The sequence below is a fragment of the Fundulus heteroclitus genome, unplaced genomic scaffold, assembly GCF_011125445.2.
Source record: "Fundulus heteroclitus isolate FHET01 unplaced genomic scaffold, MU-UCD_Fhet_4.1 scaffold_36, whole genome shotgun sequence".
In the NCBI taxonomy this organism is placed as follows: Eukaryota; Metazoa; Chordata; class Actinopteri; order Cyprinodontiformes; family Fundulidae; genus Fundulus; species Fundulus heteroclitus.
This window is the reverse complement of record NW_023396770.1, coordinates 2,724,289-2,868,467: the sequence shown is the minus strand read 5'-3', so window position 1 is coordinate 2,868,467 and position 144,179 is coordinate 2,724,289. Positions and strand designations below refer to the sequence as shown.

The 144,179-nt window shown below is 39.6% G+C and overlaps 5 protein-coding genes across 6 annotated transcripts in view; 1 reads left to right on the top strand and 4 right to left on the bottom strand.

Annotated features, from left to right (window-relative positions):
* Window positions 1-4,145, bottom strand: part of LOC118559858 (TATA box-binding protein-associated factor RNA polymerase I subunit B-like) — a 14,678-nt gene extending 10,533 nt beyond the window's left edge. The window contains exon 1 of the mRNA XM_036130389.1: window positions 4,129-4,145. Coding sequence (XP_035986282.1) covers window positions 4,129-4,145 — 17 coding nt within the window. The remainder of the gene's footprint in view (window positions 1-4,128) is intronic.
* Window positions 4,146-28,842: 24,697 nt separating this feature from the next.
* Window positions 28,843-43,554, bottom strand: LOC105918679 (TATA box binding protein (Tbp)-associated factor, RNA polymerase I, B). Its single transcript, XM_036130445.1, has 15 exons — window positions 43,537-43,554; window positions 41,442-41,540; window positions 41,129-41,216; window positions 40,000-40,097; window positions 39,824-39,916; window positions 38,463-38,565; window positions 38,125-38,284; window positions 35,700-35,799; window positions 33,378-33,525; window positions 33,117-33,291; window positions 32,994-33,031; window positions 30,109-30,193; window positions 29,914-29,984; window positions 29,219-29,465; window positions 28,843-29,136 (listed from the first exon to the last, which is right to left on the bottom strand). The coding sequence occupies exons 1-15, from the start codon at window positions 43,552-43,554 to the stop codon at window positions 28,887-28,889; spliced, it is 1,773 nt and encodes a 590-aa protein (XP_035986338.1). The 3' UTR covers window positions 28,843-28,886.
* A 2,257-nt stretch (window positions 43,555-45,811) lies between these two features.
* Window positions 45,812-69,759, top strand: adam17b (ADAM metallopeptidase domain 17b). Of its 2 annotated transcripts, none has more exons than XM_036130455.1 (18): window positions 45,812-46,184; window positions 48,800-48,932; window positions 49,019-49,152; window positions 51,839-51,927; window positions 51,998-52,181; window positions 54,536-54,666; window positions 55,427-55,513; window positions 55,589-55,699; window positions 57,321-57,465; window positions 57,574-57,650; window positions 57,719-57,871; window positions 60,756-60,955; window positions 61,027-61,130; window positions 62,405-62,539; window positions 63,454-63,584; window positions 65,409-65,576; window positions 65,658-65,714; window positions 67,202-69,759. In XM_036130455.1, exons 1-18 carry the CDS (start codon window positions 46,091-46,093, stop codon window positions 67,592-67,594), a joined length of 2,526 nt encoding a protein of 841 aa, XP_035986348.1. In that variant the 5' UTR covers window positions 45,812-46,090; the 3' UTR covers window positions 67,595-69,759. The 2 variants fall into 2 exon arrangements, with proteins under 2 accessions (XP_035986348.1, XP_035986347.1); XM_036130454.1 differs by having other exon boundaries at window positions 45,815-46,184; window positions 57,559-57,650.
* Window positions 69,760-71,014: 1,255 nt separating this feature from the next.
* On the bottom strand, window positions 71,015-87,367 carry cpsf3 (cleavage and polyadenylation specific factor 3). The gene is made up of 18 exons (XM_012853827.3): window positions 87,167-87,367; window positions 86,666-86,729; window positions 86,493-86,590; window positions 86,261-86,389; window positions 85,693-85,870; window positions 83,495-83,584; window positions 80,793-80,943; window positions 80,538-80,713; window positions 80,291-80,449; window positions 78,573-78,719; window positions 78,307-78,459; window positions 78,120-78,228; window positions 76,452-76,550; window positions 74,923-75,017; window positions 73,123-73,210; window positions 72,980-73,046; window positions 72,785-72,881; window positions 71,015-71,244 (listed from the first exon to the last, which is right to left on the bottom strand). Exons 1-18 carry the CDS (start codon window positions 87,235-87,237, stop codon window positions 71,155-71,157), a joined length of 2,061 nt encoding a protein of 686 aa, XP_012709281.1. The 5' UTR covers window positions 87,238-87,367; the 3' UTR covers window positions 71,015-71,154.
* A 1,476-nt stretch (window positions 87,368-88,843) lies between these two features.
* On the bottom strand, window positions 88,844-136,872 carry asap2b (ArfGAP with SH3 domain, ankyrin repeat and PH domain 2b). Its single transcript, XM_036130418.1, has 28 exons — window positions 136,342-136,872; window positions 120,821-120,893; window positions 115,920-116,065; window positions 114,716-114,790; window positions 113,367-113,416; window positions 113,029-113,158; window positions 112,536-112,621; window positions 112,313-112,388; window positions 112,128-112,214; window positions 111,778-111,881; window positions 111,258-111,327; window positions 108,786-108,873; window positions 108,652-108,700; window positions 108,408-108,574; window positions 105,471-105,604; window positions 102,272-102,366; window positions 100,851-101,040; window positions 98,998-99,083; window positions 98,685-98,800; window positions 96,017-96,084; window positions 94,906-95,013; window positions 94,586-94,820; window positions 94,405-94,503; window positions 94,066-94,318; window positions 92,527-92,585; window positions 91,822-91,880; window positions 91,599-91,718; window positions 88,844-89,803 (listed from the first exon to the last, which is right to left on the bottom strand). The coding sequence occupies exons 1-28, from the start codon at window positions 136,468-136,470 to the stop codon at window positions 89,729-89,731; spliced, it is 3,027 nt and encodes a 1,008-aa protein (XP_035986311.1). The 5' UTR covers window positions 136,471-136,872; the 3' UTR covers window positions 88,844-89,728.
* Between the last annotated feature and the right edge of the window lie 7,307 nt (window positions 136,873-144,179).

Sequence of the window (144,179 nt, the reverse complement as noted above, 5' to 3'; positions counted from 1 at the left end):
AAAGTTATCTGAAAGGTTTATGCAAAAGATGTCTGCAGTTTTAGAGCCAGTGAGGGGGGAACTCTGCCAGACAAAGTCATATTGGGGAATCCTGGACTAGCTAATGGGTCTGTTCAGTACCAGCGTTCTCATTAAGTCTAACCAGATGGGCTCTGCTGCAGAACGTCACGCCGCGCCTGATGGGAAAAGACTCCGTTTTTCTGGATTCTGCTGTAAACCATCTTCCTGGCGCAAAGATTTATAACACACACGCAAAAAAAAAAAGCAATCAGCTTCAGAATTAGTGAGATGAGGCGTCGAGCGAGAGGAAACGGAAAGCTTATGACCAAACTAAGTGTCGACTTAGTAGAACAAAAACTAATTTGTTGTTTGAGTCGTTGCAAAAAAGATGAGAAACGGAAAAAAATAGTTTGCAGCACAGCAGAAAAGAATCTGACCAAATGTGACGATGCTCATTGGAAACAAAAAGTTCGACAGCAAGAACCGTTGATGGTTCTGCTGCTTCCTTTTCCGTTTTGTTTGTAATAAATGTGTTTTTGTTGCAGGGCACGCATGACGCGACCCACTGCCCCTCCTAACAATTATTTTCTGTCTAACTTTTCCCGAAAAACAAATGTATAAATCCTAAGCTTATAAATGTGTGGAGAGTTTGGAGGTGTTTGCAGATAAGAGACGATGGGAAACTCGGTCTGCAGCAACCTTAAGGTGTGCAGTATACATTATAGTGAGATTCATATATTTCTTTCACCCAAGGCTTCAAAGCATAACTGCATTATGAGGTGGAACCAACCAAAGGCATTCGCTTGATGGTATGAGCGGGTCTTAAAAGTGGCTCTCCTTAAATAGAAACCTGCTGTTTGTTACCAAGACTATCACACCAGGCAAAAGGCTCTGCTGAGTTATTGAGCAGTAGCATTGGTTTATCGATTTAGCAGTTCAGCCCCAAGTGAGCATAACAGCGAAAGCCAAATAGGCCAGAGAGAGAGAGAGAGAGAGACAACAGAGCATGAGAATAATCTGTTAGTTTCTTTTCCCCCCATGTGCTCTATGGGAGATCTACGAAATACAACAGCGAGATGGAAGTATTCAGCAATTATTAAGATTGTTGTTGCTCTCTGCACGGGTTTGTTTTCACATACCCGAGAATTGACCGTCAAAATTATACTAGAGTAGCTAGAAATGTTCAGCCGGCATCTATCGATTCATCCACAACAACCTATTAGAGGATTCATATTCTAATGTGATGAAGAGCCCCGATCGCTCGTTATCAAACAGGGAGGCACATTTAGTGACCAGACCAGACTTTATATTTGACTTAACAAAAATGTAAACAGAAATAAGAAATGTAAACGTAGGATCTGAAATTAAATGCTATTTTTTTTGGTTAGTCTCAGTTTTTAAGAACGCAGCACCCGCCTCATTTATTGCCACTTCTGGTAAAGATGGCCAAAACGTCCAAAAACAAATCCATAATATTCTGTTGCAGTCTAATTTCAACCAACATTTAGTTTTGAGTAACTTTATGTGGTGGAGAGAAATATTTAGATTAGATTAGGTTAGATTAGATTAGATTAGATCTTCAATGTCATCATCACATGAACAATTATTTTTTTATCTGTCAGTGCTAATTAAGAAATAAAACAAATAACTGATAAATAACTAATAAATATAAATAAGCTACACATGCACAGTCTTATATGCAATCCTTCATGTTGGTTTATGGGTTGTTTTTGAGTGCATTAAGTTTTGTTATTGCTGTAGGATAAAAACTGTCTCTGGATCGATCAGTTCTTGTTCTTATTTAATTTCACATTAAAGATGTGTTGTTGTTGTTTTTTTAAAAAAATGGAATTGGTGTCAAACTTAAAAAGGCCCCTATTAAATGTATAATAACCAGGATCAGTATTAATACCAATTCAAGTTGAGCCGCTGCTTCTCCGCTTCTAAAAAGGAGCCAGTTGAGATGATCGGAGCTTATTAATAATAAACAGAACCTGTTGAAGGCGGGTAAATCCTCAGCAAAAAATAAGCCGGATCAGACGGAACTAATTGTTGATTTAACAGCAGAAGATGAAGGACTGCAGCTGGAGACGAGTACAAAGTCAGAAACTAATCAAGGCTGGCGATGAAGAACGCTGGACACTTACACCATAGTTTCAGGTAATCTGGCAACAGGAAGCGGTCAGGACCCGGTAAAGGCTGAAGAACAGGGGTAGGTGGTTAGATGGGGCCGCTGTCAGAGGATTACGGGTGCAGGAAATAAACGAATTGACCTAAAGCAGGGGCCTGACAGAAAACAGGCCAGATTCATAGCAACTTTGCTGACTCTACTCATATTTACAGTGAAAACAATAATTAAAAAGTAAAAAAAAAACTTACGTTATGAGAAGCAAAACGTTATATAAAACTTTATCTGGCAGCCACACACAGTCAAGAGGATGGTGAGGAATGAAAGATCCAGGTCTAACATCGTCTTCATAACTTTTTGAATCTAACGTAATGTCGTATCAGTAATCCATGACTCTCCTGGTTACAGGACTGTAGCAAAGAGCGGCATTTCATGGTCAGCAAGTCTCCTTCATAACGATCACACACTCTCTACATGCCAAATGTTTGGAAGTGATGTGGCGGAAAAATTGTCTTTGCTGTGCATTTGCAAAAGTTTTGGAAAACCCTCCTTGACCTTTTTACTGGAACCCTGTGCTTTGGCGAGAAGACGTGAGATTGAGCTTCTCAGCCTTATTCCCTCCAGGTTGGTCTGGCTTAAAACAAAAGAACGAGTGTGTGGTAAAGCAACCAGGTGTACAGTGATAACATGGTGGAGGAATTATGGTTGCTGGGGGTCTGTTTTCTTTTCCAAAAGCTCAAACATTCTGAATTATAAAAAAAAACAAAAAAACAGGCGTATTTTAGTTAAAATGTGGTGTCAGGTGACCTGTCACCAGGAAATAGGTTTAAGTACTGCCCTTTTTGGTGAAATATTGGTGGCACAATTTGACAAATAATTCATTCTTTATTAACTCTTATTATTTTAATTACCTTATTTATTGCCTACTACGACAGGCTTTGTGCCCGAGCCAATTTAAACTCATTCCTTTCGAAGTGGAGAAGCAATGGCTCTACTTAGAGCTCGGCTTTAACTGGCATTAATAGTAATCAGGAGCGCTGATCACAATATTAGCAAACTCCCAATGTTTTTTTTACCAACTATTAACGGAGGAAGCTCCCCACAGGGCAACGACGCTCCCAGATCCAAGGACTAACTTCTAATAATGCCGTACTCGTTTCAATGTTCAGCATAGAAGCACCGTAGACAATCGGGTGAACTGGACTTTGGTGCAGACACGGTGTAAAAAAAGAGGGAACATTATTATTCTGCCTTTTGTATTTTTTTTTCTTCCCTGACACCCTCGCTTTGCACGTCAAGCCCTTCTGAAAGTAGCCGGTGCGCCTCTCCAAGTTTCCCTGGCCGAGTCGGTTCATGTAACTGCTTTGTCATAATGGCCGTAGAGCTGTCCGTCATGGTGAGAGCTTCAGGCCTCTGCCTTCGACAGGGTTTTCACGCTCGTCGGGTTGATGGTGTAGAATCAGACGTGGGGCCTCCACACTTCATCACACAGATTAATGTGCAGTCTTATAGGCTAATATCTCTAAACGCATGATTGCCAAAAGTATTGTATTGTTCCAGGGAAGATCGAAGCAAGAAATGACAACGGCACTGTTGATAGGCATATTTTTGTAACTTTGTTAAGAGTGACTGGAGCTTGCTGCACCAACTGTATGGTCATTACAAGTCCCATAAAACCTTTTTACTTTGGAGGCTAAAAACTGTGTTTCACTGAACAAATGAGCAAACTCATTTATATTTAATGGAAAATAAAACTTTAACCTGCAGCAGATTCCAAGCAGACGTAAGAGGGCTTGATTTTCTGGTGTTCAATTAAATGAAACAACAGATGTAAGAATGATTTTCCTTGATGATGTACCCTTCTGTGTAATTTCTTTATTCTTTGTAGCAAGAACCAATATTTTTCAATTGGAAAGAGGTCTCAGGGTTAAACCAAAAAAGTTATCTAAGGCAGAGCTGAGTCATTTTTTAATGAAAAAAGGTTCAAACATTGCACATACCTGAGACCTGAGATCATGCTCCTATTGATCATCTAATGTGTGGGAGGTTTTCAGCTATCAACCTTTTAGGAAACAGTGCGTTTGCATTCAAATCCCACTTTCTGTCTCTTTTGAAATGAAAAAAGCAACAAAACGTACAAAAAAGGGAACAAATAGTGTTTGACAGGCTGCTTTTAATTGAGTGCCTCACAATATCATTTAAAATGGGTTCTTTGTTAAGTTGTCTAATATTCATTGACACAACATGATATATCCATTGTCATTAACCAGCCATTGTGTGTCAGAATTATTCATAGGTGGGTTTTTAGAAGATAAACATCCTTGTATTTTAAAATGGTTATACATTGGACCCAAACTAAAACATCTATACCTCTTAGAAAATCTTTTTGGAGGCATTCGTAATTTGTCTCAGTTGTTGCGTTTCCATTACAAATATGCGCAAAACATTGCTGATATTCTGATAATTTCAATGAAACACATTTTCGCAATAGCGTTTTTTCCATTAAATAAGAAATGCAAATAAAATCACGTGAGCATCTCGTCTATGAGGGAGAAGTATTTGAAACAAGTTTTATCTTTTCCACCGCCGCCACTTTTGCCGAGCTTTCTCTTCTCTGCCAGGTATTTCTGTGTCAGAGTTTTCCATTTTTAATGTAAAATATCCCACGGCTTGTGGAACCACGCTTTCCTTGATGGCCGCCTCTAGATCTTGGTAAATACTCACATTTCTTTGCTGTTTTGAATCTAGTATGTTGGTAACCCCTGTCATGAATTCAATGTAAAAAATACGCAGTCTCTTTGTGAATACAAACATGCTGCGCCACCATCTAAGTATTGTAGGTTTTCCTGCGTCTTCACTGGATAAAATCTACCAAGCACAGGCTATTTATATGCACCATTCGTGCATTAAACTCCGTCACTATGCTCCAAACATACCAGCCTGCTGGCGTCTCACCTGAATGAAGAGAGAATTACCAAGAATTATACCCTCCGTGTGTCCCGCTGAACAATGCTGTCCATATATATTGTAACTGGTTCCTCTCCAACAGGAAACAGAGTCATAGACATACATAAAATGGTGTTATGAACATTGCTTAACTAAAAGGATCTCACCAAACAGGTGCAACAAACAATCCATAATTTTCACCTTGATAAAATCAACCTTAAACATTGTGATTGGTACATTTGCCTTTATAGTCCAAGGTGGAGAGATGTGCACCCACCTCCATATTGCGCATATAGAGTGTTGTGATATTTTTATCCCCTCAGAGATATGTTTTAAAACATCAAATTTCAACGTAAGACAAAAATAATATAAGTTAATGCAAATAGCAGTCCTATAATAATTAATTATTTTATGTAAAAATCTGTCAATGTTCTGACTTTGTCAAAACATGAATTAACTGTGCTATTTTGGGTTTAGGTTCGTTAGGCCTGATTACAATAAACTCCTTCATTAGAACCTGTGTAATAATAAGCAGGCCAAAAGATATCTAAAAGCAACTCATCATACCCCCAGACCCAGACCTAAAGTAAAGTCATAGACATTAATTATTTGGAAAGGCTTACAACGCTATAGGCCCGTTTACACTACACCTAAAAACCAAGCCATGCCGAGACCTGTCCGAGCTTGGTCCAGTTAACTGAGATAAATGCAGCCGTTTACACACAAGAGTTATCTCGGTTATCTTGGTTCCTTGGTTGCTCCTCGCCTCCTAGTGGCGATCTGCGGTACTACCGCTCTCTGGGATTGAAGGTGGGACCGAGCAAATCAAAATGGCGGCACCCGTGACATTCAGGATGTATTGTTAGACAGAGTCGGCTTTTTGGGACGTGGATAAGAACAAATGAAACGTCTAATAAGGATTTACAGACGCAGGAAACAACAACAGACGCTGAGGTTCATAAGGCAGAAGTCATCACTGGAAACCGTGTGGCACGGTAAGGAAAGCTAGTATATTATGAATGTCTGAAAATTTTGTCTGAATGGAGTTGTGAATCGGACGTTGCAGCCAGAGACACGCCGGGAAACCCGCGGACAGTCAGCTGACTGTAAGGGCATGACGCGGTCTGCTCATGCGCTCCTCGTCTCAGGGAACCGGGCCAGAAAAAAAAAACCAGTCGAGACCTACTGATGAACTGGTCTGCAGTTAGCGCGGTCCGGTTATCGTTAGCGCGGTCCTGGTTCAGTCTGCTGACCGTTTACACACAAGAGTTATCTCGGTTACCGAGCTCGGACTGGTCTCGGCTCGGTTAAAAAAGTGTAGTGTAAACGGGCCTTAAGTCTAAGGCTTTGGGACTCCAGAGTGAGAGCCAGTATCCACAAATGGAGAAATCATGGAACAGTGGTAAACCTTCCCAGGAATGGCCACAATAGCAACATTTCTCCAGACCGCGTTGATGACTTAACTTGGAGAATAAAAACCTGAAAAAACATTTGAAGCACTGGAGCCCTCACCTTGCTTTTAGTTAATTCTATGTCCATAATTTGAGAAAGAGACTTTAAAGGCATCCATGAAACTTGGATATGCACCGTGATTGGCTCACAGTGATCAGTAAAAAAACTGTTTTTGTTTTACATTTCTTCTCACTGCCCTTGCTAACATATTTGTAAAGAGCGCTACAGCAGATTAAAAATATTGTACACTGATAACACATTAGTCTTTGCACAGATACTCCACTTTACTCACTCTCTCAGGCAGCTAACCACCTGTCAAGATCTTTATGGTGTTTCCTACATCAAAGTAATGCTGGAACTCATAGTAGACATGCAGACACCTCCAAGGGTTTCTGGGAAAGTCAGCACATCTGCGTCCACATTGTGGTCGGAGGTTTGAATGAGTCGTGATGACCTGCAGACTGGCACAAGGTTTTCCAAATGTGTTGTAATCCAAGCGTGTTTGAACAGCTGTAGTCAAAGCCCAGTGTGAAGGGCCCAAAGAAATGGAAACCAGTAAAACGTGTGCCTAACACTAATCAAATAATACACTTCTGCTCTTAGGGTATCTTCCTGAAACCTGTTTCAGTTTACCAAAAGGACAAATCTGATATTTCTGGGATTCCATTAGCGTCTTTTATTGCTATCCATGCATTGACTACAGCACATCACCTGTTTTAATTAGTCACAGGGAGATAGATTCCTGCCCCCATTAAATAGCAGTTTGTCACATGCCAGAGACAAAGAAGTACAACCGTTTCTTTCTTGAATACCTAATATAGGAGCACCGATTATTGCCGTGGTTTTGGGACTGCGGCAGGAAACCGGAGCAATGGGTCAAAGTCCCACAGGCACCCACATTTTTCAAGTTATTTAATCGGCTCCCCTTGTGGAGGAGGGTGTAAAGGGTTTTCTGTTTCTTTCAAATCTATTACCTCCAAAAGGCTATGACTAGATAATGAGGTGGAGGTCTACCAAATTAAAACTTTGCCCACTAATTAGATAAAGACGTTGCATGCACGAATGTCTAAATTAAGTATGAATACCGAAGCTCAAGGACAACACCAAGGGTATCATAAACATGCAACTGAGACTCGTGTTGATTCCCCCCACATTGTAGTTGACAGTGATTGAAGATGTTTCCTTAATTTATTTAAGGTCAACTCAAAGGAGAAGAGCAGCAATTTCTATATTAGTCTATGAGATAGTCTGCGAGGAGAAGTGGCAGAGTATCGTTCGTCGGTTGAGACACTTTAGTGTGCAGATAAACCGTGGTGGTAAACTGCCGCTGTTAGTCACAGTGCACCTAGAACATATGGTGCCTTAGGCACCTCCTCCTGTTCAGACTGGCATCTTTCCTATTTCTTGGAATCTCCGCTGTTTTCCGATTCTGAGTGTTTTCATTTATACTGCCATTTAACAACGCCCCGAGGAAACATGACCCACAGATTGTGCTATCAGGGAGTTGGAGAGGGGGGGAGGGGGGAGGACACACAAAATTGAATAACAACCTCTTGACAAAAGACTTGGAGGCAAACAGAAAGCTGTCTACATGTGTCCAAGCCATGGAAATCTGTAATAATGTTGATGTGCACATTTGTAAAGGACCCATGTCTGTGAGAGCAAAACCACCATGATCAGGTTTTATTACAGCTAAAGACAGGGTTTGAATATTTTGGGCCAATTTCCTGTTTTCCTCTGCACAAAACGGGGAAAACACAAGCACATTTTTGGGGGTTTTGCTGTGACATTTTCATCCTGTGATCATATTAGCGCCCTCTGCAAAGCAGCCGCTGCCCGGACCTAAATGATGTTACCTAAGCTGACAAGAATTGATGCAATGACCTTACAGATTGTCCACTGGTGAAGAATTACTCTCTTGCTTCACTATAAAACAATGAAATATGAAGGAGCAGCTCTGTGTTGTACTAAAAAAAAAGTTTTTGCATCTGTAAAGCACTAGACTTAGAAGATAAGAACATTAAGTCGCCTAGAATTCAAATGTGCTTTGAAATAAATCATGCCTTTGGTATGGAGTAATAAAATCTACATAAAAGATTTTTCTTCTACATCGGATTGGTACATTAACTCTGAAGGTCTTGGCAAAAGACAATGTGGAAGAATTTGAGGAAAAGTCTTAAGTGCAACTTATGAAACACATTGGAGTAATGGCTTTTCCATTTGACAAATATTTTACAAGTTAAAATAAAGAAAGACTTGAATTCATTTCTCATTCAATGACTTTTCACATTAATACACGGTGAAGCAGCTAAAACTATGACTCAAAAGTATATACGATTATGTATCAAACACAAGAATGTGAAATAGCTCAAAACATCTTGTATATTTTAGCTTTTTCTTTTTCCCCGTATGAGTGTATGCGGACAGATATTTTAGCCAGCCGAAAGCGAGCGCCGCGTTTGGAACGAGCGATTTACTTGTTATCCTGTTATAAAGGTGCGTTCAGGAGCCGATTAACAGTCCTCTATGCGAACGAGACGTTTAGAGCGATGCAAATGGCACAAATTTTATGGAGAGAAGCAAAACTGTGACTAGAGCAAAGTGAAATTTTGCTTGAGTTGAAAAATCTGAACTCTTCTGTCAATTTGCTTGGTGTTTATTTAAGCACAATTTTTTTACGTTACATATTTAGACAGTATAATTAGGCTCTATTTCTATTGCGCAATCAGGAATTTACTGACCAAAGACGCCTGTAGTTGGTGTCTCGGAGGTTTATTCATCCCCCAACATGGGGGAGCAGCTCCTCATACCCAGGAAAGATGAAAGTGCCGCTGAAAGCGACCGTCATCCAGACGCAGCTACAGGTGTTGGTACTCGCCAAACTGGGTGCATCATTGGAGGAATTGGTCTACGGCTTCTACGCAGCCTTGGAAAGTCTGGAAATGCGTAGAAGATGATTTGATTATTTTCAATTTTTGGAAAAGTATGGAAAACTTTAGGCTGTGTACAGAAAATGTTGAAAATGATGGACTATCTGTCTAATTGTCTAAAGGATAAAACAATGAGAAATTCTAAAATATATATTAAAAAAAAAAGGATTTATCTTTTTTTCCTTTAATGTTAGTTTGACATATTGAAATAATTTCTTGGTCAAATTGATCATTTGGTATTGAGTTAACCAAAAAAAAGGTTGTTTCAAAGCAGTTTTTTGACTTACATGTCCTTTAGATTCTAGATTTTAAAGTAAACCCAAAGTTCTTGAACTGGTTGTCATTTTAGAGGCATAAACAAAGCATACATTTTTTGGGAGATTGCTGTGATGATCAAAGTTTGTCTGGATGTTAAAAATAAGAGAAGTAGCGTTTTACCACTCAATAAGAATCCTGCTTCAACTTTTGGGGGGGGGGGGACAGCTAATGAAACCAAGTTTGGTGAATATTTACTATTACAATGGCAATTATGGCACAACATCTAATGGAAACTAAAATAAGAAAACAGAATCCAAAGAGGTATGGGAAATTTTAGAATGTAAAATTTGTAGGAACCCTGTATATTGACATATTTACTATATCAGGCCTGCTACCCAGCAGGGTTAGAAGCCTTAACAACTGAGAGACTGATAAACAAATATATCAAGACTTTAAAAGGTAATGCTAAATAGCTTTGATATGTAGCTTCATAATTGTATTTACATTATATACTGACCTGATTTGCTCCACATTTAAGCAGCATGAGGCCAATACCTACTCAAACATGATTGGTCGATACCGGAAACTCCAACAGCACTAGAAAATACTGATCTTTGGGAAGTATGAGGGGTATAACTTGTCATAGAACAGGTTCTGATGCACAAAGTTGGATTCTCCCACTTAAATTTCCCTCTGACCATCCTGGTAGCCAGCTGGCATTTTACCAGAGTATGGAATTACACTAACGTGGTGTGAGCTGAAAGATCAGTGCTGCAAAGTGTGCAGATTATTACCACAGTTGCAATTATTGGAGGCGAAATACGTTGGGAGTGTGACAGAAACAAGACAGACCAATTTAACGCTTTAAGTGAAGACCTGGAGGTCAGTCATGGAAATCTCTCCGCATACACGTGTTTTACTGATAGTAATTTGTCTCCTGCTGGATCGTAGCCTCCTTTGACAAACTAATCCCCGGCTATGCATGTAATTAGGACCAGGGTTTGGGTATTCAGGGAACACAGTGCAAGAGTGTGACCTGTCAGTAAAGAGGCGGTTTGTACTTTCAGTTTGGCGGCTGATGAGCTGTCGCTCAGAGTTATTGACCGGTCGGAGTCTCCAACGCGTTTACTGAACGAGGTTCGAACAAAGGCAGGCAGGAAGAGCGGAGGGAAGACATGAACAGAGCATCATTAGAAAATTTTGCCTCTCACAGATAAGGTCTGTCACATAGGCAAGATGTTTCATCTGCATAACAACCCTGGAAATGTCTTCTAAAGTGTTATATGAAGGTTAGGGGGAATAATGAGGGTTTGCAGCCCCAAGCATGAACCTATTACAGCGCCGGATCCGTAACATCAAATAACTTCGCTGCAGCAGCAATCCTGAGGGTTTTACACCGAAACCAACTCAGCAGTTTTGTTACTTTTGTTTCACCCTAAAACAGTGGTATACACATGAACGCAACCGTTTAGATCTGTCAAGTGAATGGATAAAGGTTTAAATGTAGAAATGTTCACTCTGGGCTATTATCGTCAGTCCTTGTGAAATTTTGATAACTGTGAATATATATCAGAGTCCAATTCAGGGCTAAGATTCCTGTGTAATCATTTCAGAGCAAAACTGATTTTAAAATCTAAGAACAATTTGGTTGGCTCATACAGTTTTTTTATTTATTTTTTATAACTAGACAATTTAGAGAACCTCGTGCATCTGCTGTAATATTTTGTCCAATTAATTAACAAGGATACTGCTAACATACACATTTATCTTGAGAATTAAGTTTTTTTTTAAAGAAAGAAAAGTAAAAGCAGTTAAACTTTGCGTTTAACTGTTCAGACAGGAATAAAACTAGTAATACCTCATTAAAAAGGGCATTTATTTCAGCATTGCACCTTTAATCATAGTCAGTAACCGCTGCTGTGGCTTGAGTTGGTCCAGTGGAGAGACAATTTATTTATTATTGCACGCCACATACAAATGATTTGTCACTATAACTATTCAGTTTTTGCATGTTATTATGCTTTGTCTTGAGAGCTTGGCAGACTCCATCCCACAGTGTACGGGTCAATTAAATGACCACCATTTGGAGCCCTCAGAAACAAAACTCTAAGGTCCCTGGTTAGTTTATGCGGTATGAGAATCAATAAAGCCCAAAATAAAATAAAACAACTATGGTGCGGTCTTTATTGTTAACAAAAGCAGAGAAAAGATGAATTACTTTGCTGAACATTTAAGCTGTAAATATCCCTTTGTCCTTGAATAATAATAATCTCATAATGAGAATATTGTTGTTATGTTTAGTCCCATCTGCGTTAACAAGCCTGAAAGCAGCAAGCTCCCACTTTTTCTGTTAGTATGGTTTAATATGTCACCATAATTTAGAGCCAAACGAACAATATCTTGAAAGTACAAAACAAAATAAATCACAATCTCCCTTTCCACTGGTTCTTCAAAGCAAGTCATTTTTAAAAGCCCTTGACACAAGAGCCTTTTGAATAATGCCCCATAAACCACAAGTATTTTCCATGATGACAAAGTGTCTGCAAATCTCTCACTGTATTTGCAGTATGGATTGTTATCTTCACAAAAAAGTGGTTGCAGGACGGATAAGGAGAAGATGGAATAAGCGCTTCTGCAGCGAAGATCATCTGTGTAGGAAATGCGGATTAGCTCCACATAGTCAAACAGGAGAGGAGTTATTTATCATCATTTACATTGAAGAAAAAAAACTTTGACCCCGGGTTTATGTAACAATTCATATTCTGGATTTACGTAAAGGAACGAGGCAAACCTCATAAGAACACCACACTGTTCATGCTACAGCTAAGCCTTTTTTTTTTTTTTACAGCATTTCTTACTTTTTATGTCCACTGAGAAAATAAAAATCTGCTGCTGTTTGTTGATCATTTAAATCGACAACATTTTGACAGCAACACAGCATTAAGTGTTGAGTTAAACATTCTCAAGTAGAACAAGGCCTGCTATGCAGAGCAAAAATAAATAAATAAATAAATAAATAAAAGATCTGCTTAATCACTGCAGATGAGTTTGCTTGGAGGAGAGAGCATTCAAAGCCCTCTGGAGGGAAATGGTTTGTTAGATCTCTAAGCTACCGTTCTCCAGACGTCATCAGTTTAGAAATGGAGACTTCACAACTTTTGCTTTTGGTGGCTGTAATGTTTTGCATTGATGGCAGAGTTCTGTTTTAATCATGTAGCGCCGTCACTCTTTGCCTTATAATCTCTTTTGTTTTCTTCCACTGTTTTTGTACATGTGTCTTAGCGTCGGTCCTTGAATGAAAAATAACCAAAATGAACACAGAAGAAAAGTGAACGTATGTGCTTTTAGTAACCGCGTTTTCAGTTTTGGAAAATGAATTAAATAAATTTGATAATTATATATATATTGTTTGTTTCTTCCAGTGAACCAAAAAAAAAAATGCTCTGAATATTTGGCCTAAGAGCTAAACTCATATCCAACCATGACTTAATTTCTTTCTGTGCCATCCATTACCTTTTACTGCTCTGAAGCCACTAACACGTTTTACAAGCAACGTTCAATCTATAGTGCAGCTCCAAGCATTTTTAAAGTGGTTTGACAATGTTTTTTTCCCCCCCCTCCAACATCATTATGCGGCTGACAGAGACTGAATCCCTCTTCCAAGGTCCGCTGCACAAAAATACCCATCAAGGAGGATGGGCCCTGCATACCAACGCGCTCTACATGGTAGTGCATCTGTCTTTCACTGTGTAAAAGATAATGTATTCAGTGGGAAGGTGTTTCTATAGGCACAGCCCCTGGGCTTGTGTGGCATTTGGCCAGGATTGAGGAGAGAATGTGTCAGAGTTAGAAAAGTGCCCCGCATTCAGAGTGGAGTAGGTCAGTCAGAGAGGAAATGGAAGCACTCTCTGCGGACCGCCCAAACCACTAGGCGCAGACGTCTCGCAATATCCGGCCTCCGCTTGACTTGATCCGGTACTGATATGTCCCTGTGTGGCTCTGCAGAGAGTGTCGGTATTAGTGCCGAAAAAAAAAGAAAAAAAAGAAAAACACCAACTGCCCTCTTGGGTTAATTGCCCGCTGGCTGAGCCTTAGTTACTGTTAACATTTTTGCGGTATGAGATGATGCAGTTTGCAGGACAAAGTGTGCCGCTGCAGGGGACGAAACTGTAAAACAGAGGCAAACAAAAGTAGAGAGCTTTCCTGCAATAGATAAACTGCATGTCTGTGGAGTGAAATAGTTTCAAAAAAGTGAAATAGTTCAAAAAAGTTCAAAAACAACAACAACTGACTTTCTCAAGTCAAAGCTAATGAGGGAGAAGTTCCAGGGTTAAGCAGTTTGAGTTTTGATTCACATGCAGATTTTTCTCTCTCTTTTTCTCTTGATAGAAGGTACACCTGGTCTGGCGTTCTGTTAGCTGTGACATCATCCAGAGAAGACAGATCACCCGCTATTACCATCTAATGTAGAACAGATTACTGGATCAATGTGTGCTTCTGTGCTTTTTTGTCTCTCTTGTTGTGTCTCTGCTCTGTCTTCTGTAACCTCCAGTCGGTCGAGGCAGATTACCGTTCATACTGAGCCCGGTTCTGGTTCTGCTGGAGGTTTTCCTTCCCGTTAATGGGGAGTTTTTTTCCCCACTGTCGCTTCATGCTTTCTCAGTATGAGGGATTGCTGCAAAGCCATGGACTATGCAGACGACTCTCCCTGTAGCTCTACGCTTCTCCAGGAGTGAATGCTGCTTGTCGGGACTTTGATGCAATCAACTGGTTCCCTTATATAGGACATTTTTGACCAATCTGTATAATCTGACCCAATCTGTATTATATGATTGAACTTGACTTTGTAAAGTGCCTTGAAATGACATGTTTCATGAACTTGCGCTTAAATAAATAAAATTGAATTGAATTAGATTGGACTCCCCTTAAAATAGGGCTTGCTTTCAGAGGGTGTAAATCTCTGGATTTGTCACGATACGATGTTATATCGATTTGTTTGGATGATGATACGATATTTGCCGACATAACAAAGACGATTTTTCGATGTGATTGATATGATGCGATTATTATCTGCCCATCTAACATTATTATTTACACTGATTTTAACGCACAAACATACAACATAAACAAATATATTTTAAACATTTTATTTCTAAGCTCTTACAGGTATTAGGCATTTAAAAAAACTGAATTCTTCTAATTTCAAAATAGTAATATTTATAGTAATAATAGATCCCCTATTCACTATAGTCACTAAGTCTCATGCCCTAATTTCAAAATAAAGATGTATCTTAAAAATGACAAAATGGATCAATATTTTCATTTTGCATCGATTGATGTAATTGGATGGTTAATAATTTTTCAAAGCTCTATTGATGTGGATTGATGTATTGTTACACCCCTAGTGGTTAGTGCAGTTTTAAGTGGGAGATGTTGAAGAACGTGTGACTTGGTTTGAAACTGACCCCAGTCAGGCTTAATGGTGAACTGTATGTTTCTGAAATCTGAGGCCTCCTCCTTTGTTAATAGATTTATTTATTTTTTTGGTTTGTTTGTTTGGCTTAAATGCCTTACTTCATCTTTCTCTCCTACCATCTATCTGAAACAATGAAACAAAAACAAATCATCATCAAACTCTGGTCCTGGGCAAAAACCTTTTTTCCAGATACGATGACGGTCGCATTTAATAGTATATGAACGGCCACCTCATAAAAATCAGATTTCAGCAAAAAAATCGGAATTTAGCATCAAGGCCTGCAGTGTGAACGTAACCTAATACATGAAAAATGTTTGTTAAAGTTGAAGGATGTGCATTACCGCATCACATTAAGTCAAGTCTACTGTATAATTCCACTATTTGAAAAAAGTGTCACAATATCAATATTTAGGGTTTTTAATTGACAACTCCTTGCCATGTTGAAAAGTTTGTGAAATTAATTTAGCAGGTCTCTTTTAGGATCGGATTATGTCTCTCTTATGGTTGATGCAACTATCTCGTCTGTGCTGAATTATGGTGGCATTTAAAACGTGCATACTCTTCTTTTGTCTTCATTCACTGGACACTGTTTATCATGGAGCTTTAAGATTCATCAGAGGCCTAGAAGGCTTCAAACGTCATTGTTTGTTTTATTGGTCCTCTGCAATCAGCCCCTTTTGTTTATAAGGGCCACATCTAGACTACTTCTGTCTTATTTGTTGTCCTACATAAATGGAAAAGCCACTGGAGTTTATACTCTTCTTTGCAAGAACATAAACTTTGTTTTACTTTCTGTGCCCAAACTTTGAATTGAACCTGGAAAGAAATCTTTCCACTTTCCTGCTCCATCTGCATGGAACCAGCTGCAGAAAAGCTTGAACATAAACGTGCTGCTATCACTGAATGTTTTCATGTTTGCTCTTAAAGATCGCGGTATTTGTCTGTAAATGACTGAATTGAGTGATGTTTCATTGTTTCGTTTGTGACGGTGTCAAATGTTTTCATGTAAAGCTGGCTGCCTTGGCCAGGATTGTCTTGTAAAATAGATTATAATCTCAAAGGGATTTTCCTGGTGACATAAAGGTAAAATAAAACAAAAATTAATTAAATTTGTGTTGAAATGTTTGGCTGGTTTAGTGATTATGAAAGACAGCATTGTGGCCCTAATCCCAACTGTTCTTCAAAAAGTACTTTATTTCCCTTTGAAAGAAACAAAAACATTTTTTTAGCTCTTTAGGGATGATATTGAGGATTAAAATGTGCAACTTTAGGAACATTGAAGTATTGGAAGAAATTATTCTGATGCAATTTTGGTTTATTTTTTGTCAAAGAAACCTTATGTATATAATCTCGAAAAGCAAATGGATAGGAGGAAATGTTAGCAAGCAAATCCAACAAGCGCTTGCAAATAAAAAAAAAGTGACTACCTGATGCAACCTGACAAAACTTCATGAAAGAAAATGAGTGAGTTAATCTTTATAGCTCTGAGTTTCAGGCAGCCAAATGTGAAGGACAAATAAACAGATTTAATCTTAGTAAGCTAGAGTAGTTTTTGTGTAGCATGAATTTGTTCGACATCGGTAGTGAAGATTCATGGTCAACGTTTTCTGTGTAGAGGGTTCCAGCAGTCTGCTGTGTTTGCACAACAGTCTATTGGCACGGAGGCCGTTAATCTTCATCATCCATCAATCACTTCAGCTGCTCTGTATACCGTCTGGTATCTACAGCTCACTGACTGGGACTAAAGTGATCGAAGCCGTTCCAGGAAGCAAAGCATCTCTCAAATGTCATTAAAAGGTCTTCGGGGTGGAAAGAAATCTGAAGATGTTTGGACAACATGAGGAGATTTTCCAGTCTTTCTGCTGCAAATCTTTTTAATTTTTTAACGTCGCACGCAGTTTGATATTTTTCTAAGTATCATGATTATAAAACAAGCAATGATTATCATTGTTATGGTTTTGCCAACAACTGGATGTCCAGGTTTGAATTCTTTGTGGATTTAATGTAATCCACACAGGGTCCAAACTGGGTTGTCCCTGAACATCCTAAACCAGTTCTTTTCATTTTAAGGTGATATATTGTGTTAGATGATTGAAAGCAGTTGGTAGATCCAACAGGACAATTATCCCAAATACACATTCAAACTGAGTTACATTAAGCTTTCTGAATGGAGACAAAACCCCGACCTCAACTCTTTTGAAAAATTGCAGATTGTGCCTGAAAACCTCCGCTCCTCCGCTTGGTTTTCTATCTTAGACCATCTTAACCATGTTCTGGGGTATAACCACTGATTTGCAAACTCCACTGGTACATGTTGACCATGATTAGCATTTACACCCCCAATGATGCTTTGAGAGTTCTGTGTAAATCGCTACTTTTTGCTGAAAGAGGCGACTAATAAATCCGAACTTTGTCAAACCGTCATCAAGGTGTCGGCACCGAAACATTTTCAAAGAAGTTGAAAGATCTGAAAATATTTTTGAGCTCTCTATAGTTTTCCCTTCATAAAAACGTTTGAGGACAATTATTTTGAATGAATTACTTTTTTTTGGATTTTTATTTTTTAAAATTCTTACACATTTGTTAATTACCAAAACAATGCACAACACAGCAACTACTTTTTTTGTTTTGTTTGTGAGGATGCCTCCTTGCTCTTTCTCTGCGTCTCGCTGCAGCTGTGTGGTAAATCTCTCATTTAACCTCATCCCCGTTTTATTTCCCAGCCTGGAGCTCAGTTCCAGGTCAGCCTGGCTGATGCATGGAAGGATTTCAGGGGGGCTCTATTAAATCTCCTCAGGTGAAACTGAGAGTGGACTCGGTGTTCTCGAGGCTCCCATCCCTGTGGGGAAAACAGCCTTTAGACTTCTCTCTCCTTTGAACCCAACATAGAGTTTCTCACGGAGCTCCCTGCCACAAGCGGATCCAATGCGTTGTTGGAAAGGAGGAGGAAAGAAAGGCTCTTGATTTATGCTGCAATAGGAAATTAAATGTTCTGAGTGCGTTTCCGTTGACCCTTGACCCCGTGAGGCCATGTTTTGCTGTTATTTATGAGTCTAGTTTATTGCTGTAGCCACTCTCAACCTGCAGAAAGGATCAAATCAACATTTTCTCAACACAAAACTCCCAGCATCAACAGAAACATTTTAAGCACCTACACAATTTAAACATTTACAGTTAAAAAGAGCGTCATTATTAAATTTTGTTAAAAATAAATTCTGAAGTCATGAAAAAAATCAATCCAATCCTTTATATTTTGAATATTATGCCACAAAAAGATTTGCAAATGGGGATAAAGTGACTAAAGCAATAACCCCATCAATGTAAAAAAAAAAAGAAAAAGAAAAACAAAATAAATTCAAGTAAGGAAAACGATGGCCCAGTTTTTCTCCTATTTTAAATCAGAGCACATGGTGCAACTGCATATTTTTAAGCATAAAGTAAGGAAACGATTGAGCCACATCGCCTCTAAAGAATATTTAGATTTTGCTTTCATGCGAAAGCAATCAGGCTGACAAAATCCAAACCCAAAACAGCAGAAGGCAGATTCCCATCATTGTCCATGCGTGAAATACTGTGCAATAAATTGAATGTTTGTAGAATAGAAAAGTTGAAGATAAGCTTCAAACATAAATTCAAACATAAAGTCTCCCAGACAAAAAAGAACATAATTAAAGCTCATGCCGCAAATCTGTCATATTAGTAACTTACTAACACATTCTATATAAAATTTTTTTTTTTTCATTTTAAAGATTCTTCATAAAGATTATTTCACATTTTTGTTAAAGAACTAGAAGGATACGCACGGATGGAGCTTGCCATCTGATTAGCTTCTCTGTTCATATACAGTTATGCACGCATTAAGGGATGAAGAGGTTAATTTTTCCATAGCTTCTTGCCCAGACTGAGGCTCCTACCAAGAAGGAGGTAGATGAAGCAGTCATAAGGACGATTAAGGTGGAATGAGGAAGAGCCAGGTCATGATGCTCGGGAGGAACTCCTGGGAGGTCTGGAGGAGAATTGGTCTTTGGAGGATCAGGGAGAGACGAAGGATACGGCTAAGAGAAGACTTGGATGAACAATAAGGGCACCGGGATTGACTGAGTAACACAGACCAGCTGATATGGGGATTCAGGAGTTTGAGCCAATGATGACCTAACTCGACTGGGGCGTCTTTGGTGGGAAAAACCAAGGAGACGATTTTTTTTTTCATGGTTAACTGAAACAATGAAGTGAAGATGTTTGGTTTGAAAAAAATGATTTGTTTCCAGAGGTCGGCCATCTAAGGTGACGACGTAAACAGTGTGAAGAGATGTTCTGGACCGGGGTTAACAGACAAAATCGGGGTTTGAAGTTTTGTTCTGAACTGGAATCTATAAGCACTTGAACAGAAAAGTTTACAGATAGTTGATAAGGTGTGAATCCATTATTTTACGTAAGATTTTGACTATTTCTATTAAATAGTTTCATTAAACTTGGACTTTCGTTTGGGTACTTTTTGAAACAGTGATAAACAAAATGTTTAACATGGATGGGACTGCAGAGAAAGCCGTTGGCTAATTGCAGATTTACTTTACCTGAGTTAATTTATTGTTTTGTAATGGATCCTTCAGAGACCAAAACAACTTTAGCCTGTAGGCAGGTTGCTCAAACCAACACACATACTGCCTATCATGCACTTATAAATTGCTCAGATTCATGTCTGGTATTGTTCTGGTGAAATAACCATTAAAAGTCACCAGGTCTACAAGTTTTTTTTTTTATGTGTGCACGCCCATTACCAATTCACCAATGCTCATATTTACACTAGTTTGAGGTGAGCTGTGATCCAGCGTCTGATTATTCAGTCGTGCGTTCCACACACCAGTCAAACAGGACGGGGGTCGTGTGGTTTTTTTGCAAGAGCAAAGAAAACTGATTGGATTCTCATTCGGGAATTTGAAGGGAACCTCTCACTCTTCTCTCAAGTCTCCAGCATTTAATTTTGGGATCAAGATGTAATGATATAATTTGGTGATTTAGCCTGTGAGGAGGGAGACGTTAGCAGAAATGTTGTCTGAATGCATCGGCATTGAAAACTACAGTAGCAAACCGGCAACAGTACGCGAAGGTTTAAAATTGGTCTGCGCTGAGCCCAGTCTGCCTGTATTTCAACACATTGGGGAAAAAATTGCTTTGCCACTTTACTCTGACATCCCTTCATTCAACCGACTGCAGCTAAGTGCCTTCAGAAATCACCTAATTAGTCAGTAATTGGAGTCCTTTAGGCAATCACATCACACAACCGTTGCAGGTGAAATATTCTAAAAGAATTAATACATATTTTTATTGTTTTAGCCATTTCTGTAAGTTGTTTTCATTGAAAACAACAAAAAAACAAACAGTTTTATGATATAGATGTCATCTTTAAGCTGCCTATGACAGTTTATACAAAGCATATTAAGTCGGCCACTTCCCAGGACCATTTGTGTTTTAATAATGAAGCCGACACCTTGGTGGGAAGTGTAGTAAATGGGTTGTGTATTAAAGCGACAATGCAGAATGAGCTCAGCGTTACGATCCTCTCATTTGCTGTGTGTCATCCTTTCTGTGTTCATGCATGCTGGAGAATAACCTCGGCTTCTTTCTCTGTCCTCAGAGACAATTCTGTTTTTTCCATTTTAAAATCCTACAATTGGCGGCTCATACAAACGTTCCTCCCGACATCCCGGCATCCGCTTTCCTTTGTCAATCGCAGTGGCTTGGTTGCCGCCCAACCTGGCAGCTCAGAAGGAGTGTTGTCTCCAGCTTCTTATTTTGTTCACAAAGCCAACCCAGACAGCAACAAAAAAAAGTGTCTTGAAATGTTTTGCGGAAGAACCTGCTGTCACTTAGCGCCCTAATGGTTTGTTGGGAAGTTGTCACCTGTGGCTGTCTTCTCACGGGGAAGAACAGGTACCGGTGCTTAACAGGCTGTGAGTTTCAGACGCTCCTAAATGGGTGTGAAAACACAGACTCAGCAAATTGTTTAAATTCTCTGCAAAAATCTGATTTTCAGAAACGATGTCCACCACTTGCATGGATGGGACACGTTGTTATTGTCAATAAATATGGAAGCGTGCCGACTAAGAAGTGGGGCGGTGGCTTTTTAAATTCTGCGCATGTTTTGATCACATGACTGTGAACAAATGGGCACTCATGGGGTTGGTAGAACGTTCTGAAAATGTAGTTTAACCAAACAAAAAACAGCAAAGACAAGATTAGCTCAAAGACTAAGTTGTGTTTTAATTCAACCTCCTGCTGCGCCGTGAGCCTCTGTGGTTCCACATCAGCACCGATACAATGTTTATCAGGGGAATTTGCAGTCAACAACTGAAGGAAACAAATTTGGGGTAGATGCGTGCTCGCATCTGGAATAAGACAGAAAATCCTGAAAACCAGCACTCCCATGTACTTCATAAATTTAACCAGGGGCAAGAGAACGCATTTGGGCTACGTGTCACCAGCTCATTGGACCTGTAGTCAGTCAAGTACCCATGAATCTACTAATCTATGCTGTTATTTGGGTGTCTCTTTATTGCTGGAAAGCCATGGACAATGCAGACGACTCTCCTTGTGGCTCTACGCTTCTCCACACTGCAAAAAGGGAACTAAAAATAAGCAAAATTTTCTTAAAATGTCTATATTTTTTACTTGATTTGAGCAGCTACGTAAGACTATTTGCCAATGGAATGAGAATTTCTACCCCTAAAATAAGATAATTAGGACATTCTGCCTTGAAATAAGATGATGGAGATGAATTGTTTTATTTTAAGTGCAAAAAAATACTCATTCCATTGGCAAATAATCTTATTTACCTCCTCAAATCAAGCACAAATACACTGATTTTAAGAAAATTTTACTTATTTTTAGTTGTTTTTGCAGTGTATTTGAAAGTGGAGTGAGACAAGATGGGAAGGAGATGCAGGAGGGGTCCGGGAGTTGAACCCGGGACCCAGCACCACCATCCTGACTTTAGCTCCTAAACGAAGGTCCAGGTTAGTTCCTGAGGTTTAGGGTTTGATCGTCTCTCTTTATTCCAGACTTTAGCTCCAAGGTTAATTTACTGGGTTCAGTTGAAGACTAAAGCTCATGTGTCCAGTTTGAAACTAGAACTAGAATTAATTTCAAACAATAACACAAAAAAATCTTTTGTCTCAGAATTAAATTCCTGCCTTTGTTTCTTGTTTTCAGCTCCTTGGTTCTGTTTAGTTTTTCACGCTGCAGCTTCAGGCTGTTGTTGAAACCTCAGCAGCTGATTTCCCTTCGACCAGCAAATGTTACGAATGTTTAAACCACGAATGGAGGGAAACCCTCCAGAATCAGAAGAAAACGGATGACTGGGCCTCATCCTAACGCCAAATCCTTTTCTGCTGTTGTCGCTTTGTTTTCACAGCAAACATTCAGACTTTTGTTAAGTTTGTCCTTCCGCTACGTTTTCTCGTTCTTCTTCTTCTGTTACTTTTCTAACGTCTCGCTTTTTTCTGCCTGATATTTTGATTTTCTTTAGACCCGCTGAAGGGAAAAGGCCCGCTTTGACCTTCTGACATTGTTGTTGCGTCATAGAAAGTAAACTTTATCTTTGCTGAGCTAACATAATCCAGAGCGCTCACACCAGCTAAAATAAACACTTCCTGGATCCGTCTGCTCTTACTTCCCAAAAATCATTCTCTGCTGCCAGATAAGCAGCGCCCTCCTGAAAACGTCTTATTCATATGTTCTGCTTTTTGTTTTTACACAAGATATCATGAACAAAAGACGCCTGGAAAATCTAACAGACGTTTTCCTTTTAACAAATTAAGTTTTATTTAAAGCAGAAGTTATGTGAGGACTCTTGGTGGCAGCTTCTATGTTTTTTTTGTTTTTTTTTTACTTTTTAACCAAACAAACCAAATAACTTAAAAAGACATCCCGGCCCAGAACATGTTGACGCGCTGATGATCAGTGCAGCCAAAAAATAAATAAAAGGAAAATGAATCTGAAGATTAAACTGGTGTACAGAGAGATGAAAATAGAGTCAAGTTGGGCAACAGGTTTGGAGACAAAGTTTTAAAGTTTTCCACCAAGACGTGCAGAAACAAACCAGATAAAACCATCAGAGACAGAAACTGAAGTAAAGAAACAGGCGAGGAAATTAAATCTGAGGGTTAACCAGCGACTGAAGTCAAAGTTTCCTGGGAACGATTCCTGGAGCTTCGGTGGAGGATCAGAAAAAATAAATAGTTCTTTTTGCTTTTTAACCAATCATAAAAAAGATTAGATTTGTGTTTTTATTCATGATTGAAGTTGATGCGGTGTTATTTTTATCTGTTGTAATAAATGCAGCTCAAACAATTAACAGATTAAATCTTAACTTCTCAGAGGAAAATGTGAATTTCTGTTTTCTTTACAAAACCAGCGGTTTTGAAATAAAAAACGTAGAAGTTTCTATATTTCAGGATTTTTTTTCTTACGATTAAACTTGTAAAATATCTCCCTACAACAAATTTAGGAATACAAACAACTAATAAGTTTTATTATTTCTAATCCTGTGAATGAAGCTTTTCTGAATAAAAGTGTTTTCACTATGGGAAAAAAAAAAAATCAGCAAATAAATATAACAGGAAATCTAAATAGAGAAATAAAGCAGTATGTATATATATATATATATATATATATATATATATATATATATATATATATATATATTAGGGCTGGGCAACGATTAAATATTTTAATCGCGATTAATCGCCCCTGATTATCGCGATTAATCTCGATTAATCGCATGTATTTACAAACTCCAAGAATGAATTCAAAAGTAGTGTAAAGAGCACTTTTATTTTAATGTTTGCTGCCATATGAACAAAAGTGTTGTAACATTTGTAGCACTTATTTTATACTGGATATTTTCAACCCATCTATTGAATTTAGTGCACTAGTTGATCTTTTCTTCATAAGAGAACAGCAAGCACTGCAGCCAAAATATGGCCCTTTTTTGACCCTGCTGTATATAGCCAGTCCCTAAGCCTTGATGTCTCATGAAAACTGTTTGACCTTTTGGGTTTTTTGTTTTTTTGTATTTTATTATTACAACTTAAATAAGTTAATAATATAATAATAATACTAATAATTAATATATAATAATAATAATTAATAATAACACAATGTTATGTTCAGTTGTTTTTCGCTAATCCACCTCTTATATTGTTTCAATCAAGGTCTTAATTACTGGTATTGTGTGGGCTCCAGTAACATCCATCCATCCATCCATCCATCCATCCATCCATCCATCCATCCATCCATCCATCCATCCATCCATCCACTGATCTACCTGTAGTTCCCTGGAGGACTGAAACGCCTCAGTCAGAGACATCTGTGGGTCTGTCGGGGCAATGACAGAAGTTTCGTCTCCTCTCTCCGTTTCTGGGGGCTCGACGTTTTCATGTTTTTTTCACGTGCTTAGATAAATTTGTTGTGTTCCACTTGAAAATGAACCGGCTTTTTACAAAACATACAGCTTGATTTCATTTACGGTATTAAAATAAAGCCGAACGGCGGTGCCTTACTTCCCCGTCATGTTTTTTCGCTGCTGCGGTCTCTCTCAGCTGTTTGTGTATTAAGTTTGTGTGAGAGCTGATGTGGGCGGGGCCAGGCTGAGCTGCGTGATGATTGGCTGGCGCCGCTGAGCCATGTTACGAGAGGGGAGGGGGAGCGGGAGGTGCTGCCGTGACAGCGCGCTGCAGTCAGCGCGCCTGCTGACTGGACACTGACTGAAAGCATGTGAGCAACATGCGTTTAATGCGCGATAAAATAAATATCGCCGTTACTAGTCTAATGAATTAACGCAAAATTAACGCGTTAACTTGCCCAGCCCTATATATATATATATATATATATATATATATATATATATATATATATATATATAGCGACAGTTTAAAACATTAAAATTGAAGCATTGAAAATGAGATCAGGAGAAACTTCTCCTTTATTTATGAATTATGCCGGTTTGATAGAAAGAACGACTAATTAATGATTTTATTTTAGTGAATTTGTTTTTTTTTAAACGCTGCTGCCTGTTTAAGCATTTCCTAGAAATGTAAATAAAATACATTTTGGTGATTTAGACTCAATGTAAAATAATTTAGATTTTTGTTTTATGAAGGTAAAATAATTGTTTTTCATGAAATAATTTTAATTCCAATACAAGGAAGTTTATTTCAGTAAAAAGCCTTTCCACCAATTATTAATTAAACACTAAATGAATCAGCTCAGCTCGTTTTCAGAAAAAAACCTTTTGTTTGGGTCGTGTTGTTTGAGAAACTGAGAATTAAAATAAAATTTTAGACATTTTAACACAGGATCAAAAAGCAGGTGAATTTCGCCAATTAATAATGTTTTCAGAAATAAACAGAAAAGTGTGTGATGTAGAAAAAAAAAATCTGTGGTTGATGTTTAGAAACATAAAAAAAGAGACACTTCTGAAAAGAGGTTTAAGTGAGTAACTTGAGTATTTAGAGAAATGTGAAGCATTGGTGTTAATTTACATTAAAAAGTAAAGTTCGACTCCTTATCAGGCTGGATTTAAACCCCAAACTGTTTTCTCGCTCCTTCATCGTCTGAGCAGCAGAGACTCTCTCCTCCTCTTCCTCGGTTCTGAGGTCCGACCCGGGAGCCAGCAGCCGGTCCTGAATCCTCGGCACAGAGAGGCGCGTTTGCTTTCCAGGAACCCTGCGTGAGAAACCTGGACGTCCTCCAGATGGTTTATATCAGCAGCCTGACAGCAGCAGGAGGAACCTTCTCTAAATCTGGAAACTGGGCCGTGTTTTTACTTTTTTTTTTTTTTTTTTTTTTTCCAGTCGAATCTCTGGACGCCTCAAACATGAAAGGAAAAAAAAAGGAGGGGGAATAAGAAAAACAGAGTTTCTGCTCCACAAACAGTCGGCTGGTCTGAACCTGAACACGAAGCTCCTGCAGACGTTAAAGCTACGATAATTCAGTAACGATAAATATCGATCGGTAGACGTGTATCGATGATAGAAAAGGGTCAATAAAAAGTTCAATAAAAGTTTTCCTTCCTTTTCATTCTAGGCTCATGTAGGGTAATATTACAGTCATTACATCCTCCCAACCAATCACAAACGCAGACCCAGGAAGCTCCGCCCCCTTTAGAGAGTTCAGAGAGCATGTGTTCTTTTTTCTGTTTTTAAAAACTTGTAGTTTTGGTGAAAAGTTGGTTGACTAAAGGGTTGAGTTTGAATTCAGTGTTTGTGTCTGTATCTAAAAATAAACCGGCCAGGACTTTACTTAAAAAAATAAAAAAAATGTTTTTAATTTGTTTATAATTATCGATATCGATCAATATGATTTCTATTTTATCAATGTTTTTTTTCTATATTATCCAGCCCTAGTTAAATCTGCTGTTGGATCGCAGTGATTTATTCTCACACATCCACTTCCACAAGAACAATGGAGACGAATGAAAAAAACATCTCAGTTTCAGAGTAATTTTAAATGATTTTTAATTCCTCAAAGAGGATAAATGGCTGTTCAGCTTTATCACAATCTGCAGACCTTTGTTACGCTGTTTTCTGTCGTCTCTCAGGATGTTAACGTTCAGTTTCAGTCAATTTCCGTTTAAAATCTACGCAACGTACAGCCGACACCGTCCTGGTGCTACTAAGACTGGATCTGCGTCAATCCTACCTTCTGCCAGTAAAACTGTTATCTTGAGATGTTTCAATATTCTGCAAAATAAAAAAAAGGGGGAAAAATTGTGTCCTCGCCAAAAAAAAAAAGAGCCTAAAGATAAAATTTAAAACTGGTTCTTTTCCAAGCTGTCTGTGAATGAAAAGGCAGCTACGGTCCAAAAATTCACCCTATTAAAAGCTGGTAAGGCAAAATTTAAAGACAAAAAGTTTCAAATCTAAAAAGATAAATGTGGGTCATTGAGTTATTTTTGCATCGGTTCAATATTAGTTACGTTAGTTTCAACAGATTCCACATCATAAAATCTAGGTGTCACCACATTCCTTAAATTATTTTTATTTAAAGGAAACACAGAATTCAGTCCCGAATCAGAAACCCGGTGGAAAACCACACAGAAGACATTTTGTTCTTAGAAACGGGAAACTAGCAGAGAAGCACAACTTACAACAGGCGGGTAAAGAACCTGATGCCATCAGTTCTTGTTACATGAATTTCAGGTCAGTCGTGTGAACAAAACTGGTTCATCTCTGGAGTTCGTGGTCCAAATGTCTCAGCTGGTGCTTCAAAGGTCGACTTTACGACTAGAAAGTAAGAAACGAAAACCGCCGGAAAGAAATGGAAATAATAACATTACTGCATGTCTTGTTTTTAATAAAAAGGAAAAGTGATTATGCCTCATTGATTTAATAACACAAAACATCAGAAATATACATGTATGAAATGTTTATTTCTGCACCTAAAATTGGAGTTTAATGCTGAGGATGAGACATTTCAAATTTTACCTTCTGCTGTTACACCATCAACTGGTTTTCCCACCGGTTGGATCAGAAATTCCAATGTCCAAGAAAATAAACGGAAATTATCAAATAATGAGTGATAATTATGAATGTGATGAACTCCAGCTGTCACAAAGAAGGCACACTTTTCTTACCTTTTGCTATAAGGAAACATAATTTAAAGAAAATAATGAGATCCAGCACTTTGGAACTCCAAAACTGATATTTCTTCCCCTATGTTGTCAGCATGTCTTCTTGTCCCCAAATTATTTAAAGTTAAAAGCAAAACAGACTTAACCAAAAATATTTTTCTGAAATTGTATGAAAGGGAGTAAAGAAAGCAGCCAAAGTCTAAAAGAAATAAAAAAATTAAAGAACGTTTAGAGCCAGGAAAACTACAGAGATCGACTGTTTATTTGAACATAATTAAACGAGAAATTCAGAGAGACAGCATACAACCCCATAAAATCCTACAGCAAGTGAACGCAGCACCATATGGTTGGCCAATTGGCTGCTTGTTGTAATATCTCCATGGCAGCAGGAGCAGGACTGAAAGAACCTGCAGCCTAAGAACTGGATTTATTTGAGTTTTTCTGTGTTTACCTGCAGGAATGGACAAAACTTTCCTAAACATTGATGTTCTGGGGAAGGAGAAGCTTTCAGAAAGCAGAAACAGCTGTGATGGGTTTGGTCTGCTGATGTGTGTGTGAATGCAGAAGCTGTGATTTTCAGAATGAGCTCAGGACCGGAAAAGAAAAGCTGCAGTTTGTCTCCCCCTGCTGGTCATTCCGCTGCCACTGCAGCGCCCCGCTGTCTCTTTGTTTCCAGACAAAGCAGGACGAGTAAAAACAAACCCAGACATTCACACCAATTAACTGCAGACAGCACGCCTCTACTAAATGTTTAGATTATTAAAAATACATTTTAGAAAAAGTGTTTTCTGTAGAGAAAATAAATATTTTCAAAAAAAAAAAGCCCAACAAATTCTCTTTTAGGAGCATTTCTGCTTTTATCTTATTATATTTCGTTCTGTACGCACAAATAAAGCTGTCTAAGTCTAAGTTATCCGTATTTTTTGTGGTATTTTCTGTCATCTGTCCAGAGAGCAGGATGTTCGGTTAATTAGAAAAATATTTCTATCATGCAGCTGAGTAACAAACGTCACATTCATTCTGTTTTCTTCCTTTAGTTCAGCTTTTCGGTTTCCTTACTGGATCTCAACTCTGAGTCCTGGTCTGTTTCTCAGTCCGTGTCCTTCTCCTCCTCCATTTCCCGGCGTTCTCCTCGATCTCGATCTGCTGTCCGCTCTGCGGCGATTTGACGCCAAACACCCGCCTCTCCACCTCCAGCACCGCGTCGAACAGACGCCAGGGCTCCACGTCCAGCATGAAGGCGAAGAGCTGCAGCAGCCAGACGAAGGAGCGCGGCAGCGTCGGCTCCAGCTCGCCGTAATGACTGCTGCACGTCCTGCAGTAGAGGAGAAGCACACGTCTGGGTCTGGCACCAGAACCCTCATCCGCGAGCCGGCGCCGGCTGAGCTCAGACTCACCGGGGGTTGCAGGGTCGGAGCGGCGGATGCCAGTATTTGAAGTTCCAGGGAGTCACGAAGCCGCGGTTCGGGGAGACGACTCCGTCCAGCTTCAGGTGGTGCAGGCCGGGCCCGTCCGACCCGTCCGACCCGTCCGACCCGTCCTCGCCCCCCCAGCAGAACAGGAAGCTGGAGGGTCCGGCGTCCTGGACGGCGGCCGGTTGGGAAGACAGCCTCTTAAAGCACATCTGGATACTCTCGGAGATTCCTGCACAGAAACGACGCCTTTCAGTTCCGCTTCCTGCTTTTTTCCCTCAATAAATAACAAAAAACACACGATGGGGAACCTGAGCAACAGATGAACGCCCCAATAAAACCACGCAGACGGATGGTTCTACAAAGTTCTGCTGATTTGGATCCGGGTCAACTCAATTTCAAAATAAAAGTCATGAGAAAAGAAGCCCTAATTGATTTGACTGAGGTTAGTTTTCTGCAGCCTTCTCTTAAAAAGGCACCACAAAGCATGCCTGGAGGTTCCGGCTCTGGACTTTGACTGGACCGTTTAGGGACCACTGATCGGTCCATGACCCAGTTCTAGCAGCAGAACCTCTGCAGGGCTTTATTTGGCTCCAAGCCTTTTGGAAATAGCCTCCCTACCCGACTGCTTCTAAACAACAACAAAAAATGGACCTTTTAGTGTTTATTCAGATTATTACTTCTCTTCTTTATCGCGAAATGTTTGTCCCTCTTGTTCGTGAAAAACACATTCTTTCCCTTCCACTGTTTCCTGTAAAACAAAAACAGAATAAATGGGCGTTAAAACAAGCTATTAACAAATTAAATCCTATAAAAACCTGCAGTGAGGAGCGTTTAACCCTGAACACAGACTTGCAGGTGACTTGACGTCTCACCTGGCGATGTCCTGGTTCCTCCTCTGCTGAGCCCGGGTCAAAGCGGCCTGAACCAGTCGGTACCACTTCCTGAAGCTGAACAGCTCTGTGGAGCAGAACCAAAGCCGCTATAAATGACCCGGTGCACAGAGCTGCACAACGCGTCACTAAATTATTTAAGTCACATCATCCCTGGACGCGCTGTGGCGAGGAGCTGCAGTAAATCAGCCGGGCCGGTCTGTGCCGGATTATATCAGCTGAAACTTGTTGATCGATGCAACATTTACGGATTTAGAACGTAAATATGTAATAAGGTGCTAAAATCATTAAAAAACGAAACCAAAGAAACAACTTTTTTTCAAAAAAACCTTGTAGTTCAGATGGAAATGAGGCGTTTTATCTTAATAACCAGCAGCTGGACTAACGGCTCATTATCTGCGCTCCGTGTTTGCGCAGATTAATAAACTCATTCAGCTAAGACGCGCTGCAGGGATACCGGACTTCCTGAACCGGATCTTTTCATCTCAGATTTCCAGCCTGAAAATTTACTTTCAGTTCATTTTAAAAGTGTAAATACAAAAAAGTTCACAACGATTTTATCACAGGTGCTTTTATGGTGGTTACACTTTAAATGTGGAACCCCAGAATAGACCAGACAATTAGTCTGGATAGATTGACGGATAATTAGATGGATGGACCCACCGATGGATAAATAAAAGCTTAACAACAGGGTAGAGGGCTCAAACTGGAAAAAAGTTTTTTATTTTTTGTACTTTTTTCTTTTTCCCATCCGTTATCAGACCTGGAAAATAAATCCAGGCTTTTTCTTTACATCCGCAGGAACCCAGAACACAAACTCTGTTCTGCTGCTTAAAGGACTGATGCTGATAAATAAGCTACGTTTACATGGACTAAAGTAATCGTAATAAAAGGGCCGATCGGAATAAAAAGGCGTCATGTAAACGACTCAAATGGAATATGATGATCGGATTAATTTTACATCGGAATTAAATTATAATTTTAATGTAAGAGTGGTGGTTTATGCCGGTTGATAATCTGATCAACGTTCATGTAAACGTTTGTCAGGATCAAGTTATTTTGAATGTGGCAAACTGACGCATTTCCACGTTGGCGAGTAGCGGAAATACGTCAGGATGCAAAACTGTCGGCGCTCCTGATAAAACCCGTTTAAAAAACAACTAAAAGAGCTCAAAATCGTTGCTTTACTCTGTAACGTTTCAGCCGTAATTAGAACATCGTGTAAGTCCAGCCTGGGCGCTCAGAAGACAAACAAACTCGTATAAAACTGCTTTGTTTACTATTTTTGTAGTTTAGCAAAGACGGAAGTTCTTCTGTATTTTTTCTTTTTAGGGGAATGTGATAACTGTGCATGTCAGAGTGGTTCTACTCTGAATAAAACCAGCTGCATATACACGCTCGTTATAGTGGGATTAATTGATTGTGTGGCCATATAAACAGTACAATCCGATTATTATTATTATTATTATTACATTTCAACCAGATTGTGAGATTTTGTCATTGTAAACATGGCTATTGAGGTTCATCGATACAACGGCCGGCCAACATTTTGGGACGATATTTGCATTTCTGTTTTTCTTGTATCGGTTGATACGTGCGTTCGCCGATTCATTAGCATACTCTGGTTCAGATTGTTCACATATTTTGTTGTTGTTACATTGCTGTCTACAAATACTCTGAGGAAGGTCATTTGCACGATAAAGTCTCATGCTGCAACATCAACCGCAAACATTTAAGTGTTTAAGTTTGTTTTATTATATATTTAAATATTATTTAACATCTATTTGCTATCCATTGTTAATATGTTTTGTTAATAAATGTTGCTTTTTTTTTTGTTTAAATTGAGATTTGTGTAACATTTGTCATCCTTGTGTCATAAAAAAAAAAAAGAAGGCAGCAAATATCGGGGATCGATTAGACCAGGGGTGTCAAACTCATTTTGGTTGAGGGGCCGCATTCAGCTTAATCTGATCTGAAGAGGGCCACACGAGTAAACTCATTGCAAGATTAAATAGAGCTAATAAATGTGGACTTGTTGTTGATTTTTATATTAAGTTAATTTCACTTTTACACAATATATTATGAATAACCTCAGCGTTTTTAAGAAAAGTATGTGCAATTTCAACAATACTTTTACTCAGTTAAACATTTACTTGTGCATTATGCATAAGAACTGATCACAGTGATTATACAATGTTGAAAAACATTTATTCACATTTTTTGGAACTTAAAAACCCTGTCCTGCATGACAAAATACATCAAACAGATAAAAATTAAGAAATGATTTGAATTTTTCCACACCTGAAGCTTAATCTGCTAATTAAAACAGAGCGCCCTTCGTGGACAATATAGGAACTGCATATTTTCAATTAAACGAAGTACATGTTTTTTTTCAATAATTGTTTTATCATTCTCTTCCTTTTATCTTGTCCACTTGTGAAAGTCAAATCTGATGAGCTCTTTGTGGCATCTTATTGCCACATTGCCAGACAGGACACTGGAAAATAAATAAATAAATAAATAAATAAATTGTTATTTTTTTTTTAATAATGATAATGCATTTAGCCACAGGGCCGTATGTTTGACACCCCTGGGTTAGACCGATGTGAAAATAATCGGTATCGGCCTAAAAGACGTGTATCGGTGCATCTGTATATTGAAAGATACACTGTATATAACTGATGCACCTCTTCCTACTTTTGGCACCTTCTTCCGACTATTGACTGACTATTGAGTCGATGTGACAAGTGAATTTCTCCAAGGTGAGATTAATAAAGACTATCTTATCTTAGCTCTAGTGATAAATTCCCACGGCTGTGGGTGGGAGGAACCAAAGACAGAACGGTAACACGCATCAGAGGACAAACCTGAGTCGTCCTGGGAACCAGCCTTGTTTGATAAATCCCTGAAACACAAGAGACGAAAGTCATAAAAAGGTGCAGCAGCGATTGGGAGTTCTTCCCGATAAACAGCTCAGGCGGGTCAGGTACCACTCGGTTTGGTCGTCCAGTCCAAACAACACCTTCATGGTGACGATGAGGAGGGCGGCGGCCTGCAGGTCGTACGCCGGCAGGTCGGGCTGCGAGGCCAGGTCCACGGTGTGGCAGCTCTCATCGGCCATATCCGCACGCTCCATCAGGACGCAGACCCACCTGTGCAGCTGGTCTGGAGACAAGGAGCGGCAGGAAGGGTGTTAGCGGCCCCGGTACCGGTGGGTGGGACTAACTGGGTCCGGCAGGTGAGGGTGTTACCGGGCAGGTTGGCGTCGGTCAGGTAACGCAGGCAGAGTGGCGCTGGGTGGAGCAAGGTCTGCTGGCTGACTGGAGGAAAGGCAGGAAGCTGCAGGAAGAGAAGCAGGCCCTGCGCCTCTTTGTGGACGGAGCGATGAGACGGGATGGTCTGCAGGAGGAAGGGGAAAAAATAAATAAAAGTCAAAAATGGATAAAAACACTTTGCAAAAGTTCTCCAACATCACAATTCAGTCCATTTTTATTCAAAAACACTCAGATTCTTTTCATTTCTAAGGTGTGAATGAGAGCAACTGGTTGTGGCGCTGTCTCTTTAAATCTACTTCACACCCCGCCCCCTTCACAGCGCTTTACTCCACCTCCTTCGGCCATTTTTGTAGTTTAATAGCAAACATACGACGGCCTCGTGGTGCAGAAATGTTTTATTCACAAATTCTCAATCTTACAAAGTTTTTCACGGAGGTTGCTGAGGCACCGATGTCGGAAATTTTCTGTGAAAAATAAAACTTAACCAGGCTCTGATGCTGGGGGACGCTGTAATGAACAAACGTTTTTAAACTTCTCCACTTCCTTCCGACATCCCTGAGACTATAAAAATAGCTACGAGAAATAAAAACAGTAGATCCGCGAAATTAATTACCTTGTTTAGCCCTGAAAAATAAAATTGTTCACATTATTTTGTTGCCCTTAAGAATATGACCCAAACCGAATTAAAAGATATCCACGCAGCTCCGGGACAGCCTAAACTTTAACTTCTCTGCACTCCCAGAGACTCAAAATCCACAGAAAAATGTATATAAGGACTAAAAAAAGTTAATTTTGCATTATAGGTACCCTTTAAGATAAGAGAATAAAATTTATTATTTAACGATTCAGAAATTTTTTTTCCCATTTATTTCTCTAATCCAAGGCCACAAACCAAGGACAAGCTGTTTAAAAACCTAAATGTCTAATAAATAATTGTGACTGTGCATTTTAAGAAGTCTAAAAATCATAATTATTAGCTGGTCACATTAGCATATTAAAATTAGCATTTGCTTGTAATATTAATAATAACTTGAGTCTTCTTATCTTGTTGAGTAACATAGTCGTTAGTTTAGTTTTGTTACCATCTAACGGAACATCTTAATTAATGCTGCAACGCATCTTCGTCCATTTTAACGGGAGCCAAGCAGTGTCTGTGTGCAAGAAACTACAACTTGAAATGTAAGCATTAGCATCTTCAGCCTGCATAGATTTCAGTGTATTAAGGTTGTTTTTGTTCATTTCTGACAAAATTATGCTTAGGCAAAATAAATAAATAAATACCAATTACCGTATTTTACAGATTATAAATCGCTCCAGAATATAAATCAGATCAGTCAGAAAATGCGTCACAAAGAGGAAAAAACAAACAAACATAAAAGTTGCATTTATTTATAAATTTTTTCACACAATCCAAGACTAAAAACTGACATTTAATCTGGTAAACCGATTTATTCAATCACAGAGCTGCATCCACAATCGGCTGAATAACGTGGAACATGACTGGGAGGATGAATGGGGGAAATTAGCAGCTCCAACCAGCAGGTTTTATCCAGCGCATTTCATCATAACGAGCAGTTACGCTGAAAGTTACGCTTAAATCAGACCGTGAGTGTAGCCATGCTACATGCTAACCTAACAGTACGACACAGATGTTTCAGAGCAACATAAATCTCACGTCCATCAGCGAAGTTGTAACCCGCCTGGACAACAGAGCTGTGAGCTAGCGCTAGCTGCTATTAGTTTCACAGCACAGTAACAGTTTCTGTCTGGGTCTGTTTCCTCTTCTGCTCCACACAACGTTCCGCTGAATGAATGCAGACTGAAACAGTGAAACAACATATGTACATGCGTTCAGACTTTGTTGTCTATAAGTTAATGTTTTAATTAATTTATAAGTGGAGCAGAAGCAGGATAGTTTTTACAAGCCTAGAGCGCCCTCTTGTGGCGATAGACGGTAATGATTACACCTTGGCTCATGTTGGTCAGGATGAATTACCATTTAATATTGATATAAATCGCACCTGACTGTAAGTAGCAGGATCGGCCAACCTAATAAATAAAAAGTCCGACTTAAAGTCCGAAAAATACGGTATTAGCCACTAATGTCAACATTGGTAAGGTAGCATTAGCATCCCAAATTTCCTGATATTTCAGTGGATTATGACTGATTTTGTCCAAGTCAGAAAATCATTATTAGATGTGAACAGTGTTAGCATCCTAAGATTAGCATAATAACATTAGCCTGAGCTGTAAATAGTAATTTAATCACAGCAGTACAGTGAATTACCAGTGACCGACCTCGACATGGAAGAAAAGAGCCTCCTGACCAACCAGCTTCATCTCCTCGGGAAGTTGCTCGTAGGCGGTCACATAAGGAACGTGACCATCTTTCACCAGCCTGAAACCACACAGGTCAGGGTGAAAGGTTCGTTTAGCAGCAGCTATGAACACATGACAAGAACGTCTGGCAGCCTGGAAACAAAACTATATTGATGTTTGTTCTCTGTAAAAGTTTATGGATGGATTAAAGATGAAAAAGTTTGAATGCAACGGTTTTACTATAAGTCAGCAACAAAATAATGGGTTAGAAGCCAGAGCCCTGGGCAACTCCATTTCTAATACATGTTTATGTGGGAGAGAGAACATTTAAACCATTTAAATCATTGTCTATAGCCGCTTATCCGTGCGGCAGAGCTCTGTCTAAAGCAGGAGTGTCAAACATACGGCCCGCGGGCCGGATCCGGCCCGCCGAACAATTTAGTCCGGCCCTGTGGCTAAATGCATTATCATTATATATATATAAAAAAAAAAAAAATATATATATATATATATATATATATATATATAGGGCTGGGCAAGTTAACGCGTTAATTTCGTGTTAATTCATTAGACTATTAACGGCGATATTTATTTTATCGCGCATTAACGCATGTTGCTCACATGCTTTCAGTCAGTGTCAGTCAGGCAGCACTCTCCCGCTCCCCCTCCCCTCTCGTACATGGCTCAGCGGCGCCAGCCAATCAGCACGCAGGCTCAGCCTGGCCCGCCCACTTAGCTCTCACACAAACTTGACAAACAAACAGCTGAGAGAGACCGCAGCAGCGAAAAAACATGAACAGGGGAAGTAGCACCGTTTGGCTTTATTTTAATACCGTAAATGAAATCAAGCTGTATGTTTTGTAAAAAGCCGGTTCATTTCAGTGGAAACACAACAAATTATCTAAGCATGTGAAAAAACATGAAAACGTCGAGCCCCAGAAACGGAGAGAGGAGACGAAACTTCTCTCACTGCCCCGACAGACCCACAGACGTCTCTGACTGAGGCGTTTCAGTCCTCCAGGGAACATCCAGGTAGATCAGTGGATGGATGGATGGATGGATGGATGGATGGATGGATGGATGGATGGATGGATGGATGGATGTTACTGGAGCCCACACATAACATGCAATTAAGACCTTGAAAGAACCCAGTACATATATTAAAAAGTGTTATTTAAGATAAGATAACATTAGCTAATCCTTTTTTTATCCCACGACGGGGAAATTTATAGGATTAAAGCAACAGGCAGGTGCACACAACACAGACAAAATTACATAAGGATTGAAATATATAAGAGGTGGATTAGCGAAAAAACACTGAACATAACATTATTATTATTATTATTATTATTATTGTTATTTAATTTTAATAATAAAATAAAAACCACAAAACCCAAAAGGTCAACAGTTTCATGATACATCAAGCTTAGGGTCTGGCTAATATACAGCAGGTCAAAAAAGGCCATATTTTGGCTGCAGTGCTTGCTGTTCTCTTATGAAGAAAAGATCAACTAGTGCACTAAATTCAATAGATGGGTCGAAAATATCCAGTATAAAATAAGTGCTACAAATGTTACAACACTTTTGTTCATATGGCAGCAGGACATTAAAATAAAAGTGCTCTTTACACTACTTTTGAATTCATTCTTGGAGTTTGTAAATACAATGCGATTAATCGCGATTAATCGCGATTAATCGCGATTAATCAGGGCGATTAATCGCGATTAAATATTTTAATCGTTGCCCAGCCCTATATATATATATATATATATATATATATATATTTTTCCCCCAGTGTCCTGTCTGGCAATGTGGCAATAAGATGCCACAAAGAGCTCATCAGATTTGACTTTCACAAGTGGACAAGATAAAAGGAAGAGAATGATAAAACAATTATTGAAAAAAACATGTACTTCGTTTAATTGAAAATATGCAGTTCCTATATTGTCCACGAGGGGCGCTGTGTTTTAATTAGCAGATTAAGCTTCAGGTGTGGAAAAATTCTAATCATTTCTTAATTTTTATCTGTTTGACGTATTTTGTCATGCAGGACAGTGTTTTTAAGTTCCAAAAAATGTGAATAAATGTTTTTTCAACATTGTATAATCACTGTGATCAGTTCTTATTCATAATGCACAAGGACATGTTTAACTGAGTAAAAGTATTGTTGAAATTGCACATACTTTTCTTAAAACGCTGAGGTTATTCATAATATATTGTGTAAAATTAACTTAATATAAAAAACAACAACAAGTCCACATTTATTAGTTCTATCTAATCTTGCAATGAGTTTACTCGTGTGGCCCTCTTGAGATCAGATTAAACTGCATGCGGCCCCTAAACCAAAACGAGTTTGACACCCCTGGTCTAAAGTGTTAATCATCCAGGTGTGTGCAAACGTTACCTGAGCAGGTCGCTGAGCGTCAGCGCTTCGCGGCTCCAAACCAGAGCCAGGTGAATCAGCGCCAGAGTCTTCTTCATGGTCATCAGGCAGCGACTCCGCTTCCATGAAGCCGTCGGACGCGTGCTGCTGTGCCCGGATCCCAACCAATCACTGGTGGTGTCTGAGGTTTAAAAAGGTAATTTACAGTTTAAAATCTGTTGTTTTACACAAAAATAAATGGACTTTCTTAAACCACCAAACTCTCTCTCTTCCATAAAGAGTGATGTCTGTCACTCGCTACGACTGAAAGAAAAGAAACGGTTCCGTGGACCGTTTCCGTTTTGACGTTGTCGTGGTACCTGAGTTAAAACCTGCGGAGCTGGGAACATTGGACCCGGTGTTAGAGAGGCTCTGCGACAGAACAGAATCCGCTGCGCTGTCCGAGTCAGAGCCCAACGCTTCCTGGTGGGAAAACAGACGAGAAAACTAATCAATTATGGTTGGGAATTTATTTATAAATATGTTAGAACAATTTAATAGAAACTAAAAGTATTTTAATAAGAAAAATCAGCAGATTTTTCCTCCATTAGCAATGATAATTTATAAAATAGTCACAAAATTGACCAGCAAAACAAAATGAACAAAAAAAAAAAAAAAAAGACTTCAGTAAATATTCTAAATTGAATAAATAAAATGCCAAAAAAAACTACTGCTGATTATAGAGTAAAAAATAGAAACAACACAAAAAACAAGTAGCAAATTTAAGCAGAAACAAAGAGCAAAGTGAAAAAAAAAATAATTTTGTTTTCTTCAGAAAATACCAAAAATAATTTACTGACCAAATCAAACAATAAAAAACTACATGTTTTGTAGAAATTACTGAATAAAATAGGTAAATAAAATAAAAATGTCAGAAATTAACTCTGAAAGAAACTTTAGCTGTACAAATACAAGGTAAAACTTAATAAAATAATAAATAAGATTACTCTCTAAATTGAAATGTAAAAGGAAAAAGTTTTTAAATATAAGGAGTTCTAAAATAATAAAAAATACGATACATATTTAAAAATTATTTTTTCTTCAGAAGATACAAAAAATTTACTGTCCAAAATAAAACAAAAACTATATATATTTTCTATTTTTGAATAAAATGGGTAAATATAAAAAAAATGTCAGAAATTAACTCTGAAAGAAACTAGCTGTACAAATACAAGGTAAAACTTAATAAAATAATAAATAACATTAAGGAAAAAGTTTTTAAATATAAGGAGTTCTAAAATAATAAAAAATACGATACATATTTAAAATTTATTTTTTCTTCAAAAGATACAAAAAATTTACTGTCCAAAACAAAACAAAAACTATATATATTTTCTATTACTGAATAAAATGGGTAAATAAAAAAAAATGTCAGAAATTAACGCTAAAAGAAAATTTAACTGTAGACATACAAGGTAAAACTTAATAAAATACATAAAATTACTCTGTAAATTGAAAAGTAAAAGCAAAAAGTGAACATAAATATAAAAAAGTATATTTTTAAATATAAAAAGCTCTAAAATAATAAGAAACATTGAACTTTAAAGTAAAGAAAGTGTTGAAAAACAAAAAACTGTTAAAAGAAATCAGTGAAAATGTAACAAATATCAGAAATTCTTTTGTTATAAATAAATAACAACCTAACACATAAAATAAAACCTGTGACGTAGAGAAAACTGACCCCTCTGAACTTTAAGCTGTTAACCGGGTTGTTGGTGTACCCCTGCTGGCTCTTCTGCAGATAAATTCTCCACATCTGACACAGAACATCGTCCTGAAACAAGCCAAAGGAAGTGAAACCGGGCCGACCGGGTTCTAGCGGCTGGTGCCGGGTCAACGGGAAGGACGGCATCGGACCTTAAACCGAGGACTGACTCCCAGCCTGAGCAGAGCGTCGGCCTGGCTCTTCAGGATAAACTGGAAGACTTCACTCAGCATCCAGACGTGGCCGCGCTCTGTGGAGAACGACACAGTGATAAAACAACGAGTGGCTCAAATGTGAAAACCCACTGATGTTCTAGTTGAAAAATTCAAGAAAAACTGGGAAAGGTTTAGTGTAACTCTTTATATCAGGGGTGTCAAACATACGGCCCGCGGGCCTGATCCGGCCCGCCGAACAATTTAGTCCGGCCCTGTGGCTAAATGCATTATCATTATAAAAAACAAATAAATAAATTTTTCTTTTTTTTTTCCCCCAGTGTCCTGTCTGGCAATGTGGCAATAAGATGCCATAAAAAGCTCATCAGATTTGACTTTCACAAGTGGACAAGATAAAAGGAAGAGAATGATAAAACAATTATTGAAAAAAACATGTACTTTGTTTAATTGAAAATATGCAGTTCCTATATTGTCCACGAGGGGCGCTGTGTTTTAATTAGCAGATTAAGCTTCAACTGTGGAAAAATTGAGGTCATTTCTTAATTTTTATCTGTTTGATGTATTTTGTCATGCAGGGCAGGGTTTTTAAGTTCCAAAAAATGTGAATAAATGTTTTTCAACATTGTATAATCCCTGTGATCAGTTCTTATGCATAATGCACAAGTAAATGTTTAACTGAGTAAAAGTATTGTTGAAATTGCACATACTTTTCTTAAAAACGCTGAGGTTATTCATAATATATTGTGTAAAGGTGAAATTAACTTAATATAAAAATCAACAAGTCCACTTTTATTAGTTCTATTTAATCTTGCAATGAGTTTACTCGTGTGGCCCTCTTGAGATCAGATTAAGCTGAATGCGGCCCCTCAACCAAAATGAGTTTGACACCCCTGCATTATATGATGCTGTTAGTCGGGTCACAAACACAAACAAGTGTTTCTCTACACAAGCTTCCTGTTCGTTTCAGAACTGATGCCAGTTTTAATTGATTTGTCTAACCTCCAGATCCCTTAGACCCACGTCAATAAACCCAAGTAAACAGACGCCTAAATAACAAGCATCTGATCCCTGGGAAAAAAAAAAAAAGGAAGAGGAGACAAATACTGACCTGGCTTCTTGGTTCTGGATTTACTGGAGACCCAGGAAATTCTGCTGGTGTCGCTAAGAAACGACATGTCCACCACCTCTCTGGTTCTCTGAGGAAGTTCAAAAACACCAAGAAAATTTTACACTTTGAAGGCGCAACAGTGCCACCTTCAGGCGAGTCGAGGCAGTGCAGGACGTAGAAACGACAAAGCTGCACAATTGAACTTTTTCTGACGTTTTTAGTAACACAAACTATAATTTAAGACCTGCTAGAACAAAAGCTTGTGGGTTTGAAAGTAAAACCCTGTCGTATGCCACACTGATCAGTCGTTTACCTCGATGACATTGTGGCAGGACCTGCAGTAGAAGCGACCCTCGTCCGAGATGCCCCAGTCCACGGCGGCGCACTGAGGGCAGAGCTCCCGATACCCGGCCTGAACAGAGAGACAGAGAGAGAGACAGGTAACAGAGCGACACCTAAAACACCTGAGCTGAGTCCTACAGTACGATCAACTACAAGGTGAGACTCCAGCAACAAAAGAGCATTTATTTATCCAAATTAACTACATCATAAGAGTAATAAAAATAGCATTAATAACATAAATCAGTATTCTAATTTGCCTAAATAAGATAAAATCCTTAAAATCAGAATGCAAAACTGTATTGGAGGCGGCTTTCTGAGTGTTCAGAAGAATCTGTATTAAATTCCTGTATTAATACGATTCTTTGCAGGATGAAGCAGAGCTGGACGATAATTCAATAATGATATATAATCGATCGATAGATGTATATCAATGATAGGAAAAAAAGGGTCAATAAAAAGTTCAATGTAATAAAACTTTTCCTTCCTTTTGCATTCTAGCTATGTAGGTTACTATTACAGTCATTACATCCTCCCAACCAATCACAACGCAGACCCAGGAAGCTCCGCCCCTTTGTCATTTTTTTTCTTTTTAAAAAACTTGCAGTTTTGGTAAAAAGTTGGTTGAATAAAAGGTTGGCTTTGAATTCAGTGCTTGTGTGTATCTGTATCTAAAAATACAAAGTAAATTTTATTTACTTAAATGTTTTTAATTTATTTATCATTAGATTTCTCTTTTATGCTAACATAAATAGGCTTTTTCCCCAATGATAATTTCAGAAATAAACAAATAAAGAGAATTAAATAGCAAAACAGCGATTCATTTGAACTAATTGCCTTAAATAATGATGGCAGCCTTGAAAAGACAAAAGCGATATCCGGTTTATAAGATCATTCTAAAAAAAAATATTTCGTGGCCATCATGCAGTCGGTCCTGTGTTCATGCAGCACTTTGTGGTTCTGATCATCCACAGAACAGAACCGGTCCAGGACCTGTACAGGTCTGGGGTCAGGAAAAGGAGCAGCTAACATCCCTGCAGACCCCACACATCCTGGACACAAACTGATTTTTACTTCCGGGTGGAGCTGCAGAGCGCTGTTTGCAGATTAATCCAGATTAATATTCACACTATTTCAACCTTGGCTTTTCTTTTTTCTTAGTAAAGACACATTTAGAAGAAAGAAAAAACTTTTTTTAAGCTTTTTTGTGTCACAAACTTGAATAATAAGGCCGATTCTGAATAACAACTGGATTAAGTTTAAGGGAAAACACCAGAAAACATTTAATAAAAGCAAATCTTATATACATTCATGGCCACAAAACGTGTCTTCTTTTTCATACCAAATGATCTGGACTAATAGTCATGTTATTACATTTATCTTAAAACGTCTGTTATGATGGGCATGTCTTTCCCCTCTCTCTTAACCTAATTTTCTGTTAACCTGCTTTCAAATATAGGCCACTGGTGCCACAATTAATCAATCAATAAAAAGTATTAAATCGCCGATTGTTAAATAAGATGCGAGATATTTAGAATCAGTGATAAAAATAGCTTAGACTACGTTCCGGAGTTTGTTAACCAGTACATGTGACAAAAAAACCTGTTTTTTATAATGGAGTTTGGTGCGAATCGACTAGCTAACACCAACTTTTTCTTCTTGACATTTAGAAAGCAAAATTGCTTTAAAAAGCCAAACTAATTAGGTTGAAGGGAAAATGCTGGAAAACGTTCAATAAAACGAAATGTTACATAACTTTATAGTCAAGATTTGTATTTTTAGCAACATAAAGCAGCACAATGATGCAGTATTTTAGTAGTAGCAAATATTTATATTTTTATAGTCAGATAAAATTACTATTTCGTAACTATATTAGCCGATCGTTAAATAAGCTGCTGCATATTTAGAATCAATAAATAACATGTGCATGAAAGGTTGCAGAGTTTGTTAAATAAAGATGTGTTAACAAAATACAAGTTTCGTTAATAGAGTTTGGCGATTGATTGGCTAACGCCAACCTGCGTGACATTTATACGCAGAAAATTGTTGAATTAGTTATCAGGGCTTACCGTATCCTCGTCATCCATGGTGGCAGTTAAGATTTAGCGGCTTTGTCTTTGTTTTCAGACAGTTTTTAATGTCTGCAGCCGCTCCATCATGTGGAGCAGAGGAGCGCTTCCGAGTTCTTCTTCGTTGGTTTCCTGCAGACTAGAGGTAACGCGGCTGCCACCAACAGTCCGACGTACGAACTGCAACACCTGTCTGGTACCGCCGGGACTTTTGGGGAGCTTTTGAAACTTTTCCTGAACCCGTCAAACTGAACCAACATTCAAGAACCTTCTCTAATGTGTTGAGCGTGGAATCTCCTCAGAAAACGTTGAGTTTTAACAAAGCAACACTTCAAGAATTATATTCTGTTTTTCTTTTACATTTTTGATTTGTATTTATTTATTTATTTGCCGTTAGATTATCAGTGTTTTGTTCATTTCTGTGATGTTTCCTTTGCTCTAGTTTATGAGATTTTATGCTCCTTCGTTGTAAAAGCGGATTTGGATGAGATCAGAGATTATAAATAGAGCCGCCAGATGTTTCCGCTATATTCTCTTACATAACGTCCCAACAAGAGTCACTTTTGTTTGACTTGTTGTTTATTGTTGCTTATATTTCAGCTTTTAAAGTTTGATTTATTAATATATATTTTTTAAATGAAATCACGACCACCATGAAGGGGTTCATGTTTCACGAGTGAACTCACACCTCGAGTCCTTCTCCAGCACGTCAAGTTCATGTCAGCACCAACAAAGAAGTCCTGTGGACTTTCAGAAATAAAAGCCTTTCTGAAGGAGGAGTTTGTACCTTATTACATTTTTTTTTAATTTCTAATCTATTGCTCTTTAAAGCTATAGAATTGCATATTTTTAAATTCACCGATTGTTAAATAAGAGGCTGCATAATATTTAGATGAGGAATTAAATTTGTTTAGAGCTTGTTGCAGTTTGTCAATCAGAAAATATAATAGAAACAGGTTTATTATTGGAGTTTGGTGCAATATAATGATGTAGAAGATATATTTTAGAATGTGTAAAAACAAAAGTGTCTGATTAAAACAAATTATCTGATTAAATATTCCAAGTTAAACTTGGAATATTTAGATTTTTTTCCCCAAGTTTGCAAGAATACGTCACATATAAAGAAAAAAATTATTCTTACATTTCAATGAAATTCAGTCAGCAGAGACTGCAAACAGATGATAAAACACTAAAATAATTCAAACATAATTATTCTTCAAAATGTAATGCTGAAAACAAATTTTTATTTAAGATGTACTATTTAAAGAAAATGCAGAAAAATATGGATTAATTTAAGTTTCAAGATTTTTCATAAATAAATATGAAATTAATAAGAAAGTCAAATTATTAAGCAATTATTAAGTAACTTAAACTTTGAGATTAAGCTGAAATTATCTGGATGGACCATTTATCCCCGTCAATCCAAATATGAAAATAACTGATGGGTGGAATAGGAAAGGAATTTCATCAAGGTAATCGTCTGTTTATGTAAGTCAATAAAGTATTTAATAATTTAACTATTCAAGAACAAGCTAAAGCCTTGTGATGTACTGTTATGTAGCTCTTTCAGGGTTTTCCTTTGGACTTTGGCTTCTTTTTCACCCATTTCCAGGCTCCAGAGCTCAAGATGTCGACCAAGTTTGTGTCTAATGGGCACAACTGAGCAGAATTGTGAAAGAGAAAATACAACACGTTATTTTCTGATAGAAAGAATTTTATTGTATTTCCAGCTGGTTTAGAGCTGCTCATGTGAATAAAAGTTTTGGGGTTCCACACGATTCTGGACTGGGCACAAATTAGCTTCTTGAGTTTCACATTTCCTAAGAAAGACAACTTAACTTTCCATTTTCATGATATAAACCTCTAGTTGTGCATAAAATGTAATTAAAACAACATCATAGTAAAAAACAAAACAAAAAAAAAACAAGCTTCTATTCAAGATAAAGCTCTTGGAGGTTTCCATCTGTTTATTTAAAGTACTGATGCCTTATAAATATACATAAATATATTTAGTTTTTGTTCCAAGAAGCAAATGTTGTTGTTTTTTAAGTGGTTATGATCAAAATAACTTTTTTCCCCCTTTGGACCTGAAAGATTTTCACTCATTTTAAGGCGTTACTCAAGACTTTGGTCAAGTCTTTATCGTTGTTAATTAAGTAAAATTAAAATTGTAATCATGGCGTTTGTTTTTTCCATCCTCTGTGATGATTGCTTATATTATAAATGCATTGGATTTTGTTTTTAAATAAAAGCTCTTGATCACAATGCTTTTACTCTGAAGGGCAAAAACCCTACTTCCGCCCTGCCTCCCGGCTCCTCGCTAACTTTCCGGATCGGCTCTCGGTCTTCCTGGTTCCGCGGACTTGGAGCCGCTCTCTTTGCGTGTTTTCTGTACCAAACGATGACTTTATCTGATCTGGACGCGGATGTTTCGCTTGTTTTCGTCCAAAAAAACGAGTTTTAAAGTCGGGAATTAGCGGCTGATCCGTCAGATGTGAAGCGGACCTTCGGGGACTCCGTCCTCCGCTTCAGCCCGTGAGCCAAGCTGCCCAGCATGGGACTCAAACTCGTCGTTTTTACGCTTTTTGCTGCTTTTCTCTCTCTACCGGAGGCGGCTGTGCCTCCACCGGAGCAGCAGCAGGAGTTGGGTAGGTGCTTCACATAAAAAGCTCCTGACTGGATGTAGTTCACTCAGAAAGTTGGTGTGAGGGGATGTATGGCAGGCAGTTAGTGTCAAAAATACTAAACGCGTTTTAGGTATGAAAGTTAAAACTAAATAAACATTGAAGACATATTTATGAGTAGTTCGTGGATTTCAAGCTTTAAAAAGTAAATCTGTGTCAGAAAATCGTTTTTTCCCTCAAAATGTTGGGATGTTAGCAAAATTTTCAGAAGGTTTTTTTTTTTATCCAAAGAAATAGTTTCTTTCTGAGAGATCATTAAAAAAACCTTTAAGATCAAATATGTCTGTTGAAAATTAATACTTTCTAGGCTTGAAAAACTTTTACTGAAATATCAGATTAAAATATAATTTAAAATTCTTCTTCTAACGTATAAAGCCCTTAATAATCAAGCTCCATCATATATCAGAGCTCTGATTACCCCGTATGTTCCTAACAGAGCACTTCGGTCTCAGACTGCAGGTCTGCTGGTGGTTCCTAGAGTCTCTAAAAGTAGAATGGGAGGCAGATCCTTTAGCTATCAGGCTCCTCTCCTGTGGAACCAACTCCCAGTTTTGGTCCGTAAGGCAGACACCCCGTCTACTTTTAAGACTAATCTTAAAACTTTCCTTTGTGACAAAGCTTCTAGTCAGAGTGTCTCATGTTACCCTGAGCTATCTCTATAGTTATGCTGCTATAGGCTTAGGCTGCTGGAGGACATCAGGGTCTATTTCTCTCTCTCTGCTGAGTTCTCCTACTGCTCTCCAATCTGCATTGTTTGTTGTTATTTTAACTTTTAACTTTCTGTTCTCTGTCATTTTCTCTTCATAGAAGGTACACCTGGTCTGACGTTCTGTTAGCTGTGACATCATCATGGGAGGCAGATCATCCTCTATTACCATCTAACATAGAAAGTACTCCTGGGTCAATGTGAGCTTCTGAGCTTTCTGTGTCTCTGCTCTGTCTTCTCTAACATAGAAAGTACTCCTGGGTCAATGTGAGCTTCTGCGCTTTCTGTGTCTCTGCTCTGTCTTCTCTAAGCCCCAGTGGGTGGAGGCAGATGAGCGTTCACACTGAGCCTGGTTCTGCTGGAGGTTCTCCTCCCTGTTAAAGGGGAGTTTTCCTCTCCACTGTCGCTTCATGCATGCTCAGTATGAGGGATTGCTGCAAAGCCATCAACAATGCAGACGACTGTCCATTGTGGCTCTACGCTCTTTCAGGAGGAGTGAATGCTGCTTGGAGAGACTTGATGCAACCTGCTGGGTTTCCTTAGAGAGGAAACTTTCTCACCAACCTGGAGGATATGATGGAGTCTGACTTTAGAAAGAGCCTTGAGATGATGGGATGTGAATTGGAGCTATATACACCATATTTTTCAGATTATAAATTGCACTATAAGTCGCATTTATTTAAACATTTATTTCACACAATCCCAAGACCAAAAACTGACATTTAATCTAGTAAGGCAACTTATTCAACTCCGTCTGAATAACATGGTATCACAGGATCGGCCAAACTGTAAAAAAGTGCGACTTATAGTCTGAAAGATACAGTAAATAAAATGTAATTGACTACAAACACGTCATGACCCCACCCACTGTAGCGAAGCACCTGGTTGTAATGGATAAACACCCGAACCGTGTTGAGACGGGTAGAAACGAGTCCAGTCGAGTAGAAAAGGGCCAATATTCTTCTGCAGATGCACTCTAGCCCCGTCCAGATGTTCATGTCAACCACCAGAAGGTTCTGGACACAGCTGGTATTGTTGCTCTCAGTCTGCAAAACGTAATTCCAGATAAGATCGTATGTGTGACCCAGAACCACCAGGTTACAGCTTCTTCTACCTGATTCCTGTCGCTATCCTGCTAGATGGACGTTAACCTCTGGTAGGGCTGAACGATTTTCGAAAATAATCTAATTGCGATTTTTTTTCTTAATATTGCGATTTAATGCAATTTTTTTTTTCAGTTTAATTTATCATGTGTTTTAAAATATATACAAACAACAAATCAATTTGTTTCGTCGCCATGTGGATTAGTTGCTAAAAGACTCACAGCATCTAAACTCAGAGCAGAAATGATTGCGTTCTGACTACAATATATTTCAACCAAAATTGCAATTTTGACTTTTCTCTGTATTAACCACAAGCAACAAAAATGGCCTCTAAATAAAGATGTTTGTAAACAAGGACTATTTTAAACAAGAACTTTTAATGTTTCTATTAATCAGAATATTATTCAAGAGAACAGCTTTTAATTTAATTGGACATCAATCCTTGTTGAACATAAAGTGCAACCAACAAGCAAGTCTATGTATTAAACTGACTGACCTGTACTTAATGCTATGTATGATTATATAAACTCTAAAACAAGTAATAAAATTAGATTATCTCACTGCTGCAACTGTCTTCCCTTCCATGTGGAGGCAAACCCACTTTAAACATTTTACTAACACCTAATGGACGTGTCTAATTCCCTAATTGTTACATAGCCAAAAATTGCTGACCTCTGCGATTTGGAAATTGCGGTTTTTTTAAATCACGATTATATTGAAAATGCGATTAATTGTTCAGCCCTAACCTCTGGTGTGAACTTCCTCTGCAGAACCTCTGCGCTCCGTGTTGGACGACTTCGACGTGCTTCCCTTCTCCGGCCTGCAGACCCACTCCGTGCGGCGCCGGGACGTCCAGACGGAGTCGCACGTGGAGAAGCTGCTGAGCTTCAACGCCCTGCAGAGGTCAGACCCAGAACTTCGCCTGCCTTCCTCTGTGCCGGTCGTCCGAAGCGTAAAACTGTTCTCTTCTTCTTCCCTCCCGACTGCAGGAACTTCAGACTTTACCTGAGAACCAACAACGAGATCTTCACGGAGGATTTCAGGGCCGTGGTCCAGGACGAGGGCGGCCAGAGGCGGAGCTTCCCGGTCAACAGACACAACTACTTCACGGGACACGTCATCGGTGAGGTGTTCCTCAGGGTTCCAGCTCCTCATCGGAGCCGGAAAGGCAGATCTGCTTTATCAGATCATTATTTTATAAGCTGTTCCTGCAGGATTCACGTTGGGAATGAATGTAATGGATCTAAAGAATGATTCTCTCTCTGAGTCTTCCAGATCGAAATGATCCAAAGATGAATCATTTCAAAGGCGAAGACGTGGTCCACAGAGAGCTTCTGGAGCAGTCGTCTCAAAACTCCAGTCCTCCAGAACCGTTGTCCTGCAACTTTTAGCTGCTTCTCTGCCTTAAAAACTCCAATATTGGCTCGTTAGCGGAGCTCTGGAGAGCGTGACTGCGTGCTGCCGAAGCCGATTGGCCGAGCTGTGCAGGGGGAAGTAGCAGGAGAACGGCACAAAGTAATTTCTTAGGCGTTAAAAAACGGCATAAAGTGGAGAAAATATAATGCAGCGGCAACATTCTGCAGAAACTGATGAAAAGGCGAGAAGGAAAGTGATCAGGGAGGCTTTGTGGAAGGTTCTGGCTGTGGAGCGCATCGTGGGGTCGAAGACGTATCAACTCTGACCCGATACGATGATAAATGACTATCTGGAATAGGGCTGGACGATAATTCAATAACGATACATATCGATCGATAGATGTATGGTTCAATATAAGAAACAGGGGTCAATAAAAAGTTCAATAAAAGAACAGTGCATTCTAGCCTATCATGTAGGTTAATACTACAGTCATTACATCCTCCCAACCAATCACAAACCCAGGAAAGCTCCATCAGCCTTCAGATAGTTCAGAGAGCACGTGTTCTTTTTTATTTTTTAACACTTACAGTTTTCGTAAAAAGTTGGTTGGATAAAGGGTTGTGTTTGAACCCATTTATATAAAAATAGGTCATTAAGCAACAGCATAAAATGGCTAGGGCTGCACTTAAAATGTATATTTTTAATTGGTTTGATAATTATCGATATTAATCAATATGATTTCTATTTTATCGATATGCTTTTATACTATATCGTCCAGCCCTAATCTAGAACATTTCTGTAAAGCTGAGCTCCAAATCCAGTGTAGTCAGCTCTTTGTTCTCCAGACGGCCCAAACAGACTCCTCAGAGAAAATAAAGCCGAGCTTAAACTGTACGATTTTTGCTCTTTTTGGGCCGATTCTTCAGTCGTGCGAGAATCTTTTGGATCGTGTCGAGTTTCAGCTGCGTCGTGTCGTATCCAGGGCGTAACGAGGGGCGATCATCCTCACCACCTCCTCCCCATCAGGAATCAGACGGTCGGATGAAAATCAAACATGTCTGACATTCAGTCGGCCCTCCTGAGGTGATGGAGAGCGCCTCCTGCTGGTGAAGCAGAGCTACGAGCCGATTTCCCCCAACCTCGCGCACTGAGCATGTGCAGACAAGGGAGTTCTTCTTCTTCTTCTTCTCAGATGAAAACAGAAGTGTAGAGAATCATGGCGGCGGTACATGTGACATGGAGTCAAACTACGGAGGAGAAACTCGTAGAATTACCAAGGCAGCGCGTTTTATTCTAGTGAGCCTCATGTTTAACAGAGAGCATCCACACTTTTTCTTCTTCTACTGTTTACATTTGGCTTCCACCTCTCTACGGCTCTGACGTTTGGTTTTAGACGTACATTAAGAACAGAGATGTGAAGTTTTAAATGCTGAGGTTTCATCGTACAGTCTGAGCTCTGAGTACAACGATTAAAAATGTCGTACGGTTTACGCCCGGCTTCACTTTGCCGTCCGCTCTTGTCCGTCGCTTTCCTTTTTCTGCCGTTCTCGTCCAAAAGTCTTCTCCACATCACTGAGCAAGCTCTGCACTGGTGGCGGGCTCTCGCTCCCGTCTTCTTGGCAGCTGAACCTCTCAGTCCGACGTCTCTGATGGTCCAGGAAGCTGCTCTGATGCTTTTCTTTCCCGGTAGCTGCAGAAATCTCAAAGCTTCACCGGTGCTGCTGGCTTAGCCGAGTCGCTTTGGCAGGTAAAGCTCTTTGCTACGAACGACTCTGCCTCCGATCGCTTTGGACGACGATCTATAAACGTTTCAGACCGTCGTCACTTAGAGTGGAGCGACTAGCTTTGTGACAGGAGCCCCGGCGGATCAGACGACCCCGAAAACCCGGCGAAGAATTTAGAAAATGAGCTTTTAGCTGAACGTCTTTGGAGGTGGAGATTGATTGATTGATTGATTGAAATGATTGATTGATTGAAATGATTGATTGATTGAAATGGTTGATTGATTGAAATGGTTGATTGATTGAAATGATTGATTGATTGATTGAAATGATTGATTGATTGGATTGATTGATTGATTGATTGAAATGATTGATTGAAATGACTGATTGATTGATTGATTGAAATGACTGATTGATTGATTGAAATGATTGATTGAAATGATTGATTGATTGATTGAAATGATTGATTGATTGAAATGATTGATTGATTGAAATGATTGATTGAAATGACTGATTGATTGATTGAAATGATTGATTGATTGATTGAAATGATTGATTGATTGAAATGATTGATTGATTGAAATGATTGATTGATTGGATTGATTGATTGATTGATTGAAATGACTGATTGATTGATTGAAATGATTGATTGAAATTACTGACTGATTGATTAATTGATTGATTGATTGATTAATTGAAATGATCCTTCACGAGGTGCATTCTCTCTTCCAGGGGAGGAAAACTCTCGTGTTCAGGCTCACATAGACGACCGGGAGTTCTCGGCTCACATCCTGACTGACGAGGCCGAGTACAACGTTGAGGTGAAGATTTAAGAGATCCCATTCCTGCAGCATTGTGACCTTTAACCTTTAACCTGGCTCGTTCCTGCAGCCTCTGTGGCGGTTCACGGCGGCGCCCGCCGACGGCCGGCTCCTGGTGTACCGCTCAGAGGACATCAGGAACATCAGCAGGCTGCGGCGGCCCTCGGTCTGCGGATACGTGGCGTCCGAATCCTCCCAGCTCCTGCCTGAGGGCGTCAGAGCCGCCATGACGGGCGGCCATGGCGAGGAGGAAGGTGGGTGGAGACGTCAGACCCAGAATCCGCTTCACACCCCAACCTGTGCTGCAAAAAGGGAACTAAAAGAGAGCAACATGTTCTTAAAATCAGTGTATTTGTCCTTGATTAGAGCAGCTAAACAAGACGATGTGTTAATAAAACGAGTATTTTTACCCCTAAAATAAGATAATTAGACCTGTTCACATGAAATAAGAGGATGGAGATGAGTTGTTCCTATAAGAAATTACCTTTTCTTCAAATTACAGTTGTTGAATATTTATGAAATTAATATTTATCAAACATGTACCTTTGCTTTTATGATAAAACAAGGTCAGTCTCCTGATAGTTTCAAGAATTATTTTGTTAAGAATGGCCAAGTTTTATTTATTTATTTATTTGAATAGGGTCAGAGCACATTAATGTACATCAGTAAAAAAACAAATGTAAATATGCCGGATTATAGCTACAAAGCTAGTTTTCATCCGTAGTCCCTAGGCAGGCAAATACATAAGAATGAACATATAATATACAATATAAGCATCAAAAGGAAAATGTTAAAAATTTAGTGGTCACATGACTGGTTTGTTTTCATCCATAGTTTGAGTTGAGCTCTAAAGCTGATCAGTGTAAGTGCATTCTTATAATTCTAGTTTTGTCTTTTCATTTACCACTAAGTATTAAAACTCAATTGCAATTTTCTTTTCGGCATCGTGGTGCAAAACTACGGAATGAATATGGAAAACATTTGGAATTTTTCAGAAATAAATGGTAGAAAGTCTTTGAAAAAAATACTGTTATCTAAAAAAAAAAGGACAAATATTGACTCCCTGAAATCTGAAAGCTAAAATGTAAAAAATAATTTTACTGTACATTTCTTTTCTGTTTTCTCTCTCTCTTGAGTGAAATGTCTTTCATAATGTCAGCTGCCTGATATTTGGTTGTTTTAGGGGTGCTTGATGTATTCTGAGTTTCTATTTTGATTTGTGAAAATAAATAAATAAAATAAATACATAAATCAAGGACAAATAGACTCATTTCAAGAAGAAGTTGCTCACGTTTAGTTCCCTTTTAGCAGCGTGGAACCTCTGGTCTGTGTAGGAGAACCTGAGCGTGTTGTCTGTGTGCGCAGAGTCCGCGCATGAATTCATTAAATTTTAAGAGCAAAAATCGTATTCTATTGGCAGTTCATCTTATTTACCTGCTCAGATCAAGGAAAAATACACTTATTTTAAGAACATTTTACTTATTTTTAATTCCCTTTTTACAGTGTAGAGAGGCAGGTCAGGAAAAGCTGAGCTACAGATTATAGATAAAACAGAAATCATTTTGATGGATAATTATCAACAAATTAAAAACCAGGGCTTTGAACCGGTTCAATGAACGAAAATGAAAACCGGGAACTTTTTGTATTTTACTAGGAACAGAAACGAAACCAGAAACGTTATTTTTTATGTTCTGGAACTGGAACACTTATTTAAAAATAATGGTAACCGGTTAATACCGGTTTTATTTCGTTCCTCAAAGTTTTCGTTGCCTAATTAACTAAAAAAAAAAAGTAATTATTTTCCTGCGCACGTTACCATGACGGCTGAGGTTCACTTCCTGTGTGACGTCACATCACACATTCGCTGACTGAATGGAGAGAGAGCGGTGTCTCCACTAGAGCTACACATCTTAAATAAGAGGTCAATTACGATCCAGCGTTAAGTAAAACGCTCATTCCAAACACAATATCAGTAGCTATATTTGTCAAACGAAAGGAACGAAATTAACCGGTTCGGGAACGTCAATTTATTGATGGAACTCATAACCGGAAACTTCATAATTCCATTTCTGTTCGGAACGAACCGAGTGGGGAAAAAAAATCGATTCAAAGCCCTGGTAGAAACACATATTTTAAGTGCAGCCCTTGTTATTTTTTGCTGTTGCTTAATTATCTATTTTTAGACACAGAACACACAATGAATTCAAACTCAACCCTTTATATATCAGAAAGTGTTAAAAAAAAGAAAAGAAAAAGGAACCTCTCAACTCTCAACAAAGGGGGCGGAGCTTGGTTCCTGGGTCTGCAGTGTGATTCGTTGGGAGAATGTAATGATCTAATATTAACCTACATAGCTAGAATGAAAAAGGAAGGAAAACTGTTATTGTATTGAACTTTATATTGACCCTTTCTTTCTATCACTGATATGTATCGTTATTTCAAGGGTGTTTGATGTATTCTGAGTTTCTATTCTGATTTGTGAAAATAAATAAATAAATAAATAAATCAAGGACAAATGCACTCATTTCAAGAAGATGTTGCTCGCTTTTAGCAGCGTAGAGCCTCTGGTCTGTGTAGGAGAACCTGAGCGTGTTGTCTGTGTGCGCAGAGTCCGCGCTCAGAGGGAAACGCCACGTCTACGACCACAAGAAGAACACGTGTCCCATGCTGCTGGTCGCCGACTATCGCTTCTACAAGCACATGGGCCGAGGCGAGGAGAGCACCACCATCAACTACCTGGTAGGGCTGAACAATTAATCGCATTTTCAATATAATCGTAAATTAAAAAAACGCAATTTCCAAATCGCAGAGGTCTGCAATTTTTGGCTATGTAACAATTAGGGAATTAGACACGTCCATTAGGTGTCGGTAAAATGTTTAAAGTGGGTTTGCCTCCACATGGAAGGGAAGACAGTTGCAGCAGTGAGATAATCTAATTTTATTACTTGTTTTAGAGTTTATATAATCATAAATAGCATTAAGTACAGGTCAGTCAGTTTAATACATAGACTTGCTTGTTGGTTGCACTTTATGTTCAACAAGGATTGATGTCCAAATCAACTAAAAGCTGTTCTCTTAAATAATATTCTGATTAATAGAAACATTAAAAGTTCTTGTTTTAAATAGTCCTTGTTTACAAACATCTTTATTTATTTTGTTGCTTGTGGTTAATGCAGATAAAAGTCAAAATTGCAATTTTGGTTGAAATATATTGTAGGCAGAACGCGATCATTTCTGCTCTGAGTTTAGATGCTGTGGATCTTTTATCAACTAATCCACACGGCGAGGAAACAAATTGATTTGTTGTTTGTATTTGTTTAAAAAGACATGATAAATTAAACTGGAAAAAAAATCGCATTAAATCGCAATATTAAGAAAAAAAAATCGCAATTAGATTATTTTCCAAAATCGTTCAGCCCTACTACCTGGTCAGCGCCGCCACGCTGCTTTGGTTTTCATGCCGGCAGCTCCGCCGCGCTCACCTCTGCCCCTCTGACAGATCGAGCTCATCGACCGCGTGGACGACATCTACAGGAACACGTCGTGGGACGAGGAGTTCAGCGGCTACGGCGTTCAGATCCAGGAGGTGAGGAGACGTCCCGGCGGTGGAGACGTCTCAGGTTGAGGTGCGATGGTGAGGACGTTGTGTTTCTGCCGGCAGATCATCATCCAGAAGGACCCCACGGCGGTCGGACCCGGGGAAAGCCACTTCAACATGGAGGGCAGCCCGGTGGAGGGCAAAGACGTCTGGGACGTCAAGAAGCTGCTGGAGGTAACAGAGTTAGCCCTGAACACGTCCCGTTCGCTAGGCCTGCTGGGAAAAAAAAACACGTGCAGAAAGCTTTAAAAGGTCGTTTGTTATTAATTATTTCAGCAGCAGGTTTGCACGCCGAGGCGGTATACACTGCAAAAATGGATCTAGAAATAAGTAAAATGGTCTTAAAATTAGTGTTTTTGTCCTAGATTAACGCATGTAAATAAGATTATCTGCCAATAGAATGAGTATTTTTACCCCTAAAATAAGATAATTAGATATAATGCACTTGAAATAGGATGATGGAGATGAATTCTTCCTTTTTTAGGTGCAAAAATCGTATTCTATTGGCAGATCATCTTATTTACCTGCTCAGATCTAGGACAAAAACACTTATTTTAAGAACATTTTACTTATTTTTAGTTCTGTTTTTGCAGTGTAGAGAGGCAGGTCAGGAAAAGCTGGGCTACAGATTACAGATAAAACAGAAATCATTTTGATCTATATCAATAATTATCAACAAATTAAAAACATATTTTAAGTGCAGCCCTGGTCATTTTATGCTGTTGCTTAATTATCTATTTTTAGACACAGAACACACAATGAATTCAAACTCAACCCTTTATTTATATATGAGAAAGAAAGAAAAAAGAACCTCTCAACTCTCAACAAGGGGGCGGAGCTTGGTTCTTGGGTCTGCGTTGTGATTGGTTGGGAGGATGTAATGATGTAATATTAACCTACATGGCTAGAATGAAAAAGGAAGGAAAGTTGTTATTCTAGTGAACTTTATATTGACCTTTTTCTTTCTATCATCGATACACTGCAAAAATGGATCTAAAAATGTATAAAATGTTCTTAAAATTTGTGTTTTTGTCCTAGATTTGAGCAGGTAAATAAGATTATCTGCCAATGGAATGAGTATTTTGACCCCTAAAATAAGATAATTAGATACACTGCACCTGAAATAACATGATAGAGATGAATTCTTCCTATTTTAAGTGCAAAAAACTTATACTATTGGCAGATCCTGCTCAGATCAAGGAAAAATACACACATTTTAAGAACATTTTATTTATTTTTAGTTCAGTTTGTTGCAGTGTATTTATTGTTATTGAATTATCGTCCGTTATAGATTTACCGTTAAATTTAATCTCATTAAACTAACTAGGTAAATTGTATTATCTGCCAATGGAATGAGTATTTTGACCCATGAAATAAGATAATTATACATCCTGCACTTGAAATAAGATAATGGAGATGAGTTGTTCCTATTTAAAGTGCATAAATCTTATTCCATTGGCAGATCATCTTGTTTACCTGCTCAAATCAAGGACAGATACACTATTTTTAAGAAAATTTTACTTATTTTTAGTTCCGTTTTTGCAGTGTAAAAGTGGCTTCTTGGCATCCACTCATCAGGGGCGTGAATATTTTCAGCGCTTTCCGAATTCCTTTGAACCATTCTGGTGATAATCTTACATCTTATTGGAGATATTAATAACCAAACCATGTCAAGCGTTTTCCGTGTTAGAATAATGCATTTTAGATAAAGATGGACGTATCGTAGGGATCTAGATGCTGCTGCAGGTTTGCCGTCTCTGAAGGCTTCCTGTCTGCCCCCCCCCCCCCCCTGCAGCAGTTCAGCATGGACATCGCAGAGAACGCCTCCTCCGTCTGCCTGGCCCACCTCTTCACCTACCAGGACTTTGATGAGGGCACGCTGGGCCTGGCCTACGTGGCGTCCAGCAAACCGGACTTCCCCGGAGGCCTCTGCTCCAAACGTAAGCCCCGAGCTCCGCTCCGCTCCGCTCCGCTCCGCTCCGCAGGTTCCGGTCGGCGGCGGCGGCGTTGTGTTAACGAGTCCTGCTGTTCAGCTTGTCCCTCAACAGCCAACAAACACGGATCCATCTACCTGAACACGGGCCTCACCAGCACCAAGAACTACGGGAAGACCATCCTGACCAAGGTGAGTCCGGGTTCTTCTTCTGTGGTCTGAAACGCGGCGCTCGGCTCACGGCTTGCGTGTCTCCGCAGGAGGCGGACCTGGTGACGACCCACGAGCTGGGACACAACTTCGGGGCGGAGCACGACCCGGACAACGTGGCGTACTGCGCCCCGCCGGAGGACCAGGGAGGGAAGTACGTCATGTACCCCATCGCCGTCAGCGGGGACCACGTCAACAACAAGGTGCCGCCGCCGCCACCGCGTTTCCCCAGGTACCCCTGACTGCAGACCGTAACGTTAAGCCACGCCCACCTGAGTGATGTTGCCCCTCCCCCACACCTTCTTCAAATCAGACAAAACTGGTGTCAAACGTTTGTGCTGCAAAAATTTTCATTTGTGCTGCTATAATTTATTTCCAGGTTAAAATTAAATTATTCATATCCAAAAGTTAGCAATTTATAATTTATATGAAATTCACAGTTTCAGCATGAACAGTTGTTCACTGAGCTTTGATGACTTCTACAAACTATTATCATTAAAATGATAGCAGTACAAATTAAATTATTCATATTCAAAAGTTTGCAACTTATAATTTATATGAAATTCACAGTTTTAGCATGAACAGTTGTTTACTGAGCTTTGATGACTTCTACAAACTATTATTAATATAATTAAAATGATAGCAGTACAAATAAAATTTTTGCTATACAAAAACATACAATTTTAAAATATAAAATATTTAACATAAATATACTTTAAAATATATAACATTTTTGTACTGCTATCATTTTAATGATGTTAATAATAGTTTGTAGAGGTCATCAAAGGTCGGTGAACATCTGTTCATGCTGAAACTGTGACTTTCATATAAATTATAAGCTGCTAACTTTTGAATATGAATAATTTAATTTTAACCTGGGAAAATCTTTTTTTGATGCACAAACGTTTGACACCAATTTTGTCAATTTGGAAAAGGTGGGGGGGGGGGGGGCAACTTCACTCAGGTGCCACGCCCACATTGAGTCTATTGACTACATTTCGGGCGTTATCTGGTGGCGGAGACCATTCAGTAGATTCACAAACAGCAATGCATCACCTATGGTCAGCTCTTTATTATTATTTTTATTATTTAATTAATATTTTTTCAGACAGACAATTCCACAAAAAAAAAAGTGAGCTACAAAATTACAAGAAAATCGCAATCAACACAAATATATTCATCGGACAGGCTTTCAGCAAAGTACTTACTGGTAAATAAAAGTACCATCGACTTTTTAAAAGCATGCATAAACACTTGGAACACATTTGAAACTGAATAAGGAGGGACAAATAAAATATATAATAAATAAATATATATATTTATATAATGGGAAAAGTCTGGTGTTGGTGCATTTAGTTGCCGTTGGTGTGTCACCATCCAACAATATACTGATGTGTCTCTATATATAATGGGGGATATGCTGCATAAATGGAATAAATAAATATCCACAAGACCAGAGCCTAAAGCTATAAAACTTTGTTTTAAATATTATCTTAGAGAGAGATCTATATATAAAAGATCTAATCAAAGTCACATCTGAGGTTATACTTGCAGGTTTATGAAATGGAATTAGTTTTTTTTTGTTTTTATTAGTAGTTTCTATTTATGTTCAAGTTCATATATAGATATGTAAGCTGGCGTATATTAATATTAATATGCATGTGTTGATTGGGATTTTCTTGTAATTTCGTCAATCACTTTTTAAAAAAATTAATAAATAAATAAAATAAAAGCTGGCCATAGGTGATGCATTGCTGTTTGTGAATGCACTGAATGGTCTCCGCCACCAGATGGCGCCAAAAATGGAGTCAAGCGAGTCTCAATGGACCTTACCAGAGGGGCCGCTTTTCATTGGCTGATGCCCATTCTACGTCATAGAGTGGCTACAACGTGCGAAGAAGTCTCACAAACACAAGCTAATGTAGTGCTAGACTACTACTGTACTAGCATACCGGCATAAAGTTTTCGAATCAACAATCGAAAAATAATGGTTCTCCATTGCCAGTGGGGTATCTGTACTGGTGATGTCAGATATCCTGATCGTATTTGTGGTGGGAAAATTCACAGATTTCCAAAATCAGGAGCAGAATGCCGGGCTTGGATCAAAGCTTGTGCACGACCACACGAGCAGCTCAACCTTCGTAGGATCAACAAGAACAAGGGAGTGTGTGCTGGTGTAAGTATTATTGCTTTGCTTTAATACTTAACGCAAAGAAATAATACTTATTGCTTTTTATTTTTTTATTTATTAGCATTTTGTCGGCGGGGATGGGCCAACGGTGTCCCATCCTTATCCGACACCAGCAGACGGAGCGCGAGTGCATACAGCTAGGCGCGCACGAAAAAGAGCATCGGAAAGTGCAAGTAGGCAGGACAGTGTATCTGACATACACTAAATATTTTATTTTAGCAGAAAAGGCTTTGGACGAAACTGTTCCTCGTGTTAGCCACTCTAGCACCAAGTACAGCGTATCAGGCTAGCCACACAAACATTTGCCAACAAACCACAGGAATTATCCACTGATTTCAAAAGTAACAGAAAAAACGATGAATGCACAACTTACCCAGCCTTGCAAGAACAATAGGCATCAGTTATCTTGTCCACATCTATATTAATGCTGAGGGTCTGCCGTTTTCCTCATCGACCGAAAGCATTTTGCTGTGACCTGCACAACTTTGGAGGCATCGCGTGGCTCAAATACCTTTAACTCATCCAAAAATGATGACATGAACTTGTTAGTTCCTCTGTCCATTGTTGTAGATGATATTTGTTCAAAATCAGGCAGAAATGACGCACTAATCGAGTCGGGAATACTCCGCAAAGAATCAGTCCAAGTGGAAGACGCCATGTTTACATAGAAACTTCCATAGAATTAAAGCGCCGCGAGGCTTTGTTTGTGAGACTTAAGATTTTTTAGGTCAGTTGTGGGCGGAGCTTGGTAAGGTCCATGTGATCTGCAGTCTGCAGTCAGGGGCTCCTCAGTTTCCCTGACCCAGAAACAACAAAGGTCCCGGTTCTGTGCCTCACGCAGCGGTTCTCCTCCTCCTCCTCTTCCTCCTCCTCCTCCTCCTCCTCCTCCTCCTCAGCTGTTCTCCAACTGCAGTAAGCGCTCCATCGTGAACCGCCTGCGCTTCAGAGCCCCGTCCTGCTTCAGGGAGCGCAACGTCAACGTGTGCGGGAACTCCCGGGTGGAGCAGGGCGAGGAGTGCGACCCGGGCCTGCTGCGCTCCAACTCGGACCGCTGCTGCACCCAGGACTGCCGGCTGAAGGGCGACGCCCAGTGCAGGTGCGTTTCTCCGCCGCCGGACGGCCGCGCCGCCGACCCGAGCGCCGCTGACCCGCCGTGTCTTTGTTCAGCGACAGGAACAGCGCCTGCTGCAAGGACTGCCGGTTCCAGGTGAGAGGCGCCGTCTGCCAGGAGCCCATCGACGCCACCTGTAAGGGCCACTCCTACTGCACAGGTGAGACCCAGAAGGGACTCATGCATGGAGGCGTTTATTACGCTGTCAGCTGCAGAGAATAACGTCACTGTTGGAAGCTTGTTGCTTCTGTCAGAGTCACAAGATCCGCTTAAAAAAAAAAAACAAGGAAGCTGCTTCCTCCGCTTTCAGCTCCTCAGCTGATCATCACCAGCTTTCTATTAAACTGCAGTTTTTAAGCTGCTAGGAAAGCAGTTGGTTCCTCTTAGCCTCTTTTAATCTTCAGCGCTCTGCATTTGTGCCTATGATGATGATTTTTTTCATCCCTAAATTATTAATAAAGCCCTTCATCACGCCGCCCTTTGACTTTCCTGTAGGATAGCAGTCGATGTCCAGTCTGACCTCCTGCCTGAAAATATCCATTAAAAAATAAATAAATAACATATTTGACCACTAGTGGGCAGCAGAGCTAATATATGGGTTTAAATTGGGTTTTGTTGCATTATTGTGTTGAAATTAATGAGATGATCTGGAGAAACCCCAACATACCTCTAACAGTTCACCGTCCACTTAATAATTTATATTTATTGTTTTTCTTTAAATCAACAGGGCTATTAAGACAGAGATGGCGTCAAAATATTTAAATTGATTTAAAAACGTAATAACTCAATAAAAACGATTTAAAAGTTATTCTTTTTGGGGGCGGGGTTTCTAACACCTTTTCTAGAAGGCAAGGCAAATTTATCTGTATAGAACATTTCAGTACAGAGACAATGCAAAGAGCTTTACATGATTAATTCCAAAAGAAAGGTAAAAAACAAAGCAACTGGACTAGTTTTCTGTAGTTGAAGACGTTTCGCTTCCTCTCCAGGAAGCGAAACGTCTTCAACTACAGAAAACTAGTCCAGTTGCTTTGTTTTTTACCTTTTTTTGGAATGACCATGACCTGGATGACTGAGAATCTTCACCAGCATTTTACATGATTAGAAAAGGAAAATAAAACAGAAAAGTATTAAAGTAAAAATCAAATTATTATATATATATATAGCTGTGGGAGTAAGCGGGGTTCTGATGCAGCTCGCCTGTGTAACCCAAAATTCAATTAAATTAAATTCAATCAAGACTCTTTCCAAAGTCAGACTCCATCAGATCCTCCAGGTTGGTGAGAAAGTTTCTTCTCTAAGGAAACCCAGCAGGTTGCATCAAGTCTCTCCAAGCAGCATTCACTCCTCCTGAGAAGCGGTCCGTGGCGGCGCCGTTGGAGACGTTTTTCCAGCAGATGCTTTATTCTGGCTCCGTGTCTCGTCTGTCCACAGGGAACAGCAGCGAGTGTCCTCCGCCGGGGAACGCCCCGGACAGAACCGTGTGTTTGGACAACGGAGAATGCCGCGGCGGCGAGTGCGTCCCCTTCTGTCAGGTGGCGCTGCAGCTGGAGCCCTGCGCCTGCAACGGTAACCAGAACCATCGGGTCAGAATGGTTCTGGTGGAGGAGACGTGGGTCGGACGGAGCGGTTCTGGTTATTCTGACCCGCTTTAACGCTGCCGTGGGAGAACACTAGGGCTGGGTATCATCTAGGATGAGCCGATTCGATACGATTCTCGATACATGGCTCAGCTTGCTTTGATTCCAATATCGATATTTATTACTTTGAATTAATGCTCAGTGATTCAATCACCAAAATCAGCCAAATATTATGTTTATGTTCTATTTATTGATCACAGACATATTAACAGGAAAATAAAGTGCATTTGCTTCAATGCATTTAACGTGTCACAGAAACCAAAAATGTGCCCAAACATCTGATTTTAGGGACAAAGGCGCTTCTAAAATCCTGTCGGCCGTTCCACAAATTCGTCTCACTTGCTCTCCTTCGCTGTGAACTGTAATGGTTGCGCTGTAATAAGGCCCCCTGGAGGTTGGGAGGTATATCGATATTGAAAGCCAGAATATCGATATTAAATCGTTTTTAAAAATATCGATATTAATCTTTATATCGATTTTTATGCACAGCCCTAGAGAACACCATATCATTTCATTTATGACCTGTTTAATTATTTGATATAAAAGTCTTAATGTTAATTCTACACTTCAGAATATTATGGATAATAGCAATAATCTTATTATCACTTTAATAACATTTGATGTTTTTAATTATCAGTATTATTGTTAGAATTATTGACGATAATAATTTTAGATTCCCTGTCATGTACTTGCATAGATTTGTTTTATTTATTCGCTATTTAACGTGTAACTTTTGATGCTGTTGCTGTAAATTTGTGAAACCAAGAGGAAATGCGTCAGAAAGACGAAGCTTTGACCTGAAACCGTCTAATTGGACCTTTTTTTATGGGTTTTTCTCCCCAGAGACGAACTCGTCCTGTAAGGTGTGCTGTCGCCGCAGCAACGGGATCTGCAGCCCCTTCGTCGACGACAAAGGCGACTTTGTGTTTCTGCGTAAAGGCAAACCGTGTACCGTGGGTTTCTGCGACGGAGCGGTGAGAAAATCCACCGGAACATCACAATCTAACCCTTCTTAATCTCTGCTTTGCATTCTGGGGGGTTGGATGCGTTCTAGGGCGAGACGACATGGAAATAAAGCGCAACGATAAAATAGAAATCATATTCATCGATATTGATATACATATATTTTAAGTGCAGCCCTGGTCAATTTATGCTGTTAGTTACTGATCTATTTTCAGATACAGACACAAACTCTGAATTCAAACTCAACCCTTTATTCAACCAATTTTTTACCAAAATTGGTAGTTTTAAAAAAATAAATAAGAACCTGTGCCCTCTGAACTCTGTGAAGGGGGCGGAGCTTGGTTCCTGGGTCTGTGTTGTGATTGGTTGGGAGAATGTAATGATTTAATATTAACCTACATGGCTAGAATGCATAAGGAAGGAAAACTGTTATTCTACTGAACTTTTTTTGACCTTTTTCTTTGTATCAATCAATCAATCAAAAAAAAAAAAAAGCCCCAGTAGGGCTGGACGGTAATTAAATATATATATATATATATATATAAATAAATAAATTACCGTCCAGCCCTACTGGGTTCCCCTTTCTGTTGAGGGTCTCATACGTCTCCTCCTGGCGGCTGCTTGATCACTGTAATCACTAAAAGGTACCAGTACAGCTAAAACTTTAGGATCAAAGGAGAACTTTGGCTTTTGGGTCCAAATTCTGCAGCCGGTCACTGATTTCATCCCCAGGAACGAAACGAGCCAATCGGTAGATCGGACCTGAACTTGGTTCCTTTGGTTCTCAGTTTCACAGAAACATTCCTCTTTCCTGGCAAGTTCTGTCCACCTTATGTTTGAACGCGGAAGTAAATATGGGTCCATCTTCCGTTTTTAGCGTTAGCTTGACTGATCGGAAAACTGTCGCGGCAACATTTACAAAAAATCAGGTCAACGCTAGAGCCTCTAACTATTCATGACTGAATCGTCAGAAACATACCGGCTGTTGCCTCGTTGTAATTAGATTGCTGCTCAGTTAATTTTACAAAGATAGCAGCGCTAAATATTTGGTATTTTTTGGTAATTTTGGTATATCAAGACGTCATGCCTATTCATAATGTTTAGGCTTGAAGTTTGAAATTGTACCAATCTGATGATGTGCGGTCTCAAAGCTCTTAATGCATGTTTGTCACGTTAAAATGTAAGTTAGCTTTAGAATGAAGCTGTAACTTTATTTCTATTTCATTTGTCAGCGTATCGGTGTTAAAGGACGTAGGGTGCAGCTCTTGTCAGTGTTGTAGTCAAGTCACTATGCCTCGAGTCCGAGTCCAGGTTCGAGTCTCCAGTGTTCAAGTCCGAGTCAAGTCCAAGTCATTAAAAAAAAAATCTGAGTCGAGTCCGAGTCTCTAAATTTAGCTAACGACTCGGACTCGAGTTCGAGTCTCGGACTTGAGTCCTACAACACTGTCTCTTGTACACGATTAAAACCGTCCAGCTCCACGTAAACCTTTTTAAACCCGTTATTATGACCGCCTCTTCCTGGACAAACGACCCCGGTCCTCCTCAGAGTCACAATGACGAGTAATTCGGTACGAACTCTTGTTGCATTAGCCGCTTTTCAGCTAGCTAGCTAGCCAGGGACAGGAAGTGACCGACCGGGGGGAAAAAAGTCAACTGACTTTGTCCGTATTTCCATTGAAAATAAGGCGGCTAGCATCCCGGCCTTAAGGGGAACCGGGCCCAGAATCCGGACCTTTTAACTGCTCTGTGCCCTCCAGAATATAAAGCAGAGCTGGGGATGTGTGTGGGAACCACGGATCGGACCCTGGTTGTGGTTAACCTGACCGTCTGTACAGGGGAAGTGCATGAAGCAGGTGCAGGACGTGGTGGAGCGCCTCTGGGACTTCATCGACAAACTCGACATCAACACGTTCAGGAAGTTCCTGGCCGACAACATCGTGGGCTCGGTGGTGGCGTTCTCGCTCCTGTTCTGGGTTCCGTTCAGCATCCTGGTCCACTGCGTGGTCGGTATCACTCGTCACGTCCGCCTCCGTCCCTTCTGTCCTCGCTGCTGCCCTGCGTGATGACCCAATCTGTGCTTTCAGGACAAGAAGATGGACAGGCAGTACGAGCAGACCACCAAGTCGCTGTTCTTCTCCAGCGTGAGTACGAGCGTCCGCCGTGAGCCCAGAGGCAGCACAGCTGGTTAGAAGAACGGAGAACCGGGATTATAACGGCCCGGCCCCCGTGTGAAAGCATTATCCAGACAAATTTAAAAACAGGGGGGGAGCAGCTAGCTTGATTCGCCATGTTGAATCATAGCGACTGAGCAGCGGTAGTTACGCCTCAGTTTCCAGGTGGAGGAATTTTTTTAATTGCTACCCTGGATGTTAATTACTGACATCTGCAGCATTATTTTGACTGGTCAGAGCTCTAATTACGGATTCAGGTTTCACCAAGTTAGATTCAAACTGTGAGTTTTGCCTTTTATGTGTCGTTTGTCACCCTAAATATCTGTAATTTAGTTTAAAGTCGTCAGAATGACATTAGCTATATCTTAGTCACAGTGACATTACAACTAAAGATACATAAAGATAACGCCAGATACTTAAGCTTACTGATTAAATGTTAAAACGGCTTGCCGTATTCCCACAGCAGCCAGTTTCTCCAAATTATGTCACAAAATGTTGTTTTAACCAATAGCAACACTGACGATTTTAGACAGACAAGCAGGATTTCAACAATTATCCACTAATTTATCAAAATAATGACCAGAATATGTAGACGGTACAATAAGCAGAGGTGGGTAGAGTAGCCAAAAGTTGTACTTCAACATATGTTTACTCAAGTAAAAGTAAAAAGTATTCAGTAAGAAGGATACTCGGGTACTGAGTAACTAATCATAACAGCTGATGATTAAATATTTAAAAATGATGTAACTGGACAGACAAAAATATACAGTTACGTGCAAATTCTGGTATTTTAAAGACAAAAGACACTATTTTGTCCATCAATAAACTTGAAAGCAGTACTTAAAGCAGTTAATGTATATACAGTATGTTAGAACAGTGTAAAGTACTTCCAGTAATAATATCTACTTTTTGCTGTATGTTTATCTGACCTCCAAACAGCTCAATGATCAGCAGATAAAAAAATAACATTAAAATAACAAAGCTTGTGTACAAACAGGAGGTCTCACTTTAACATGAACTCCAGGTTTTTGTCTTTCTGGTCCATTTTTGGTTAAAACAAGTTTGTTCTTTATTCATGAAGTTACTCACAGCAGGAAGAGTAGCCAGAAACTAGCCAGAGTAGCGATACTTAAGTAATAATACGACTAAAAGTACATTGCAGTAAAACTACTCTTAAAAGTACATTTTCCTCAAAATGTAACTGAGTAAATGTAACTAGTTACAACCCACCTCTGACTATAAGACAACCATGTTTACAGTTTATTGGGGGAAAAAGACCCAGAAATAAGGTCTTTTCCCCCCAAAAAATTGGTTAATTAGTAAAGGAATTGGTTAATTCCTTTACCAATTAACCAATTAACTAATTAACTGAGGAACTCCTCCAGTTTGCTTCTGTTTAGTCCCAGATAACTTTCAGGAGAAAGGAAAAACTGACTGAAAGTCCTTTTCTTTCCCAGAATGCCGAGCTCTTGAGCAGCCTGGACTCTGCTTCTGTGCGCATCTTCAAACCTCTGAACTTCGCTGCCGCCCCGGTGCGCCTGGCACCCGTCAGCCCGCAGCACCCCAGCTCCCCGCCGGTGTTCAGCGCCGGCCCCGCCGCCTCCTCCTCCTCCTCCTCCCCGCCGCCGCCGGAGGCCCCCCACATGGCCACCATCCTGGAGGATCCCAGCCTGGACTCCTACCTGGGCGAGGAGGAGCTGCAGGAGGCGTTCGGGCGACCGGCCGGAGCCGACCCCCGCCGGTCGTTCGAGGACCTGACGGGGAGGAGCCCGATGAGCCGCAGCGACAAATCCAAGCTGTTCCGCCTGCAGAGGCAGCGTCAGATCGACAGCAAGGAGACTCAGTGCTGAGACGCACCACCAGGGGACGCCGTTTCCCCTCATCGTTCCTCTAAACTCCCCCCCCCTGAAGATGACGCCTCAGATAACGAGCCAAACGTCGTCCGTCTGCTTTAAGCGCCGCTCAGCAGCTGCTGGACAACGAGGGTCCCTGAACGCATCACGCCTCAAACACGCGATGATGGAGGTGCTTAATTAATCCGTTTTATTTTTGTTTTGACTAATTCTTAATAAGTTTCCGTTCATTTTTCTGTGTTTCGTTCTACAGCGACTCATTTTCCACCCCTTAAAGGTACAAACTGTTTAAATTTGCACTCCAGCGTTAACACAATCTGTTTCATATCTTTAACTTATTTGGTGTGAAAACCCACATTTTTCCTTGTTTGGACAGTAATAACTTGATATTTATATTACAGAATTAAAGCTTTAAAGTTTAAACCGGAAATCGGATCGGTTTAAAACTCCTCGCAGACAATCAGGAGAATACTTTATATCTTAAATATTTATTAACTTTAATTCTGATGCTTTTAGGAGCTCTGATATAATTTAAAAACAGTTTAATGCTGAGCTGGCCGTGAAAGTCTGGATAAATACGGAATCAATTTGTGCTTCCTGCGTTTTTAAGTTTCTACGGGAAAGAAATGTGACTTTCTAAGATTAAATGTTGGAAGAAATTTAAAAAAAAATCTTCTTATTTTTAATCTGACTCTAAAAAAATTTATCTTTGGAAGACGAGAACAACGGTACCGGCTCTGATTTTAGATTTTTTTCTGGAAACCAAACAGTTTTTCTCTCGTATCTCACCGTTTCTGAGAGAAATTAACAATTATAGCAACAAAACAAGATCATTAGGATAATAAAAGACATAGGAAAAGAACATTTTAGGACAAAATGAGTTTAAAATCTCATTACTCACCCAGCAGGTCGGAGAATATGTGAAAAACAAGTGTCACCTTTTTATTTTCTAAACATAACAAAAACTGTTAAAAAATATATAAAGAAAAAAGATTTTCCAGCAAAACAAGCTTTTATTTTCATCTCAAGATGACGGGAGACAGATTTAAACGAGCCTGAGATGTTGTACGGAAACCTGCCGCGATAAAATGACCTTATGACAATAAAACAAGATTTACCTGAAAATACCGAATCTAGTTTGGAGATCATGAATTAAATCGCTTCATTACAACAATTCCAGGTTTCTGTATCTGAAGATGTTGCAGGAATAAAACTGCTGTTGCATAAAAACGAGCAGCAGAGGATAATAAAACGCATCGTCTGGACGGGTCCCCGGTGTCAAACCTAGAAAAGAAACCGTTTTTAGACTCTGGCAGGAAGCTGGAGTACCCTGAGAGAACCCGTGTGTGCGCAGGGAGAACATGCAAACTCCCAGGCTGGGATTTGAACCCAGGACCTTCTTGCTGCGAGGCAACAGAGCCACCAGCTGCACCGCCTGAGATCTCAGGTGGAAATTTTTAACACTTTTGACACAAACACCAGAAAAACCAAAATCGCTATGTAACTAGAATATACTTAAAATATCTGGAATTTGTTTAAAATTACTTTAAAAATTCTGCCAACAACCCTTTCCCTTCAAAATAAGAGAGCCAGCATGAATAAAGCTTAAACTATTCCAAAATTATTATTTTTTTTTCCTAATAAACTTGAAGTTTTTTCAGGGTTTTCGGGCAGTTTTGCAACAAATTATTCAGATAATGTGTTATTTTGATTAGATTTAAAATCCTCTGTGGGATTAAAGCTAAAACTTGACTCATCCGCTTTTTATCTGAAATGGGAGACGTTAGTATTTTACTCTTTGGGATAATTTCAGATATTTTCAGCACGGGTCATTAAATGAAGCCACTGAACAGGTTTGGGTTGAAAACAAAACAAAAAAAATCTCATCTGGAAATATTTTAAACATGGTTAATATTTTTAAATATCCTGAAAATGTTTTATAAACTGAGATTTATAAAAGTCCGGATCGAAACCAAAGATTTAATCCAAACTTTGGGAGAAAACCAGCTTTCCTCAAGGCTCATATTTTTGTGTTTTATTGTATTAAACAGCTGTTCTAGTGTTAAAACCACTTCTGTCAGTATTTTATGTTTTTGTCATTTTTTTTACATGTTTGCCTTTGTCTAAAAGTCGTTTTTAAAGCTGCAGCTTTTACATGAAAAATAAAAGTTACTGTTCAGAAAACCTTCTACGTGTTTTTCATTATTTTTTTAAATAAAAGTGTGAAAACGGGGAGAAAAACCTGCTAAGTTTATTTTATCTGAAACTAGAAATCTGAACACAAACGGTGATAAATGTGGAAAAAAATGGAATATATATATATATATATATTCCATCTTTAAAAGAACAGCAGAAAACATGCGAGAACCTCTGTGTTAATATCATTAACACCAGAACATCCTGATTAACAAACCGACTGCTGAACCGACCAGATCAATACGCCACAAGTTGAACTGCCGTGATATTAGACTCTGATTTAAAAATAGTATTTTAATGTTTTGAGCTATGTAATTAGAACAATATGGTTTCAAATTAATAGTCTGGGTTTTAAGATACTATATGTTCCAGAAGAAATCAAAATACGTAATAAAATAAGATTTAATTTTGCTGAAGAACTGCAAGATTGTTTGTATTGACATTATTATAACTACATAGTGATTTATAAACCCCATAAGAAGAATTAATTAAAAATGTTTAAAAATAATGCGGATCAAGTTCTTCTACTGCTCATAATCTCTTTCTGCTCATTAGGACACTTGCATTTATCGTCCGTCTCATTTTGAAGCCTTTGTTATCCACATTTCCCGGTTAGTATCTTAAAAAAAATAGAATAGGGCAACTTACATTTGGACACATGGACCAATAAAGACAAAAACCTGGTGGCCACACTACTGGCAGCCTGTAAGAAGGAAATGGCTAAAACTAGATACACTCACTATCGATGAATGGATTGAAATTGTTTACCACATTTGGTATTCTTTTTTTCCCTCCAAGTTGAAAAAGAAAAAATTTATAAAGATCTGGACCAAATGGACTGAGTATGTAAAACCAATTAGATCCCTCTTTATATTATTGTGGTTTTTACTGCTCGAGGTGGTGTAATCCCCATTATTGTTCAATTCTGTTCATTTTTGTTATTGTTTACGACTAAGTTAGTAATAGTCTACAAAAGAAAATACCAGAAAGGCAGCGTGGGCATAATCACGTGGACTCTGTTTATATCCTCAGGTAGGATCTTAAATGAATAAAGCTGTAATTTATGAATGTGATGGAAATCTGTCTTATAATAAAAAAAATAGATTGGTGGTCAAATTTTGCACAAATTGGAACGCTGTGCCACGCCTCCCCCCCTCCCCCCCTCCCCGCAGGTATGAGCAGACAGAGCCGGTTGACACAAGGCGGAAAAAGGACCAGACGGCAAATTTGAAGCTTGACGGACTCGGATAAATCCGATCAATCAAGTTTTATTTATTACAAAAACAATCATAAAAGGAAGTCTGACCACGGCTTGTTAATCAGTAGAAAAGAAAAATCTGTAATAAAGTGGGCGTGGCCTGTCAGAAGGCCGGCGTGAGCGCCTCGAAGAGTCGATTGACGGCGACCTCGATCATCTCCCTCAGAGGCTCGTCTTCCAGACACGTCACCACCTGCGCGTCACAGAGGTCAGAGGTCAGCGTCATCGCATTCACTCACTTTTACCACCAATCAGATTACAGCAGCATCGAACTTTGACTTCAGGGGTCCGTTCTTCGTACGTCGCTAACTCAGTTAGCTCGATTTCATTGTTGACGATTTGGCATGATCTTGGATCGTTTGGTTCTTCGAAACTCATCCTGCACTTGTTGTCATAGCAACATGTGCACCAGCTTAAACCTGCTCGAGAGCAGGCTTATTTCATGTAAACAGGATTAGATCACGGCTGTATAAGCGGAGGAGATAGGGAAGTCTGCCGTAGCCATGTCCATTTTTACGACATGCAACCTGCTTGCAGGAAGGTGCAAGAATAATTTGAAGAGTTTTTCGAATTAATCGCGTATTGCGCAATAGACAGGATCCTTTAGCGCAGCGCAACAGTGTAACTGTAGAGAGATTTTTCTTGGTGGCTGTTATAAACAGACAAACACATCATTTAACAGTGGCTTTTAAAGAGGAAAAAGTTGTGTTAGAGCCATAAATAGAAAATATTTAAGTTATTTGTATGATGGTTTGCTTTTTATTTTTATCATATTCAGTAAGAAGATTTGTTCAGGCCATTTCATTGTGAAGTTTAGTTTTACTTTGAAAGGCTTGCTTCCTGTTGAGCCGTATATTGTATTAGAAAAAAACTATGGATGGATTATCTAGACACGGAGCAATACAGTTTTACCGTATAAACTGTGGATGACTTGGAAAAGGAAGATTTTCATTTTTTATGGATAAAGAATTTTTTGTTAAAATTCCCAGTTTGCACGCGTCCTTTACTTCCCGTCTCTAAGGAATGACACTGAAATTTGGATCTCATAACAAGTGGCTTTTTAAAATAAAGTGTAATAATTAAAGGCTACCATTTTGTAGAATATTCTTGTATTTCACTTTTACTTGTCCCCATGTTCTAGTGGCTCCCGTGGAGGCTCTGATATAAAATAACAAATAATATCAAATTATTAAAATGCAGAAATTCATACTGTAGAAAGTGATAGAAACATCTACCATGGACAGTATTTACGCATTAATTTGTCTGCTACTTTTTGCCAGCCCTCTCTCCTGGCTTTAACAGATTTTGAGGTGTTCCCTGTCGTTTTAATTAATGACTCAAATTCAGCATAACCTTCCATTAAAAGCTCTTGTTCTGCTGGGGAGAAAAACTGTGGGCGTTCTTTGTTCATGCTGAACAGCCAATAGCAGCGTTGCTGATCAATGTTTCTACTATCGATACATTTCCCCTTTTAAACAAACGCATGAACGCGCAGTTGTCTCAGATAACGCAATCCAGTGATACTAATCATAAACAGCAGGTGTGTTGGAAGAACCCAATTAGCCGGATCATGATTAGCCGGATGAAATCATCTTGGATGTGTCATTTGATCTCGGATGTTTTAAGCAACGTACGAAGAACGGACCCCAGGAGGCCAGGAACTGTCCGGCCACAAGAGGGCGCTGCTCTGGCGTGTGTTCTGACTCCGCCCACTTTTTTTTTTTTGCACTCACTCTCGTCTCCGGGTCGACTGTCGCCGTGGCTCCGTCCACCGTTACGCTCAAATTTCGGCTGTCTTTGAAATTCACGCAGTCTTCTCCGAACATGTCGCTGCAAACAGAAAACAACACAGCGCTCAGGTTCCCCGCTCTGACCGCCACGCCCTTATTTTGAAAAGCCGGGTTCGGGCGGCGCCGCCTCGGACTCACTGCAGCATGAGCTCCAGACGCTCCACGAACACCTCGATGTCGAAGACGTCCTTCCTGCTGTCCAGGACTGAAACGAAGACAGAGACAGGTTAGACACTGCAGCCGAGGCGCCCCCTGCTGGCCGTCGTGTTGCGTTCACTGACACTTCTGGGCGTTGGGGTTGGACTGGACCTCCAGAACCACCGTGGCGACAGCGTCGGCGTACATGTCGTTGAGCGGGTTGGCGACCCACTGAGGAGAGAACACAGTCGTTTAATCACGAGGAAATCAATAAAATAATCCAGCGGCTGAAAAGATTTTAGTTTTAGTCAGTATTATTGTTAAATTAGCAATAAGAGAAAAGCAGGTTTCCAACTCATTACGTTAATTTCAAGTTATAAAATAAACAAGGATCATTGTTTTAACTTAAATTTGCATCTTCTTATCTCACACCAACTACATTCAAATTAGGGCTGGGCGACAAATCGATTAATTCAAATTTACAGTTTTTAAAGATTTATTTTTTTGAAAAAAAAAAAAAAAGAAATCAGGGTTTTATTTTGTAGATGCACTCATTGAACTTCCATGAAGAGAATAGCATGAATATATGTTTAGGAAAATATATTGTCAAAATATTGTAAAGAGGAACCATAATATAAGACACTTTAATTGATCACTTGTTTTTTTTTAAGTTATTCTGGAAGTTACACCAGTGAAGTCTGTTATGATCTTATTGTGTAAAACCACCAGCAAGAAACATTTAGTTATATTTTCATTGTTTACAACAGCGGGGCGGCCATCTTGTTTTACAGCTTAGATTTAGTTGCACTTTGAATTCAGATCAATGCCCAGACGAAATACTTGAAATAAAAGCAAGTTTTAGAATAATTTCTATAATTTATTTTTGTGAAATGAAAAGGGAGGCGAAAAAACTGGATTTGGTGATATAATCTGAGACTTTATTTTTAAACCATATCGCCCAGGCCTACTTCATATCCTCTTTAACTCCATCTATAAAACAAACAGCATAAGTAATAAGAAGCCTTATATCCATTTCTACACCTTAAAAGTCAACAGTTTTTTGTTAATGAAACTCATTTAATTTTTTTTCCGATCTTCTGACATTTCACATATTTTTTGATTTTCAACACATCGTCACTTACCAGAAGAAACACATTTTACATTTCCCCCTCTATAAACGTCCCTTTAATTCTTTACATTCTTAAATAAAATTTTAATCTTTTTAGAAAGAGGTCTGTTGTAAAAAAAATTTTAATTAACTGATTTTTTTTTTTTTTCGATCTTCTGACATTCCACATATTTTGATTTTCAGCACACATCGTCACTTACCAAAAAGAAACACATTTTACATTTTCCCCTCGATACCCGTGTCTCTAATTCTCTACATTCTTAAATTAAATCTTTATCTTTTTAGAAACAGAAGTCTGTTGTAAAATAAAATATTAATTGACCCAAAACATCACTAATTGATGTTGTCCCAGGTTAAAACAAAGGTATTTATTTTAGTATTTTTTCAGGCTATTAGCAATAAATAAGAAAAGAATAATGTATAAAAATAATGTAATGTAATGTAAAAAAATAAAAATTATACGATATGTTTAAAAATAAAACAAGAATATAGAAAAATACTGACATTGAACAAAATATTTAGTTTATTTTTTGAAATATTTCTTTACTTTCTCAGAAAGTGAACCAAGAGAAATAACGAAAAGCTTGCTATATTTTCTTGGCATTTTTGGCACTTTTAGCCGTCCGTACTTTTAATCCTTTCAAATATTTTGACAGTGAGAATATTAATCTATAGCATATTTATTTTAATTTTTTGTTAAGCGTATAAATTATGATGTATTTTCTAAATGGGTCAAACTTGAATGAAGATTTAAAGTAAAGTTGCGACTGAGACTGGTGAACAGGAAGTGGGCGGCGGCTCTGTGAACTCTGACCTCCAGCTGCACCATGCCGGCTTCGTGAACCAGAGTGATGCTTTCAAAGACTTTCACCGTGATCTTCTCCGCCTTCTCCACCTGCTGCACGTCACCTGCACAGAGAACCACAGACACTGGAGAGGCTGCAGGGAAGCTTCAGCTTCGTATCACCAGAAACAGCTAAACGTCGACATCCATTGTTGTTTTTCCTCAGGTTCTTTCTGTTCTGACCAGTCTGGATGTTTTATTCCATCATAATTCAGTAAAAAAATGCTGAGGATCAGCTACAGCAGCTCTGAGATCTAAACAGAACAGTAGCGGAGAACTGCAGCTCCTAACAGTGCATGAACGGAGGGAGGAAACAGTCAAAATGTTCCACATCTCCTTTTCTACCTTCATCCATACATGCAAAATCCCCCCAAATTAATAATTGATTGTATTTTTAACCCATTAGAACTATGATAGACTTTCTGACAGCAACACTTAGTTTCCAGTCTTAGAATAATCGGACAAGATGCAGAGAAATCGGCGCCGGTGTAGGTACCAGATCGGCTCGGGCGCTTCCCAATGACATCATCATACGGCAACTCCACTCAAACAAACTACATTACGCCCGCAGTCTCCATTTGTTACAAATCAATTTTATTTTGTTAATTTACGGTTATTTTCCAGTAACTTAATGAAGGCATGAAAACTTTTAACATCATTTTGAAATGCTTCCGTGGTAGTCTGACAATTTAAATCGGTAATTTTGCAGGATCAAAGTTACATCTTAAGAGAAATTTACTTCCTGCAATTAAAAAAAAAAAAAGTTGTGTCTTTAAAAGTCTCTTTTCATTTTTAATAAAAGTCTGCAGCCATTTTAATTTTATTACGGCATTCATCACTTTAAAATCAATAACGTTTATTCCTCCTTTTTCTACTGATATTACTATGTCATTTTTCTGATCACATGCTTTTTATTATTCCAAATGAAATTGTGACAATATTCTTCCAAAAATTTAGCCAACTGTCAAATATTTGTTGATTCTTTTGTAAAATGGCTTGAAAATTTCAGTGTGGTCCTTATGTTAATCGTTATGCCTAAATATTTTACCTCATTTTTATCAATTAAAGTGGGTTGATTATTTTGAATTGCTAAGATTTCACATTTTCTATGTTCATCTTTAAGCCTGAAGCTTTTAAGCAAAAAGAAAACGCTAAATTAACTAAATAAAATTGATTTGTTACAAATGCAGACCGCGGGCTCAATGTAGTTTGTTTGAGTGGCGTTGCCATAAGGTGACGTCATCAGGAGGCGCAGGGACAATGGAGAATTTCTTCGTAAAATTGTCCATTTACAAACCGCAATCTCGCTCTCGATTAAAACCTACACCCCGCTATAATTACTTTAGTAAGCTGTCCAGACCAATTACAATATTTTGCGTAATTGTGCAAACGTTAAACCAATCATGTATAGTGACGTCATCAGAAGGCGCAGAACCCCTGAGTCGATCTGGTACCTACAGCGTCTGTGATCGGCTGGTCGGGTCTGGAGCTAAATTTACCTGCCAGGTTCCTCAGCTGGCTCACCAGCAGGGAGATGGGTCCGGTGAACGGGATGGCCTGGGTCTGGGTCACGGTGCCCACCGACAGGTCTGTGTAGTCTGGACAGAGAGGGGGGGGGGGGGAGGAGCTGTGAGAACCGAGCAACCTGAACACACCGCTGAGGGATGCATTCAGGGACACAGAACCGCAGGAAAAATCAGCACTGTCAGGAATCGGACCGACAGAACAGAACCTTTTCTCACATCTTAAACAGCCAGTAGGTTTGCCTTTGGGTTCTGATCAAAGCATCAGTAACTTGGGAGTATTTCTTCTGATCAGAAGAAAACTGTCTTAAAAAACAGAAAACTTAAACTTTTCAAAGATTTAACCCAAAAAAAGGTATATAGCCACGTTATATGCAAAAAGACCAAAATCCAGCTGAACATGATAAAATAGGGTTATATAAACCAAGCGTCCATCCTGACAGTGTATTGATGGTCGTTTTTGAGCCTAAACAGAACGTGGCGCCATCTACAGGCGGTAAGGCAGAACTACCAGAAAGCCAGATGGTGATTACCGTATTTTTTGGACTATAAGGCGCCCTTAAAATCCTTAAATCCTCTCGAAAATCGATGGTGCGCCTTATGATTATTGTTGAGCTTACAGACTGGTTTAATTTGGTACAATGTGCTTAGAAATCTGTTAATCTGTGCTTAGGGTAGGACCCCTGAGCTGTCTACCAGACTGCCTGACTGTAATGTCTAAACTAGAAGTGCATTCATGTAAGGCAGCCTGGAGTACGCACTAGCAACAATAAACCTAGTAAGTTAATTAAATATTAAAGTTTATTTTGGCCTTATGTTAGAAACAGGGCAGTGTAGTCCAGCTACGGATAGAGAGCTGTGGACATGGAGGAGAGATATTACACACTTGGTAAGAATATTTAGTGCACTTTATGTGTGGACAAAGATGCACATAAACACATTAATTCATGGTGCGGCTCATGGTCCGAAAAATACGGTAATAAGTCACTAGTAAATGATGCCAGACTGAGCCTGACCCTCTGCAACGCCTCACAGTAAAACAGCAGCTCCATGGATGAAGACCAACATTATTAATTAAATAAACCGATCTACAGCAACTTTAAGAACCTCATATCATAACATTTAATCAGTCAGTCAACTCTGCATCACATCTGAGCCTTGGCAGGTTTAGCGTCCGCTTCAGTGAACACACCAACGTTCAGACTGGATTCACAGAGACATTCCAGGCTTTTTTCCTCTTAGAATCTTATAATTTTTACTATTTTTTTTTTTTTACACTGGATCTTGGACCTTTCTGCATTGATCTATTACTTTGCAGGAAGATGCTAATAGCCGTTAGCTGCTTCCTTGTTTTAACCCCTGCTGCATGTGTGCAGTTTTTACTTCAGTTGTTATTATAAATAAACATAAATGGCTTTATTTATTACAAAACTGAGCAAAAACAAAGCGTAAAACACCAAAATAACAACTAATACGCCAGCAGGACGTGATGATCTTTCATAAAAACTTTGTACGCAACCAGAGTGAGCTGCTGACGTATAAATAATGTTAAATAACGTGGCTATGCACCTTTAAGGGTGAAATCAGGGTCCAGGCCTCTGATTGGACCGACAGAACCAGAACAAACCAGAAACCGTCACTCACTGGAGAGGTCTGACGGCGTCATGATGTGATAGTTGAAGTTCCTCTTCACCAGGATGCCGGCGACCCTCTGACCCTGAGCGCACTTCTTGTCTGCGAGCGCGCCCATCACCTGCAGCAGAGCATGCTGGGAGTTAAAACGCCGTCGGGTTTAAGGCTCCGGCGCCGTCGCGCGCTCGCTCAGACGCACCTTAGCCAGCTTCTCCCCTCTGAAGGTGAGCGTGACGGCCTCGGTGTTCCTCGGGTTGTGGACCTCGATGTGGACCTCGTCGTTGTCCTCGTACTCGCGGATCAGAGCGGCTTTGAGCCGGGCCATCTCGTTCTGCTCGCCGTGGACGAGGATCTGCAGGTAGAGGAGCAGAAGAAGAGCGGATCACGATCTGACCGGCGCTTCAGGAGCGTTGGGGGGGGGGGGGGGGGGGGGGGCCTCTGAGCCCGCGGTGCGGTCCTGATTACCACGTGAGGCGGTTTGAGAGCTCTGATGAACTCGCTGGTCTGCTGGTAGTCGGTGTGAGCCGAGAAGGAGATGTAGTCCACCGACATCTTCAGAGGAAGCTTCTGGCCCGACATGGTGGCGATCTCCTCCGGTTCAGTCATGATGTGCTGCAAATCGTTTATAAAAAAAAAAAAAAAAAAAAAGCAGGACAATGTCACAAAGGAAATCTGTTCTGAAATAACATTTAATACCAGCAGAAAATTTCATTTTGGAAATATTTTTTTTTACACTGAATTTCTGTTACTTGTTTTGAACATGTTTACATGGTTTTATTTATATTTATTTATTTATATGCGGAGTAATTTATCAAAATTCTGTGTCAAACATCAACACAAAGTGGAAAATGGTGAATACGTTTATTCTTCTTTAGTTTTTCACAGATATAAATCTGAAAAGTGTGGCGTGTATTCAGCCCTATGGAGTGAATTTCATTCCATTATTGTTGTAACTAAAGAACACATTTTCTAAATGGGAAAAAAAAAAATAATAAAATTTTATTTTTTTATTTTTCATTTAATTTTTTGAGACTTACGTTGGTGTTTTCTAAGTTTTTATTTTAAAAAAAAATCTGATTTTCTTTTTTTTCTTTTTTTCAAAAAAGTGTGCAGGTTTTATATTTTCAAATTTCTCTTTTTCAGATTTTGTTTTACAAATTGCATTCTTTTCAAATCGCCATTTAAGATCACATTCTCTTCATTTCTTTCCTCTGGAGCGAGGAGCATTTCTATTGGTCGGCACGGACGTTAGCAACATTTTTATTGGTCAAGAGCAAGAAGTGAAGAGAACGTGATCCGTAAAACAATCTGAAAAAGAGATATAAAAAAATACACTTGAAAATATAAAATCTGCAAACTTTTTTTAGAAAAAAATAAATCTGAAAAAAAAGAAAGATTTTTTTAGAAAACACCAAAGTAATTCTCAAAAAGTTTTTGATTTAGAAGTTTTTCAAGGTTTAATTTTTGGATTAAATTTTTTTAAATTTACGTTTACAAAATGTGTTTTTTTTTGTTTTATTTCAATTTTGAAAACACATTCTTTGCTTGCAACAATAATGGAACTAAATTCACTCCATAAGCCCCCAGGGGACAAGCTGCAGAAACGGCAACAGTTGCAGGTCTTTCAGGATAAAACAATGACTCAGCATAAAGAGGTTAATTAAAATAACTTTTGTTTGTAATGTATATCTAATATGTAAATCTAAATATGAGATTTAAAAAAAATGAGATAAAAAAAAAAATTTCAACTTTTTGGTAAACTCAGCAGTCCTCAAGGTTTTTAATCGATGCGCTGCATCATAAAATGTTTTCATTACAGCAAAACTATGAAACTTTATTACAATAATAATAATAATAATAGTTTGTAAAAACTAAATCTACTATTCTACATCTGAGAAAAATCCTTTATAGAAACTTACATATTTATTTTTGGATCGATTTAAAAGCTGAAGTATATTATCTACCACCAGGGGGAGCTCTTGCACCTCTGGTCCAGGCAGGTTTGTTTACATATTTTTTTATAAAACCCTTTTCAGCTGCAGGACGACTCAAAGTGCTGGTGGTACATTCATCCCAGTTAAATAATCATGTATTCAGTTATTTTTCAGCCTCCCTGCTGCCTGATGTGAGCTAAAGGCTGGATCTAAACGCCCGATCGGCGATGAGGTTCCTGTCTGCCTCACCTTAGCCAGCGTTCCCTCCACACAGTATCCGGCGATGATGACTCCGTTCCTTCGGTCGGTGCACCAGCTCTCAAACAGTTCTCTGGACAAGCCGCTCTGCATCATACCAGGAGACGCCATCACCACGCTGGGGCCGATGTCGTCAAAGTGGTCCATGCTCTGGAGACGCACAGACAGACCCCCCCCATCAGAAGGTGGCGTTCGCCCTGAGCTGCAGCGGGACGCCCGACTGAGCGCGCTCACTGACCTTCAGGTTGCTGATGTGCTTGAAGACGAAGGGGTTGTTGACGTTGATGGCCTTGCGGATCTTGTCGTTCATGGCGTGGATGTAGGTCTGGTAGACGGCCATGCACTTCCTGGCCAGAGACGAGGCGTAGTAGATGGGAATGTCGTGGAGCTCCGGGTGGTTCTGCCAGTACTCGTCTGTAAATTGATCAGATTTAGTGTTTTCTCTACTTAAAGCGCTCAAACTTTCCTGAAACTTTTAAGCACCATCACTGACCCAGGATGAGCAGCAGCTCCTGAGCTCGTCCCAAGGCGAACACGGGGATCAGGCAGCGGCCCTCCCTGTTCACGATGTCGTGCACCGTGTTGCAGAAGCGAGCCTCCCTCTCCTCGCGCTTCTCGTGGATGTGGGTGCCGTACGTCGACTCCTGCCGGACACAAACACGTCAACACGTCCTGCTTCTCCGCTTGACCGCTGTAGGTACCACTGAGCTATATTATACACTGGAGTGCTAGTCACCGTCTGTTTGAACGAGTCGCTTTGAAGCCACCAGCCGCCATATTGGTACTCCCTATTTCCCCCCAGTAACTAGGGAATATGTGCGCTACAGCATCGAGTAACGAGGATTTTCTCATCTTCAGGGGGGGGCTTAAAACTTTTAAAATGTCAAATGCATATACTTTTATGTTATGTTCTAAAACTATCAAGTACTGAGAAAGTCATGTGCTGAAATATTTTGCATTTTATTCATTTAAATATATATGTTTAACATTTATAAATATATAAATAACAATGTACAAAAACATATTTACATATGTGTATACATATACACACATATATACATATACACATACTTATATATACACATATATATATATTTAATATGAATAACATGTAAAATATTTCAGCACCTAATTTCCTAGTAGTTGATAGTGTTAGTACATCCACTGACTGTAGAATTACCTGTGAAATATTTTCACACAGTCAGAAAACTGCTTGTTGTTGCAACCAAATCCTATGGGATTCTGTGAGAGTAGGGAGGAGCAAGATGGCGGCCAGTGACTTCAGTTTTTAGGCAAAATCAGCACTCCAGTGTATTATATAGCTCAGTGATAGGTACCAGATCGGCTCGGGCGCTTCCCGATGACGTCATCATACGGCAACTCCACTCACACAAACTACATTACGCCCGCGGTCTCCATTTGTTACAAATCAATTTTATTTAGTTAATTTACGGTTATTTTCCAGTAACTTAATCGAGGCATGAAAACTTTTAACATCTTTTTGGAATGCTTCTGTGGTAGTCTGACAATTTAAATCGGTAATTTTGCCGGATCAAAGTTACAATTTCCTTCCTCCAATTTTTTTTTTTTTTTTTAAGTTGTGAAGGGAAAATAAACCATAAACTCTTTTTTCATTTTTAATAAAAGTCTGCAGCCATTTTAATTTAATCACGGCATTCATCACTTTAAAATCAATAACGTTTATTCCTCCTTTTTCTACTGATATGTCGTTCTTTCTGATCACATGTTTTTTATTATTCCAGATGAAATTGTGATGAATTTGATTAATTTTTTATTGTAGTATTTGGTATATTTAAGATATATGCTGGATAAATTAATCTGGCTATCCCTTCTGTTTTTGTTAAAAAATATTCTTCCAAAAATTGAGCCAACTGTCAATATTTGTTGATTTTTTTTGTAAAATGGCTTGAATATTTGTTCTATAATTTCCAGTGTGGTCCTTGTTATTTATTATACCTAAATATTTTACCTCATTTTTATCAATTAAAGTGGGTTGATTATTTTGAATTGCTAAGATTTCACATTTTCTATGTTCATCTTTAAGCCTGAAGCTTTTGAGAAAGAAGAAACCGCTAAATTAATTAAATTAAATTGATTCATTACAAATGCAGACCGCGGGCTCAGTGTAGTTTGTTTGAGTGGTGTTGCCATAATGTGACGTCATCAGGAGGCGCAGGGACCCCAACTGTCAGGCCCATAACTCCAGTCTCATACAAACACTATAAAAACTAAGTTTTCTAAACGTACCATCGTAAATCCATGATTTATTCATTGCTGCTACGGCTTTAGGTAACATTTCTGATGCGGGTTATTATAGTTTTCAATCACTACTTCTAGATTTATGCAGAAACGTCGCTACACGAAGCCTCAGCTTCTGAATCTAATTCTAACCAAACAGCAGCGTTCCCCGTCCGCTGAGGTTGGACCTCTAATGTTTAAAAGTGTTATTACAGAACTGCCACAAACAAATTACCTTCAATTCTCCCAGGCCCACCTATAGGTGGCACTAACTATGAGGGTCGATGCATTTTCACCGGGAAGTTCTGCATCATTTGGACTAAGCCACGCCCATTTTCTCACCCTGAAACGGTTCTATTTAACTGTTAACATGTCCATGTGTTAGCTACTGCTAATAGCTAACAGCTACGGTCGTCGTGGAGAAATGGTTTTTGGCTCTGTTGCCAAGTCCACTTGTGTTTTTTTTAAAAAGTTGCTTGTAAATTCTGAGTCGTGTTGTTTTGGGCTCTATAATGAGCGACTATAAACACCAGTAAAGAGACTAGGCCCGTCTTGCTGCTGCACTACAGACAGTGAACGTGCCTTCCACCACCACCCCCCCCCCCCCCCCTCGCTCCGCGAGTCGGTCCGCCTCGCATAAGCAAATTCCTGCGGGAAACACTGGACACCATTTATGATTTATGATTTTAAGCTATAAGAACACTTTCATTTATGATGTGATGTTATCATACTTTGCCAGAATCTGTATTTATAAAAGCAATGCTTGATTTTTGCTAATTAAAAGCCAAATTAGTTGCACCCTAAACTCTATCATAGGGATCTGAACTCTATCATAGCTGCTTTCTATCCCACTTATTCTCATTATTATTAAAAAATCGTGTTTCTTAAAACGCGACACAAGTACACCCCCCCCCCCACCCCGGTCGGGTCGCTCACCGTGATGAGGATGTCCGGCTTCACGCTGGGGATCTCTGCGGCCATCAGGTGTCTGTCCTCCTGCCGGGAGAAGTCTCCGGTGTACAGCAGCTGCACAGGCGGACAGAAAAACTCAGACCTAAAACACAGAAGCTCACAGGAGGAGCATCAAAGCTCTCCAGCAACGCCGTGCATTTCACTTCATTTATATCCATTCGTTAATTTACCTTCAATTCAAATATTATATTCATTTGTTAAGCCTAATTTCCCTTCAATTTAAATATTATATTAATTCGATAAGCCTAATTTCCCTTCAATTTAAATATTATATTAATTTGATAAGCCTCATTTCCCTTCAATTTAAATATTATATTAATTCGATAAGCCTAATTTCCCTTCAATTTAATTATATTCATTCGTTAAGACTAATTTCCCTTCAATTTAAATATTATATTCACTCGTTTAACCTAATTTCCCATCAATTTAAATATATTCACTCGTTTAACCTAATTTCCCTTCAATTTAAATATATTCACTCGTTAAGCCTAATTTCTCTTCAATTTAAATATATTCACTCGTTAAGCCTAATTTCTCTTCAATTTAAATATATTCACTCGTTAAGCCTAATTTCCCTTCAATTTAAATATATTCACTCGTTAGGCCTAATTTACCTTCAATTTAAATATTATATTCACTCGTTAAGCCTAATTTCCCTTCAATTTAAATATATTCACCCGTTAAGCCTAATTTCCCTTCAATTTAAATATATTCACCTGTTAAGCCTACTTTCCCTTCAATTGAAATATTATATTTACTCGTTAAGCCTAATTTCCCTTCAATTTAAATATATTCACTCGTTAAGCCTAATTTCCCTTCAATTTAATTATATTAATTCGATAAGCCTAAGTTCCCTTCAATTTAAATATTATATTAATTCAATAAGCCTAATTTCCCTTCAATTTAAATATTATATTCATTCGTTAAGCCTAATTTCCCTTCAATTTAAATATTATATTAATTCGATAAGCCTAATTTCCCTTCAATTTAAATATTATATTAATTTGATAAGCCTCATTTCCCTTCAATTTAAATATTATATTAATTCGATAAGCCTAATTTCCCTTCAATTTAATTATATTCATTCGTTAAGACTAATTTCCCTTCAATTTAAATATTATATTCACTCGTTTAACCTAATTTCCTTTCAATTTAAATATATTCACTCGTTAAGCCTAATTTCTCTTCAATTTAAATATATTCACTCGTTAAGCCTAATTTCTCTTCAATTTAAATATATTCACTCGTTAAGCCTAATTTCCCTTCAATTTAAATATATTCACTCGTTAGGCCTAATTTACCTTCAATTTAAATATTATATTCACTCGTTAAGCCTAATTTCCCTTCTATTTAAATATATTCACCCGTTAAGCCTAATTTCCCTTCAATTTAAATATATTCACCTGTTAAGCCTACTTTCCCTTCAATTGAAATATTATATTTACTCGTTAAGCCTAATTTCCCTTCAATTTAAATATATTCACTCGTTAAGCCTAATTTCCCTTCAATTTAATTATATTAATTCGATAAGCCTAAGTTCCCTTCAATTTAAATATTATATTAATTCAATAAGCCTAATTTCCCTTCAATTTAAATATTATATTCATTCGTTAAGCCTAATTTCCCTTCAATTTAAATATTATACTCACTCGTTAAGCCTAATTTCCCTTCAATTTAAATATATTCACTCGTTAAGCCTAATTTCCCTTCAATTTAAATATATTCACTCGTTAAGCCTAACTTCCTTTCAATTTAAATATATTCACTTGTTAAGCCTAATTTCCCTTCAATTTAAATATTATATTAATTCGATAAGCCTAATTTCCCTTCAATTTAAATATTATATTCACTCATTAAGCCTAATTTCCCTTCAATTTAAATATTATATTCATTCGTTAAGCCTAATTTCCCTTCAATTTAAATATTATACTCACTCGTTAAGCCTAATTTCCCTTCAATTTAAATATTATACTCACTCGTTAAGCCTAATTTCCCTTCAATTTAATTATATTCATTCGTTAAGCCTAATTTCCCTTCAACTTAAATATTATATTAATTCATTAAGCCTAATGTTGGCGTTTCCCCTTTAGTTTAAATATCGCTCCACGTTGTTTAATGCACAGCAGTCAGAGCAGCACCAGAACGGTTTTTAAGCCACAGACCTTGACGCCGGCGATCTCGATCATGAACATGGCGGCGCCCAGGACGTGGCCGGCGTGGTAGCACCAGAACTTGATGCCCGCCACCTCCTTCACCTCGTGGAAGTTGATGGTCTCGATCTTCTCCATGCTGTCCTCCAGGTCGGTCTCGGTGTACAGCATGTCGTCCGCCGAGATGTTACTGAGAGACACGGCGAGAGGCGGTGTGAGCGCACAAACCAGACCCGTCGATCAAAGTCGGATCAGCGGATCAGCGGCTCTGCAGGCGAGCCGGGAGGATTTCAGTTTTTTTTTTCTAATGCTTTGATGAATCAGTGGGGATAATAATCTTCAGTATCTTAAACTACAAACTCTACCAACGAACCAGCAGGAATTTTTTTTTTACCTATTTTATGCCACACTGGATTGTAAAATGAGAAGAAAGTGAGTTTAATGAGTTTGGAATAAGCAAATCAGAACCAAAATCATCTTATTGGTGAAGGTTTTCCACACAAACAGAGAATCTGACTTTGACAGCGGCCTCTAACGTCCTGCTCAGCGTCTGCGTAGCCAAAGCGGGCCCTGAACCCACCTGACTTTGACGTAGTCCGACAGCAGCCAGCGGTAGATGGCCTTGGTGGCGTGCGTCATGAAGGTGCGTCCCTTAAAGCTGGTCTTCTGCAGGAACCAGGGAAGTGCTCCACAGTGGTCCAAGTGGAAGCTGAAAGAGGACGGAGCGGTGAGATAGAGATCAACACGACTCCATCCACTGCTGGACGTGGGGGTTTCTGGTTATGGTAATGAGGCCGGTTCCCTGAACTCACTGGCTGATGAGCAGCAGGTCGATCTCAGCCGGATCGATCAGGTCGATGTAGGGCAGAGCGTCCATCCCCTCCAGACCGGGATGGATCCCACAGTCCAGCTGAAGGGAAACTGATGTTTTACACGCCGACGTTTTTTTGGTTTATCCACAAAATAACAATATGAACAGGGTTACCATGATCTTTCTGCCTTTGAACTCCAGGATGATGCAGGACCGTCCAACCTCCTGACCGGCTCCTCTGCACACAAACGCACCATCAAACCATGACTACCTCCACACATCCACATGTATTCCACTTATAAAGGAAAGGATTCTGACTTTAACAGCTTTAAAATTCAACTAGCTCCAATAAAACGATTTTAAAGACCTTAAATTTAGTGTAAAACTAACGTGTGATCAATCAATCAATCATCTTTATTCCAGACGCAAAGTTGGTCCATATAGTAGAGTAAGATAAAAATACATACATACATAAAAAAACCCTACTAAACAGAAACTGTTTTAATGCCGAATTAAAAATCGTATAATCTTTATTAAATATCAACCAAAATGTTATCTTTTTGGGAAGATTCAGTCGGTAAAACGCTAAAAACGATGTATTGTGAACGGAGTTTGGTGTGAGAGTAGCGGACTCGCAGCGACGTCGCGGCTGAAAAGTGTCCGATTTAAACTCACAGCGGGCGGATCAGCAGCTGGTCGCTCTCCTCCGCAGGAACCGTCACGTCCGCTTTACGTTTAGCCGCCATGTTTACGGCGATTAACTCAACAAAACGTTCAACAAACAAAAATATTCATCACTCCCGTTAAGCAGTTCGCTGCTTTCACCACAACTTCATCACACCGCCACTACCGGTCCGTCCTCAAATCCGTCCGTCCGGTACAACTTCCAACTTCTCCAGTTCCGCACATGAAGCCCAACCGCAACAGCTCCCCTGGAGTTATGAGTCTGCTACAACTTAGGGCTCCAAAATTTCAATAGGCCCTTTGGACCTTCCATAATAATAACTTTGGCTAAAAATGATAAATATATAGTATTTTAATATAGCTATAATAAATGCCAATTTTAGTATTTATTCTTTCCGAGGAGTAATGTTGCATTCCATTTGAAGTTGGAACTCGGAAATCCCGGTTTCCGTTTGGAAAACATCAATTAAGGCCGATTGTTGGATTCAGTATGGCAGCTCCTCGCGTCAACAACAGTAAGCTGTGATAAAACATGTTTATTTTACAAGACACACTCTGAACCAAACAAATTAAAAGTGGTGTTTGCATGTGGAAAGTACAGCTTTAAAGAGCATTTATAAACGGCACTACGAACAAAACAACAGCTTTTCTGGCCATCGCCATATTGAAATCCTAACTTTTTATTTTTATTTTGGAATCCGGACTTCGTCGACTAATTGTAACTGGAACGCTTTTTACTTGGGTTTACCCCATTCCCAGCTCCTGCTTTTGTTTTCCGAGGCAAATGGAATGCACCATAGTTGCATTGAATTTACACAGCAAAATGACTATTTTCACATAATTTCCCACAACTAATGAAATATAGTTTTAGGGTTTTCTTTTTAACATCCAACATCATTTATATAAATATGAAGTTTCTTTCAGTACATATTTTATCAAAAATCTATTTTTCTGTCATGGAACATTTGTGGCTCTAAATGAGTTTCATTTAGCTGGACTAAGGTCCAAAATGGTTCTCTAGATTTTTAAGGTTACAGACCTTATAGTATGACTACTGTCAAACATACATTATCTGCACAATCATATGGGCCATTCATTGTTGCAATTCATCCTGCTGCAATATTATTATTTTTTGTTTAACCTTTATTTAACCAGGAAAAGTCTTCAGATTAAAACATTTTTTTTTTTACCAGAGCGTCCTGGCGTGCTGCCATCTTGGATTATATACTTGCAATATTTATATTGTCTACCACACAACTTTTCTGTACATATAAAAATGTTGCTACATTCCTGAAAAACGTAAATATTTTTACTAGTTTGTTTCTTTTATTTTATTGTTGTAATTCTTATATTGCACACTTATATTTATAATGTTTTTTCTGTCTTTACTCAGAGCCTTGAATGACAAAGTCTGTCCAAGTCTAAGTCTGCTTGTTTAGTTTTGGCTTTAGAAATGCTGAGGTAAGAGGTTTTGATTGCTTTCATTGACAGAATTTGTTCTTTTGAGTTTGATTCACCAAACTGAACAAACAGATTCACTTCTTTTTCCCAACAAAATGTGTTCATCTGAGTCTGATTCTCTGAGAACGAGAGATGTTGGTCAGGTTTTCAGTCAACAGCTCTGTGGGCAGATTAAATATGTCACATTATGAAGGAGATCAACAACAGTTACATCAAAGTGTCTTTATTGAAGAGCGAAAACAACTAAATCTAACAGCCGTTTCGTATTTTCCCCTTCCTGACCCAAAATGGCCGCTCTCACCCACAGTTTCTATGTGGAGAAATGTTGAAAATATGTTAAACGTTTTCCACTTTTTTGACCTGAAACATTGACACACAGGATCAGCTTCGATCCCGCCAGTAGAAGAAGAAAGAGTCCCTTTCATCGGTCCGTACGATCGCTTCCCCAAAGCTTTCCAGTTCAGCTCAAAGGTGCCGGCCGGTATTCGGATCCTCCACATGAAACATGAATCCCAGTTCCATTTTGCGTTAACCAGTGTATTTACAATGTTTTGGCACTTTAATTGCTGCGGTTAAGTTTTTATATCTCATTAATAACCCCAGATTTTTTTCTGGAGCTGATAAAATTTTCCCAAACTAGGGGAACCCATCTTTTTGTTTGCATTTAGCTCTAATGAGAATTAACAGTTATATTTTCTACACCCTTGATCCTCTTAATTTACCTGCAGTTACAGCTCCTGCATGTTGCTCAGCAGACATATAACGCACCTAAATCTTTATTTACAAACGTAGACACAGCATTCCTGTCGTCTAGCTCTATGCTAAAGCTCCACGACTTTCATTTTAAACATCTTCGAAAATATTTCCAGGACTCAAGTCGATTTAAAATAAACTTCTCAAAGTTTAAACAAGGCAAAAACATAATTTAGAGATGCAAACAGTTGCCCTGCAGCTTTCAGCAAATTATATTAAAGCTTTCGACTTTTCAGATAATACTGGACATAAGCCTGACGATCCAGTTTGAGCTTTTTTTCCTGGTTATATCCGGTCGGACAGCTGGTGGAGGATGTTAACTCTGCAGAACTGAACAGGTCACTCAGTGATGAAGTGAACAAAGGTGATGGGAAACGCTCCTTTTCTGTCTGGTTCTCCTTCAATGTGTCCGATCTGAAACACGAAGGAAGAGAAAGTCGTAGTAAACATCGTGCAGGAAACACAAAACAAGCTAAGATAATAGGAATTAAGAAAAACCTACGAGGAATCAGACCTGATGCCCAAATCAGCAAGAGAAACAGTAAATATCTGCTTTAAGATGGATAGTATAGATTAGTTCCTTTCAGACGTAGACGGCAGTCTGAGGTTGGATTATTTTGCAAACCTTGAACAATATGGTGTTATAAGTGGAAAATAAATCATGGTTTAGAAGAATCAAGGCTCAGATCTTGGCACATTTCGTTTTAGTTTATAAACAAATTATCTACCGTATTCATGCTGAGATGCACGTTCCGGTACTATGCTGATGACACTGTTTCTTATGTAGCTTTAAAGGAAATTGCATCTGTTTCAACACAAACTGTTTTAGTATTTGTAATCTACATTACCCATCAAACGTTTGGACTAACCTTTGTAATTCAATGGCTTTTCCTTATTTTTATGACTTTCTACATTGCAGAACTACAGTGAAGACATCAAAACTATGACTTTAAAGTTTTTAGAATTATGGATCGAACAGAAATTTGTGAAATAACTCAAAACATATAGTATATTCTAGCTCCACCCCCCTTTCATTACTTCATGAGGCTAGTCACCTGAAATGGTTTTCCAACTGCCTGGAGGAGTTTTCAGAGGTAGTAATAAAAATAAAGACAAACCATTGAATGAGAAGGTGAGTCCAAACTGGTAGTTTATTGCAGCGTGATGTCAAAAGTCACGTCTCACCATGAACATGTAACAAATTGGTTAATTTGCTTTTCCTCATGAGAGGGCCTTTAATTGTTAGCACTGATATAAGTTTAGACACCAATGGGCAGCCATCAAACAAATGTCAGAGGTAAAGTATTGGTGCCATGTTGGATTCTGATTTAGAACCGGTCAACTCTGGTCAATATCTTGGCATCTAAAGATGAGTAGAGTTACCCAAAAAAACCTAAAATGTTTTAGACTGATTAGACATTTGCAACAATTTAAAAAAAAAATTTGCATGGTCAAGCTCCTGGGGTCTGTTGTGACCCTTGGGTTCCTCTTTAGAAGTACTGATTCAGTACATTATGGAGCATTCAGTAAAAATTGTAAAGTAGTTTATTACAAACCTTCACTTGGAATAACAGCCATCATGGTCAACATAAGGAACTAAAACTCTGTAATTAACTCAGAGTAAAACTGAACACTGTTTTACTGCAAATTTTGTAGTTTTACATTGCTGGGACTTAATGAGTTAATGACTTAATGGTTTGTATTTGCATTTGAAACCTTATATAATTATCTAACTTTTTAAAGGAGTTGATTTAAGGACATGTGGTGCAAATATGCCAGAGTTTTAAACGTTATAATGTACGACAGGGGTTAAAACTCAACACTTGTCTTAATCTATGCTGGATGGACGGATGCATGCTGAGAAATGTCAAATGTTTAAACATTTACTTGCATTTGTGATTAAACTAAAATTAAACAACATCACAAGCTACCGACAGCCAACTTCAAAAGAAAGCTTCTAAAAACTGATGTTAAACTCAAAGTAACGTCACTTTGATACATAAATGCATTTACCCAGACAAGGAAAATAACAATACATTTTAAAAAATCCATAGAAACGTAATTTTCTTCAGGTAGAAACATGAGAAGAAGATCTTCATTTTGATCATAAAATGAGTGGACAAACTAATAAAGGATCTGAAATAAGACTCAGAGCTTTTTCTAGGAATATTCTGGTGTGTTTCTTTTACTGGAGGTCCGGGACACTCACCCACCAATCGTTGTCCTCCTCGCCCTCCACCACGATCACCTCGCCCTCCCTGAACGTCAGCTCGTCTGGATTATCAGCACGGCAGTCATAGATGGCCTTCACCCTCTTCACCTTCAGCTTCTAAAGAACCACAAACATCACGGGAGGACAGACTTCACACAGATGTTCCAACACAACAAATGGTTTCACAGCTGCAGGAGAGCTCGGCGGTCTGGGGACTCACAGAGGCGGCGGTTCTGGGTTTCGGTGCAGGAGGAGCCAGACTTTCAGGATTCTGAAAACCTAGGAAAAAAAACAAACATAAGTTCTTTCGACGTCACAGCCGGTCAGTACAATTTGCTTGACATAGTTTTTACACCAGATGCCGTTCCTGACCCAACTGGGACTAGCAGCAACAACTAACAGCAAACATTAATATCCTAACAAAGGGTAGTTAAACACCACCAGAACTGTCCAATGCGACGGGACGTACATTGACCGGCCACTTCAACAGGTGTACCTGTTTACCTGAGATGTCCAAATTGACACCGGACATACATTTCTCAATGCTGGCCTTAAAGAGTTAAATGACTCATAAGGAAGAGCTAGAAGAGATGTCTAAGGAGATGGTGTTCTGGGTCTATGGATGGACAGATTGACAGAAAGACAAGCCAATGTTCTGGAAACTTTGGGCCCTGCCCAACAATAACAACCTAGAGGTCTGACCTGGTCTCCTAGTTCTCCTCAACTGAAAACAAACAAGGCTAACCTTTATTGGACAACCTCAAAGACCTCCCAGACTTAAAAGATCTGCTACTGATGCTTTGATCTTTGGGTTCCAGTGGGTCTGGACTCCTCTGGGGCAAAGCTGGACCTTACGGATACTAGGCTGTTGGTCTAAATGATGCTAATGATGAGTGAAAAACGATGTTTCTGAGTGTTTAATTACCCGGCTTGTTCATAGATGCAGTCCTAACTGGAGGTCTGTGAGGAGGCTGTCTCGTTGACCTGAAACCAGTGAAAAAAAAGCATAAAAAGTTATAACAGTTCCGGTCTTTCCATTTAAATCTGATCAGTTTATCTCAGGTTCTCACCAGTTAACACCACTTCTGACCAATTCTGATCCTAAATCAAAAGAGCTGACCAGCACCAAACTCCTCAAGAGGTCGACCGATACTTGTGTAACATTTGTCATCATTGTGTCATTTCTATCATGTAAACGGGAGGAAGAAAGAGCTAAATTGGCTTTAAGTATCGGCCCCAAACAATCGGCAGCAACTTGTCCTCCAGCAGCCTAGGCCTAGGCTGCTGGAGGACATCAGGGTCTAATTTTCTCACTCTACTGATTTCTACTGTTCTTCAGTCTACTGTTCTCCAGTTTTGCATTGTATTACATTGAAATGACTGTCGTCATTTCAGCTTTTAACTTTTTGCTCTCTCTCTTTTTCTTCATAGTAGGTACACCTGGTCTGGCGTTCTGTTAACTGTGACATCATCCAGAGAAGACGGCTCACCCGCTACTACCATCTAATGTAGAACAGATTACTAGATCAATTGGTGCTTCTGTGCTTGTTTGTCTGTCTTGTTGTGTCTCTGTTCTGTCTTCTGTAACCCCAGTCGGTCGAGGCAGATGACCGTTCATACTGAGCCCGGTTCTGCCGGAGGTTTTTCCTTCCCGTTAATGGGTGGTTTTTCTTCCCACTGTCGCTTCATGCTTGCTCAGTATGAGGGATTGCAGCAAAGCCATGTACAATGCAGACGACTCTCCCTGTGGCTCTACGGTTCCCCAGGAGTGACTGCTGCTTGTCGGGACTTTGATGCAATCAACTGGTTTCCTTATATAGGACATTTTTGACCAATCTGTATAATCTGACCCAATCTGTATAATATGATTGAACTTGACTTTGTAAAGTGCCTTGAGATGACATGTTTCATGATTTGGCGCTATATAAATAAAATTGAATTGAATTGAATTGAACTAATGACTGATATCAAGATAATCGGCATCGGCCTTAAAAAACCCTGCATCGGTCGATCTCTAGACTCTAGACACTAGTACTTAGTGGGAACACTTTATATTGACTAGTTCTAGACTGGTGGTGGTATTAAGATTTATGTTACACCTCAAAACGGAACAGAACATTTTTAAAAAGTTCTTAAATAGGAAAGTTAAAGTCCGGTCTCAAATCTTTTATTCCTAGTCTTGTGTCTTAGAGGGGAGAGTACAAGTAAAGTCTCAGTTCTTTAAAATCCATGTTTTTACCCCTAGTCTAAATAAAAGTCTTTAGGTGAACATTGTAGTTCAGTCTCAAGTCTTTTGCCTCGTGTTTAAAGTCAATTATTTTTCTCCTTGAAGCCTGAATTTGTTTTGTGCCTTAAAAACTTTAGACTTGTGACTATTTCTGACCGGTACTGATCAGTGCCTTGTACGCCAGCTCAGGTCGAATTAGCTTCAAACCAGAACCAAACAGGAAACCTGGCTGCGTACTTGGACGACGGAGGTTCAAACGGTGCTGGCGGTCTACTAGTCTGCTGGCTGGAGAGCGGTGGGGTGGGCGGTGGAGGTTTGTAGTGGGGCGGTGATGGTAGAGGTCCTCCTGGTGGGCCGGGTGGACGTCCAGCTGGTGGAGGAGGTAGAGGAGGTAGGGGGGTGTCCTTTGCCGACACATTCTTCCTCTCAAACCTACCGGATCTCCTAAAAGAAGGCGGTGGAGGAGGAGGAGGCGGGACGGCTGGGGGCACTGGGACAGGAACATGAAACGAGTCAAATTTCCACCTCCCTAAAGGACAGACGCTGCGCTGTGAGTAAAACCAAAGAGACGCTCACCGTACACAGGGGAACTCATCTCAGGGTTCTTAGGGTTGGAGGGGTCGGAGGAGGAACGCTGTCTTCCTACGGATTCAACCGGAGCGTGTTTACCGGCACCTGGTCCAGCAGGCGGACAGAACCACCAGTTAGACACAACGAAGGACGCGAGTCAGTAAGTGACCAACAAACCAGAGCGGACCTCGGGTTGGAACTCTGGGGGGAGGCGGGGGGGTTGGTCCCGGCGGCGGCAGGAGGCCCTGGTAAGTCTCGTTGCTGAACGTGCTGCTTTGGTTTGTAGGTCTCAGCTTGTCCCGAGCCATGAAGGCGGCGTCGCGAGCCACCGCGAAATATCCGGGCTGCGCGAGGACGCTGCTGGGAACGACGCAGCTAACCGGACGCTCCTCACGTCGGGGCGTGGTTGCTTTGGGAATGGGCTGCAACGCACAAACAAACCACAAGGGGGTCTCAACATCCTGAATCTCGAACAGGAAACGCCGCGGTTGCACTGAAATGCCCGACCTTGTCCTCCACCTCGTCCTCGCTCTCGTCCATCCCCTCGTTTCGGAGACACCACTCATACTCCACGTGAACGTGGACATTAAACTTTCCTGTCTGAGCCTCGGTCAGCTGGAATGAGAAAAACGCAAGAATCAGACGTAGATAAGGCAGCGCCAACCAGAAACCAACGCACAGAAAATCAGGATAAAGATGCTGTGTGAGATTCAGGCCTGCTGATTCAGACATCGGAAGTCATTTGTTTCAAATCAACTTCAACGTCTTCTAAGCATTGATATTACACGGCAATATGGGAACTAAAAGTAAGTCAATTTTTTTCTAGAAATTAGTGTATTTATCCTAGATTTGAGCACCTAAATAAGACCGTTTGCGAATTGAATAAGATTTTTGCACTTAAAATAGGAACAATTCATTTCCATCAACTAATTATCTTATTTTAGGGGTCAAAATACTCATTCCTTTGGTAGATAATCTTATTTACCTGCTCAAATCAAGGAAAAATGTACTAATTTCAGGAAAGTTTAACTAACTTTTAGTTCCCCTTTTGTAGTGTGTTATATAAAATGGTTACATGTGATCATTTCAATAGATAACTTTAACCTCTCTTATTCAAACAAAGAAATAAGATAGAAGAAAAACTGACAATTAGCTGCTATGTTAATGTAAACCCATCTTTCTCCCCATGTATTATTAGTAAAGGAGAGCTACCGGATGAACCTAACATTTGAAAAATGTCTGAATACTGGGTGACTTTTATTAAATTTAGATCGTTTTAACTGTTCCCGATGATCTCAAATGTCACACTGGTCTGAAAAAACAGGAGTAAGTTTAATAGGTTTCCAAATATTTGTTTAAAACACAGAAAACAGCATTTACAGAGATGTGGCATTTTCATTTAGAACAAAGAATAAAAAATTTACATTTCATGTTATTTTCCATTTTCTAACTAGTTTATAATTTCTCTTCAAATTTCTCTCTTCTCGTTCTTTAAGTAACCAAATGCATAAAAGTTTTGAATCCTGCAGATTATTCTAAGACCCAAAACATGGTTTTATGACTCCTAGTTAGGGATCATTATAAAACCAGGGAAATAATCTATTGAGCAAAATCTCACCAGCTCTGCACACTCAGTGTGGTGCAGACGTTTAGCGATGTCCAGAGGAGTTTCTCCTGCTTCGTTTACTGTGGAGACACATTCAGACATTTAGAAACAGTGTTTTCTGTTATTCTGAGCAGAAACAGCAGCAGAGCCGCCTAATTTCTCCCTTTATTATGAGACAGAAGCTCCACTGAAAGTCTGGACATGTCAAACTACTTCAGGATCTCTAAAAGTTTTTATTAACTGATGTAAAAATGGGTTTTTACACTTATTTTGTCATTAGAAAAGAATCTTTCATATAACCTTAACTTTGGAAACCAGTAAAATGGCTTATTTCTTTTTTTAGCACATCAAAGAAACAATTAAAATGAGTAAATTTTATGCTGAACAAAGTAAAAAATGAATAAATTAATTCTACATGGTTGATGGAGTTTTGTAAATGGTAGAAATATAACCTCGGCAGGGGCTCTTGTTGCTGTAGCAAGAATAAACATATCAAAGCAGTTTTTTTTTACCGAAATCACAGAAATATGAACTGTAATTAGGTTTTTGTGGAAGTAAACAAAATTATTTTATGTGCAGCGACACAAATGTTGTTTTAGCCGTTTTCCAGCTGTTTCATTAGGATAAAGATTAAAATAACAGAAACATTTAACACATTTAAAATGATTTTATCAACATATCAGATTCATGTGGAGAGAGAACATTTCCTGCGTTGATCCTCCTTTTTTCTAACGCCTCTAACTTCTCAGATGTGCTGATTATCAACTCCTGACTGATGGTGACCCACGGTCATCTTGTTTGAGCTTGGAGAAGATTCCAGTTCACCAGAGTCTGTTTCCCTCTGTTTTCTGAGAACTGTGCGGTGGTGGCAGCATCATGCCGGGACCTCTACGGATCTCCAGCACGATCACCAAACTGTTCCTGGGATGTTGAAAGAAGTTCCTCCTGGAGGACGTTTGCTCGTGGAACTGTTCTGGAGCAGAACTGGGAGGAAGCCTGCTCTCCTGGACAGGAAGGAACTCTGAACACGGACTGGATCCGGATGCTTCACTGTTGGACCACACAGGACTTATTGCAGTTCTCACATTTCTTTCTCCAGATGGCTTCACCAATCAGGAGGAGGAAAATAACTCTGGACCAATCCTCAGCTCTCCATCCTGGTTCAGTCTGTCACTGATGGTTTCCTCACCGAGCTCCCACCTACTGACTGTACTGAGCAAGCTCTGCACTGGTGGTCCCATTCTTACTCTGGAGGACACGGTTCTTTGGCTGCCTGGACAATATAGCTTTCTCCTCTGCAGCTAAAACTCTCGGTTCCAAGTACTCGATGTTCCAGAAAACTGTTCTCTCAGCAGCAACGTTCTCAGCTGTTTTCTGCATATGAGGCTTAATCGTCGCTAACTAGGAGAGAATTAATCAGGTGCAGCGGTCTCTATTTTAAAGCCTCCAACTGATGAGACTGATGGACCTCGCTGCCTTGGAGTTGCAAGGTTTAACTGGTTCCTCGCTCCCTAAATTAACAAGGTCCCGAATTATTGAGGGCCCTAATTCATGAGGTCCCTAAATTAACAACGTCCCTAATTAACCAGGTACCCAATTAAAGAGGTTCCTAATTAATGAGGTTCCTAACTAACAAGATCCCTAATTAAGTAGGTACCCAATTAACGAGGTCCCTAACTAACAGGGTCCCTAATGAACAAGGTACCCAATTAACGAGGTCCCTAACTAACGAGGTCCCTAAGAAACTAGGTACCCAATTAACGAGGTCCCTAATGAACTAGGTACCTAACTAACAAGGTCCCTAATTAACTAGGTACCCAATTAACGAGGTCCCTAACTAACAGGGTCCCTAATTAACTAGGTACCCAATTAACGAGGTCCCTAACTAACAGGGTCCCTAATTAACTAGGTACTCAATTAACGAGGTCCCTAACTATTAAGATCCATAATTAACTAGGTACCCAATTAACGAGGTTCCTAACTAACAGGGTCCCTAATTAACTAGGTACTCAATTAACGAGGTCCCTAACTATTAAGATCCATAATTAACTAGGTACCCAATTAACGAGGTTCCTAATTAACGAGGTCCCTAACTAACAAGGTCCCTAAGAAACTAGGTACCCAATTAACGAGGTCCCTAACTAACAAGATCCATAATTAAATAGGTACCCAATTAACGAGGTACCTAACTAACAGGGTCCCTAATTAACTAGGTACCCAATTAACGAGGTCCCTAACTAACAAGATCCATAATTAACTAGGTACCCAATTAACGAGGTTCCTAATTAACGAGGTCCCTAACTAACAAGGTCCCTAAGAAACTAGGTACCCAATTAACGAGGTTCCTAATTAACGAGGTCCATAACTAACAAGGTCCCTAAGAAACTAGGTACCCAATTAACTAGGTACGTAATTAACAAGGTCCCTAATTAACAAGGTTCCTAATTAACTAGGTACCCAATTAATGAGGTCCTTAAGTAAAGAGGTTCCTAATTAACTAGCTACCCAATTAATGAGGCCCCCTATTAACGAGGTTCCTAATTAACAAGGTCTCAGGACAAAACCTGACTCTGCAAAGTTTGCAAAACACACTTTTGTCAGTCATGTCTGTAAAGTGACTCCAGGAACTAACTCCACCACATCTCCATCAGGTTTTACTTTAGTAACGTTGGAATCTTACTGATGGACACTGAGGCTTTCCCCCTCAGCAGCAGCTTGAGACACTCGCTGTTGTCCGTCAGGCAGCAGTAATGCAGCGCCGTGCTTCCTCTGGCCGTCTGCTTGTCCAGGTTACCGCTGCAACACAGTCAGAGAGTCAGAGAGTCAGAGAGTCAAAGAGTCAAAGAGTCAAAGAGTCAGAGAGTCAGAGAGTCAGAGAGTCAAAGAGTCAGAGAGTCAGAGAGTCAGAGAGTCAGAGAGTCAGGACTCGGAGCCGTGCCGACCTCAGGGGGACAGAACCAGCTGAGCCGGTCCGTCAGCTGTGCGGCCGTTACCTGTTCTGAGCCAGGAAGTCGACGATGTGGAGGGAGTTTCTGTCCACCATTCTGACGGCCAGATGGAGCACCGTCTCTCCGGGTTCCTGACAGACACAAACCCCGCGGTTACACACAGCACCAGAACCACACAGAACCAGAACATAAAGCATTTCATTGACTACACAGCAGACAAGATCACAGAACAATAATCAATGCAAAGTTGTGGCCAGGAGACTTGAAAATAGCCCAAAGAGACAGAAAAGAGGCAGAAACCTGCAGAAAAACAGAAATTACCTGCAGACAGAAACAAAGATTAAATGAAAACTAAATTCTGAAAATGTCTCTCAATGGAGGAAATTAAAATGAAATAAAATTAAGTACTAATAAAAAATAAATATAAAAAAGTATTACTAAATTCAAATAAGTTTAAACAAACCAAATAAATGAAATATGGGAGGTGGTGCAGTGGAACAATGAACCTCAGAGTTTTATTAATTTAATCTGAACAACAGTTCTTCTTTCTCCCACCGAGGTCTGGATCTGTCCCCGGCTCTCCGTCCCCAGAGGGACATTTCCTACGTACACATTGGCATTTGGTCCCTGGAGACAAAGCGCTGCACCGTGGTTTCTCCCCCTGATCACGTCTTCATGGCTTATCTGAAGCTTTAGGCATTTTTTTTGTACCTTTCTCCTCCCAAGGTTTGCAAATGGAGGAAAAGTTTGGTCTGAGAAATTTATTCCAAATTAGATCCGTTCCTGAGGAATTGTGTGGATGTTTAAAGATTGGGTGAAAACTGGAGATAGTTTTGCCTTAGGCCAATATCCCTGAGATATTTAGTTTAACATCATTTTATGTAGTCAGCACCCTCAAATGTGAGGCCAGTTTAGTTAGTTTAGTGTTGTTGGTTCTATTAATGCTCTGTGCATGTTGAGGATGTGGCCTAAATACTCCCGCCATGCGCCACTGCAGAATAGCAGCAAAGATCTACCAAACTTGATCTGCATTAGAGCTGGAACATTAATTGCAAAAATAAAAAAAATGCAATTTCCAAATCACAGAGGTTTGTAGTGTTTGTTTATGTTACATTTAATGGATCAGACGCGTCTTTAGGTGTTGGTAAAATGTTTAAAGTGGGTTTGCTCCACATGGAAGGGAAGAGAGCTGCAGCAGTGAGATAATCTAGTTTTATTATTCGTTTTAGAGTTTATATAATCATACTTTTAACCAGAAACTTTCAGGAATCTCCCCACAGCATTAAGTTGCGGTCAGACTGTTTAATACATAGACTTATTTGTTGGTTGCACTTTATGTTCAACAAGGATTGACATCCAACTCAATTATAAGCTATTCTCTTTAATAATAATATTCTAATTAATAAAAACAGACATTTTTCTTTAAATAGTCCTGGTTTACAGACATCTTTATCTACAGGACATTTCTGTTGCTTGTGGTTAATGCAGAGAAAAGTCATAAATATATCGTAATTTTGATTTTTGGCAAAATCGTTCAGCCCTAATCTTCATGAAATCTGGTTGTATTACTCAAAATTTTGGTGAAACAACTTTTTTCCAAATGTATTTAAAACTAATGAACTCCTAAAGGAGTCTTTAGGAGGTTAAATGGCAGATTCGTTTAATTTTATATTTTACCCCCAAACAGAAAATTAGTTGAATTGTGCAACCCTCGTCCAGACGGATCCTCTGATGCTTTGGAAGCTTTTTGAGAGATGTGACTGAAGTTTATTTGCAGTTAATCAGAGACACTAAAGGACAACAGGTGAGCACAGACTCTGTGCCGTGAATCAGAACGTGGTGGTTCATTGTGAACCGTAAGCCCTATAAGCAGATGTCGTGTGCATGTGTGGCCGTACGTGTTCGTTGGGCTGCGGGACGGCCTCCATCAGGTCCGCCCCCTCAGCGTAGACCTGGATAAGCGACTGGATGTCCCTGTCCATGACAGCCTCGTACAGAGCCTGCTGCCTGGACTCTGCGTCGGCACACAGACGCTGGGCGAAGCGCTTCTCCGTGTACTTGGCCGTGATGTAGTCCTTCCTCACTTGCCTGGAAAAAAAACAGACATCAGAGAGAATGTTACGTCTTCCAGGGTTGAGATGCTGCAGCTTTCCAGCAAACAGTACCAGTAATCATTAGCATAGACATTATGTAGGCAGACCACCCCATTGACTAGGGCTGCCTACTGGAGCTGATGTATCAGCGCAGCCGCCATCTTGGATGGGTCTCTCATGCACCCCCCAATGCATTTATTTGTACCGAGGAAGCTGTTTGCCCGACTAAAATAAATCATAACTCCCTGAATATTTACCCAATTTTCACACAGTTTGGTTTGTTACAAACGGCAGAGATGTGGTTATGATACAGGACGCTGCTACACATAAAAATACGTTTTCATGCTTAAATATGTTGTTTAAACAACATATTTCATAAATATTTGTTCTTTAACAGACATATGGCATATTAATGTATAAATATGTAATTTCATACTTTGTTTTATGCCATTTAACGGACATGTTGTACAGCATATTATTAAATATGTAAATAAATATGTGCTTTCATGCTGAAATACTGTGTTTTATGCTCTTAAACAAAGAGACGTGGTATTACAAATTATTAAATGTATAAATTAATACATTTTAAATTTGAATGAAGAAACAAGTTGGATCGGTCATTTAAATTTATTTCCTTCTCACATGTACAGGCCTGAGCCTTCTCAACACAGCAATTTTATTCATATTACTGTGTCCTGTGCATGCACACAGTTTATTTAAAGGCCAGGAAGTTTTCTTTGATTCTTGATGAAATTTCTAGGTCATTCCAGTGGCTTACAGCCTGCTGGCAAATATGTCTGGACCCTAAGACCCTTGAAAAATAAGGGTTGCACAGTTTCTTGCATGTGCTGCATTCTCTATCTCCAGGGTACTTAATTTGGCAACATGATTGAGCCTTAATTTGTGAAATACAGCGATAAACAAATTAATAAACAAAATTATGGTGCATCTGTTGAGTTTCTGCATTGTTCTCACCAAGTAAAACTCATCTTCAGGACCAATCTCAGCCCATTATGGTGATCTGCACCATGTGATGTACTTTCAGTAGTTATTGCAACAGTAAGGTGCAGAAAATACGAGTAAAGTCGCTCCCTCTGTGTTAACTCCTGTCAGTTCCTGTGCCAGCCTAGAGCAGGACAGACCTATCCAAGATGGCGGCGCTGCAGGATGTGCTCCATCACGTAATGAGGCGTCTACATATTATAATGTCTATGATCAGCACGTACATGTCACTTTTTGGATCCGGTTTTGCTACACCCTGCGCCTCCAGGTCGGCCTCCATGATGTCATTGAAGATGGCATTTCCTACATTCTTTGCCAACTGAAACGAAACAGAAGAAAACGATCAGCTGTGACTGTTTTGGTGAAATGTGATCAAGGAAAAGCTGCATTTGCATGAAAACATCCTCCTAATCTTTTGGAATGAAATTGCTGATCATCTTTCAGATTCTTACTGGATTATTTGTATTTTTATGTACATGTAGTTGTAGAAAACATGATTTCCTCATTTCTTGAGAACCAACTGAATCTTGTGAGAGCTTTCTTTTTTTTTTTTGTCAAAGAAAATGTTTCAGATAATCAAAAAAATATCTCAAACATATTAAATATAAAAATAGGATGACATTAAATATGATTTCATCTAACGAGAGACGAAAAGCTTCCAGACCAACCTGACCTTGATGGAAAGTGATTATCTGTCTTGCCTCTTTGTTGAACATGTTTATTCAGACAACTAGGCTAAATTTTACAAGCCACACCGTGGACTAATTAAATTAAGACACGTTAAATCAAGAAATCACTTAAACAGAACCTGACAACATGAAATAGTTTAGAAGATCTCAAACACTAACCCATCTTACTCTGATTTAACGTAACTCAAGAACAGATGAGAAACAAAGTCACTGACAGCTATCAATCTAGAAAGGGACACAAAGACATTTCTCAGGCTTTGGGATTCCAGAGAACTGTTGTCCCCACATGGAGGAGCGGAGAACCTTCCCAGGAGAGGCTGGCCGACCCAAATTACTCCAGGAGCTCATTAACGACTCATCCAGGAGGTCCCAGAAGAACCCAGAACATCTGAAGCTCTGCAGGCCTCACTGTCTCAGTTAAGGTCAGGATTCATCAAGAAAAGAATTGACAAAAATGGCTTCCATGGAAGAGTTTCAAGGCAGAACCACTGCTGACCCAAAAGAACACAAAGACCCGTCAAATATTTACCAAAAAGCACCGTGACGATCTTCAGGACTTCTGGGAAAATATTCTGTGAACTGTTGAGACCAAAGTGGACCTTTTTGGACATTGTGCGTCCTGTTTGTCCATTACATCCAACCTTAACCCGAGTCCATCTTTCAGGAAAATAATATTAAACAAAGAGTCAAACAGGGTGGTTGTAGTGTGATGATCTGCTGCTTCAAGACATGGTTGGCTTGTCGAAACTGATGAAACCACCCTACCACGCCCCTTTTATTTATAAAGAACTTTAAAATACCAAAGGTCATTTAGATGGTGATCTAGGGACAGTAATGAGCTGCTGGTTGGAAGACCTGAGGGGGCAGCAGCTCAAAGGTTGGGGGGGGGAGTGGCAAACCATTAAGAGAGTTAAAAGCAAATAAGAGAACTTTGAAACTTTAAATCCTGACAGAGAAGACAGATTCAAGTTCTAACCTAAAGCTAAAACCAGTGTTGTAGGACTCGAGTCCGAGACTTGAACTCGAGTCCGAGTCATTAGCTAAATTTAGAGACTCGTGACTTGACTTGGACTTGAGCACTGATGACTCGAACTTGGACTCCTACATTCAGATCATTTTGACTCGGAAATTGAGAAAAAGACTCGACTTTTTTTTTATATCATTAGGCTATAATTTTAATATGTCATTAGAATATTATTTGGTGTATGATTTTAATATCTAAATGCCGTACCGCGCACGTGACGTCACCATCTCATGAGCAACGCCCCTTGCCGCTAAGGTTGGGCAAACAGTGTGAGAGCGCACGTAGCAGCCAGCCATTACACATGCAACAGATACAACTACATGACCGACTTTACAGCTGTTAAACTTTCACAAAAGGACGTCCAGGCGCCCGGTTTACTGGTAGAACTGTGGAACAACATACCAACGTTCAGTTCAAACGATGGATTGAGTGTCGAGGTCTTAGAAAGACTGGAAAACGGGCCGAGTTGATAGGAAGGTAAGTCGATATTTTTATTCTGCTCAGCGTTCATGGCGTCATCGGCCGTTTTATTTTTCTGTTTGTAGTCACCGTCCAGGAATCGGTATAAATTGTCCGGCCTGCCGAACAATTTAGTCCGGTCCGGTGGCCAAATGCATTATCATTATCCAACGGCTATATCTCCTCGCTGCATCGACCGATCCACACCAGATTTGTTGTGAGTCATGGGGGAACGCTGCCGAACGCGTTTGTGGGAATCGCCCGGTGGACGGGCGAGGAAAATGAGTGACAGCATCTGCGGTGGCGGGCGGCCGGCGGTGTGCGAACCCCTGGTGGCCAATAGGCCAGAGTGCGCTTGGCTGCGAGGGCCGATCGACGCCGCTTGCGGCTTTAACATCCTTCATATGCGGCCTATCAGCGTACCTCGAGTCGCTGTTGCGCGTTCCATAACAACAATGTTTAAAAACCACGGTTAGGAGACGTCTTAGACTTGGAAAAAGCAGTCGTTTTACCGAGTAAAACCAAGGGTAACTACAGCGAAAGAGTTATTAGTGCAATGGAATGTTACTGCTTCATGTCATACATCACACGTCACGGCAAGTTCCTACAACGAACTTGGATCAATAGTGACTCAACTCGGACTTGACTCGACTCGGATTTCTTTTTTAATGACTTGGACTTGACTCGGACTTGAACACTGGTGACTCGATCCTGGACTCGAGGCATAGTGACTTGACTACAACACTGGTTAAAACACATTTGGGTTGTGCAACAGGACAATGATTCAGAAGAGACCAGAAAGGCCACCTCTGATTGGTCAAACAAGGGCCAAGTGAAGACTGACAGAGGTCCAATCTGTTGACCATAAATAGGACGTTCGTTCTGGGAAAACCTGAATTAAAATAATTCAGCAAAGCAGATTGGGTCAAAGCTCCTCAACAGTGATCTTAAAGACTCAGAACCAGTAGATGTAAACCGTTTCTGCCAAGGATGGAACAACCAGGGATTAGATGTAGGATGAACACAGGGTCAGGTTGATAAGGATAGCTGTTTTTCAGCTTTATGAGAACAAAAATGAAATATTTTTTGGTCAGTTGTTCTCTATTTATCAACACAACATTGGTTCTTCCTTTGCATTTAAATGCCTTTTCATCCCTGACTGAGTCGCACGTCGGAGTTATAAAAACGAAAAACCGTTTCATGTGAAAAACCGTTGAGAAAAGTTAAACAAATCACATGAAAAAGACTCACCAGCAGCTCAGATGTCCCCAAAACATCCAGCTCCAGACTTTGGATCCTGGAGTAATGAACCCCCATCTCCCGGTGGATCCCTGAGCACTCGATACAGATCAGGACCCCGAGGTTGGTGGAGAGCCACGTGGGACCTGCATTAAGGATGAGGAGGACAAGTCTGGTTGAAACCTGGTGAAGATTCACTGTAACATGGATCAAATCTGCAGGTGGGTTCATTACTAATGCACGCGTTTCATTGCAATTTTTATTGGAGATGTACAGTAATAATTACTTTGCGGCAGAACAAAAAAGACTAAGATCTTACAGTTTCATAAACATAGCAAGTACAGGGACACCTCTATGAACGAGAATATCATTGAAGAGTTTAAGTGTTTGACGACCACGACAAACAGCTGAAGAATGAACATCTGATGAGATTTCATATCAGACTTCTAGCAATCTGAGGGCATTTTTTTCCTTAAACTCTTGAGTTATACAGGTGCTTTCCTTGGAACAAAGAAGAGTTTTAGTTATTTACTACCTTGAAGTTGCTTATTTTGGGTTTATTAGGTGAAGAATGCTTTTAGATCAGTTCTCATACTTTTTATCTGAATTAGTTTTACATAATGATAAGATCATTATAGTGGGGGATCTTAGCATTCCATAATGTAACCTTTAATGCAGTTCTGGACTCAATGGGCTCAAAATATATGCAGTGCTACCCATTTTTGTCTTCATACTTGTGCTGACATCTGGCTTTGATTATGAAGGAATAAGAGTATTTCATCATAATCCTGATGATTTTTTAATAAAGTTTGAGTTTAATTAAACCAAGTTATCCACCCTTAAAAAGCATTCTTATAGTAGATCATAAATAATTATTATTGAATTATCATTGAAGAGAAAATGGTGCTCTACACATCTAGAGGAACCCTATCTACTCTGGAAAAACGGTCTACTGTTTTATAAAAAGACGCTTCGCAAAGTAATAGCAGCGTATTATTCATCACTAAAGACTGAAAATAGTCGGCCAATTTTTAAAGCCTGAGAGACGGCACACGTAACGATAAAAATAAAAAAAAATCATAGCCAGAACAGGTTTCCTCTTTCAGTGTGTGATGTCCGGTCAGATGACAAGCACCACACATGAACAGATTTTACTCACGATCGTTTAGATATCAGACGGGAAATCTTGCGAAACTTCTCAAGATCAAATGTGAGTTCAGAGTAAATAAACATGGACGACGAGGAAGATTAATGGCAATAGTTTGTAAACTAATTGTAACAGAGAAAAAGCATTACAAAAATAAAAGGCAGTGGTCAGATGAGTGGAGACAGCCTGAACAGGGGGGCTCTATGTTTGGTCCTGTGAGCTGTTTTTTATTATCTAGGGGTTTCCCTCACGTCACTTTCTGATTGGCTACACGTCACAGTCTGCAGGCTGTGTTCTCAGGGGAACCCACACACGGTAGGATAATCTGGGCAAGACAATCCAACGTGTTGAATATCCCTTATTTGAGGTCAGAGCGGTGCCGATGTTCTACCAAGCGCACCAGATCACTCTCAACACAACACACATGGCAGAAATATCTCTTAAGATTATTTTAAGAGTCCGGCTGAGATCGGGGCCTTTCAGAAGGGGAAGATTGGGGCAAAATCCTGTTAAAAAATCCTGCCGTGTGAACCAGCCTTAATTTAGGAGAATAAGAATAATCCTAGTTTTCTTTTAGTTCAGTTGGCAAACGTACACAGAGCCATAGCTCTGTTGAGCCATCCATTCCCTTAGCTCTCAGCAGTAACGACTTGAAATGAAAGTCAGCAAGAGTTCTGATGAAAATCAACCAGAGGGATCATATTTCTCCAATTTTAGCTTCCCTTCATTGGCTTCCTGTTAAATCAAGAATATAATTTAAAATTCTCCTTCTAACGTATAAAGCCCTTAATAATCAAGCTCCATCATATATCAGAGCTCTGATTACCCCGTATGTTCCTAACAGAGCACTTCGCTCTCAGACTGCAGGTCTGCTGGTGGTTCCTAGAGTCTCTAAAAGTAGAATGGGAGGCAGATCCTTTAGCTATCAGGCTCCTCTCCTGTGGAACCAACTCCCAGTTTTGGTCCGTGAGGCAGACACCCCGTCTACTTTTAAGACTAATCTTAAAACTTTCCTTTGTGACAAAGCTTCTAGTCAGAGTGGCTCATGTTACCCTGAGCTACCTCTATAGTTATGCTGCTATAGGCTTATATAGCTCTGCTGAGATACTGCTGCCAAGAACTTCATGTCCTTCTTCTATAAAGGATGAAGTTGACCCTGCCTTTCAGTGTTTAACACTGCCTCTCTCCTGGACATAGCTATTTGCTGAGCTTGTATTGCAACTAACTGTATGTGCTCTCTTTCATCATACAGACCTGAAAACAGGCTCCGAGCTTATCTGCTTAGCTGTGTTTCTCTCCTACATGATGCCAATAAAGGAGCTTGTGCTGCAATTACAACGTCCCATTCTCTCACATTGAAAGTACTCCTAGATCAGTACTTCTCTTCTTCTGTGTGCATGCTCCGTCTTCTCTAACCCCAGATGGTCGAGGCAGATAGCCGATCACACGAAGTCTGGTTCTGCTTAAGTGTTTCTTCCTGTTAAATTTTGCACGGTCGCTACATGTATGCTCAGTATGAGGAACTTAAGTCAAAAACACAATGCAAACAACTGTCCACTCTGCCTACATGCTCGTCCAGGAGGAGTGAATGCCACAAGTCAATGATTCAGTGCAATCTGCTGAGCTTGGTTAGATGGAAAACATTTCAATCAATCTGTCTGGATGATCTACTTTATAAAGTGCCTTTGAGTGACATATGTTGTGAATTGGCCCTATATAAACTGAACTGAATATGACTAGTGACTGTAAGTCCAGCAGGTGTATGTAAAGCAGCAGTATTAGCTGGAGGTATGAGGACTCACTTGGGGCACCGCAATCACAGCAGCTGTCGTTGCCTTTCATCTTCTTCACCTCCGAGACGATGGCTTTGGTCAGCTCCTGCACAATGTTGTTCTCTCCTTCACTCTGATCTCCTTTAAAGGCCATGTTCAGAGCCTCCTCCTTGCTGTTCTGCAGCACCGACACCCAGCTGAAACACACAGATTCATGTCAGAACAAACGGCAACGGCACTGCCAGCAACCAAGGCTTCCAGAATGAGAACTTACACTTGACACTCAGCCTCATCCTCGGCCTGGAAGTGGTAGGTTCTGTCATCTGGAAGAGAGAAAGAAACAGGTTTAGATGAAAACACGGTTATTACATTGATTCAATATGTGGAAAAAATGCGTCTGCAGCATACGTGAAAACAGATCGAAGCTCTTCCTCTCCTCAGGATTACTCTTCACCTGGCAGGTGAGCAGGTTGAGCTTGGCAGGAGGTTTGTTGGGCTTTTGAACAACAAGTGGACAGATAGATGAGACAAGGGCATGACAAGACACCAGCCAAACTAAACTGGAATGATTTGCCACATTTAGAAGACATTTCCAAAACTATTTCAATCCGAAAGGGTACGTTTTTCCTGGTCCCTAGTTGATAAATGACTTAAAAATCTACTCTGACTAAACTAAATCTAGCAATCCAGATTTCCCCACGACTTTTTGCAGAAGCCATTTGGAGCCATTTAGAGGATTACACTGAAACATGACAAATTAACACAGCACATATTAGGCTTATGGACTCTCATGTTTGCAATTTTGCAATGACCCAATAACTTTGTGAGGTCAGTGAAGCAGTGAAGATGTGACACAACTAAACCAATAAATGCTTTATAAAAAATTTGGTAACTCAGGTCTTAACAGGTTTTAACACTAAACAGGAACATTTATGCTCCTCAGATAATGACCAGAGGTTCTCTCACTTTCATGTTGCACCAGTTAAAGTGGACCTGAAGTCCAGTGTCGGTCCAGATGTATGACCACAACATCCAGCAGTTTGCTGACTTTTACTCCAGAGCCATCACCTCATTGCTCTGCTGTATCTCTTCAAGATAACATGATGGGTTCTTAAAGTCAAGGAGGAACTGATAGATTCTTCTTAGGATTAAATATCAAGAACCATAATCTTTTTTTTTTATCTAATCAATTTATCTAAACCTTTTAATAACTGCCAAACCAGGTACTTGAATCTCAACATTAAGAATATTGTTACATGGTATATGGTAACTAGCCTGTTATCATGAACCACGTTAGGTTGTGGTTCCATGAAGATCTTATAATCAGTTTAACATGATTGCAATTTGTGTCCAACAGCATGCACTGCTGTGTAAGAGTGAATCAAGAGTTAGCATGCCAACAAAAATAGCCCCTTAGCTTAGTGTTAGCCTGCTAGCTTTTCAATGCTAGCATTTAAGGTTCCTACATGTTTTCCATTCAAATATCCAGACTTTTCCAGACTCTAAGTTTACAGAGTTCTCAGTGCTTTCCAGGTAGTTTTTAAAGAAGAAATACAAAAATTTACAATCAACATATCACTGATATTTCTACAGTGGTCAGGATTTAAATATGGACACTGGAAAAATCAACGGGTGGGTGAATGATGTTATATCAGTTTTTTGATTGATTTGGAAGAAACAAAATAATAGTGAGATAAAGAAGCAAACGCAGCGAAACAAATAAGCATAGATAAACAAATCCTCAAGATGTTCTATCTGCCCATTATGCTAATACCATACTAATGAAAATAGCCCCTTAGGTTAGTATTGACCTGCTAAATTCTTTATGCTAGCATTGAAGGCTCCCACTTGTTTTTCATTCAAATATCCAGAGTTCTCAGTTCCTTCTAGGTAGATTTCATAGAAAAGGATTATATGACTGATATTTATGAAGTGGTCAGAATTTAAATATGGATGCTGGAAAAACCAAAGACGGGATGGACTAATAAAGTAATGAATAAATGAATGGATGGATCTTTTAGTCAGTGTAACAGTAAAAACAAAAAAGATGGGGAAAAACAGTTTTTGTACCTAACTTGCATTTAAAATACTTTGAATTCCACAGCTTGTTTAAACCCAGGCTGTAATTAGAGCTGCTAGCACTAAATACTAATGCTCTAACTTCATTTTAAAAACTAACTTGTTCAGATAAAACTATTTTATGTTATTTACGGTGTTTCTTCTTGAATTTGAGTGTAGATTGAAGAAAATGAAGAAAAAAAAATATTTTGGCTAAAGCTGCTGACATAAAAGTGTCTAAAGGTAAAATATTTTATCCTTACGGTCAGTTCGAAGAACTGGTATGAAAACCTTTTTGCCGGCATGCAGTTTTTGTAAAATGTATATTGAAAAAAATACATATACAAAATGTTGGTTGTCTTCTCTTTGGTCACCCCTGAATAAAAAATAAAATAAATATAAAAACCAAGCTTTTAGAACCAGGCTGAGGTAAAAAAAATATGAATGAATCTTCATTAAGTCCTCCCATCTCAAAACGTCCCTAATCAGTGTTGGATTTAAATCCAGACATTTCTTTTTCCCACCCTGTTCTCATTTATCCATTTCCTTATGCTTTTTCTTCTCCTCCTTTTTCTCCTCCTTTTCCGCTTGCTCTGTCCTGATTGGCCCCTTGACTCTTCATGTAAAAACTTAAAAATAAAAGAAGGAAGATGAAAAAGGAATAATAAATATAAAGTCAAATTAAAAGTGCTCTATCTTTTTTCCCCCATAGCAAATGAAGTTGATAAACCCATGGGGAGACCTCTGGTTGGACATGCAGGCTGGAGGGCGGGAGCTTGTCATGCAGGAGAACCAATGAGATGAGAGGATACTTCGTCTTACCGTGCCATGGGAGATGGTTAGGAAGCCATTCTTAACCGAACATTTTCTCTTCTGCCACACCTTCCTCAACCTGAGGAAACAAAAACAACCTTTAGAACCACGAACCAAAAAGCTCTAGGGCTTATTTATTGTGGCAGCAGTGAATGACATTTTAAAAGGGGGCCTACTAAAACCCCCCACAAAAAAAAAAAAACATATATTCATCTTCAAATAAAACAATATATACCAAGTGTTCATCCTGACAGTGTTTATTTTGTCCTTTTTGAGCCTGAAAATATTTCTTGCACCGGACGCAATCAGCAGATATTTCACATTCACAACACACAATCCTACAAATATACACTATTTTATGTTTTTATATTACATTAAATCCCCCCCAAAAACTAAAGTTTATGTTGTGATGTAACAAATGGAAAGGTTGTTTTTTTCTGATTCAAGCATGTTCTGGTAAAGTAACTTTGTCCACCATCTAGAACAGTGACTTTCCCGTTGGATTCTGGGACATGGAGTTCTCACTCACCCCTCACTTCTCTTGTAAAGGAATCCGCAGCGTTCAGTGCCGTGAGCTTTGTTTCCTTGGAGCTGATGAAGGTTGTAACCTGCGTTCTGCTTCGCCTGAAGGTCCTGAGGTTCAACCACAACTCCATCAACACCGTAAATATATATTTTAAACACCATATGTCTTTAAAAAAGGGCATATTTCCTCATATTTAAGTCTAGAATGCCACAAACACCCAGGTTTGGTTGTCTCCTGTGAGTACAAAGCTGCGAAAAGTGTGTCCCCTCTCGCAGATTTCTTCTTGTTTTTGTCCCACCTGAATCCTTCTGAGGTCAAACTTGATTTGTGTTGCGATAGAAAAGGTTTTTTACCTCCTTCTGGTCCGTCTGCAGCGACGTCTTTAGGACATCTCGGAGCTGGCTCAGCTGCTTCCTCTCTCCATCCTGAGTCTGTTTGATCTGGAGAGAAACAAACCATTTTCAGACCAACATTAAAAGTCGCATATGTGTGAACATAAAATAAAATTTTGAAAATATCTGAAACTGTGGTTCCTCACCGACGTCAGGGTTGTAGCCATCTGCTCTATGGACGGTTTCAGATTCTCCACAGTTTTAAGCCCATCCTGAAAAAAACTGCATTAACAGCAAACATTAAATAGTTAAATGATGTCCTTTTAAAGAAATACATGATCCTTTTTTAATTAATTAAAAATAAATTCATAAACAAAACAGGGAGGATCCTTTTTTAACGCTAGATTTTGCTTCCTGAGTCTCACATACTTGCACTGAGCGTGGAAGTACTTGATGAGGTTCTGGAGGAAGTCCACACCTTTCTTCTGCTTGATCTCGTTCACTTTTAGCAGGTACTGCAGCGAGGAAACGCACAGGTGAGAAAACTTCAGAAAGATTAAGAGGAATAAACAACTTTTAGAGCAGCCTTTGCAATCCAAAGAGCCACTTGTGGCCCCGGAGCTGCAGGTTGCAGAACCCTGATGTAGTGGAATATCACAGAACCGGGTTTTAGATGTGAAACACCAGGACCCGTATTCACAAAGACTAAAAGTAGCTCTTAGTGACGTCATTTTTTCCTCCTTAGTCAGCTTTTGGTTTATTATACTCAAAATGTTTCTTCAAAGTTAATTGTTTTTCTTTATGGCTCCACAGATTTGCCACCGAACAACAGGAACCAGTCCAGTGTACCCAGTGGTTCAGCACTCCTAAAAACAGGATGCTTGTGTTTTATTTTAGGTCATTGGTTAAGAAAACGACTGACCTCACACATCTGAAGCTGGAAAATTCGTCTTTCTTTCTCCATGTCTTCTGCGATTTCTCCTCCACTGAACTCTGTTCGAATCATGCCGTGCTGCTTGGCGTGTTCTCGTTTCTCCTTCTCAATCTTTGTTCTGCAAGAAATTTAGAATCAAACTAATCTCAAAGGTCTGACGAGTCAAACTCTGCCTTTTATCATTTAAATCATCGTCTTACAAGACAAAAAGAAAATTATTTTCAAATACAAATCATCAATTTTACTGTTTTATCTGCCTGTGGTGTCACCGTTTTTGTTTTTTTAGTGTATCTGGACTGATTTGACAGCAATATTGTTGTTCTTACAGTTTGGTCTCATAATCCTTCCAGGATTTATCAAACGACTTCTTCAGGTCCTGGAAAGAAAGCAGAGATGTCAGAAATGTCAAAACCACTAACCGGCACAGAAAGGACTTTGACCATCGAGTCACTCTGGAAGTATTTCCCTTTGATAACAAAAGTTCTTGCATAACAAGAGCAATGGAGTGGCTTTTATTAAATGTTTTCTGCTTAGCATAATTTCAGATTGAAATACGTAAAAACACAAATAAAAAGACAGAGAAAGGGGAATTTAGAGCTATAAAACATGGTTTGATGTTAAAGAAAAATTCAGAGGAGTGGTCAGAGACTAAATGTGTAAAGAAATCATTTAACTGATTAGAAAATGTTTCTCACAGAAATAACCAAAGGGGTTTCAACATTTCTTCTTCTGTAGAGCAGAAAATCATGAAAGCACTGAAGGCTGGGCATCTTTTATCCTGAAACGTCCATTAATACAATAAAAGCTAAAACTCTTCCCGGCTGCGTCCCTCTGCAGGGAGCAGGAACGGCAAAGCCTTCCTGAAACAGCTTCATTTGGAGCGTTTTACACACTGAAATGCAGATATTGAAGATAAATTAAAGTAAGAAAACCGCTAAAGTCTCTAGATCAGGCATGTTCAAAGTGTGACCCTCCCCCACTGCATTTCAAGAAAGATTTGGTGGCTAATGCAGATGGAAGATTTTAGATTTAATTACAGCAAAATTATTATAGAAAAGTTAAAATCCTACAATTTAAAAGGTTTAGTACAACACAAAGTATTCATCTTTTAATAAACACACGTTCTCTTTAATTTCATAGTGACATCTATCCAATGACATTTAATTACTCAAATGTAGACTTTGATGAATTAAAATCTGATTAATAAAATTGGCTGATTACAAAGAATAACTGACCCAAATACTGCTTTTATATTGCTAGACCAAAAGAGTAAAGTTTATTATTGTTAAAGAGTCAAATTAAATTATTCTAAATAATTGGCAAACTGGATGAATACAACAAAGGAGCAAAACCTTTTCTTAAATCCTGGATCTACAATGATTTACACATTTGTGTTTTCATTTCCTACAAACAAAATCTAATTTATTTAAAATGATCATGTGTTTTTAGAGCAGGTAAAAAATTCACATACATTTTTTTGTTTGTTTTAAAATAAAATTTAACTCATTCGGTCCTCTAGTTCCTTCGGTTTGACAGTTTTGGCCCATGTACCGAAAAGTTTGGACACCCCTGCTCTAGAGTCTGCAGGATGAGTAAATCATGCAGAGGTCAGAGCCACATGGAGGAGATTCATGGAGGTGTGCAGGTGGATAAAAACAGAGACAAAAACACGAACCCCTTTCACTCCCTTCAGGTCTCCTTTCAGCAGACTGTCCAACGGAAACGTGATGATGTTGTTCATGTTCTGCATCTGCACAAACAAAGAGACGTCTAAGCGCAGATCTCTAAAGAGCCGGCACCAGATAATCAGAGCCGAGCGTCTCGTTTAGGCAGAATTATCCACACAGACACACGGCGGCTGTGCAGCGCCGCAGGAGATGTGAGAAACATTTAATAAAGCACATTATTAAGATCCCCAAACATGGACCGCGGAACCAGTAGGGCCAGTAGGGCCGCGGCCCTACCTACTTTTGATGATCAAACATGTAAAATAATATATATAAATAAAATTAAATTATTCAATAACTATTTTTTCAAATGCACAGTAGTCTATGGCAGCAGCATCATTCTCCAATGAGAAAGCGATAAATCATCCCATCTAAAAATGTATTGGCTGATTGTGTCATGTGATGTAAACAAAAGTTTTCCCACCTCTGCGCTGCTTATGACCGCTACTTCGTTTGCTTCGTTAGCTTAGTTAGCTAGTTAGCTTTAAGGCTGTGTCCACTGCAAGTGCTGAGAGGTGTTTCTCGTCCCTCCGTCGTATCAAGACTTATCTAAGATCAACAATGACCCAGAAAAGACTAAATAGCTTGATGTGCGCCCACACACACAGGGATCTTTTGACCATAGTGGATGCTTGGAGGATAGCCAGGGACTTCATCCAGCATAATGACAGACAGAGACATTTTTTCGGGAATATTTAGAGCAGGGGTGAGTTTGACTTTTCTTTTTAAAGTGTTTTTATTCTGTAAATATTGTGTTAGCTGTAATATAATGATTGTAAGTGGAAATAAATCCGGGGCGTGTGTGCTGGAACGTCAGAAAAAAAGTTAAATAAAAATTCGGTGCCGATTTTAATTATAACATGGCAGACACATTTATCATGCTCAGGGACCACAGCCTATGAGAAAGCAATAAATTCTGGTGTCTAAAAATGGATTGGCTTGTCTTGTGTCATGTGACGCAAATCAGTTGCGTGATCAAGGGGATGCTGGTGTTTTATGTGTATGCGGGCGCGTGCGTATGTGATGGGTAGTGGTATTGAGTATTGCCTGATGGGCCCGACCAATTTGAAATGCGTTCCGCGGTCCATGTCCCCGAACTACGACCAAACCCGCTTTAGGGTGAGTAAAGCGTCCAGGCGGGTCCAGGCTTACCAGGTTCTTGAAGAGCGCGCCCAGCTCTTTGGTGAACACGGCGAACTTGAGGAAGGCGGCACCGAGCTCGCCGTCCACATCGGTCATGTGGCTGGCGCCGAACTTCTCCATGGACTGGGCGTACTGCTCCTCGTTCTCCACGTGAGCTGCAACACAGGAACCAGAATGAAAACCAGGCGCCGGGTCACACTGGGAAGCTTTTCACGGGTCCAGCAGGTTTGGGTAACCTGGAGACATCCGCTGCTGTGATCAGATCAGACGTTTACAGCAGCCAAAGGGAACTCAAGCAAAATGCATTTTTAAAAGGTAAAATCCGAAAAAAAGATTGTAATTATTATTATTATTTTTTTTTAGCAAATTAAGCTTTATTTTATTTCATATGCATGAAAAATGTGAAGAGACAAATGTTTTCAGCAGAAGAAAGGTAAAGCAAACAACGAAGAATAAACAACTCATGGCAAGCACAGGTACTTATTGACAAGCTGCATTCGTATTATACTCGGTATAAAAAGTAGAAAAAATATGCTTGCCTGATTTCTTCTGCGTCATAACAAGGCTTCCTGTGTAATATAAAGCTTTCATTTTGAAATCAACTTTTACTTTGATGTAGTCGGCTGATGGTTTATTCATTTGTAGAGTGTAATTAGTGGGAGTTTTTTAGTTTTATTGCAATTGATGAAAGATTATTAAAAATTATTGTAAATCACTTTATCAGCCCATCAACAGACTAAGCAAAAGAAATTTTTAGATTTTTAAATGATGTGAAGATCAACAATCATCTTCGCAAATTTACCTCTTTAAAAAGCGTCAAGTCTGCAAATTCTTTTGGGCTCAATAGAGAATTTAGTCTATTCTCAGATTCACCTTTTCACATAAAACTCTGGCTGTATTTAGCCAAGTACAATATATGGAATAAAAGCAGGTTTGGTTGTCTGCTATGGAGTAAAAGTCACTGCATCTGCTCCTTTTTACTTTGAAAGTCAGGAAAATGCACAACACAGAGATATTAAAGGACAAATACCTTTGTTGTCTTTAATAATTTTGCCTTGATTAGAGATAAAAAAAAAAAAGCCTCCATCGGCATCAAGCACCTGTGCTGGTCGGCTAGAATTACATCATGCTAGACTTGGGATGGGGGCCGCAAACGGACCCCAGTCTGAACTTTGGGCCCCTGACCTACAATGTCTGTTACTAATATAATACCCCAACAACAACACAACAAACTTCTGTGCTTTCTGTGTCTCTGCTCTGTCTTCTCTAAGCCCCAGTGGGTGGAGGCAGATGAGCGTTCACACTGAGCCTGGTTCTGGTTCTGCTGGAGGTTCTCCTCCCTGTTAAAGGGGAGTTTTCCTCTCCACTGTCGCTTCATGCATGCTCAGTATGAGGGATTGCTGCAAAGCCATCAACAATGCAGACGACTGTCCACTGTGGCTCTACGCTCTTTCAGGAGGAGTGAATGCTGCTTGGAGAGACTTGATGCAACCTGCTGGGTTTCCTTAGAGAGGAAACTTTCTCACCAACCTGGAGGATCTGATGGAGATGACTTTGGAAAGAACCTTGAAATGACGTGTATGATGAATTGGAGCTATAAAAATAAAACTAAAATGAACACAAAGCAAAGAGGAAGGAAGGCGTGGTGTGGATTTCTCTGGCTGCAGGTTCTAGGTGGTTCTGCTGCTGGAAGGTGGACCTCCACCCCAGACTCCAACAGTTTTCCTTCCAGAACTGTTCTGGATTCAGCTCCATCCATCTTCCCTGTCCCCGCTGAAGAAAAGCTTCCCCACAGCACCATGCTGCCACCGCCCTGTTTCAACGTGGAGATGCTGTGTTGAAGGATTGTCCCGGTTCTAAAACTTCAAACTCGATGCCGTTTTCCATATTCCGGGAACTTTTTTTTGTCTTAATAAAGTCAAATATAGCAAAATGCTACCACTAACATGTTTTAAGATGTTTTCTGTGCAGAGTGCAAAGAGCTTATTCTGGCCATGTTTCTGTTCACAAAGGCCGGATTTAAGGAGTATCTGTATTAACGATTCCACCTGAGCTGTGGATCTCTGCAGCTCCTCCAGAGCCACCATGGTCCTCCTGCTTCTCTGATCAATGCTCTCCTGGTCCAGCCTGTCAGTCCAGGTGGACGTCCATGTCCTGGTAGGTCTGCAGGAGGTCCATCCTCTCTCCAGGTCCACATGATGATCAGAACTCTGGGAGGTTCTGTAGAACCTGACCTGCTGGAAACTGGACCAGAACTTCCTCCCTGACCTGCTGGGTTCCCTGGTCACCATGATGCTGGATGTTCTGAAAAACCTCTGAGGCCAGAACCAGAACAGCTGGACCCTGCCTATGCTCGCTCGTTAGGATGATTGATTGAACTGGTTTTCATTATTTATGAATAAAGACAAATAACGAACAGAGGAAATAAATGTTTTCCCATGCGGCTTGAAATAAATCAAAATATGAAGCTTTGAGGGAAACATGTTCAGCTGCTCAGGTGAGTCTAAAGAAGATCTGGTTTCAAAAGGAGCCGAACATGAGAGGACAACGTTTCAACAGAGAAACTTATAAAAAAAAATAAAACTTTCTGATTCTTCAGGCATCCAGAGGAGTTCACCAGGAGAACATCTGGAGGGTCCGTTCATCGTGAAACCTCTAATCTGCCGGTTCCCTGACAGAAGAGCTGAAACGTGTTCAGGCGCCGTGTTTGGCGGTGAGCTGGACTCCCTGGTGTGTGCGACGGGATTCCTTCCTCTGCCGTCGGCGTGCCGCGACAGGAAGCAGTATGAGAGGAATGCTGGGAGGTGAGACTCCACCTGCCTGGACTCGGCTGCAGACAAATCTAACGCACCCGCAGCTGCGAGCGGATCATTCGCAGCGTTTCCTCAACCAGCCGACTACAAGAGATCGGACAAATTCATCGCTTCCCAAGTCGCAGGAAAGACTCGAATCCGAGCGACGAGCCCGAGTCCCGAGTTATTAACAGGTCACAATGAGCTATACACACAAAACATTAAAAACATAAATTAATATCAAGTCAAATGTTCAAGTTAAAGTTTTTTTTCTAGTACAAACGAGTCACGTCTCGAGTCATCAAGTCAAAGTCCCCCAAGGCTACTGCAGCAAGAACAGCTGCTAACTAAAAGGTTTTTGAACTTTTCTGACACAGAGGATAAAAAAGTCCAGGCCTAATAAATAATTAAAAATAGTAGACGAATGTATAAATAATAAAATAACAAAAAATACCAGCTATATACCACTAGAGCTACAATCCATCACAGAGCTGGGAGTCTTTAAATCACAGCTAAAAACATCTGTTCAGCTGTGGATAACTTTTGTTTATTTTATGTTTTTTTTTCTATACAGCTCTTAAAATTGTTTTGAATTGTGCTGTTATGCACTTTTTAGTTTTTATCCTATTATTTTCCAATACATTTTTGTATTATATCTATTGTCAGCAAGATCTCAGCATGTTTTTGTTTGTATTTTAGCTTGTAAAGCTTTGTGCACCATATGGACTGTTATAAAGTGCTCTATAAAGAAAGTTTGACTTTGATATATTTATAGAAATAGTGTTAGAACTAATTGCAGAAAAATATAATAAATAAAAAAGTGAAAAATGAAACTCAGGGCAAAGGTTTAAACGGCATCACTGGCATTAATGCTGAGGTTAAAGCAAAAATAATCAGTTTGACTGAACATTTTTTTCCTAGTCAGCCCATATATCCCCCTGTGGACGTCATGCCACGTTATGTAGCACAGTTGCTTATTGTGTTATGGACGGCACAGAGTCCAGTCTTTAAGATCCTAGTGAAAATTAACACTGGATGGAGATAAATGAGACGCTTATCACAGCAATGCCGCGGTGACTGTGTGCCGTAATCAAAGGTGAAGAGCAACAACTTTAGGGTTAATCTGAGATAAGAAACAAAACTATTTCATTAATGCAGCAGCAATGATAATTCTTTCTACCAGATGTTTTAAAAAGCCAAAAAAGCTAAACTTTTATCCCTGTTGTGACTTTCTGCAGATGTTTTTTCGTGTATGGAAATGTGGTGATGTAGCTGGAACATTATCACTTTGACAAACTGATGTGCAAAAAGTCTAAAATAAAAGCTTTAAAATCTTTTTTAATTATATCATCAAAATTTTACAGCAGAAAAATGTAAACCCTGAAAAGAGGATTAATATAAAACAACGTCTTTGTGCCAAAGAGATTTCTGCCTGGGGTCAAGTAAAAACCGACATTTAATAATTAGACATGAAGTCAATTAAAAAGGTCACAAAAAGTTCACCTCCACTAAATAAAAGCTCTTAAAATCTGTCAGTTATTTCACAATATTTTTGGGGAATAGAATAACAGACATTCTTTTTTGTAGAATTACTATTAAGACATAAAAAAAACACCAATCTGGTAATTTTATCAGCTCTGATTCTGCAGAAGCATCTGCAAAATCTACAGTAAATGCATCTCACTTCTGTGGAGGATCTCTGCAGAGGGATGAAATATTAAGCTGCCGTTAGATGGATAGGATTTACTGATAATTCAGCTTGTTACGTGTAGCCTGTTCTATTCTATTAATTTATATTCTTTTATATTCTATTCTGGGTCCCTTTCTTTGTGTGGAGATTGAACTTATTTTAATACTTCATAAATTAAACACTTTACTTGGCACAGACAACGCAGAAACCAGCAGAAACTCTTTGCATTATTTATTTGATTTTAAAGCCAAGATAAAATAAATGCATTAATTAAACAGAGTAAACACTGGAGGGTTCTGGGTTCTAAACCATGGACTGGGTCAGAACCCAGAACCCTTTTAGGAGCCAATTTAGCCTGAAAGCTTAGAGTCTGGAGTTACAAACGAAGGACAGAAAGATCAGGAGAGGCTTTCAGTGTTTTTACTCACAAAGACCAGAATTGTGGATGGCCTTCACCGACTTCTTGATCTTATACAGAACCGCCCTGTCCAGGTCCAAAGCCTGAGGAGAACACAACGGGTCACAGATCAGCACTGGTCCGACACTTTACTGAAGTTACACAGGCATGCAGACTTTAAAAAGGGAAGAACTTAGTAAAAACAAAACAAACAATTACAGTAAAATCTCACAGAGAAAGAACCAGCTAAATGTTTTTTATGATCTGGTTCTGATTCAACAGTTCGGCTCCGTTATGGCAAAGCCCAACAGAATTAAACCCACCAGGATCCAAAAAAAGCTTCGAAATGAGACAAAATAACAAAAAAAAAAAACATGCATGATGACCCAAAACAAACCACAAAGCAGTAAAATGACACAAGCAGACAAAATAAAGTCTGAATATGTTTGACATGAAATGACATTAATAAAAGGTAATGAAAAAAAAAATATTCAAAAAGGCAACAAAGGACACAAAATCAAGTCAAACTAGAAAAACCAACAAGTAATAAAAAGCTGATAAAAAAGGAACCCCCAACATTCAAAGATCTGCAGAAAACTGCAGCGAAACTAGAAGTGCCGGTCCTGCGTTTGGTTTAAAAGCAGACAAACTAACCGACGCTATAAAAGGAAACGAGAAGTTCAACCTAAAACCGATGATCTAAAGACAAAAGACTTTCTTTCTGTCCACACAGCTGTTTGCAGCACGGAGGACTGCAGGCCCAGATTAACGCGATCGCTCCTATTCTCAGCACCAGAGGCTTTTATTCACCAGGTTTCCTTTGATCGCATCAAGTTCAGCCTGACAGACAGACGTCGAGCTGCCGGGGGTCAAAAATAGACGTTTGTTCACACGTGTTACTCAACAGGAAGGTTGCCCAACAGACACAACGACCACTATTAGGCTGACTGCTTGTTGCCACAAATGGCCATCCGAAGAAACATGGCAGCGGCTGAATGAGGAAGAAGGGGAGATTGAGGAACTTTGAACGTGGTCTAATCTAGAATTTACAGCAAATGATCAGAAAAAGAGAGAATCTCCAGTGAGCAGCAGCTGTGAGGGTGGACCTGCTTTGTGTCAGAGGTCTGAGGAGGAAAGGTAGGTTGGTCTGAGGTCATAGGAAGGCAAAAAATAGCTCAAATACCCGGGCGTGGAAACCTCAAAGCAGACGTGTTGCAGCAGCAGAATATCAGGCTGTGGACTCAGAAACTATAGGGCTGGGCCATATGGCTTAAATATAAAATCTCTCTGATTTTAAATCACACCAAATCCCAATAACCCATTTTTTTCTACTTTTTTTTAAACTGCACAATAAGAAATTAAAAGAACGTATTTAGAAAACTTGCTTTTATGTCAAGCATTTTGTCTGGGAGTTCAAAATGCAACTAAATAAAAGCTGTGAAACATGCTGGTAAAACAAGATGGCCGCCCTGCTGTCGTAAATAATGAAAATATAACTACCCTATTTTTGGGATTATAAATCGCACTAAATATTCTAACTGTGTAATATGTCTCCTCCACGTCCACAGCTCTCTATCGTCTCTATCAGGAGGACAGAGTAGCTGGACACTGCCCTGTTTCTAACATAAGGCCAAAATAAACTTTATATCTAATTAACTTAATAGGTTTATTGTTGCTAGCACGTACTCCAGGCTGCCTTACATGAATGCACTTCTAGTTTAGACATTACAGTCAGGCAGTCTGGTAGACAGCTCAGGGGTCCTCAGGTAGTGACACAGTGTACCGTAAGGCTCCTAATAGCCATTGAGTGGAGCGGCTTCATTGCTAACCAAAGTCATATTTACACACTTTAAAAGATTTTTGAGCGCATTGTACCACATAAAATCAGTCAGTAAACACAACGGTGATCATAGATAAGGCGCACCATCAATTTTTTTTTTTAAATTTAAGGATTTTAAGTGCATCTTATAGTCCGGAAAATACGGTAAATGTTTGCTGTTCATGGTTTTACACAATGAGCTGAGAACTCAAACCAACTTAAAAAGCATGAAGAAATAAATTAAAGTGTCTGGTATTATGGTAAAAAATAAAGTTTCCTCTTTACAATATTTTGACAATATATTTTCCTAAACTTATATTTAGCATTGCTGCTGCTGTCTACATGGAAGCCCAACAAATTCACTGACAAAATAAAATTCAGATTTTGCAAACTTACATTTTGAAAATTTTTTGATTTATCTATTACATGGATTATTAACTGAAGAGCATCTCGCCTCAGATCTGCTGTTCTGCTGCTGTTGGATGGGGGGGGGGGGGGGGGAAATCATGTTGCACGGGGATATTTTGTAATATCTAAAAATTCTTACTCCCGAACCAAGTATCGTCTAAACTCCACAGCCCACCTGAGTGCAGCTGCTGATCCTGATTATGCCTTTCCAGCAGCGTAATGGATCACGAAACAGCTCAAATCATCTCAGACTGAGACGATTCGCCTGCTGCAGGTGGTCAGACGGCCTGGCCTCGCTTCAGTCAGCCAGCCCTGGCCACTGTCAGAGTCTCAATGGGTGATTAACTGCTAGGGCTGCACAATTAATCACATTTACAATAAAATTGCAATAAAAAAATAAAATGTCCAAATCGCAGAGGTCTGCAGTTTTTGGCTATGTAACATTTAATGGATCAGACGCCCTTTAGGTGTCGGTAAAACACTTAAAGTGGGTTTGCTCCACATGGAAGGGAAGAGAGCTGCAGCAGTGAAATAATCTAACTTTAATTATTTGTTTTAGAGTTTATATAATCATACTTTTTACCGAAAACTTTCCGAAATCTCACCACAGGGTTGTGGTTAAACTGTTTAATACATAGACTTTGTTTGTTGGTTGTACTTTTATGTTCAACAAGGACTGATTAGTTATTAGTTATTAGTTATTCAAGTTATTCTCTTGAATAATAAAATTCTGATAAATAAAAATAGTCACATTTCTTGTTTTAAATAAACTTTGTTTACAATTTTCTTCTTCTGCAGGCCATTTTTGTTGAACTACATTGCAATAATGGTTGAAATATACCATTAAACAGACCTACATGGCAGAATGGATCCATACTTTCATGTATTTTTACTCCATATTCTGAGCCTACATGTCCAAAGTTACTTAAATGCTCAGTTTAAACTCCAACCCATTGTTTTTGCCAAGTCTTTGCTGCCTAATTGCATCGAGTTGCTGTCACGTGACTGACTTCGTTTATTTTGTGGCAACAAGCAATCAGACGGGTGTGCCTAATAAAGCGGCCGCTGAGCGTCTATAGGGACAGAAAGAGACGCTTTAAAAAGGTCTGGTGGACGTTTCCAGGCTGCTTGGCTGAAGGATGGAGTTTGTTTAACGTAGAGATGCTAGACGTTGCTCCTCTTCATCAGATGTTTGTTTGTTTTGCTGGTCCAGATGCATCGGTCACATGACCCGGCCCAGACTGCACACCTTTGACCTGGATGCATTCCTCCATCTCCGCCTCATTTCAGCTGCAGCCGTGAGTCACAGCTCAGTGACTCAGAGCCTGAAACATGCGGAAAGTCCAGAAGCTCAAAGGGGGCAAAGTCTGCCTCTTATCTGTCTGGAAAACTGAAGGTTAAAAACAATCCTGAAGGGTTCAATTCCAGGAAATCTGGCTAAAAATAACAGCAGGTGTGAAGAGAAAACGTTTCAGTTTGTAACGGTTTGAGACGTTACCGATTAATAAATTCTGTCTCCTTTGTTATAAAGTGTATTAAACTAAATGCCTTAAAATAATCCCAGATAAAGAAATAAAGTTTTAGACCCTGTTTGACCTGGGTCATCGTATCAGAGGCAAACCGAAAATAATTCTTCATAAATGACGTTAAACTTTGACGTGATAAGAGTTACAAGTGCTGCAGAAAATCATTGAGCTGATAACAGTTTTTGAAAAAGGTGTAACATCGACAGGCTGCTTTAAACTATAATAAAGTCCATAAGTAATCTTGTAATCCATCACAAATCGGTCTAAAGGAGGAATTCTTTACCAAAAGACTGAATGATCTCATAAAAAAAAAAAAAAAAAAAAAAGCAGCAACAACATTTATGAATATATTCCTCCAGATTAGGATCAACATGAAATGAAACGCATTTTATACTAAATACAAAACAAATAAATTAAAACGAAACCCCCAGGAACTATGGTTACCACTTTGATTTTCGCTCAAACTAAAAGTTACTTACTTATGATTTAATTAACAGATTAAGATTCAATTAATCTAACATAAATACACATGAGATGCTAAAGCTAACTCTACTCCACAAACCACTTTTCACAGGAGAGTCTTATGACAGAGCAAAGAAATGTTTAAAATACTCAGTTTAAAAATTTTGTAAAGGTTTGCTGGTTGGTCTCTTAAACATTTAAAAAAAAAGTCTAAAAGTTTAGGAGAAACAAAATGAGAGAAAATGCAAAGTTTGGACCCAGCTTTAAGCCATTAGCTTTCAGGTGTGGCATGAACAGAGCTGGAGCAGAGCCATGGTTCTTTAGATGTGGCTCGTTATGTCCTTTTAACACTGTTGTGTTTCTGAACCGTGGGTTCTGTCACGTCTGACTTTCTCTGAGCCGACAGGACAGTCAGGTTTCCTGCTTCAAAAGCACTTTGGTCTCACTGGCTTCTCCTGGCTTTTGCTTTTGGGTGTCTGGACCTTCCTTATTTTGGATTAAAGGCACTTAAAGAGGAATCTCGACAGCATGATCGGTACTAGTTGTGATTTTGGACAGGACAGCTTCTCTCCGGTTACCCTGGACTCCCTCATCCAAGCTGGCAACCACACTTCGCTCTCAGGGGGTACGAGCTTCTAGGAGAGGAGCTGTCAGGGGGTCGCAATTGGCCAATCAGAGGACAGACAACAAGCGACTATTGCCTGAAGAAAACTAGATTATTCTTTCCTAAACTCGACTTCTTTAGACTACAGATAGACCAGAAATGTCACCAAACTGTCACAGTAGATACAATTTTTATCTCATGACTGGAGCTGTTTTCACATTCGAAGTTTCAAAGGTGATCATTCTGTTGATTAAAAACACGAGTTTAACATAATGTTCATTATTCAAAGATAACGTGTTGATTACTTTAAAAGCTTTTCTGAATTTCTAAATAAGATAATTCATTTATGAGAACTTTGACATAGTAGTGACTAGTTACATTTACTCAGTTACATTTACTCCAGTAACTTTTTGAGCAAAATGTACTTTAGGAGTAGTTTTACTGCACTGTACTTTTTACTTTTACTTGAGTCATACTATAACTGAAGTATCACTACTTTCACTTGAGTTAAATTTCTGGCTACTCTACCTACTGTGAATAAATTCATGAATAAAGAACAAACTTGTTTTAACCAAAAATGCACCAGAGAGACAAAAAGCTGGAGTTCATGTTAAAGTGAGACTTCTTATTTATACACAAGCTTTATTATTTTAATGTTATTTTCCATTTGCTGAGATTATTGAGACATTAGGAGGTCAGATGAACGTTCAGTAAACAGTAGATATTGTTACTGGAAGTACTTTACACTGTTCTAACATGCTGTAGATACATTAACTGATGTAAGTATTACTTTCAAGTTTCATGTTGAATACAGTATTTACAAAAGTGTTTCCTCTGCCTGATTGTTATTTTGTAATTATGTTATTCTTTGTATATTTTTCATTCTTGTCTTAAAATACCAGAATTTCCACATAGCCTTATATTTTTGTCTGTCCCATTACATAATTTATGAATATTAAATCGTCAGCTGTTATGATTATTGACTCAGTACCTGAGTAGCCTTGGTACTGAATACTTTTTTTACTTTTAACTTCTTGGCTGACTAATCTTTACTTTTACTTGAATAAAAATATGTTGAAGTAGTGCTAATGTTACTTGAGTAAAATTTTTAGCTACTGTATTTTTTGGACTATAAGGCGCACCTAAAATCCTTAAATCTTCTGAAAAATTGATGGTGCGCTTTATAATCTGTTGTGTCTTATGGTCTGAAAAATGCAGTAATCAACCCACCTTTGTTTGACAGGCATCAAGGCAAACTGTTTGGAGCATAATGGCATGAGGCTTTCAGAATATGCTCATTTAAGAGACTTCAGGATTCCCAAATCCCAGGTTCTAGGGGAAACACTGTAAGAGATTGTTGTGCCTGGACTTGCAGTCCGTCAAGGATATTTTGAAGGGACCCAAATGAAAGCAGTTTTTGTAGGTTAAAGTTCAAAATCTGGTGTATTCTCATATACCACGGAAAGACAGGAAGGTTTTCCACTTTGCAAAATTATCTGAAATAATTCAAGAAATCTGGAAGACTTAAAGGAGCATAGTTCTACGATTTTTGCAGAAGTCTGCCCCCTCTGGTGACGTGGTGAAATGACACCAGCGTTGTGCACATGCATAGGATAAGAAAAGCACCTGCCGCTGCACAGGTCCTTGTTTAGAGGCGTGATGTCTTCTGAGGTAGGAAATAAATAAATATTGAAGTTAACCCATGTTCTCTCGCTAATGCATTGATTACAGCAGAAACTCAACAAAGTAGGAGGTGAACGAGAGCATGGAGTGCATCACGCCCAGAGTACACAGAATCACTCTCTCCCGAACCGACTAATCCAGCCTATAGGGGCGACTGTGGTTAAAAGAGTAAAACTCATTTTACACATCGAGCAACTGTAATTTTGGGTGTGAAAATAAGAAATAAAAAAAACTTTTAAACTTATGCAGTGCTCCTTTAAACATGGACAGTCTGGTCTCATCAACAGCTGATGGAACCCTACGACCCTTTTGAGAAACCTTTGTCCAGCTCTTCTACGATCCCGGACTTCACCTCACCAAATAGGAGCGTGATGTTTTGGACGGACCAGCACACGGTCAGACGGATCAGTACTCCAGCCCACTGTCAGCACTGAGACTGTGATGTATGGGCTTGTTTCAGCGCCTTTGGCAAGGCTTATTTTAACGCCTCTGATGGCGGCAGTAATGCAAAAAAATCCAGAAGAGATTTTAGAGCAACATGTGCTGCCATCAAGAACACATCTTTTCCAAGGATGTCTGTAGAGTTTTCAGCGAAACAAAGGAAAACCACCTCCCAAACACAAACCAGAAGCATCTCCAGAGGAAGAGGAGGGTACAGAACTCTCCCAAATAAGACATGGTGGAGAATTTAAGAGCCAAAGCAAAACTTCTGGACTACTTAATATAAAATAACACCTTTCAGTGTTGGGAGTTGGAATGGAAACATTACAAAGGAGAAACATTGTACTGAAGTAGCGTTTCTGGAATGCATTGCGGCCTGATTCAAAGGAACTGATGAATAATAGCCCAAAAAAAACTGTTAAAGTTAAGTAAAAGCAAACAGGCTGCTTGCTGTTTTCCCTAAACCATTTCAGTGTTTTTTCTGGTCTGGATTTTATATGAGCCTGCAGGAGCAGAACTGTGACATAAGCACTACTGTTCTTCACATATGGATGAGGTAAACGCACACTGAGCAGGTTGTGTGTTTACAGCGGTCTGACAATGAATGAGGCGTCGGTGAGTTGGTCTTACTCAGATCACCTCCAGCAGACGCGTCGTGACAGGACTGCAATTAAAAGTGCAGAGGAGGAAGAAACGAAGAGGCTGGCAGGAAATGAAGAAAGAGAAGAACGACTGCAGTTAAAAACATGGAGAGATTTAGCTGAGATACAAATATAATCTGGAGACGGAGGGAGGATCAAAGTTGGAATCCTCGTGTTGGGACTTGATCCGACTCGGGTCTGCTGGGCGGGGATATCCCAACATGGAAGAGGAGAAAACAATGTTTGAATCTGTTGTTTCTACTCACTTATTTTGGGTTATTTTACTGATGTCAACACTGGAAACCTTTGAAAAATCTAATTTAAAACCTTGAGCTGGAACGTCTGGCCTTTCCCTTGAGAACAGAACCAGTGCTTTGGGCTAAATAAAAGCTCATCTGACCAACCCGCAACCTTTAACGGTTTGTTTAGGTAAACAGTGAAGTCTTTCAGTTCCTGAAATCTTCTTGAATCAAATCAGTGAAGCTCAAACTGTGAAAAATCTGGAACGCTATCAGACGCTGGATGCCTCGCACACTCACAGGCAACTATAAATAAATCATCAAACAGGCCAAACCAGGGAACAGGTCCAGGCAGTTTTACATAACCTGAAGGAGTGGATTTAATCAGAATTGGTACCAGAATTAATTTAAGAAACAAGCAAGTATGACAGACGTATAATTTAATCTATTTTAGATAACTGTCACTAAAGCCTGAGCTTACACGTCCTAACATTAGCTTCCATGTCTGGGTCTAATGTAGGGTCAGTATGAAATATGGGCTCTGAATGGGTTACCAGAACAATTACACCTGAAACTTGCCAAAAACATGCCAAACAACTACAAAACGGCAAAGACACAAACACGGAAAGTCTAACTGGGAAGGTGTGAAGACATGAAAAATAAACTGACAAATATTGCATGCAAATAGTTTTCTGTGATGCCGATATTTCACACATTAATACGGCAATGATAATGATGTTCTGCTCTACAACACCAAAAACCATTGCATGAACAGAAAAGCTGCAATCTTACCACCAAGAAACCAAAACCCCCAAAATGAGTTCAAAGATAAAACAGGGCTTTAAGTTTCTTTGCTCTACCACTGCTTTTTCTCCCAGTGTTGTTGATTTGTTAGCCTACCTTTGTGTATCTGGTTACTACTCTAGGTGAATAAATATTTTAATGCATTATGGAAATAAATATTTGTAAAAAATGCTAAATAATTACCTGGTATTGTGTTTTTGTCTTGTCTGCAAAAGATTACATTCCACATGTGCCCCCTTGAGTTTTACAACGGTTATCAATCCATATGCTGATGACAAGCTGCTTTATTTCTCTATCTCCACAGTCCCTGATAGTCACAAATCTCTCCTTTCCTTTCACTAACTCCAAGTTTTCTAAAGGAAAATCAGAGATCTTCAAATCTTGCAACAGGTCTTAAAAGGCACAGAATAGTTTTGGGCTAAGGGCTGGACGATAATTCAATACGATATATATCGATCGATAGACGTGTGGTTCAATAGGAAAAAAGGGTCAATAAAAAGTTCAACAGAACAGTTTTCCTTCTTTTTGCATTCTAGTCATGTAGTTTAATGTTACAGTCAAATAAATTCTCCCAGCTAATCCCAAACGCAGACCCAGAAAATGCTCCTTCACCAAGCTTTACAGAGTTCAGAGAGCACATGTTCTTATTTTCTTACAAAACCTAGTTTTGGTAAAAAGTTGGTTGAATAAAGGGTTGTGTTTGAATTCAGTGATCTTTATTTAAGAATAGGTCATTAAGCTACAACATAAAATGGCCAGGGCTGCACTTCAAATATATGTTGTGAATTCTTTGATGATTATTGATATTGATCACTATGATTTTTATTTTATTGATGTGCTTTTCCCCCAATATCATCCAGCCCTATTTGGGCCTAAATCCATCTTGGTTTCTGTTCAGTTTGGACAACCAGTTTGCACAACATTATAAAATCTGTCAATGGCAATAATATTGGTAATAAATGCCTTTTTCATATTTCCTGTACTTCGATTGTGATTCCTACACTCTGGGTGAGCATTTGCTGCTGGAAGACTCTGTCCAACTGGCTAAATGCACTGCCCAAACAATTTAAGGAACATTTTGAAAACACATCTCTTCTCAACTGGAAAAAAAATCCTGTGTATAGCGTACAAATAAAAGACTACCACGTCATTTGATGAAAATGACTCCTGAGAGCTTAATCCAAGGTCATGGAGAAACTAGGGCCCCACTGAGCTCCTGGAAAGTCAGAGGTGCAACCTGGTGACATCGGACGGACCTAAACATGATGTCCCAGAGATCCCCCGTTAGATTTAGGGCAGGGGAGTGTGGAGGTCAATCAATGGACCTTACCAAGCTCCGCCCACAACTGACCTAAAATTCTGAAGTCTCACAAACAAAGCCTCGCGGCGCATTCATTCTACGGAAGTTTCTATGTAAACATGGCGGTTTCCACTTGGACTGATTCTTTGCGGAGTATTCCTGACTCGATTAGTGCGTCATTTCTGCCTGATTTTGAAAAAATATCATCGACAACAATGGACAGAGGAATTAACAAGTTCATGTCATCATTTTTGGACGAGTTAAGGGTATTTGAGCCACGCGAAGCCTCCAAAGTTGTGCAGGTCACAGCAAAATGCTATCGGTCGATGAGGAAAACGGCAGACCCTCACACCCTCAGCATTAATATAGATGTGGACAAGATAACTGATGCCTATTGTTCTTACAAGGCTGGGTAAGTTGTGCATTCATCGTTTTGTCTGTTACTTTTGAAATCAGCGGATAATTCCTGTGGTTTGTTGGCAAATGTTTGTGTGGCTAGCCTGATACGCTGTACTTGGTGCTAGAGTGGCTAACACGAGGAACAGTTTCGTCCAAAGCCTTTTCTGCTAAAATAAAATATTTAGTGTATGTCAGATACAGTACACGATTGAGATTGATCTGTTTAGCTAACGTCTGCTGGTGTCGGATAAGGATGGGACGCTGTTGGCCCATCCCCGCCGACAAAATGCTAATAAATAAATAAATAATAAGCAATAAGTATTATTGCTTTGCTTTAAGTATTAAAGCAAATTTATAATACTTACACCAGCACACACTCCCTTGTTCTTATTGATCCTACGAAGGTTGAGCTGCTCGTGTGGTCGCGCACAAGCTTTGATCCAAGCCCGGCATTCTGCACCTGATTTTGGAAATCTGTGAATTTTCCCACCACAAATACGATCAGGATATCTGACATCACCAGTACAGATACCCCACTGGCAATGGAGAACCATTATTTTTTTTATTATTTTTCGATTATTAACTCGAAAACGTTATGCCGGTATGCTAGTACAGCGGTAGTATAGCACTACATTAGCTTGTGTTTGTGAGACTTCTTCGAACGTTGTAGCCACTCTATGACGTAGAATGGGCATCAGCCAATGAAAAGCGGCCCCTCTGGTAAGGTCCATGGTATCACGTCTTTTATCCTCCAGGAAGTGCCTCGAGGATGAAAGACGGCCCATAAAGCCGAGGACCCCAGGACACACAGCGCCACTGAAGGGTCCAACAATGGGTATAATGATTTCATCCTAATGGCAGTCAGGGTACCGTCGTTTATCCTGTAAAGGTCTGTGCGTCCCTCCATTAATCTACCAACACCAACCCACCACCAACATTATCCTCCTGAACAACGTTGGAAGCAGAATAAAGCTTCTCAGGGAACCTTTTCACTTCTGTCATGAGCTCAAAGTGAACCTGGTGAAAATGGTAAACGTCTGGTGCTTGTATAGCACTTTATCAAGTCCGACAACCCCAAAGCACTTCACAATAGAGTCAGTCATTCACCCATTCACTCCCTAACGGTGGTGAGCTATGTTAGTGGCCACAGCTGCCATCCTGGCGGAGTGGGACCGCCTCTGAAACCTCTGCAGGGTCCAGGTATCATCTCATGGTACTGGTAGCGACTCTGACCCTGGTCAGATGCTAAACTACCGAGAAGCAGTCAAGAAAATCAGGTTCTGTAGCCTCCAGCTGCAGAACCGCTCCTGTTTTTGATGTCTCATTGTCTCCCCTTTAGTGCACAAAACATTATTGTACTCTGATTAAATGGTGTCCCTTTAATGTTTTTGAGCAGTGTATTAAATTGGCATGTAAAATCAGGGTTCATAACACTGACTATATTGGCCAACAATTACTGGATTCTAAACAAGTCCTTTGCGATATGATTACTGTACACACAGATATTGCAATTACATCTATATAGAATTTACGAACAAATAAATCTGTTTAAAGAAACAGCTCTTGTCATAAGAATCATGCAGAGGTCAGAGATTTGGTGTTTCTAGGAGCAGAATTAGACAAGGGGAGGCTGCATTAGGACATAAAATAACCTGTTTGGTGCTTCTTGTGCATAAAGGTTGAGGATTATTTTATCCGTTCATTCTGACCACGCATTTGCTTAAAATTTGCATTTTACTGTTTCTTTCTGTCAATACAATATGCTTCCCTTTGCATTTTCACTGACCTCACGATGCACACTTCTATCATTGTTCCGGCTCTTCTCGGACCAGTTTACCCTTCTGACATATGAGAGATTTTATTGCTCGATCAAACTCTGAAGAGGCCTTCGTGTACGAGATATTTTTACTCAGCTCACTTACACCCACTTCCATGCAGTAGAGTCTCAGTAAACACAAAATAACAACATAACAAAACAGTAACTAAACAAACTGCCAAACTACAGACAGTTATGAGAATATTTCTGTATGATAAACAACCACAGGAATGTGTAACGGTAAATGCAATCAAATCTCACCAGCAACCTCAAAGAGAGTAAAAAAGCCAGAGATACTAAAGAAAATCATATAGAGAAAACACGGTATGTGGAACTCGACAACAGCAGAAATAAAAAGGAGTCACGTTTGAAGCTCTTTTTGTATCTCTGGAGCAAGAAATGACAAAGGAAGGAGATTGTCTCCTAAATGAAGGGGAAAGTGTCTGCAAGAAGACAGACAGCATCAAGATGGTGTGCAGAATCTGCCGCTTTGACAGGTGCTTAGGAAGGTTACAACAACAAAAGTTAAATACCCGGAGTCTAAAAAGCAAAATAACTCAGGGAAGTGGACCATAAAGATGCACGAGACAAGAAAAAAAGGCACTGACAGCTCGGCAACAACCCAAGAGGGACGGAGCAGCTACAGAGATATAAAAGAAGTCAAAATCACGAGCAAACAGCGAAACAGAGAGGTGCTGAGGGGACGCCTCAGACTGGGGGTCCCAGTCCTCTACGGGATGAAAACGGGGCCCATGGGGTCCCTGCAGATGTGCCCACGGTGGGTAGCTGTTGGAAAGCCTTTTGGGTAGGAAATGGTTCCGTCTACAGTCAGACAACCTATAATTAAAAGGAATATTTCATAAACCTGCTTAATGTCTACTTTAGGAAAACATACCTAAAGTAATGTGAAAAAGTGTTTACCTTTTTCCACATTTCTTCTGTTATTGCTGCTTTGTTGGCACAACAAATATCAGATAAAAGATAACCTGAGTAAACACGTAATGCATTAGATTCTGCTGGAGGTTTTTCTTTCCCGTTAACAGGGAATTTTCCTCTCCACTGTCACTTCGTGCATGCTCAGTATGAGGGATTGCTGCAAAGCCAAACGCCTTAGTAAGGAAGAGCCTCTTGGTTCCAGAGCAACAAGATTAACCCAATACCTGGACCCTTGTTGGATGATAATCAAACAAACTGTTAATAAAGAAATCCTTAAGAACTGCAGAGGAACAGGTAAATGAACACCTCAGCAGAACCACGGGCTGATTGCCTCCATGCCAAGCCGCATTGATGCAGTAATTTATGCAAAAGGAGCCCAAAGTAAGTATTGAGGGCAGAAACATACTTTTCACAAGCCTAACATTTCCTATAGAGACTTTCTTCCTGTTGAAGGGGAGTTTTCCTCTCCACTGTCGCTTCATGCATGCTCAGTATGAGGGATTGCTGCAAAGCCATCAACAATGCAGACGACTGTCCACTGTGGCTCTACGCTCTTTCAGGAGGAGTGAATGCTGCTTGGAGAGACTTGATGCAACCTGCTGGGTTTCCTTAGAGAGGAAACTTTCTCACCAACCTGGAGGATCTGATGGAGTCTGACTCTGGAAAGAACCTTGAGATGAAATGTGGTGAATTGGAGCTATAGAAATAAAAGTGAATTGAATTTGTTACGAAACAGGCCTGAAATGTGAAAAATAATCTCCCAGTTTGCTGAATAATGTCTTTATTTTTGATTAACCACATTTCTTTGATTCAGTATCACTCACCACAGCCCGGCCTGATCATTATCTGGCCTGTAGAATCCAGAAATCACTCGAAAAGAACCAGAGAGTAGACTAAAAGGTCTTAAAAAGCAGCACACGATTCCCTAATCTAAAAAAAACTTTAAGCAGAACAGTCCAGAAGGTGTTACAAAGCCATTTCTAAGGCCCGTTATCAACAGGAGAACACGTGGAGTGGAGGAGAACCTTCCAAGGATTGATCAGTCAGCCAGGAGGTACCAGAAGAACATCTAAAGCTCTGCAGGCCTCACTGCTTCCGTTAGAGGTCAGGATTTAACAACGGCAGAGAAAGACGGGGCAAAAATGGCTTTTATGGGAGAGATCTGAGAACAGAACCACTGCTGACCCAAAAGAACAACAAGGCCCGTCTCACATTTGGCATTTCAGGACCAGAACATCATATCTAGAGTCAAACATGGCAGTGGTGTGATGGTGTGGAGCAGGGCAGAGCCATACAAAAGGACCTTGGACCCAGATGTCAGAGTTCACCTTAACTTTAAACATATTTAATGTTTTTTTTTTAAAGATACCGTCATTTTTAAATATATCTAAATGGTTTAAAAGGAAGAGCAACGGAACAACGTACAATGTTGTGCTCAGCTGGCCAGAGGCTCATGGGGGCCACATTTGGTCCTTGGGGCTCCTGGTCTGGAGCCACTTTGCTGCTAGCTTACTTTTCTAGCCGCATTTATCCGTAAAGTGCTTTACAGGATGTCAAAAGACAGAAAAACAGGAAATTACGAAGCGTAAAAGTTCATTCGTTGGATTCTCAGAGTAAACCAAAACGCTTTCCGTCCTGATTTAATGGAACCAACAGTTTCCGCTCATCTCAGCTTTTCAGGCAGTGTTGTTCCAGAGCCGAGGAGTCTAGAACCTAAAAGCTGGCTCACCTTGTCTGGTTCTGGTCTGGATCTACGTGGTTCCTACCCGAAAATCTACTCAGAAACGGATTTTAACGCGTTCCAGCCTCATGGCAACACCTTAACACTGACCCTTTGACCAACAGGGAGCCGAGGCCAAGGCTTATTATATTATTATTATACTCGATTTGATCAGGAGTTGGTATCAGAACCAAATAGAAACAACAGAGCAGCAGCTACGGCCCAGTTTCAGTACACAGGCATAAAATAGTAGCAGAAAGGGTTCCTTGGATCTCATTTAGTGGACCTGCAGGAGATCTCCATGATCCTGCATCAAGGAGAAGCCAGCTTTAAATCAGAGTCCAGTGCTTCCAGCATCCTCTGACCCATAACCGCGGTTTCCTCTCAGAACCTCACCACACCTAACAAAACACGCCTCATCATCACCCAGTTGCAAAACTTCAAAAAACAGGCAGTGGGGTTGTTGCAAAACGCAGAGAATCAACTGCAGCCTCAGCAGGAGGAAGTGCTGCTTTCTCTTCTCCTTTTTACACACACGAAAAACACGAGTCTGCTGCCCTGCAAAGAAGAAGAAGAAGAAGAGGAGGAAAACTCCTCCAGCCTCGGTGCTACTGCAGGGAAACGCCTCAGACGCAAAGCAGCTGGTTTCAGAGCAGGAAGTGACAGCAGCGCGTAAAACCAACCAACTCGGAGGGGATTTGGCTGTAAATGTGGAGCTGATGGAGGGGGACAGGTTGTGTGTGAGTGCGCCCACCTCCTCCAGAGCCCCCACTGTGTTCCTGCAGTGGGACATCCGGGTGGTGAAGCTGGAGGTGGTCGGAGCCTTGTAGTCCTCATTGGTCTCCGCAACAAACTCCGTCACGCTGATCTGATCCGCCGGCATCTTGAGGCGCGCTTAAACAACCCCCCCCCCCCCCCTCAGCAGAACCCTGGAAAGCCCGCAGGTGGAGCTGCCACACCTGGCCGCAGGAGAGCAGAAGTTACCCGGACCGTCACACAACGCAGATCCGCTCAGAAATCCTCATAGCAGGAGCTCGAACCCTCGACCAGCCTCGGCTAACGTCGCGTCAGGCAGAAGCGTGGAGTCCATGTTTGAGGCGCAGCCACATTCCTCTGCGCGTCCAGCCGCTGGCTCACCTGAGGAAGCACCGAGCAGGGCGGAGACAGACGCGGCCAGAGCGCACTGCTGCCGCTTCCTGGAACCGGAGCCCTCCCCGGCCACGCCCACTGGGCCGGCCGCGGTTAAACTTCTACTTTTTGGGTTTTAGCAGACAGAGTTTGCGCTGAATGGCCTCCTGCTGGGCCGCGCACTGCGCTCAGCGAGGGGCGCGTTCATTCCTCCAAGTCCCGCGACGTCCCCCACGTGTCTGCGGGTTTAATTGTTGCGTAACTTTGGTCACATTAATGCGAGTTGCACGAAAGCTTCGAGTAGCTCAGCTGGCTGCACCAAACAGAAAGGAGGAAATGAACAAACAGTCCAGTTCTAACGCATTAATCTGTTAAACAGAAAGATTTCACTCAGAATAAAACATTTTTACAGATGTCAGTGGTTCATATCTAGTTTCATTTCCACGATTTCCATTGATGTACCACAGAAAATTAATATTTGTGGGAAAATCTTAATGCTCTTCAAGGCTCTGGTTGGTTTGGAGAGCCTAACCATAACCAGCAGCTAAGGTTGCTTATACCTTGGCTTGGCCCTGGTCTACAATCACTACAAAGACGGCCGGCTCTCTATAAGGAGGTTAAGCAGCAACAACTACTGTAGGCAGAGAAACTGCTAGTTATGATGTATTTGGTGGGTCACACAGACCAGCAACATTACATAAAAAAAGTTAAAACAGCTTTAGGTCATTGCTACAGAAACTGGATGTTCACAGAGTACTGTATCAAGGTTATTCAATTCAATTAAATTTTATTTATATAGCGCCAATTCATGAAACATGTCACCTGAAGGCACTCTACAAAGTCAAATTCAATCATATTATACAGATTGGATCAGATTATAACTGGAAGGTTGAGTGGAAGGAAAAAGTGCGGTAGGAAATGGCACACATCCAGTAAGGATGGCCGCATTTAGAGAAGCAAAGGACTTTCAAGAGTTTGGGGTGAGAGTTACAGACTCAGAGCTTCCAGGACATGAACTACAACAGTCACAGACCGAGCTGCAGGCTGATGTACTCCATGTAAGGCTGCACTGATGTAGTTAAATAGAAATTGAGCCCTGACTGAGTACCGTACTAAGTCGGTGGCTGGAGATAAATTCTAGTAAGACGCTTATAGCCCCTGTGTAGGATGCGTCTGTGCGTGGTCCTCTTCAGGCTACAGCTATCCCTGTCGCTGCTGCACCTTTTCCTGTCACACTTTTACCTTCCACTCAACTTTCTATGAACATGCATGGCTCCAGGTGTTTGACCTTCCAATATTTTGCTTTTTCACAGTAATCCATTTTTCAGACACAGAATGTTGGGTCTTAATTTTATTGTGGCCAGCATCATCAAAATGCCAAGACATAAAAAAAAAAAATACAATATTTCCTTCAGTGTGTAACCACTGTAACCACACTGTAACCAGTGTGTATTATATTTGAGTTTCACTTTCTGAAATCAAGGACATGTATATCTATATATGTATCTCTATCTATCTATCTATCTATCTATCTATCTATCTATCTATCTATCTATCTATCTATCTATCTATCTATCTATCTATCTATCTATCTATCTATCTATCTATCTATCTATCTATCTATCTATCTATCTATCTATCTATCTATCTATCTATCTATCTATATGTGTGTGTGTGTGTGTAGCTGTTTATTTATTACTCTGGGTTCAATGAAGATATGTGACATACATGTTTCCCTTTTTGAGTAGATGTAAACTTTTATCTAATATTCCATTTTATTACGAAGCATTTCTATCAATTTATCATTTTAAACAGTAATTTTTTTTAAAAATCTTGCCCATTTTAGACTCAGACTCAGACATACTTTAATGATCCCTGGGGGAAATAACTTTTTTTACGTGCTCCAGAATACACACATTGTTTTATATATATATATATATATATATATATATATATATATATATATATATATATATATATATATATGTATATTTACAACATTCCATACAAGGCATTACCATATCACAATAGTCATATCACTTCACTAGGGAATCCAAGTGAAGTCATGGTGACTTGTGCAAAAACAGTGCATAGAATGCATAAATGTCAGGGGGGAGGGGGGGCATGGGGTCTGAATCACTGAGGGAGACGTTGTAAAGATTGATGACTACAGGCAGGAATGATTTCCTGTGGCGCTCTGTGGTGCATCTGGGTAAGAGGAGTCTTCTGCTGAAGGAGCTCCTCTGCTGGGTCAGTGTGTCATGGAGAGGGTGTGAGACATTGTCTAAGATGGACTGAAGCCTGGACAGCATCCTCCTCTCTGCCACGGTCGTCAGAGTGTCCAGCTCCTCTCCCACAACATCACCGGCCCTCCTGATCAGTTTGTTCAGTCTGTTGTTGTCCGCAGCCCACAGCCCGCTGCCCCAGCATGTGACAGCAAAGAAGAACGTGCCGGCAACAACAGACTCATAAAACATCCTCAGCATCGTCCCACAGATGTTAAAGGACCTCAGCCTCCTCAGGAAAAAGAGTCGGCTTTGGGCCTTTTTGTGTTCCTGGTCCAGTACAGTTTATTGTTAAAGTACACTCCCAGGTACTTATACTCCTCCACAGTGTCCACAGGGACCCCCTGGACGGAAACAGGGTTCTAAAATAAAGTTTCTGCTCTGATGCTGAAACGAGATGTTTCTCACAAAGTTGAGCCAGAAAACGACTAAATAAACAATAAATAGATAAATAAATGAATAACTTAAGTAAGTAGAGGCGGTGAATGAGCGCCTTTATCTTTTTTACTATAGCCAGTGCTGACCTCTAGCGGACAGAACGTATAACTACACAATCGTAGCTGATTTTCTTAATTACAGTTCTTATTGGTTGCTTTGACCTGTTTGAAGAAACTGGCAACCTCTCAGTTTTCAGCATCACCATCTCTGCAGAGCAAAAGACACTTCTTGCAAATGAGTTAACCCATTCTCATTGGTTTGACTCATTTTCCCCACCCTTTTGCAAAACAGTTAACGCAGATGTCATTCATGCAGTCCAAACTCCATTGCTTTAGCTGTGGTAGCAAAACAGAAACTATATGTTCCAAGCTCTTAGAAACTTCTTGACCAGAATGAAATTACCTGATTGACACTTCTTTACACAATTTTTCAAATTGCAGTCAGTTTGCAGGCTTTATGTAAAAGGTGCCATGTTGTGTGTTGTTCTTTGCAAGCATGGATGGTCTAAGGCAGATGAGAGTCAGAGTAAGAGGTAGATGGGTCAGGGGAAGAAGATTATGAGGAAGATGAATCCATGTGTGAGGTGGCGGTGTAGCTGGAAGGGCTGAAGTTACAGATGAAATTTGGGCAACTATGATTGATCATGTGGAAAATCATGGCCTTTCACTTAGGGGGGGACAAAGAGTCCAAACTTTTCTCATTAGAAACAAGGTTGCATACATTGTAAGAGTTTTTCAACAGGACAGCAGGTGTTGCTGCTATACAGTATATACATCTCTATCTATTCCTATAGAGGAATTCTTCAGTGCATGGCGATGGAAAGTATATGATCACCGCCCCTATGAGCAGATGCCCTTGCTCAATGCAATGACTGCTGCTGCTCAAGATCTAGATGCAGAGGCATGCCAAGGATGGATCAGGCATGCGAGAAGATTTTTCCCTAGGTGCAAGGGAAAATTTTGAATGTGACGTAGATGAGGCCATGTGGCCTATTCATCAGGACAGAATGGACTAGAAGGAACAAACAGCCCTAGTATTTTCTGTTGGAATCTTTCATTTTTTGGAATATTTCATTTGTTTACAGTTTTTATATATTGCTTTGACACAGCAGTCAACTCAAAACCCACATTTTTCAAAACAGTTAACGCAGAGGTCTAAACAGTAGCACCAATGGTCAAAATTAAACATTTTGTTTGCAAAAGGCTCCAACTCTGCCAAAACATTTAACATATGATCCAAAAGCACATTTTGCCCTCAAACAACACAACTTGCACACAAATGTTTGAGCCCTTCCAATCATTCGTTACACAAGGGGTAACAAAATACAAAACACCACACTCGATGTGAATCAGTGCAGCATTGCTGGTTCATTGTAGCCAAAGACTGTACGCAGCTTACATGTCAGTGTCATTTGTTGTCAAATTTGCCTTGTTGCAAAAAATTGATCTAGAAGCAAATATGTTGTGATGCAAATTTTATTGATTCTTCATTCTTTTTTTCCAGATAAACAAATGAAATATTCCAAAAAATGAAAGATTCCAACAGAAAATACTATTTTGTTTGTTCCTTCTAGCCCATTCTGTCCTGACGAATAGGCCACACGGCCTCATCTACATCACACTCACTATTTCCCCTTGGGATGCACCTGGGGAAAAATCTTCTTCCATGCCTGATCCATCCTTGACATGCCTCTGCATCTATATCTTGTCATTGCATTGAGCAAGGGCATCTGCTCATAGGGGCAGTGATCATATACTTTCCATCTCCATGCACTGAAGAATTCCTCTATAGGAATAGATAGAGATGTATATACTGTATAGCAGCAACACCTGCTCTCCCATCGAAAAACTCTTACCATGGATCCAACCTTGTTTCTATTGAGAAAAGGTTGGACTCTTTGTCCCGTCCCTCTAAGTGAAAGGCCATGATTTACCACACGATCAATCGTAGTTACCTAAATTTCATCTGTAACTTCAGCCCTTCCAGCTACACCGCCACCTCACACATGGATTCCTCTTCCTCATAATCTTCTTCCCCTGACACATCTACCTCTTACTCTGACTCTCATCTGCCTTAGACCATCCATGCTTGCAAAGAACAACACACAACATGGCACCTTTTACGTAAAACCTGCAGACTGATTGCAAATTGAAAAATTGTGTAAAGAAGTGTCAATGAGGTGGTTCAGTAATTTCATACTGATCAAGAAGTTTCTAAGAGCTTGGAACATATGGTTTCTGTTTTGCTACCACAGCTAAAGCAATGGAGTTTGGACTGCATGAATGACATCTGCGTTAACTGTTTTGCAAAAGGGTGGGGAAAATGAGTCAAACCAATGAAAATGGGTTAACTCATTTGCAAGAAGTGTCTTTTGCTCTGCAGAGATGGTGATGCTGAAAACTGAGAGGTTGCAAGTTTCTTTAAACAGGTCAAAGCAACCAATAAAAACTGTATCTGGAAAAAAAGAATGAAGAATCAATAAAATTTGCATCACAACATATTTGCTTTTGGATCCATTTTTTGCGAAAAGGCAAATTTGATTACAAATGACGCTGCCATGTAAGCTGCGTACAGTCTTTGTTTACGATGAACCAGCAATGCTGCACTGATTCACATCGAGTGTGGTGTTTTGTATTTTGTTACCCCTTGTGTAACGAATGATTGGAAGGGCTCAAACATTTGTGTGCAAGTTGTGTTGTTTGAGGGCAAAATGTGCTTTTGGATCATATGTTAAATGTTTTGGCAGAGTTGGAGCCTTTTGCAAACAAAATGTTTAATTTTGACCATTGGTGCCGCTGTTTAGGCCTCTGCGTTAACTGTTTTGAAAAATGTGGGTTTTGAGTTGACTACTGTGTCAAAGCAACCAATAAAAACTGTAATTTATTTTCCAGAGAGGCTTAAATTATATTTTTTCTGTATTGGACTCTGTGACAAATGGCTTATCTCAGAGAAATATAAAAACAATTTTTGTTCATCATTGTGTCGTTTTGGAGACAGATTTTTAGAGTTTCTTTATGTCAAATGCTGCATTAAAAACACTTTAATCAATAAAACCATATTTGAAAGGCATTGAAGAAAAGTTATGATTTAACGACCTCTGCATATTTCAAGCAAACAGATCAGAGTTAAAGAGAGATAAATGAATCACTGGAGTGTTAAATTTTCTCATGTACAAGTTTAGCTTTGGACTCCAGAAATAATTACTGATTATGAAAAAAAGGAAAAATAAAATCCCTCAAAATGAGTCTGTTGTTTTTACTCCTGATTGGAAAATGTTTTACTTCGTTGCAGAATTAGATTAGCAGATTTATTTCATCTTACATTCTTCAAACACTGAGTCTCAGAAACGTGTTCATTAACTTCCTCAACAGAAAAAAAATACGCTGAATAAAATTATTCAACAAGAATAATAATGACACCATCAGAAAATGAAATGAATTGAGGTAATTTCTCCCCTGATGTAAAGAGAACAGCATTATGTCCTGATCTGTGGAGTCAGCATGTCAGTAAAGGTTTTAAGACATAATCTGTTTTACGGTGAGCGTCATAAAGGATGCAGTAAATGATTCCCTCAGCTTGACAAAGTTCACGGTGCTTTGACAGCAAATTGAAAGCACATCACGACGATTAGAGCTTTAACAACGCCCCTGCATGAAGTGAATCAATCCAACAGGTTGAAAACAGTCTAATACAAATTGAATCTGCTTCCTGCTCTTCTCCAGCAGAAACATCTAACCAGCCAAGCAGAGGCGGACGCTGATGTTTTTCCAAGGTCTGCAGCTTTCTCGGTGAGTTCAGCTCTGTCGGCTGCTGTGTTTTTGGCTGAAAATGTGACTTTAGAGGCTGATCAACAGTTTAGTGCTGCAGTTCTGCTGCACCAGGAGCCTGCAGGGTTACTGATAAAGATTATGTGTAAAACTTTACATATTAAACAGTCACAGCTTTTTCTGTTGCGGCTCCTAAACTGTAGAACCAGCTGCCTCTTCTTCTTAAAACACATTTAAACTCACTGGGTTTTAACACAGTGAGATTTTCTCTATTTTTCTTTACTTGTATGCTCTTTGCATTGAATTATCAATGATTGTCTTTCTTTTTGTGTGCAGCGCTTTAGCCAACGCCAGTTGTTTTTAAATGTGCTATATGAATAAGTTTGATTTGTTTATGAAATAATCTGAATTTGCCCTGAAGTCACATCTAAACAACAAAAAAAAAAGCAAGGTAAAAAGACCCTGAAAGTACAAATACTGTGGTAAAAATGAAAGACAAACTATTGGCATCATTGTTACATGGTGCAACATGAGCTTTAAAGGATAAAAAAAAAAAAAAATTCTACTGGGCCTCCTGTAGCGAATCTTGATTTTTTTTCACCTGTGTAGTAACAGCATCATGTCACTAGATGTCAGTTTTCACACAACACATTAAAATAACCCAGAAATGTCCAAAAAGGGAAAAAAATTATGCAGAACCATGAGTTTAAAGTGTAAATCACCCAAATTGTAACTTTTTTTTGCAGATAAACTGTTTAAATTGGGCCTAAGGTGCTACTTTTAAGTTACTGTGAATTTTAATGTGAACTGAAATAAGATCATGAAACCAAAAGTATCATCTATACAGGTGCAACCGGCCCTTTTAATGACTTCATGATGCCAAAGTAGAACAATATAGAAATGAGTTTGACACCCCTGGCTTAGAGTGTCCCTTACATAGACTGTAACTCCTCTTTTCTCCACATTTACGCAGC

What these genes read in the sequence shown, in the direction of transcription:
- LOC105918679 (XM_036130445.1), bottom strand. An exon ending in CCTGCCACAATGTCATCGAG is followed by an intron (nt 41,217 to 41,441) that starts GTAAACGACTGA and finishes GAACTTCCTCAG; the next exon opens with AGAACCAGAGAGGTGGTGGA. An exon ending in TGGTTCCCAGGACGACTCAG is followed by an intron (nt 30,194 to 32,993) that starts GTTTGTCCTCTG and finishes TCTGCTCCACAG; the next exon opens with AGCTGTTCAGCTTCAGGAAG.
- adam17b (XM_036130454.1), top strand. Translation starts at nt 46,091, where the DNA reads ATGGGACTCAAACTCGTCGTTTTTACGCTTTTTGCTGCTTTTCTCTCT. An exon ending in GGAGCCCTGCGCCTGCAACG is followed by an intron (nt 62,540 to 63,453) that starts GTAACCAGAACC and finishes TTTTCTCCCCAG; the next exon opens with AGACGAACTCGTCCTGTAAG. An exon ending in GCATCCTGGTCCACTGCGTG is followed by an intron (nt 65,577 to 65,657) that starts GTCGGTATCACT and finishes CTGTGCTTTCAG; the next exon opens with GACAAGAAGATGGACAGGCA.
- cpsf3 (XM_012853827.3), bottom strand. Translation starts at nt 87,237, where the DNA reads ATGGCGGCTAAACGTAAAGCGGACGTGACGGTTCCTGCGGAGGAGAGC. An exon ending in TGGAGGGAACGCTGGCTAAG is followed by an intron (nt 78,720 to 80,290) that starts GTGAGGCAGACA and finishes AACGATTTGCAG; the next exon opens with CACATCATGACTGAACCGGA. An exon ending in CGTCTGGAGCTCATGCTGCA is followed by an intron (nt 72,882 to 72,979) that starts GTGAGTCCGAGG and finishes TTCTGTTTGCAG; the next exon opens with CGACATGTTCGGAGAAGACT.
- asap2b (XM_036130418.1), bottom strand. Translation starts at nt 136,470, where the DNA reads ATGCCGGCGGATCAGATCAGCGTGACGGAGTTTGTTGCGGAGACCAAT. An exon ending in TGCAGACGGACCAGAAGGAG is followed by an intron (nt 111,882 to 112,127) that starts GTAAAAAACCTT and finishes GTTGAACCTCAG; the next exon opens with GACCTTCAGGCGAAGCAGAA. An exon ending in CCGGATCCAAAAAGTGACAT is followed by an intron (nt 101,041 to 102,271) that starts GTACGTGCTGAT and finishes TTTTTTTTCCAG; the next exon opens with GCAAGTGAGGAAGGACTACA.